This window comes from Bombina bombina, chromosome 11, assembly GCF_027579735.1.
Source record: "Bombina bombina isolate aBomBom1 chromosome 11, aBomBom1.pri, whole genome shotgun sequence".
Lineage (NCBI taxonomy): Eukaryota > Metazoa > Chordata > Amphibia > Anura > Bombinatoridae > Bombina > Bombina bombina.
Genome location: NC_069509.1, coordinates 191691138 through 191835316, shown reverse-complemented (window position 1 = coordinate 191835316; position 144179 = coordinate 191691138). Strand labels below are relative to the sequence as shown.

Here is a 144179-nt window from a genome sequence, read left to right as displayed (position 1 = left end):
AGTGTGGATACTGACGGGCAATAGGTGGGTCTCATCTCCAGCCATGGCAGCATCATCATCAGCTGTATCTGCAGCAGCATCAGCCGCAGCAGCTGCAGCACTGGTAGATGCTAAAACAAAATACATGAAAGAAAAGATTAGTCTCAACTTAATTGCACATCATAATTTCAATAACCATACAAATCTTAATGATTTTAAAACTTTTTGCGACATCAAAAACGCATGTAACAGAATATTACCTGCCAACTCGTCAGTATCATGCCCCACCAAATCCAGTCCAAGCGTCATGTTTGCTTTCAGCTTCTCCTTCAGCTGAATCTCATACTCTGAGAGTTCAGCCGTATATATGGCGCGCCACCACCGGTAGAACGTGCAGCTTGCTTCTCCCTGGCCAGCTTGGCCTTTAAGATTCTCTTGATGTCTGAGATTCTTTTCTTACAGTGCACCACCGTTTTGGGATGAGTCCCTTCGGCGGAGACACTGCCAGCTATTGCTCTCCTGATCCCTTGTTTTCTGGAGAGCGAGGTCTTTTGAGCTTTGGAACCATAAATAAAATCATAATTCTGTAAAACGAGGGTAACTAAAACTTTGTTTTGTTAAAAATTAAACTGGATATTTCTCCCAGACTTTGTCTTCCCAGATATAACAAAAGAAAATAATATAGCACACAAATGTCGCAAGAATAAATATAATGAACACAAAGACCTACAGCTCTTGTCAAAGCTTAGTAGGACTTAATAGACTCCATTTTAAATTCCCTTTTATAGATAAATACAAACAATCAGCCGTTAGCAATTATACAATCATCAGCAACTTTTACAGTATTAATACATCTTTTTTATAATTCCGTCACTGATGCAGCCTGTTTAATATAATCCTCGAACAATAACAATATATAATTGTGATCTTGATGTCGCAGTAAAACAATATTAATGAATTTGTTTAAATTTATTTATGGCGCAATATAAACTAGTTAGTGACAGTGAATTGGTCATCCTTGTCTCCAGGGTGTCATCCTTGTCTCCAGGGTGTCATCCTTGTCTACAGGGTATCATCCTTGTCTACAGGGTGTCATCCTTGTCTACAGGGTGTACCATTGCACACGTATTATGTGAGAGAGGGCTATTGTCCAACAGGAGAGGGAACACATCTTTAAATATTTGATAATACTCTGAAGACGCATGAATCCAGACAATCCTATGATCAAATTTGTTTTTATTTGTTTTTGGATAAACAGTAAATTTCATTTGATTGACCGTGAGTCATTAGTGACGCATATATTATTATTTTGTGAAAATGTTTGTATTACATAGTAATCGTCATGAACACGGGAAACATCTAATCCGTCAACCAAATATTAATATTTTTATTTACACTTGCAAGAACCAATCAAATTTGTCTATTATTGGTATATTTGTGTCGCACTAAAAAATTATTTTAGATAATTTTTTTGGAGTTAAAGATGGCGCGACCACCCATATTTACAGAGGGAGAATTGCTTATTTTGGTTTATGGGATGGATCGCTATTTCCCTAGGCGCATAGGAAGTGTCAGAGGGATCCAGCACGAGGATAGAGACCCCATCATCTACAAGATGATGCAGAGAATGATACGGGTGTCTGGGGTCCGCCGGTCTAGGCGCAGTTGCCTACAGAGGTTTTAGGACCTCCGAAGACGCGAGTCAGAGCGATATCAGGATTTGCACTCGCTCATTCGAGCATGCAAGTATATTGTGTATTGTACTTAAAAATTATGTATACTTAAATGACGCATATCTTTAAAAACAAAAAAGGTTAAATTTGAAATGACTCTAAGCTAATCATATTTATTTTATTCTATTCAGTAAATATCTTACATTTCTTTGATAATAATTAAAGTTTTCTTGAAGCAGGCCCATCATATTTTTTATTTTTTGTTTTTCTATGTATTTTACTTAATTGCATCCAAACATTTGATGTCATTCACCAACCCATAATTTCTGTAGAGGGTCAATCAAACACAATGTTATTCCTCTTTAGATTTTCATCATATTAATTTATTTTATGGAGACATATATACAGACTAAAAAAGGAGATTAAAAAAAAAAACATTGTTTGAATGAAAATTCATGCTACATCATAATTATTAACAATGCTACAAGAAAGTTTACTCATAGAGCTAGATATATAGTTAAAAATATATTATGTATGTATATATATTTATCTATATTCTTAAGCAATATATAAAGCATATATAGATAGATATATAGAATATTTCTCGATATTGATATATCTCTCTCTCAAGATATAAATGTATGTATATATTTGGTTTTCAACAGAGACAATAAAGATTACATGCATTGCTGTTGCAGATACATTACTCCCCAATAATATATATCCTGTATCTAATGTAGACATACAACTTTATATTTTCATAGATCTCAGGCGTCCCAGAGAAAGAATTCCCCGGTACGAAATGGCAACACAGAGGAGCAACCGCTCCTCACCCCCGTTGCCATTGACCCTCCTTGAGAGTCATCAGGAGGATTCAGGGACAGATGTTGAAATCCCTGATATCAAAGGTAATTTTGAATTCTCATACTATGTTGGCCGTATTTAACATTACAATTTGTTTATTTTTCAAAGTTGTTTCAGGGTGCATGTTGAAGGGACACTAAACACAAACATTTTCTTTTATGATTCAGATAGAGATTATAATATTACAAAAGCTTACAATTTTGTTAGAACATTCAATTTACTTCATTCTATATCTATCGTTTGTTGAAGTTATAACAATGTATATGGGTGAGACAATTATACAAGGCATCTATGATCATTAAAAATTCTGCAACTACGGAGAATATCTAGATATGCTTTTCATCAAAGTATAATAGAAGAATGAAGCAAATTATAAAATCCAAAAATATGTACAGTATAAAGATTGAAAACATTATAGTCTCTTTATTAAAGCTGAAAGAAAAAATGTGGTTTGCGTGTCCATTTTATGTATTTATTTTAAAATATAATTTATAGAGGAATTTTGTATTAGTTTTTAATGAACTATTTGTTGTATAATATAGGAGTTGTCATTGATCAGACTAACATTTGTTCATTATTGTGCTTCATCTCTGACAGACCACCAAGTACCGGCGGATGCTTCCGAACCCCCTTTGTCACCGGCGGTAGCTGAAGAGGAGGTGGTGGCTAGAGTGGAATGTAAGTAAAAAGAATATAATGTTTTACAAATTGTATCTTGATAAAGAATTTATCTAACAAATGTTCTTTTGGTCTTTTTCTAGATCACGATCAGGGCACCCAAACTGGGCCCTTCCTTGACGATATATTTCAGGAGCTTGCCCAGGGCCTCAATATTGTTCCCAGGGCTGTGCGAGCCCTGCAGGAGGCCATAAATCAACTTTAATTTCAAATATTATTTATATTTTGAAAAAATATATATTTAAAAAAAAAAAAGGTTTTAGAAAAAATAGTTTAAAAAAGAGTTTAAATTTTTTTTGTTAATAAATATCTATTTAATCTTAATTATTGTGTTGCTGTATTCCTTTAAATATTAATTTCAAGTGACATTAAACAAAAATATATAGAGAAATATGTATAAATAGCATAAAATGTTGTAAATGTCTATCTTTATTATACATTTGGTTTAAATACAATTTAAAGATGATAATATGCCGATAAACTATATAGCTGCTGATTGATGGATGCACATAGATACATTGAGGCACATTTATTGAGGGAGTGTGTTTCTGGCGAGTATTAGGACTCAACAGAAACACAAGTTAGGGAGCAGCGGTCTAAAGACTCCTGCTCCATAACCCTGTCCACTTGCTCTGATGAGGCGGACAGGAATCTCAAGAATTCAAAACAATCAAGTACAATTGGGTTGATTGACACCCCATGCTGGTGGCCAATTGTCGTCAAGTCTGCAGGGGGCGGCGTTGCACCAGCAGATCACAAGAGCTGCTGGTGCAATGCTGAATACGGAGAGCATATTAGTAGTAAGAGTATGGAGGTTATGTCAAACAGCTTTTTGACAGGTGACACGCCCCTTTCTCCTCCCCTAATCCCGCCCCTTTCCACTCCCACTTTCACGCCACTTTTTAATATCAATTTGATATAAAAAGGTGATTTTGATATAAATTTTATATAAAATTGATATAAAATTGATATAAAATTGATATATAAAAGGTGATTTTGATATAATTTTTATATTAAATTTATATGAAGTGTTTTTAATACAAATTTGATATCCAAGGAGGTTTTAAAAAGGGAGATAGAAGTATAATTTTGATAATGTTTTATTAACATTTGTTATAAGATTTCTGTGAATCAAATAATTTTATTCAGTATTACATATCTTCTCTGTCTTCATGCCACTATCAACAGTCTGCTTATATCTCGCAATGTTAAGTCATTGATTAAAATAAACAGGCATCTTTACACATGACGAGTCCCTGCTAAGCATAACACGTCGCATTAAACATTTACCTACATTTCTGTAGCAAGGGGTTGCTATGAAAAGGATATAAAATGTAAAATGTTTGAACAGACTGCTTATATCTCACAATGTTAAGTCATTGATTAAAATAAATAAACAGGCATCTTTACACATGACGAGTCCCTGCTAAGTATAACACGTTGCATTAAACTCATCCATACATTTGCTGTAGCAAGATAATGACATTAAAATATGTTATAAAATCTAGTTGATTAAAATGGTATTTGCAACACAGCCAAAAAACAAATTCATACTGGTTTACAAAAGGTCAATTATTGATTACAAAATAAACACAGGGTTAGGTCCTTGCTAATAACGCGTATCAAAACTGTCTAATCTGTTTTTAAAAAACTTAAACTTCTACCTACATTTATGTAACATGGTAATTTCATAAAATGTCATAAATGTACTATTACTGATATTGTTTTTAATATCAAATTAATATCAGAATCTTCATACAACTTATACATGTTACACATTAACTTTTGTGGGTGTGAAACTTAAAATGTGGCCTTCTGGCTGTGTTATATAACGGCTCATACAGTTTCAAAGTACAAGTATAATGGAGCAGTTTCATCACGATGTTGCTTATCAACAACAGTATCCAACGGTAAGCTATGTTATTTTTGTATTTATATTTATAAAAATGTTTTTAAAAAAAACAGCTCTTTTATTAAAATATGTATATTAATTATGATTTAACAGTGAAATATTTCCTAACTTAATGATAACAATATGCAGCAGAGTTTTGAAGAATCTAAACTATTTATATTTAAAAAAAAAAAAATTCTAAATATTTTCTAGCCTTAGTTTAAAAAAAAAACTACTCATTTTTTATTTTAGGCTAACAACATGCAACAGAAGCAAATTCTCAATTATCTTTTTAAATTAACTTTATACCCACAAAACAAAAATAAACATTTATACATCACAAATACAAATAAGCATAATGCAAACATCTTAATAAAATTATTAACTCACCATATTATTTTATTTTGAACTCACATATCTGTACACAGCTGCTGAAGCAATTTAAAACAAATACAGATACACACATAAAAGAGAAAACAAAGAGCGCATCCGGATTCAAGTGTGTTTATTCACACCTGTCCTCTTGAGAAAGCCTGTTCGTTAAACGGGGGAAACGCGTTGAGGTTGCTGCTACACCTTATTGGTGAACTTTGAGTGTACCTGTACTGCTTGTCTGCTGTGGGGGTCCAGGCATCACTTGGAGGGCTTGTGACAAATGGTCCGGTCAGCATTGAACTGTACACCTCTCAAACTACCTGCATTTTTTACTTGGAACCTTGTAAGTGTATTACTGTTTGTGTGTCATCTGTATTTCTGTGAATAAACACACTTGAATCCGGATGCGCTCTTTGTTTTCTCTTTTATGTCTATACCGTTGCTGGTGGAGTGTATAAGATCTCCACATCTGCAGAGCTGCATCGGACTGTGCCGCACACAGCGTGGCTGTGACGTAATCATCAGGCGTCCTAGAGGAACACACCGGGTGAGGATGCCAACATCGGAAAAGAGTTTCACGGAGCTCCCAGCCAGTATAGATCTGGCCGACTAACGTAAAACTTTTGGGACAAAAATATGAGATTATCGGACATTCATCTTCAGAGATTGGTGGCTGCGAACGGAGGTATTGGTGTGTGTGTATATATATACTGAGATAGCAGACCGCATCCACCGGCCACTGTTGAGACTGTGCTGTTATCTGTGGCCAATATACATGAGGATTGTTTCTTGGGGGGTATATATTTTTAAAAGCGCGGGGTGTTCTCTTTTGTTTTGCTTTTAAATACAGATACACAAATACAATATTTTTTAAAACATTGCATTTATTACCTCTGACCATATTTCTGTAACAACAACATAATTTAATCTATACATATTGCTGTGTTAAGTAAAATGGTGGGGGTGGGTGAGGGTGGTTGTGGGCGTGAAACTTAAAAATCGATGTCCCTTATCTTTTGGTGTAAGTATATAAGTTATGCTAATCATTCTAAACTGTCTTTTATAATAATTCATTCTAAACTTTTAAACTAAGTAATGTTATCTTAGCTTAATAAAAAAATAAATACATCTCTTATAGAAATATTTTTTCTATCTTATTTTAAAAACCTCTCTTTTTACCACCCCTGCATGGATGACAATATAAGTACCAACAAACAAAAAGTGTTACACTAAGTAATTAAAGCTTAACTTATATTAATGAAACTAATGTTACCATCAGTTTACACACAGTTTACAACAGCAATGTGCTTTCATTGTGATCACTTAATATATCTAGTGATTTTTAACCTCTCATACTAATAATATATCACTTAATGCACTTGTTGGCTATATCAGATGAGTCTATTTTCATCTTGTTTACTAAGGACAAACTGCATTTGTATATTAGGTATGGTGTATATGATCATATTTATTTTAGGTATGGTGTACACCTAACACTACACTACTTAAATAAATTATTCCTATTTAAAACTAAATACTTACCTGTAAAATAAACCCTAAGATAGCTACAATGTAATTAATAATTACATTGTAGCTATCTTAGGATTTATATTTATTTTACAGGTAACTTTGTATTTATTTTAGATAGTTAGAATAGTTATTAAATAGTTATTAACTATTTAATAACTACCTAGCTAAAAGAAATACAAAATTACCTGTAAAATAAATCCTAACCTAAGTTACAATTAAACCTAACACTACACTATCATTAAATTAATAAAATAAATTAACTACAAATAACTACAATTAAATACAATTACATAAACTAACTAAAGTACAAAAAATAAAAAAAGCTAAGTTACAAAAAATAAAAAAATAAGTTACAAACATTTTAAAAATATTACAATTTTAAGCTACTTACACCTAATCTAAGCTTCCTAATAAAATAACAAAGCCCCCCAAAATAAAAAAATGCCCTACCCTATTCTAAATTAAAAAGTTCAAAGCTTTTTTACCTTACCTCCAGGGCGGCGGATTGAAAACCAAGTACGCTGGGCCGGAAAAGTGCCGAGCATACCTGCTAGTTTTTTGATAACTAGCAAAAGTAGTCAGATTGTGCCACACTTGTGTGCGGAACATCTGTAGTGACGTAAGAATCGATCTGTGTCGGACTGAGTCCGGCGGATCGAAGCTTACGTCACAAAATTCTACTTTTGCCGGTCTCTAGCCTTTGATAATTAAGGCAAATCAGCCTCGCCACAAATACGCTGCGGAATTCCAGCGTATTTGAGGTTGACGGCTTGGTAACTACCCCCCTGAATGTTATTTGTTAATAGTACAAGATTTTAAAATAAGATAGAAAAAATATTTCTATAAGAGATGTATTTATTTTTTTATTAAGCTAAGATAACATTACTTAGTTTAAAAGTTTAGAATGAATTATTATAAAAGACAGTTTAGAATGAATAGCATAACTTATATACTCACACCAAAAAATAAGGGACATCGATTTTTAAGTTTCACGCCCACAACCACCCTCACCCACCCCCACCGTTTTACTTAACACAGCAATATGTATAGATGAAATTATGTTGTTGTTACAGAAATGTGGTCAGAGGTAATAAATGCAATGTTTTAAAAAAATATTCTATTTGTGTATCTGTATTTGTTTTAAATTGCTTCATCAGCTGTGTACAGATATGTGAGTTCAAAATAAAATATATGGTGAGTTAATCATTTTATTAAGATGTTTGCATTATGCTTATTTGTATTTGTGATGTATAAATGTTTATTTTTGTTTTGTGGGTATAAAGTTAATTTAAAAAGATAATTGAGAATTTGCTTCTGTTGCATGTTGTTAGCCTAAAATCAAAAATTAGAAGTTTTTTTTTAAACTAAGGCTAGAAAATATTTAGAAACATTTTTTTTTAAATATAAATAGTTTAGATTCTTCAAAACTCTGCTGCATATTGTTATTCTAATAAAGTTAGGAAATATTTCACTGTTAAATCATAATTAATATACATATTTCAATAAAAGAGCTGTTTTTTTTTTTTAAACATTTTTATAAATATAAATACAAAAATAACATAGCTTACCGTTGGATACTGTTGTTGATAAGCAACATCGTGATGAAACTGCTCCATTATACTTTGAGTCACTTGTACTTTGAAACTGTATGAGCCGTTATATAACACAGCCAGAAGGCCACATTTTAAGTTTCACACCCACAAAAGTTAATGTGTAACATGTATAAGTCGTATGAAGATTCTGATATTAATTTGATATTAAAAACAATATCAGTAATAGTACATTTATAACATTTTATAAAATTACCATGTTACATAAATGTAGGTAGAAGTTTAAGTTTTTTTAAACAACAGATTAGACAGTTTTGACACGCGTTATTAGCAAGGACCTAACCCTGTGTTTATTTTGTAATCAATAATTGACCTTTTGTAAACCAGTATGAATTTGTTTTTTGGCTGTGTTGCAAATACCATTTTAATCAACTAGATTTTATAACATATTTTAATGTCATTATCTTGCTACAGCAAATGTATGGATGAGTTTAATGCGACGTGTTATACTTAGCAGGGACTCGTCATGTGTAAAGATGCCTGTTTATTTATTTTAATCAATGACTTAACATTGTGAGATATAAGCAGTCTGTTCAAACATTTTACATTTTATATCCTTTTTCATAGCAACCCCTTGCTACAGAAATGTAGGTAAATGTTTAATGCGACGTGTTATGCTTAGCAGGGACTCGTCATGTGTAAAGATGCCTGTTTATTTTAATCAATGACTTAACATTGCGAGATATAAGCAGACTGTTGATAGTGGCATGAAGACAGAGAAGATATGTAATACTGAATAAAATTATTTGATTCACAGAAATCTTATAACAAATGTTAATAAAACATTATCAAAATTATACTTTTATCTCCCTTTTTAAAACCTCCTTGGATATCAAATTTGTATTAAAAAAACTTTTTTAATATCAATTTAATATAAAAATTATATCAAAATCACCTTTTTTATATCAATTTTATATCAATTTTATATAAAATTTATATCAAAATCACCTTTTTATATCAATTTTATATCAAATTGATATTAAAAAGTGGCGTGAAAGTGGGAGTGGAAAGGGGCGGGATTAGGGGAGAAAGGGGCTTGTCACCTGTCAAAAAAGTGTTTGACATAACCTGCAAACTCTTACTACTCATATTGCTCTCCGCATTCAGCGAGGTCTGTCGGACCTGATCCGCACTGTCGGGTCAGGTCAGGCAGATATTTGCTAAATTGGACTCATTATATGATTGGCTTTCACATGTGCATTGCTATTTCAATTAGAAAAGGGTACCTGAGAATTAAAGTGAAAATGAATATCAATTTGATTGTTCATGCTTCAGATAGAGTGTACAATTTAAATAAACTTTGTAAGATAGTCACATTCTCAAATTGTCATCAGTCTATTTGTACCTGTATTTTAAATCAAACATTTAAATTTATGAATTGTGACCATTTTTAATCAAAACATGAGTTGACCTTGCTGATTGAACATCACCAATGAAATAGTGCTTTCCGTGGGGGTTCAATTTAATTTATCTTGCTCCTCAGCCTAGATGCCTTCTTTTTAAAATAAAGAAACGCATGTTACCACCAGTTTACACAGTTAACAAAAGCAATGTGTTTTAATTGTGACCACTTAACCCCTTAACGACCGAGGACGTGCAGGGTACGTCCTCTAAAAAAAGTCACTTAACGACCAAGGACGTACCCTGCACATCCTCGGTCTGGAAATCAGCTGGAAGCGATCCTGATCACTTCCAGCTGATTTACGGTTATTGCAGGATGCCTCGATATCGAGGCATCCTGCAATAACAATTTTTACCCCTCCGGTGCAGAGAGAGCCACTCTGTGGCCCTCTCTGCACCGGACATCGATGGCCGCATTCGTTGGTGGGTGGGAGCTGAAGTGGGAGGCGGGTGGGTGGCCATCGATGGCGTCTAAGTCATAGAGGGGGGCGGGATCGGGGGCAGGAATGCCGGGGACGCGAATGGGCGCGCACGTGCACAGTAGGCGGCGGGCGGGCGGGTGCACAGGGAGGGAGCGGGTGGGAACCGCTACACTACAGAATTTTTTTTTTTATAAGTGGGATAAAGGGGGGATAAAATCCCTAATAAAAGTAATCCAAGGGATCTGGGAGCGGGTGGGGGAAGCTACACTACAGAGAAAAGGAAAAAACAAAAAACAAAACATTTTTATTTGCAAACTGGGTACTGGCAGACAGCTGGCAGTACCCAATATGGCCCCCAATAAGGCAGAGGGAGAGGGTTAGAGAGCTGTTTTGGGGGGAGGTGAGGTTGGGGGCTAAGGGGGGATCCTACACAGTGCATATGTAAATATGCTAAAAAAAGATTTAAAAAAAAAGAAAAAGAAAAAAAGATACCTTTTATTTTAGTACTGGCAACATTTCTGCCAGTACTTAAGATGGCAGGGACAATTGTGGGGTGGGGGAGGGAAGAGAGCTCTTTGGGAGGGATCAGGGGGGCTGATGTGTCAGGTGGGAATCTGATCTCTACACTAAAGCTAAAATTAACCCTGCAAGCTCCCTACAAGCTACCTAATTAACCCCTTCACTGTTTTGCGCTGTGGCGTTTAGCGGCCTTCTAATTACCAAAAAGCAACACCAAAGCCCTATATGTCTGCTATTTCTGAACAAAGGGGATCCCAGAGAAGCATTTACAACCATTTGTGCCATAATTGCACAAGCTGTTTGTAAATAATTTCAGTGAGAAACCTAAAGTTTGTGAAAAAAATTGTGAAAAAGTGAACATTTTTTTTTATTTGATCGCATTTGGCAGTGAAATGGTGGCATGAAATATACCAAAATGGGCCTAGATCAATACTTTGGGATGTCTACTAAAAAAAACATATATACATGTCAATGGATATTCAGAGATTCCTGAAAGATATTAGTGTTCTAACGTAACTAGCGCTAATTTTGAAAAAAAGTGGTTTGGAAATGGCAAAGTGCTACTTGTATTTATTGCCCTATAACTTGCAAAAAAAGCAAAGAACATGTAAACATTGGGTATTTCTAAACTCAGGATAAAATTTAGAAACTATTTAGAATGGGTGTTTTTTGGTGGTTGTAGATATGTAACAGATTTTGGGGGTCAAAGTCAGAAAAAGTGTGTTTTTTTCCATTTTTTCCTCATATTTCATAATGTTTTTATAGTAAATGATAAGATATGATGAAAATAATGGTATCTTTAGAAAGTCCATTTAATGGCGAGAAAACAGTATATAATATGTGTGGGTACAGTAAACGAGTAAGAGGAAAATTACAGCTAAACACAAACACAGCAGAAATGTAAAAATAGCCCTGGTCCCAAACGGACAGAAAATGGAAAGTGCTGTGGTCATTAAGGGGTTAATATATCTAGTGATTTTTAACCTCCCATATTAATAATATATCACTTAATGCACTTGTTGGCTGTATCAGATGAGTATATTTTCATCTTGTTTACTAAGGACAAACTGCATTTTTATATTAGATGCATATGAGCATATTTATATTAGGTATGCTGTATATGAGCATATTTATATTAGGTATGCTGTATATGAGCATATTTATATTAGGTATGGTGTATATGAGCATATTTATATTAGGTATGCTGTATATGAGCATATTTATATTAGGTATGGTGTATATGAGCATATTTATATTAGGTATGGTGTATATGAGCATATTTATATTAGGTATGGTGTATGTGAGCATATTTATATTAGGTATGGTGTATATGAGCATATTTATATTAGGTATGGTGTATGTGAGTATATTTATATTAGGTATGGTGTATATGAGCATATTTATATTAGGTATGGTGTATATGAGCATATTTATATTAGGTATGGCGTATATGATCATATTTATATTAGGTATGGTGTATATGAGCATATTTATATTAGGTATGGTGTATATGAGCATATTTATATTAGGTATGGTGTATATGAGCATATTTATATTAGGTATGGCGCATATGAGCATATTTATATTAGGTATGGTGTATATGAGCATATTTATATTAGGTATGGCGTATATGATCATATTTATATTAGGTATGGTGTATATGAGCATATTTATATTAGGTATGGTGTATATGAGCATATTTATATTAGGTATGGTGTATATGAGCATATTTATATTAGGTATGGTGTATATGAGCATATTTATATTAGGAATGGCGTATATGAGCATATTTATATTAGGTATGGTGTATATGAACATATTTATATTAGGTATGGTGTATATGAACATTTTTTATATTAGGTATGCTGTATATGAGCATATTTATATTAGGTATGGTGTATATGAGCATATTTATATTAGGTATGGTGTATATGAGCATATTTATATTAGGTATGGTGTATATGAGCATATTTATATTAGGTATGGTGTATATGAGCATATTTATATTAGGTATGGTGTATATGAGGATATTAATATTAGGTATGGTGTATATGAGCATATTTATTTTACTTATGGTGTATATGAGCATATTTATATTAGGTATGGTGTATATGAGCATATTTATATTAGGTATGGTGTATATGAGCATATTTATATTAGGTATGGTGTATATGAGCATATTTATATTAGGAATGGTGTATATGAGCATATTTATATTAGGTATGGTGTATATGAACATATTTATATTAGGTATGGTGTATATGAGCATATTTATATTAGGTATGCTGTATATGAGCATATTTATATTAGGTATGGTTTATGTGAGAATATTTATATTAGGTATGCTGTATATGATCATATTTATATTAGGTATGGTGCATATGAGCATATTTATATTAGGTATGGTGTATATGAGCATATTTATATTAGGTATGGTGTATATGAGCATATTTATATTAGGTATGGTGTATATGAGCATATTTATATTAGGTATGGTGTATATGAACATATTTTTATTAGGTATGGTGTATATGAGCATATTTATATTAGGTATGGTGTATATGAGCATATTTATATTAGGTATGGTGTATATGAGCATATTTATATTAGGTATAGTGTATATGAACATATTTATATTAGGTATGGTGTATATGAGCATATTTATATTAGGTATGGTGTATATGAGTATATTTATATTAGGTGTGGTGTATATGAGCATATTTATATTAGGTATGGTGTATATGAGGATATTTATATTAGATATGGTGTATATGAACATATTTATATTAGGTATTGTGTATATGAGCATATCTATATTAGGTATGGTGTATATGAGCATATTTATATTAGGTATGGTGTATATGATCATATTTATATAAGATATGGTGTATATGAGCATATTTATATTAGGTGTGGTGTATATGAGCATATTTATATTAGATATGGTGTATATGAACATATTTATATTAGGTATTGTGTATATGAGCATATTTATATTAGGTATGGTGTATATGAGCATATTTATATTAGGTATGGTGTATATGATCATATTTATATTTGGTATAATGTATATGAGCATATTTATATTAGGTATGGTGTATATGAGCATATTTATATTAGGTATGGTGTATATGAGCATATTTATATTAGGTATGGTGTATATGAGCATATTTATATTAGGTATAATGTATATGAACATATTTATATTAGGTATGGTGTATATGAGCATATTTATATTAGGTGTGGTGTATATGAGCATATTCATATTAGGTGTGGTGTATATGAGCATTTTTATATTAGGTATGGTGTATATGAGCATATTTATATTAGGTATGGTGTATATGAGGATATTTATATTAGGTATAATGTATATGAGCATATTTATATTAGGTATGGTGTATGTGAGCATTTTTATATTAGGTATGGTGTATGTGAGCATATTTATATTATGTATGGTGTATATGATCATATTTATATTAGGTATGGTGTATATGAGCATATTTATATTATGTATGGTGTATATGATCATATTTATATTATGTATGGTGTATATGAGCATATTTATATTATGTATGGTGTATATGAGCATATTTATATTAGGTATGGTGTATATGAGCATATTTATATTAGGTATGGTGTATATGATCATATTTATATTGTACGGTGTATATGAGCATATTTATATTAGGTATGGTGTATATGAGCATATTTATATTACGTATGGTGTATATGAGCATATTTATATTAGGTATGGTGTATATGAGCATTTTTATATTAGGTATGGTGTATATGATCATATTTATATTTGGTATAATGTATATGAGCATATTTATATTAGGTATGGTGTATATGAGCATATTTATATTATGTATGGTGTATATGATCATATTTATATTAAGTATTGTGTATATGAGCATATTTATATTAGGTATGGTGTATATGAGCATATTTATATTAGGTATGGTGTATATGATCATATTTATATTTGGTATAATGTATATGAGCATATTTATATTAGGTATGGTGTATTTGAGCATATTTATATTAGGTATGGTGTATATGAACATATTTATATTAGGTATGGTGTATATGAACATATTTATATTAGGTATGGTGTATATGAGCATATTTATATTAGGTATGGTGTATATGAGCATTTTTATATTAGGTATGCTGTATATGAGCATATTTACATTAGGTATGGTGTATATGAGCATATTTATATTACGTATGGTGTATATGAGCATATTTATATTAGGTATGGTGTATATGAGCATTTTTATATTAGGTACGGTGTATATGAGCATATTTATATTAGGTATGGTGTATATGATCATATTTATATTAGGTATGGTGTATATGATCATATTTATATTAGGTACGGTGTATATGAGCATATTTATATTAGGTATGGTGTATATGAGCATATTTATATTAGGTATGGTGTAAATGAGCATATTTACATTAGGTGTGGTGTATATGATCTTATTTATATTAGGTATGGTGTATATGATCATATCTATATTAGGTATGGTGTATATAATCATATTTATATTAGGTATGGTGTATATGATCATATTTATATTAGGTATGGTGTATATGAGCATATTAATATTAGGTACGGTGTATATGAGCATATTTATATTAGGTATGGTGTATATGATCATATTTATATTCGGTATGGTGTATATGAGCATATTTATATTAGGTATGGTGTATATGAGCATATTAATAGTAGGTACGGTGTATATGAGCATATTTAAATTAGGTATGATGTATATGATCATATTTATATTAGGTATGGTGTATATGAGCATATTTATATTAGGTACGGTGTATATGAGCATATTTATATTAGGTATGATGTATATGATCATATTTATATTAGGTATGGTGTATATGAGCATATTTATATTAGGTACGGTGTATATGAGCATATTTATATTAGGTACGGTGTATATGAGCATATTTATATTAGGTACGGTGTATATGAGCATATTTATATTAGGTATGGTGTATATGATCATATTTATATTAGGTATGGTGTATATGAGCATATTAATATTAGGTATGGTGTATATGAGCATATTAATATTAGGTACGGTGTATATGAGCATATTTATATTAGGTATGGTGTATATGAGCATATTTATATTAGGTATGGTGTATATGAGCATATTTATATTAGGTATGGTGTATATGAGCATATTTATATTAGGAATGGTGCATATGAGCATATTTATATTAGGTATGGTGTATATGAGCATATTTATATTAGGTATGGTGTATATGAGCATATTTATATTAGGTATGGTGTATATGAGCATATTTATATTAGGTATGGTGTATATGAGCATATTTATATTAGGTATGGTGTATATGAACATATTTTTATTAGGTATGGTGTATATGAGCATATTTATATTAGGTATGGTGTATATGAGCATATTTATATTAGGTATGGTGTATATGAGCATATTTATATTAGGTATGGTGTATATGAACATATTTATATTAGGTATGGTGTATATGAGCATATTTATATTAGGTATGGTGTATATGAGTATATTTATATTAGGTGTGGTGTATATGAGCATATTTATATTAGGTATGGTGTATATGAGGATATTTATATTAGATATGGTGTATATGAACATATTTATATTAGGTATTGTGTATATGAGCATATCTATATTAGGTATGGTGTATATGAGCATATTTATATTAGGTATGGTGTATATGATCATATTTATATAAGATATGGTGTATATGAGCATATTTATATTAGGTGTGGTGTATATGAGCATATTTATATTAGATATGGTGTATATGAACATATTTATATTAGGTATTGTGTATATGAGCATATTTATATTAGGTATGGTGTATATGAGCATATTTATATTATGTATGGTGTATATGATCATATTTATATTTGGTATAATGTATATGAGCATATTTATATTAGGTATGGTGTATATGAGCATATTTATATTAGGTATGGTGTATATGAGCATATTTATATTAGGTATAATGTATATGAACATATTTATATTAGGTATGGTGTATATGAGCATATTTATATTAGGTGTGGTGTATATGAGCATATTCATATTAGGTGTGGTGTATATGAGCATTTTTATATTAGGTATGGTGTATATGAGCATATTTATATTAGGTATGGTGTATATGAGCATATTTATATTAGGTATGGTGTATATGAGCATATTTATATTAGGTATGGTGTATATGAGCATATTTATATTAGGTATGGTGTATGTGAGCATTTTTATATTAGGTATGGTGTATGTGAGCATATTTATATTATGTATGGTGTATATGATCATATTTATATTAGGTATGGTGTATATGAGCATATTTATATTATGTATGGTGTATATGATCATATTTATATTAGGTATGGTGTATATGAGCATATTAATATTAGGTATGGTGTATATGAGCATATTTATATTATGTATGGTGTATATGAGCATATTTATATTAGGTATGGCGCATATGAGCATATTTATATTAGGTATGGTGTATATGAGCATATTTATATTAGGTATGGTGTATATGAGCATATTTATATTAGGTATGGTGTATATGAGCATATTTATATTAGGTATGGTGTATATGAGCATATTTATATTAGGTATGCTGTATATGAGCATATTTATATCAGGTATGGTGTATATGATCATATTTATATTAGGTATGGTGTATATGATCATATTTATATTGTACGGTGTATATGAGCATATTTATATTAGGTATGGTGTATATGAGCATATTTATATTACGTATGGTGTATATGAGCATATTTATATTAGGTATGGTGTATATGAGCATTTTTATATTAGGTATGGTGTATATGATCATATTTATATTTGGTATAATGTATATGAGCATATTTATATTAGGTATGGTGTATATGAGCATATTTATATTATGTATGGTGTATATGACCATATTTATATTAAGTATTGTGTATATGAGCATATTTATATTAGGTATGGTGTATATGAGCATATTTATATTAGGTATGGTGTATATGATCATATTTATATTTGGTATAATGTATATGAGCATATTTATATTAGGTATGGTGTATTTGAGCATATTTATATTAGGTATGGTGTATATGAGCATATTTATATTAGGTATGGTGTATATGAACATATTTATATTAGGTATGGTGTATATGAGCATATTTATATTAGGTATGGTGTATATGAACATATTTATATTAGGTATGGTGTATATGAACATATTTATATTAGGTATGGTGTATATGAGCATATTTATATTAGGTATGGTGTATATGAGCATTTTTATATTAGGTATGCTGTATATGAGCATATTTACATTAGGTATGGTGTATATGAGCATATTTATATTACGTATGGTGTATATGAGCATATTTATATTAGGTATGGTGTATATGAGCATTTTTATATTAGGTACGGTGTATATGAGCATATTTATATTAGGTATGGTGTATATGATCATATTTATATTAGGTATGGTGTATATGATCATATTTATATTAGGTACGGTGTATATGAGCATATTTATATTAGGTATGGTGTATATGAGCATATTTATATCAGGTATGGTGTATATGAGCATATTTATATTAGGTATGGTGTATATGAGGATATTAATATTAGGTATGGTGTATATGAGCATATTTATATTAGGTATGGTGTATATGAGCATATTTATATTAGGTATGGTGTAAATGAGCATATTTACATTAGGTGTGGTGTATATGATCTTATTTATATTAGGTATGGTGTATATGATCATATCTATATTAGGTATGGTGTATATAATCATATTTATATTAGGTATGGTGTATATGATCATATTTATATTAGGTATGGTGTATATGAGCATATTAATATTAGGTACGGTGTATATGAGCATATTTATATTAGGTATGGTGTATATGATCATATTTATATTCGGTATGGTGTATATGAGCATATTTATATTAGGTATGGTGTATATGAGCATATTAATAGTAGGTACGGTGTATATGAGCATATTTATATTAGGTATGATGTATATGATCATATTTATATTAGGTATGGTGTATATGAGCATATTTATATTAGGTACGGTGTATATGAGCATATTTATATTAGGTATGGTGTATATGATCATATTTATATTAGGTATGGTGTATATGAGCATATTAATATTAGGTACGGTGTATATGAGCATATTTATATTAGGTATGGTGTATATGAGCATATTTATATTAGGTATGGTGTATATGATCATATTTATATTAGGTATGGTGTATATGAGCATATTTACATTAGGTATGGTGTATATGTGCATATTTATATTAGGTATGGTGTATATGAGCATATTTATATTAGGTATGGTGTATATGAGCATATTTATATTAGGTATGGTGTATATGATCATATTTATATTAGGTATGGTGTATATGAGCATATTTACATTAGGTATGGTGTATATGTGCATATTTATATTAGGTATGGTGTATGTAAGCATATTAATATTAGGTACGGTGTATATGATCATATTTATATTAGGTACGGTGTATGTAAGCATATCAATATTAGGTACGGTGTATATGATCATATTAATATTAGGTACGGTGTATATGAGCATATTTACATTAGGTATGGTGTATATGAGCATATTAATATTAGGTACGGTGTATATGATCATATTTATATTAGGAATGGTGCATATGATCATATTTATATTAGGTATGGGGCATATGAGCATATTTATATTAGGTATGGTGTATATGAGCATATTTATATTAGGTATGGTGTATATGAGCATATTAATATTAGGTACGGTGTATATGAGCATATTTATATTAGGTAAGGTGTATATGAGCATATTTATATTAGTTGTGGTGTATATGAGCATATTTATATTAGGTATGGTGTATATGAACATATTTATATTAGATATGGTGTATATGAGCATATTTATATTAGGTATGGTGTATATGAGCATATTTATATTAGGTATGGTGTATATGATCATATTTATATTACTTATGGTGTATATGATCATATTTATATTAGGTATGGTGTATATGAGCATATTTATATTAGGTATGGTGTATATGAGCATATTTATATTAGGTATGGTGTATATGAGGATATTTATATTAGGTATGGTGTATATGAGCATATTTATATTACTTATGGTGTATATGATCATATTTATATTAGGTATGGTGTATATGAGCATATTTATATTAGGTATGGTGCATATGAGCATATTTATATTAGGTATGGTGTATATGATCATATTTATATTAGGTATGGTGTATATGAGCATATTTATATTAGGTATGGTGTATATGAGCATATTTATATCAGGTATGGTGTATATGAGCATATTTATATTAGGTATGGTGTATATGATCATATTTATATTAGGTATGGTGTATATGAGCATATTTATATTAGGTATGGTGTATATGAGCATATTTATATCAGGTATGGTGTATATGAGCATATTTATATCAGGTATGGTGTATATGAGCATATTTATATTAGGTATGGTGTATATGAGGATATTTATATTAGGTATAATGTATATGAGCATATTTATATTAGGTATGGTGTATATGAGCATATTTATATCAGGTATGGTGTATATGAGCATATTTATATTAGGTATGGTGTATATGAGCATATTTATATTAGGTATGGTGTATATGAGGATATTAATATTAGGTATGGTGTATATGATCATATTTATATTAGGTATTCTGTATATGAGCATATTTATATTAGGTATGGTGTATATGATCATATTTATATTAGGTATGGTGTATATGAGCTTATTTATATCAGGTATGGTGTATATGAGCATATTTATATTAGGTATGGTGTATATGATCATATTTATATTAGGTATGGTGTATATGAGCATATTTATATTAGGTATGGTGTATATGATCATATTTATATTAGGTATGGTGTATATGAGCATATATATATTAGGTATGGTGTATATGAGCATATTTATATCAGGTATGGTGTATATGAGCATATTTATATTAGGTATGGTGTATATGATCATATTTATATTAGGTATGGTGTATATGAGCATATTTATATTAGGTATGGTGTATATGAGCATATTTATATCAGGTATGGTGTATATGAGCATATTTATATTAGGTATGGTGTATATGAGGATATTAATATTAGGTATGGTGTATATGATCATATTTATATTAGGTATTCTGTATATGAGCATATTTATATTAGGTATGGTGTATATGAGCATATTTATATTAGGTATGGTGTATATGAGCATATTTATATTAGGTATGGTGTATATGAGCTTATTTATATCAGGTATGGTGTATATGAGCATATTTATATTAGGTATGGTGTATATGATCATATTTATATTAGGTATGGTGTATATGAGCATATTTATATTAGGTATGGTGTATATGATCATATTTATATTAGGTATGGTGTATATGAGAATATATATATTAGGTATGGTGTATATGAGCATATTTATATCAGGTATGGTGTATATGAGCATATTTATATTAGGTATGGTGTATATGATCATATTTATATTAGGTATGGTGTATATGAGCATATTTATATTAGGTATGGTGTATATGAGCATATTTATATCAGGTATGGTGTATATGAGCATATTTATATCAGGTATGGTGTATATGAGCATATTTATATTAGGTATGGTGTATATGAGGATATTTATATTAGGTATAATGTATATGAGCATATTTATATTAGGTATGGTGTATATGAGCATATTTATATTAGGTATGCTGTATATGAGCATATTTATATTAGGTATGGTGTATATGAGCATATTTATATTAGGTATGTTGTATATGAGCATATTTATATTAGGTATGGTGTATATGAGCATATTTATATCAGGTATGGTGTATATGAGCATATTTATATTAGGTATGGTGTATATGTGCTTATTTATATTAGGTATGGTGTATATGAGCATATTTATATTAGGTATGGTGTATATGAGCATATTTATATTAGGTATGGTGTATATGATCATATTTATATTAGGTATGGTGTATATGAGCATATTTATATTAGGTATGGTGTATATGAGCATATTTATATTAGGTATGGTGTATATGAGCATATTTATATTAGGTATGGTGTATATGAGCATATTTATATTAGCTATGGTGTATATGAGCATATTTATATTAGGTATGGTGTATATGAGCATATTTATATTAGGTATGGTGTATATGAGCATATTTATATTAGGTATGGTGTATATGAGCATATTTATATTAGGTATGGCGCATATGAGCATATTTATATTAGGTATGGTGTATTTGAGCATATTTATATTAGGTATGGTGTATATGAGCATATTTATATTAGGTATGGTGTATATGAGGATATTTATATTAGGTATAATGTATATGAGCATATTTATATTAGGTATGGTGTATATGAGCATATTTATATTAGGTATGGTGTATATGAGCATATTTAAATTAGGTATGGTGTATATGAGCATATTTATATTAGGTATGGTGTATATGAGCTTATTTATATTATGTATGGTGTATATGAGCATATTTATATTAGGTATGGTGTATATGAGCATATTTATATTAGGCATGGTGTATATGAGCATATTTATATTAGTTATGGTGTATATGAACATATTTATATTAGGTATGGTGTATATGAGCATATTTATATTAGGTATGGTGTATATGAGGATATTTATATTAGGTATGGTGTATATGAGCATATTTATATTAGGTATGGTGTATATGAGGATATTTATATTAGGTATAATGTATATGAGCATATTTATATTAGGTATGGTGTATATGAGCATATTTCTATTAGGTATGGTGTATATGAGCATATTTATATTAGGTATGGTGTATATGAGCATATTTATATTAGGTATGGTGTATATGAGCATATTTATATTAGGTATGGTGTATATGAGCTTATTTATATTATGTATGGTGTATATGAGCATATTTATATTAGGTATGGTGTATATGAGCATATTTATATTAGGTATGGTGTATATGAGGATATTAATATTAGGTATGGTGTATATGATCATATTTATATTAGGTATTCTGTATATGAGCATATTTATATTAGGTATGGTGTATATGAGCATATTTATATTAGGTATGGTGTATATGATCATATTTATATTAGGTATGGTGTATATGAGCTTATTTATATCAGGTATGGTGTATATGAGCATATTTATATTAGGTATGGTGTATATGATCATATTTATATTAGGTATGGTGTATATGAGCATATTTATATTAGGTATGGTGTATATGATCATATTTATATTAGGTATGGTGTATATGAGCATATATATATTAGGTATGGTGTATATGAGCATATTTATATCAGGTATGGTGTATATGAGCATATTTATATTAGGTATGGTGTATATGATCATATTTATATTAGGTATGGTGTATATGAGCATATTTATATTAGGTATGGTGTATATGAGCATATTTATATCAGGTATGGTGTATATGAGCATATTTATATCAGGTATGGTGTATATGAGCATATTTATATTAGGTATGGTGTATATGAGGATATTTATATTAGGTATAATGTATATGAGCATATTTATATTAGGTATGGTGTATATGAGCATATTTATATTAGGTATGCTTTATATGAGCATATTTATATTAGGTATGGTGTATATGAGCATATTTATATTAGGTATGCTGTATATGAGCATATTTATATTAGGTATGGTGTATATGAGCATATTTATATCAGGTATGGTGTATATGAGCATATTTATATTAGGTATGGTGTATATGTGCTTATTTATATTAGGTATGGTGTATATGAGCATATTTATATTAGGTATGGTGTATATGAGCATATTTATATTAGGTATGGTGTATATGATCATATTTATATTAGGTATGGTGTATATGAGCATATTTATATTAGGTATGGTGTATATGAGCATATTTATATTAGGTATGGTGTATATGAGCATATTTATATTAGGTATGGTGTATATGAGCATATTTATATTAGCTATGGTGTATAAGAGCATATTTATATTAGGTATGGTGTATATGAGCATATTTATATTAGGTATGGTGTATATGAGCATATTTATATTAGGTATGGTGTATATGAGCATATTTATATTAGGTATGGCGCATATGAGCATATTTATATTAGGTATGGTGTATTTGAGCATATTTATATTAGGTATGGTGTATATGAGCATATTTATATTAGGTATGGTGTATATGAGGATATTTATATTAGGTATAATGTATATGAGCATATTTATATTAGGTATGGTGTATATGAGCATATTTATATTAGGTATGGTGTATATGAGCATATTTATATTAGGTATGGTGTATATGAGCATATTTATATTAGGTATGGTGTATATGAGCTTATTTATATTATGTATGGTGTATATGAGCATATTTATATTAGGTATGGTGTATATGAGCATATTTATATTAGGCATGGTGTATATGAGCATATTTATATTAGGTATGGTGTATATGAACATATTTATATTAGGTATGGTGTATATGAGCATATTTATATTAGGTATGGTGTATATGAGGATATTTATATTAGGTATGGTGTATATGAGCATATTTATATTAGGTATGGTGTATATGAGGATATTTATATTAGGTATAATGTATATGAGCATATTTATATTAGGTATGGTGTATATGAGCATATTTCTATTAGGTATGGTGTATATGAGCATATTTATATTAGGTATGGTGTATATGAGCATATTTATATTAGGTATGGTGTATATGAGCTTATTTATATTATGTATGGTGTATATGAGCATATTTATATTAGGTATGGTGTATATGAGCATATTTATATTAGGTATGGTGTATATGAGCATATTTATATTAGCTATGGTGTATATGAGCATATTTATATTAGGTATGGTGTATATGAGCATATTTATATTAGGTATGGTGTATATGAGCATATTTATATTAGGTATGGTGTATATGAGCATATTTATATTAGGTATGGCGCATATGAGCATATTTATATTAGGTATGGTGTATATGAGCATATTTATATTAGGTATGGTGTATATGAGGATATTTATATTAGGTATGGTGTATATGAGCATATTTATATTAGGTATGGTGTATATGAGGATATTTATATTAGGTATAATGTATATGAGCATATTTATATTAGGTATGGTGTATATGAGCATATTTATATTAGGTATGGTGTATATGAGCATATTTATATTAGGTATGGTGTATATGAGCATATTTATATTAGGTATGGTGTATATGAGCATATTTATATTAGGTATGGTGTATATGAGCTTATTTATATTATGTATGGTGTATATGAGCATATTTATATTAGGTATGGTGTATATGAGCATATTTATATTAGGTATGGTGTATATGAGCATATTTATATTAGGTATGGTGTATATGAACATATTTATATTAGGTATGGTGTATATGAGCATATTTATATTAGGTATGGTGTATATGAGCATATTTACATTAGGTATGGTGTATATGAGGATATTAATATTAGGTATGGTGTATATGAGGATATTAATATTAGGTATGGTGTATATGAGGATATTTATATTAGGTATGGTGTATATGATCATATTTATATTAGGTATGGTGTATATGATCATATTTATATTAGGTATGGTGTAAATGAGCATATTTATATTAGGTATGGTGTATATGAACATATTTATATTTGGTATAATGTATATGAACATATTTATATTAGGTATGGTGTATATGAGCATATTTATATTAGGTATGGTGTATATGAGCATATTTATATTAGGTATGGTGTATATGATCATATTTATATTACTTATGGTGTATATGATCATATTTATATTAGGTATGGTGTATATGAGCATATTTATATTAGGTATGGTGTATATGAGCATATTTATATTAGGTATGGTGTATATGTGCTTATTTATATTAGGTATGGTGTATATGAGCATATTTATATTAGGTATGGTGTATATGAGGATATTAATATTAGGTATGGTGTATATGAGCATATTTATATTAGGTATGGTGTATATGAGCATATTTATATTAGGTATGGTGTATATGAGCATATTTATATTAGGTATGGTGTATATGAGCATATTTATATTAGGTATGGTGTATATGAGCATATTTATATTAGCTATGGTGTATATGAGCATATTTATATTAGGTATGGTGTATATGAGCATATTTATATTAGGTATGGTGTATATGAGCATATTTATATTAGGTATGGTGTATATGAGCATATTTATATTAGGTATGGCGCATATGAGCATATTTATATTAGGTATGGTGTATTTGAGCATATTTATATTAGGTATGGTGTATATGAGGATATTTATATTAGGTATGGTGTATATGAGCATATTTATATTAGGTATGGTGTATATGTGCATATTTATATTAGGTATGGTGTATATGAGCATATTTATATTAGGTATGGTGTATATGAGCATATTTATATTAGGTATGGTGTATATGAGGATATTTATATTAGGTATAATGTATATGAGCATATTTATATTAGGTATGGTGTATATGAGCATATTTATATTAGGTATGGTGTATATGAGCATATTTATATTAGGTATGGTGTATATGAGCATATTTATATTAGGTATGGTGTATATGAGCATATTTATATTAGGTATGGTGTATATGAGCTTATTTATATTAGGTATGGTGTATATGAGCATATTTATATTAGGTATGGTGTATATGAGCATATTTATATTAGGTATGGTGTATATGAGCATATTTATATTAGGTATGGTGTATATGAACATATTTATATTAGGTATGGTGTATATGAGCATATTTATATTAGGTATGGTGTATATGAGGATATTTATATTAGATATGGTGTATATGAGCATATTTATATTAGGTATGGTGTATATGAGGATATTTATATTAGGTATAATGTATATGAGCATATTTATATTAGGTATGGTGTATATGAGCATATTTCTATTAGGTATGGTGTATATGAGCATATTTATATTAGGTATGGTGTATATGAGCATATTTATATTAGGTATGGTGTATATGAGCATATTTATATTAGGTATGGTGTATATGAGCTTATTTATATTATGTATGGTGTATATGAGCATATTTATATTAGGTATGGTGTATATGAGCATATTTATATTAGGTATGGTGTATATGAGCATATTTATATTAGGTATGGTGTATATGAGCATATTTATATTAGCTATGGTGTATATGAGCATATTTATATTAGGTATGGTGTATATGAGCATATTTATATTAGGTATGGTGTATATGAGCATATTTATATTAGGTATGGTGTATATGAGCATATTTATATTAGGTATGGCGCATATGAGCATATTTATATTAGGTATGGTGTATATGAGCATATTTATATTAGGTATGGTGTATATGATGATATTTATATTAGGTATGGTGTATATGAGCATATTTATATTAGGTATGGTGTATATGAGGATATTTATATTAGGTATAATGTATATGAGCATATTTATATTAGGTATGGTGTATATGAGCATATTTCTATTAGGTATGGTGTATATGAGCATATTTATATTAGGTATGGTGTATATGAGCATATTTCTATTAGGTATGGTGTATATGAGCATATTTATATTAGGTATGGTGTATATGAGCTTATTTATATTATGTATGGTGTATATGAGCATATTTATATTAGGTATGGTGTATATGAGCATATTTATATTAGGTATGGTGTATATGAGCATATTTATATTAGGTATGGTGTATATGAGCATATTTATATTAGGTATGGTGTATATGAGCATATTTATATTAGGTATGGTGTATATGAGCATATTTATATTAGGTATGGTGTATATGAGCATATTTATATTAGGTATGGTGTATATGAACATATTTATATTAGGTATGGTGTATATGAGCATATTTATATTAGGTATGGTGTATATGAACATATTTATATTAGGTATGGTGTATATGAGCATATTTACATTAGGTATGGTGTATATGAGCATATTTACATTAGGTATGGTGTATATGAGGATATTAATATTAGGTATGGTGTATATGAGGATATTTATATTAGGTATGGTGTATATGATCATATTTATATTAGGTATGGTGTATATGATCATATTTATATTAGGTATGGTGTAAATGAGCATATTTATATTAGGTATGGTGTATATGAACATATTTATATTTGGTATAATGTATATGAACATATTTATATTAGGTATGGTGTATATGATCATATTTATATTAGGTATGGTGTATATGAGCATATTTATATTAGGTATGGTGTATATGAGCATATTTATATTAGGTATGGTGTATATGATCATATTTATATTACTTATGGTGTATATGATCATATTTATATTAGGTATGGTGTATATGAGCATATTTATATTAGGTATGGTGTATATGAGCATATTTATATTAGGTATGGTGTATATGTGCTTATTTATATTAGGTATGGTGTATATGAGCATATTTATATTAGGTATGGTGTATATGAGGATATTAATATTAGGTATGGTGTATATGAGCATATTTATATTAGGTATGGTGTATATGAGCATATTTATATTAGGTATGGTGTATATGATCATATTTATATTAGGTATGGTGTATATGAGCATATTTATATTAGGTATGGTGTATATGAGCATATTTATATTAGGTATGGTGTATATGAGCATATTTATATTAGGTATGTTGTATATGAGCATATTTATATTAGGTATGGTGCATATGAGCATATTTATATTAGGTATGGTGTATATGAGCATATTTACATTTATCCACAGGGATCTCAGTTTTCTAGCAATTCAATGCAATCTCTAGGGTTTTATTTGTATCATGTGCTATTAACATATTAGATTTTGAATCTGAAGATGCTGGTGTGACCGGTATGTGCTAGGTTTGGATCTTCACCAATTATTAGTGAATTTATTGTGCAAGGGTAGTGCAGGGCGAGATTCACTTATTTCTTTACTCTATTTTTTTTCTGTGTAATTTGCTTTTTACTTTTATGCACCCTCCCTGGAAATTGTTTTGAGACCATGGGGCCGATTTATTATAGCCCAGACTGCTGCTCCTTTACATCTCAGCCGCCTCTGAGGCTGTGGACATCAATCCGCCCCATAGCATACAATCAGGTTGACACCCCCATTTGGACGCAAATCTACAGGGGGCGGCATTGCACAAGCAGTTCACCAGCACTGCTTGTACAATGATAAATGCCGACAGTATCTACTCACACACATTCATTTGTGAAGAGGAGCGCTATCCTGGTAGCATAATATTTCCTAACAGCTCTCAGGGATTGCGAGAAGCCACATTTAAAGTAGTGAAGCTTGTGGTATAGAGAAGGCTCACCTATCAGCCCTTAAAGGGACAGTAAACTTAAAAAATAATGTTATGGGGCGGAGCCAACTTTCTAAGAGACCGGTCGCACATTGCAAGAGTTCCGGTTCTCACTTCAGAAAATAGGGGTAAAGATATGCTCTGAGAAATAATTTCACTGCTTTATTGATGATCTGTGCATGATTTCTACATAAGAAACTTGGCTAAATGTGTTTGAACAGCTAAACAGCACATTTAAGCTCCCTTTGAGCCTACAACACAGCCTTGTAGATACAGACTACAGGTGTCGTCAATGGAAAATCGGAGAGAGATATAACAAGCCTTTCGTTTAAGGACAAGGTGGATTACTGCTTACATCCAATCTACTGAACTGTATTACCAAAGTAACCCTTACAGCTACCCTAAATACAGTTTCGATATTTTTATAAAGGGAAATGGTGGCTGTAGAGGATTGGGAGGCAACAGCTTTTGGCTTTATCAAGGCCTCCTTCCGGTTCCTAGAAGCGCTTCTAAGGGTCTGCACGGAGAACACCCATAGCGGTTTGCCTACTAGCCAAGCCATACAAAGATGCGGAATGCATAAGGAGGGAGAGCACTCACTAGACATAGCCGCTGACATGTTTAACGCCGAGGCAGGGGTAACACGGCAGAGTGTAAAACCAACCCAGCAGAGCCCAGCGCAAAGATGGAGGGCAGTGGTCCGACAGAAATTATGCTTCTCTCTTGCTCCCGAAACATCCTATTTCCGTGATTTTAGTGGCGGTCCGGGAGTGGTTTCAGAACCTAATTCGCAGAGTGACATACTGTTAATTTATTCAAATAGAAGGAAGTGTTGCGCTAACTTTACACTCACAGCCTATCCTGGGAAACCCTTTCCACAAGGACAAACAATGATAGAAATTTAAGAAAGAAATAGGAAGGCGCTAAAAACAGAGTGTGTACATAAAAAATAATGAATCAATATATGAAAAAGTGATGAATGTGTTAAAAAATATATATTTATAAACTTGAGGAAATCAAAAAAATCGCCAACCAGCAGAAGATAGAACAGAGAAGTGTCTAAATCAAATCGCAGAAAAGACTGAATTATGCTACAATAAAATTAAAAAACGCTAATTAGCTATAAAAGTGCAGCTCTCTATAATCTGAGTAAATGTGAACAATATGACAAAGTGTGTAAATCACTAAAAAAGTGTCTATGTCTAAAAACAGACAGTGATGGCAAAGAAGTGAATATCGCTACAGATATTTAAGAAGTATACTGGTGGGAGTGGCTGCAACTTAAAAAACTTAAAGTGAGAGCAGAAGACAAAATATTTTATCTGATCGCTTAAAATGTATTTGATGATATAGGCACATATATGTCAAGAATAAATATTCTAGAAATAAAATCAATTAAGAATATGGCCCCTATTTATCAAAGGTCTGACAGTGCGGATCAGGTCCGCAAGACCTCGCTAAGGCCTAGATTTAGAGTTCGGCGGTAGCCGTCAAAACCAGCGTTAGAGGCTCCTAACGCTGGTTTTGGGCGCCCGCTGGTATTTGGAGTCAGTGATTAAAGGGTCTAACGCTCACTTTTCAGCCGCGACTTTTCCATACCGCAGATCCCCCTACGCCATTTGCGTAGCCTATCTTTTCAATGGGATCTTTCTAACGCCGGTATTTAGAGTCGTTTCTGCAGTGAGCGTTAGAGCTCTAACGACAAAATTCCAGCCGCCTGAAAATAGCAGGAGTTAAGAGCTTTCTGGCTAACGCCGGTTTATAAGGCTCTTAACTACTGTACCCTAAAGTACACTAACACCCATAAACTACCTATGTACCCCTAAACCGAGGTCTCCCCACACCGCCGCCACTCGATTAAAATTTTTAACCCCTAATCTGCCGACCGCCACCTACGTTATACTTATGTACCCCTAATCTGCTGCCCCTAACCCCGCCGACCCCTGTATTATATTTATTAACCCCTAACCTGCCCCCCACAACGTCGCCGCCAGCTACTTACAATAATTAACCCCTAATCTTCTGACCGCAAATCGCCGCCACCTACGTTATCCCTATGTACCCCTAATCTGCTGCCCCTAACACCGCCGACCCCTATATTATATTTATTAACCCCAAATCTGCCCCCCTCAACGTCGCCGACACCTGCCTACACTTATTAACCCCTAATCTGCCGAGCGGACCTGAGCGCTACTATAATAAAGTTATTAACTCCTAATCCGCCTCACTAACCCTATCATAAATAGTATTAACCCCTAATCTGCCCTCCCTAACATCGCCGACACCTACCTTCAATTATTAACCCCTAAACTTCCGATCGGAGCTCACCGCTATTCTAATAAATGTATTAACCCCTAAAGCTAAGTCTAACCCTAACACTAACACCCCCCTAAGTTAAATATAATTTTTATCTAACTAAATAAATTAACTCTTATTAAATAAATGATTCCTATTTAAAGCTAAATACTTACCTGTAAAATAAATCCTAATATAGCTACACTATAAATTATAATTATATTATAGCTATTTTAGGATTAATATTTATTTTACAGGCAACTTTGTAATTATTTTAACCAGGTACAATAGCTATTAAATAGTTAAGAACTATTTAATAGTTACCTAGTTAAAATAATAACAAATTTACCTGTAAAATAAATCCTAACCTAAGTTATAATTAAACCTAACACTACCCTATCAATAAAATAATTAAATAAACTACCTACAATTACCTACAATTAACCTAACACTACACTATCAATAAATTAATTAAACACAATTGCTACAAATAAATACAATTAAATAAACTAGCTAAAGTACAAAAAATAAAAAAGAACTAAGTTACAGAAAATAAAAAAATATTTACAAACATAAGAAAAATATTACAACAATTTTAAACTAATTACACCTACTCTAAGCCCCCTAATAAAATAACAAAGCCCCCCAAAATAAAAAATTCCCTACCCTATTCTAAATTAAAAAAGTTACAAGCTCTTTTACCTTACCAGCCCTGAACAGGGCCCTTTGCGGGGCATGCCCCAAGAATTTCAGCTCTTTTGCCTGTAAAAGAATAAATACAATACCCCCCCCCCAACATTACAACCCACCACCCACATACCCCTAATCTAACCCAAACCCCCCTTAAATAAACCTAACACTAAGCCCCTGAAGATCTTCCTACCTTGTCTTCACCATCCAGGTATCACCGATCCGTCCTGGCTCCAAGATCTTCATCCAACCCAAGCGGGGGTTGGCGATCCATAATCCGGTGCTCCAAAGTCTTCCTCCTATCCGGCAAGAAGAGGACATCCGGACCGGCAAACATCTTCTCCAAGCGGCATCTTCGATCTTCTTCCATCCGGTGCGGAGCGGGTCCATCTTGAAGCAGGCGACGCGGATCCATCCTCTTCTTCCGATGTCTCCCGACTAATGACGGTTCCTTTAAGGGACGTCATCCAAGATGGCGTCCCTCGAATTCCGATTGGCTGATAGGATTCTATCAGCCAATCGGAATTAAGGTAGGAATTTTCTGATTGGCTGATGGAATCAGCCAATCAGAATCAAGTTCAATCCGATTGGCTGATCCAATCAGCCAATCAGATTGAGCTCGCATTCTATTGGCTGTTCCGATCAGCCAATAGAATGCGAGCTCAATCTGATTGGCTGATGGGATCGGCCAATCGGATTGAACTTGATTCTGATTGGCTGATTCCATCAGCCAATCAGAAAATTCCTACCTTAATTCCGATTGGCTGATAGAATCCTATCAGCCAATCGGAATTCGAGGGACGCCATCTTGGATGACGTCCCTTAAAGGAACCGTCATTAGTCGGGAGACATCGGAAGAAGAGGATGGATCCGCGTCGCCTGCTTCAAGATGGACCCGCTCCGCACCGGATGGAAGAAGATCGAAGATGCCGCTTGGAGAAGATGTTTGCCGGTCCGGATGTCCTCTTCTTGCCGGATAGGAGGAAGACTTTGGAGCACCGGATTATGGATCGCCAACCCCCGCTTGGGTTGGATGAAGATCTTGGAGCCAGGACGGATCGGTGATACCTGGATGGTGAAGACAAGGTAGGAAGATCTTCAGGGGCTTAGTGTTAGGTTTATTTAAGGGGGGTTTGGGTTAGATTAGGGGTATGTGGGTGGTGGGTTGTAATGTTGGGGGGGGGGGTATTGTATTTATTCTTTTACAGGCAAAAGAGCTGAAATTCTTGGGGCATGCCCCGCAAAGGGCCCTGTTCAGGGCTGGTAAGGTAAAAGAGCTTGTAACTTTTTTAATTTAGAATAGGGTAGGGAATTTTTTATTTTGGGGGGCTTTGTTATTTTATTAGGGGGCTTAGAGTAGGTGTAATTAGTTTAAAATTGTTGTAATATTTTTCTTATGTTTGTAAATATTTTTTTATTTTCTGTAACTTAGTTCTTTTTTATTTTTTGTACTTTAGCTAGTTTATTTAATTGTATTTATTTGTAGCAATTGTGTTTAATTAATTTATTGATAGTGTAGTGTTAGGTTAATTGTAGGTAATTGTAGGTAGTTTATTTAATTATTTTATTGATAGGGTAGTGTTAGGTTTAATTATAACTTAGGTTAGGATTTATTTTACAGGTAAATTTGTTATTATTTTAACTAGGTAACTATTAAATAGTTCTTAACTATTTAATAGCTATTGTACCTGGTTAAAATAATTACAAAGTTGCCTGTAAAATAAATATTAATCCTAAAATAGCTATAATATAATTATAATTTATATTGTAGCTATATTAGGATTTATTTTACAGGTAAGTATTTAGCTTTAAATAGGAATAAGTTATTTAATAAGAGTTAATTTATTTCGTTAGATAAAAATTATATTTAACTTAGGGGGGTGTTAGTGTTAGGGTTAGACTTAGCTTTAGGGGTTAATCCATTTATTAGAATAGCGGTGAGCTCCGATCGGAAGTTTAGGGGTTAATAATTGAAGGTAGGTGTCGGCGATGTTAGGGAGGGCAGATTAGGGGTTAATACTATTTATGATAGGGTTAGTGAGGCGGATTAGGGGTTAATAACTTTATTATAGTAGAGCTCAGGTCCGCTCGGCAGATTAGGGGTTAATAAGTGTAGGTAGGTGTCGGCGACGTTGTGGGGGGCAGATTAGGGGTTAATAAATATAACATAGGGGTCGGCGATGTTAGGGCAGCAGATTAGGGGTACATAGGGATAACGTAGGTGGCGGCGTTTTACGGAGCGGCAGATTAGGGGTTAAAAGTGTAATGCAGGGGTCAGCGATAGCGTGGGCGGCAGATTAGGGGTTAATAAGTGTAAGGTTAGGGGTGTTTAGACTCGGGGTACATGTTAGAGTGTTAGGTGCAGACGTAGGAAGTGTTTCCCCATAGGAAACAATGGGGCTGCGTTAGGAGCTGAACGCTGCTTTTTTGCAGGTGTTAGGTTTTTTTTCAGCTCAAACAGCCCCATTGTTTCCTATGGGGGAATTGTGCACGAGCACGTTTTTGAGGCCGGCCGCGTCCGTAAGCAACTCTGGTATCGAGAGTTGCATTTGCGGTAAAAATGCTCTACGCTCCTTTTTTGGAGCCTAACGCAGCATTTGTTTTAACTCTCGATACCAGAGTTAAATTTATGGTGCGGCCAGAAAAAAGCCCGCGGAGCGTTAACAGCCCTTTTACCGCCGAACTCCAAATCTAGGCCTAAATGCGGAGAGCAATACGCTCTCCGTATTCAGCATTGCACCAGCAGCTCACAAGAGCTGCTGGTGCAACGTCGCCCCCTGCAGACTCACGGCCAATGGGCCACCAGTAGGGAGGTGTCAATCAACCCGATCGTACTCGATCAGGGTTGATTTCCGGCGATTCCTGTCCGCCTGCTCAAGGCAGGCGGACAGGGTTATGGAGCAGCGGTCTTTGTGACCGCTGCTTCATAACTGCTGTTTCTGGCGAGCCTGAAAACTCGCCAAAAACACGGGGCATCAAGCTCCATTCGGAGCTTGATAGATAGGCCCCAATATGAGCACAAATTGCATAAGACAGAAAATGCAATATTGAGAAAAACACAATAGTAAAACACAATAGTAAAAAACAATTAAAAAATCTTTAGAGGGACGTCTCCCAAAAGCACCAAGATAAGAACCAGCAATGGAAATATTGTATTATGGTAAGTGTGTCTGATAGAGAACGATACAATGTCTCTCAAATGATAGATTACTTCTATACCATCCAGCGGCGTGGATTCCAGTATAAGCTGTACAGTCTTTTAGACTAATTTGTGCTTAGAATCTTCTAACAGCAGAAACCTATATACTGTATATGATTCTCACGTTTAAACACAGGTTCTGTCACAGACATAAAGACTTTTTCATATGAATCTTGGATGATCTTACCTGTTCCAAACACGCATTATAAGTCCCAGACATACTAAGTGCGTTGCTATAAGCTTCTGCTGTTAGAAGATTCTAAGCACAAATTAGTCTAAAAGACTGCACAGCTTATACTGGAATCCACGCCGCTGGATGGTATAGAAGTAATCTATCATTTGAGAGACATTGTATCGTTCTCTATCAGACACACTTACCATAATACAATATTTCCATTGGTGGTTCTTATCTTGGTGCCTCTAAAGATTTTTTAATTGTTTTTTACTATTGTTTTTTACTATTATGTTTTTCTCAATATTGCATTTTCTGTCTTATGCAATTTGCGCTCATATATTCTTAATTGATTTTATTTCTAGAATATTTATTCTTGACATATATGTGCCTATATCATCAAATACATTTTAAGCGATCAGATAAAATATTTTGTGCTCTCACTTTAAGTTTTTTAAGTTGTAGCCTCTCCCACCAGTATACTTCTTAAATATCTGTAGCGATATTCACTTCTTTGCCATCACTGTCTGGTTTTAGACATAGACACTTTTTTAGTGATTTACACACTTTGTCATATTGTTCACATTTACTCAGATTATAGAGAGCTGCACTTTTATAGCTAATTAGCGTTTTTATGATTTGATTTAGACACTTCTCTGTTCTATCTTCTGCCGGTTGGCGATTTTCTGATTTCCTCAAGTTTATAAATATATATTTTTTAACACATTCATCACTTTTTCATATATTGATTCATTCTTTTTTATGTACACACTCTGGCCTAGATTTAGAGTTCGGCGGTAGCCGTCAAAACCAGCGTTAGAGGCTCCTAACGCTGGTTTTGGCCGCCCGCTGGTATTTGGAGTCAGTGATTAAAGGGTCTAACGCTCACTTTGCAGCCGCGACTTTTCCATACCGCAGATCCCCCTACGCCATTTGCGTAGCCTATCTTTTCAATGGGATCTTTCTAACGCCGGTATTTAGAGTCGTTTCTGCAGTGAGCGTTAGAGCTCTAACGACAAGATTCCAGCCGCCTGAAAATAGCAGGAGTTAAGAGCTTTCTGGCTAACGCCGGTTTATAAAGCTCTTAACTACTGTACCCTAAAGTACACTAACACCCATAAACTACCTATGTACCCCTAAACCGAGCTCCCCCCCACATCGCCGCCACTCGATTAAAAATTTTAACCCCTAATCTGCCGACCGCCACCTACGTTATACTTATGTACCCCTAATCTGCTGCCCCTAACACCGCCGACCCCTGTATTACATTTATTAACCCCTAATCTGCCGCCCCCGCTATCGCTGACCCCTGCATTACACTTTTAACCCCTAATCTTCCGCTCCGTAAACCGCCGCAACCTACGTTATCCCTATGTACCCCTAATCTGCTGCCCTAACATCGCCGACCCCTATGTTATATTTATTAACCCCTAATCTGCCCCCCACAACGTCGCCGACATCTACCTACACTTATTAACCCCTAATCTGCCGAGCGGACCTGAGCGCTACTATAATAAAGTTATTAACCCCTAATCCGCCTCACTAACCCTATCATAAATGGTATTAACCCCTAATCTGCCCTCCCTAACATCGCCGACACCTACCTTCAATTATTAACCCCTAATCTTCCGATCGGAGCTCACCGCTATTCTAATAAATGTATTAACCCCTAAAGCTAAGTCTAACCCTAACACTAACACCCCCCTAACTTAAATATAATTTACATATAACGAAATAAATTAACTCTTATTAAATAAATTAATCCTATTTAAAGCTAAATACTTACCTGTAAAATAAATCCTAATATAGCTACAATATAAATTATAATTATATTATAGCTATTTTAGGATTAATATTTATTTTACAGGCAACTTGGTATTTATTTTAACTAGGTACAATAGCTATTAAATAGTTAAGAACTATTTAATAGTTACCTAGTTAAAATAATTACAAATTTACCTGTAAAATAAATCCTAACCTAAGATATAATTAAACCTAACACTACCCTATCAATAAAATAATTAAATAAACTACCTACAATTACCTACAATTAACCTAACACTACACTATCAATAAATTCAATAAACACAATTGCTACAAATAAATACAATTAAATAAACTAGCTAAAGTACAAAAAATAAAAAAGAACTAAGTTACAGAAAATAAAAAAATATTTACAAACATAAGAAAAATATTACAACAATTTTAAACTAATTACACCTACTCTAAGCCCCCTAATAAAATAACAAAGCCCCCCAAAATAAAAAATTCCCTACCCTATTCTAAATTAAAAAAGTTACAAGCTCTTTTACCTTACCAGCCCTGAACAGGGCCCTTTGCGGGGCATGCCCCAAGGATTTCAGCTCTTTTGCCTGTAAAAAAAAACATACAATACCCCCCCCCAACATTACAACCCACCACCCACATACCCCTAATCTAACCCAAACCCCCCTTAAATAAACCTAACACTAAGCCCCTGAAGATCTTCCTACCTTGTCTTCACCATCCAGGTTCACCGATCCGTCCTGAAGAGCTCCTCCGATGTCCTGATCCAAGCCCAAGCGGGGGCTGAAGAGGTCCATGATCCGGTCAAAGTCTTCATCCAAGCGGGGCAGAAGAGGATCTTCCATCCGATTGAAGTCATCATCCAGGCGGCATCTTCTATGGTCTTCCATCCGGAGCGAAGCGGCAGGATCCTGAAGACCTCCAGCGCGGAACATCCATCCGGACCGACGACTGAACGACGAATGACTGTTCCTTTAAGGGACGTCATCCAAGATGGCGTCCCTCGAATTCCGATTGGCTGATAGGATTCTATCAGCCAATCGGAATTAAGGTAGGAATTTTCTGATTGGCTGATGGAATCAGCCAATCAGAATCAAGTTCAATCCGATTGGCTGATCCAATCAGCCAATCAGATTGAGCTCGCATTCTATTGGCTGTTCCGATCAGCCAATAGAATGCAAGCTCAATCTGATTGGCTGATTGGATCAGCCAATCGGATTGAACTTGATTCTGATTGGCTGATTCCATCAGCCAATCAGAAAATTCCTACCTTAATTCCGATTGGCTGATAGAATCCTATCAGCCAATCGGAATTCGAGGGACGCCATCTTGGATGACGTCCCTTAAAGGAACCGTCATTCGTCGGGAGACATCGGAAGAAGAGGATGGATCCGCGTCGCCTGCTTCAAGATGGACCCGCTCCGCACCGGATGGAAGAAGATCGAAGATGCCGCTTGGAGAAGATGTTTGCCGGTCCGGATGTCCTCTTCTTGCCGGATAGGAGGAAGACTTTGGACCCTCTTCTGGACTTCTTCAGTGGATGTCTAGCCCCCGCTTGGGTTGGATGAAGATATCGGAGCCAGGACCGATCGGTGATACCTGGATGGTGAAGACAAGGTAGGAAGATCTTCAGGGGCTTAGTGTTAGGTTTATTTAAGGGGGGTTTGGGTTAGATTAGGGGTATGTGGGTGGTGGGTTGTAATGTTGGGGGGGGGGTATTGTATGTTTTTTTTTTACAGGCAAAAGAGCTGAACTTCTTGGGGCATGCCCCGCAAAGGGCCCTGTTCAGGGCTGGTAAGGTAAAAGAGCTTGTAACTTTTTTAATTTAGAATAGGGTAGGGAATTTTTTATTTTGGGGGGCTTTGTTATTTTATTAGGGGGCTTAGAGTAGGTGTAATTAGTTTAAAATTGTTGTAATATTTTTCTTATGTTTGTAAATATTTTTTTATTTTCTGTAACTTAGTTCTTTTTTATTTTTTGTACTTTAGCTAGTTTATTTAATTGTATTTATTTGTAGCAATTGTGTTTATTGAATTTATTGATAGTGTAGTGTTAGGTTAATTGTAGGTAATTGTAGGTAGTTTATTTAATTATTTTATTGATAGGGTAGTGTTAGGTTTAATTATATCTTAGGTTAGGATTTATTTTACAGGTAAATTTGTAATTATTTTAACTAGGTAGCTATTAAATAGTTATTAACTATTTAATAGCTATTGTACCTGGTTAAAATAAATACCAAGTTGCCTGTAAAATAAATATTAATCCTAAAATAGCTATAATATAATTATAATTTATATTGTAGCTATATTAGGATTAATTTTACAGGTAAGTATTTAGCTTTAAATAGGATTAATTTATTTAATAAGAGTTAATTTATTTCGTTATATGTAAATTATATTTAAGTTAGGGGGGTGTTAGTGTTAGGGTTAGACTTAGCTTTAGGGGTTAATACATTTATTAGAATAGCGGTGAGCTCCGATCGGAAGATTAGGGGTTAATAATTGAAGGTAGGTGTCGGCGATGTTAGGGAGGGCAGATTAGGGGTTAATACCATTTATGATAGGGTTAGTGAGGCGGATTAGGGGTTAATAACTTTATTATAGTAGCGCTCAGGTCCGCTCGGCAGATTAGGGGTTAATAAGTGTAGGTAGGTGTCGGCGACGTTGTGGGGGGCAGATTAGGGGTTAATAAATATAACATAGGGGTCGGCGATGTTAGGGCAGCAGATTAGGGGTACATAGGGATAACGTAGGTTGCGGCGGTTTACGGAGCGGCAGATTAGGGGTTAAAAGTGTAATGCAGGGGTCAGCGATAGCGGGGGCGGCAGATTAGGGGTTAATAAGTGTAAGGTTAGGGGTGTTTAGACTCGGGGTACATGTTAGAGTGTTAGGTGCAGACGTAGGAAGTGTTTTCCCATAGGAAACAATGGGGCTGCGTTAGGAGCTGAACGCTGCTTTTTTGCAGGTGTTAGGTTTTTTTTCAGCTCAAACAGTCCCATTGTTTCCTATGGGGGAATCGTGCACGAGCACGTTTTTTATGCCGGCCGCGTCCGTAAGCAACTCTGGTATCGAGAGTTGCATTTGCGGTAAAAATGCCCTACGCTCCTTTTTTGGAGCCTAACGCAGCATTTGTTTTAACTCTCGATACCAGAGTTAAATTTATGGTGCGGCCAGAAAAAAGCCCGCGGAGCGTTAACAGCCCTTTTACCGCCGAACTCTAAATCTAGGCCTCTGTTTTTAGCGCCTTCCTATTTCTTTCTTTAATTTATTCAAATACCCTGGAGGAGACATTGGGTGAGCCCAAGCGCATCAGCAGTAACGAGAGGCCCCCTTGCCTTTTGAGCCGCTTATGGTGAATGAAGTTATTAGTAGGGGGTTGACTGCTGACCTAAATCCGGTTACTAACGGGCTTGCAAGATCTGGAATGGGTTAAATTTGATAATTCCACCGAGGTCGTCTTTTTGGCTAAGTACCTGCTCAGTTTTGATCTCTGAGGCTATCACGTCTGGACACGGACATGCTAATTTCTTGTTTGTTTATGTACTTTAAACACTACTGTATTTTATTGACACACTGAACTCTGTTCTAATACATACTAGCTAAAAATGCCCGTCTCATAACTGGACAACCTTTGTTGAGATAACAATGCATGTGATAGATAAAAATATGCTTCTCCAAGACAGGGCCATCCTAGTTTATCTACATGGTTCAGTTTTGTGTTGAAATTGTTTACAGTTTATTTACACCCATTGGGATATTAATGACATTTGAATTTAATGCTATCTATATATGCTTCCATGTTTATTTAAGTAGGGCTAGACTACCACCTCTCTAGTTATTTCTCAGTTTTAAAGAAGATTCTTATGCATTATACTTATTCCCAGAGCCTTGATATAGCTTCTAGTTAGGACACATTACTGCCAGCGGCCGGGGCAGTGTGACGCCTATGTTATACAAATATATGGCTCTGCGGAGGAGTGAAAATTAATCTCTACAAGCAATGTTTCTATTTTAAGTTAGGGCTTTAGACATGTTGTTAATACCTTATGTATGGCTGTTAAACAGGCATGGCAAGTTCATACGTTTCTCATACTAACACACTCCATGTCTGATTAGCTGGCATCTAATAAACTCCCATTCTCATATAATTTCATAAACTTAAACCCAGCTTGCCCCGTCAAGTTCTAACTACAAACTTTTATTATAATTAGCTTCCCCTATTTTATCTCATATTATAGACCATTCTAACTGGTATTAAATGTCCATACATTTCCTAAGTCTCTTTATATGCTGGGTTATATCTTTATTACTATTTACTGCCACCAGTTATTTTATTGATATCATTTATTAGTTTATTCTACCTATTACACCTAAATGCCCCCCCATCTCTATATAATGGGCCTTCATGTTTAGGAGGACTACCTATGCGGTTTATCTTGCGTCTACCGCAACTCTAATAAATATAACAAAGTTTGAAGATGTGAGATTCCTTTTAAGTGCACTCAAACGTTCCTGTAGAAGCAGGGGAATCTCCTAATGTTCTCTGTTACAAAACTAGGCATGCGTGTCTATAGAATGTTTCCCCTAAATCTTACAAGTATTAATGTAGCATTCTTTAATCTCATTTATGTTGTGACACAAGTTATGTGTGCCTATAGAAGGTTTTAAGATGCAAGGGAATCCTTTACTTTTATAAAACTACACACGCATGTCTACAGAATGTTTCAAAGCAAAACTAAATTTGAAAACGTGAGGTATTTATTAAGTATGTTTAAGTTATTCTGTGATACACTGGTGACTGGCTATGACTATGGGGCATATTTATCAAGCGCCGAATGGAGCTTGATGCCCCGTGTTTCTGGCGAGCCTGCAAGCTCGCAAGAAACAGCAGTTATGAAGCAGCGGTCACAAAGACCGCTGCTCCATAACCTGTCCGCCTGCTCTGAACAGGCGGACAGACATCGCCGGAAATCAACCCGATTGAGTACGATCGGGTTGATTGACACCCCCCTGCTGGCGGCCCATTGACCACAAGTCTGCAGGGGCGGCGTTGCATCAGCAGCTCTTGTGAGCTGCTGGTGCAATGCTGAATACGGCGAGCGTATTGCTCTCCGTATGCAGCGAGGTCTGTCGGACCTGATCCGCACTGTCGGATCAGGTCCAACAGACATTGATAATAGAGGCCTATATCTCTAAAAAGTATATCAGATATGATTTTGTTTTTTTTCTTCTGTATTAGCATACTTCCTGAAACATGGCATGTATGTTGTATCCTGTTTTCAACCTCAATAAAAATATATTAAAAAATAATAATAATAATAATGTTACATAATTCTGCTATGTAATGTTATCTTAGCTACAGCTTTAAAAATCAAAAGATTTTAGAGATTTTAGTCCCCAATGTTAAAGGGACAGTCTAGGCCAAAATAAATTTTCATGATTCAGATAGAGCATGTAATTTTAAACAATTTTCCAATTTACTTTTATCACCAATTTTGCTTTGTTCTCTTGGTATTCTTAGTTGAAAGCTTAACCTAGGAGGTTCATATGCTAATTTCTTAGACCTTGAAGCCCACCTCTTTCAGATTGCATTTTAACAGTTTTTCACCACTAGAGGGTGTTAGTTCACGTATTTCATATAGAAAACACTGTGCTCGTGCACGAGAAGTTATCTGGGAGCAGGCACTGATTGGCTAGACTGCAAGTCTGTCAAAAGAACTGAAAAAAGGGGCAGTTTGCAGAGGCTTAGATACAAGATAATCACAGAGGTTTAAAGTATATTATTATAACTGTGTTGGTTATGCAAAACTGGGAAATGGGTAATAAAGGGATTATCTATCTTTTAAAACAATAAAAATTCTGGTGTAGACTGTCCCTTTAAACTTACTTCGTATCCTCTCCAGGCTCTTCTGGTCTTCCTTTCAAAAGCAGTTTGTGGACGCACTGTCTAATTGCAGCGTGCCCGATCGCGCTATTGAACTAAATGTAGCTTGTTCCTGCTCTGGTCTGGTAGCGGGAGCGAGATACTTTTAGTTTAATAGCGTTACCAGATGCACTGTCATTAGACAGCGCACCCGTGAAACGCTAAAACATGACCAGAATAGCCTGGAGAGGAAACAAGGTAAGTTTAAAATTGGAGGCTAAAATCTTTAAGATCTTTTGATTTTTAAAGCAGTCACTAAGATAATGTTACATAATTCTGTACTATGTGCAGAATTATGTAACATTATTTTTTAAGTTTATTGTCCCTTTAAGCTCTCAAAGGCGAGAATCCATAATTTTATCTCCAGAAAACACATTTTATTAACAAAGTATAAGGTTGAGGGAAATCTTATGACTCATATAAGTAGAAATGAAATTTGCTTGTATTTTTTATTGCTCCACCTTAAATAGCAACCTGTAAAGGGTCATCCCCCAAAGTAAACCATGTAAATAAGAATTCCTGCTTAATAAATTAACAAAAGAAGTTCACTGCTAAGCATGTAATACAATTATTACACTGCACTAAAACTGACACGCTGTATTCTTTTGTGAAATAGATAAACAAGCAATAAAAACCGAAGTTATATGGGCATCTTGCCATCAAATTTACAATCAGTAACTGCCTGTATAATTGACCATTTTGACTCTCACTTCTGAAACTGCACAAGCAATTCTTGAATATTAAAAGGTACAGGACACCGAATATTCAATGTTAAGCAAGCACTAAGTAAAAATGACATGTAGTGTTACTGACCAATGTCAGAAATTATAGACATATCGCCATCAATTTTACACTCAGAGTCTTCCTGTGGTTGAACATTTTAGCTCATACAGATGAGACTACACATTCAAGTCTTAAATTTAAAGGTACAGGGCACCAAGATTTGATCAACCACATTGGTAATAAAAAATATTAAATATTGGTACATTGGGTTACTGATAATAGAAGTTGTGTATCATAACATAGATCCAAGAAAAATTCTATTATATACAGAAATTAAGCATTTTATACATATTACAGAAAAGGAGAATATAGAAGTTCTTCATTAAGGCCCCCTGGAGATAACGTATCAAGATTGAAAATCCATCTGCTCTCATGTTGTAATAATAATACTTTATCCAAATCACCATGATTTTGTCTGTTCCTCGGCCCCCTTCATTTCCTCTTTTGGCTTTGATGTATAGAGCAGTCACATCCACTCTCTACATAGGCTTTCTAAGGGCTTTAAAGGGGCTGGACTTCAAGATTGTCAAATGACACACACACTGATTGGATGTTCACTAGAATTGCCATAAAAAAAAGTTCATTCAAGTGGGCCGGCATAACATTGCAATAATAATTTAACCCTTTAACTGATGGATTAAAAACAGAAAAGGTACGCATATACTTTTTTTAATGGCAAAGATGAAATATATGGCATTTGATTAGATAAGGTTAACCATCCCTTTAAGGGCTGATAGGTGAGCCTTCTCTATACCACAAGCTTCACTACTTTAAATGTGGCTTCTCGCAATCCCTGGGAACTGTTGTTAGGAAATATTATGCTACCAGGATAGTGCTCCTCTTCACAAATGAATGTGTGTGAGTTAGACAGTTAATTAAACAGAGGGTTTCAAAACTATTTCCAGGGAAAGTGCATGAAGATAAAAAGCAAAATATACAGAAAAAATGAGAGTAAAGAAATAAGTGGATCTCGCCCTGCACTACCCTTGCACAATAAATTCACTAATAATTGGTGAAGATCCAAACCTAGCACATACCGGTCACACCAGCATCTTCAGATTCAAAATCTAATATGTTAATAGCACATGATACAAATAAAACCCCAGAGATTGCATTGAATTGCTAGAAAACTGAGATCCCTGTGGATAAATGTAAATATGCTCATATACACCATACCTAATATAAATATGATCATATACACCATACCTAATATAAATATGCTCATATACACCATACCTAATATAAATATGCTCATATACAACATACCTAATATAAATATGCTCATATACACCATACCTAATATAAATATGCTCATATACACCATGCCTAATATAAATATGCTCATATACACCATACCTAATATAAATATGCTCATATATACCATACCTAATATAAATATGATCATATACACCATACCTAATATAAATATGCTCATATACACCATACCTAATATAAATATGCTCATATACACCATACCTAATATAAATATGCTCATATATACCATACCTAATATAAATATGATCATATACACCATACCTAATATAAATATGCTCATATACACCATACCTAATATAAATATGATCATATACAACATACCTAATATAAATATGCTCATATACACCATACCTAATATAAATATGCTCATATACACCATACCTAATATAAATATGCTCATATACACCATACCTAATATAAATATGCTCATATACACCATACCTAATATAAATATGCTCATATACACCATACCTAATATAGATATGATCATATACACCATACCTAATATAAATATGATCATATACACCATACCTAATATAAATATGCTCATATACACCATACCTAATATAAATATGATCATATACACCATACCTAATATAAATATGCTCATATGCACCATACCTAATATAAATATGCTCATATGCACCATACCTAATATAAATATGCTCATATACACCATACCTAATATAAATATCCTCATATATACCATACCTAATATAAATATGCTCATATACACCATAAGTAAAATAAATATGCTCATATGCTAATATACACCATACCTAATATTAATATCCTCATATACACCATACCTAATATAAATATGCTCATATACACCATACCTAATATAAATATGCTCATATACACCATACCTAATATAAATATGCTCATATACACCATACCTTATATAAATATGCTCATATACACCATACCTAATATAAATATCCTCATATACACCATACCTAATATAAATATCCTCATATACACCATACCTAGTATAAATGTGCTCATATACACCATACCTAATATAAATATGCTCATATACACCATACCTAATATAAATATGCTCATATACACCATACCTAATATAAATATGCTCATATACACCATAAGTAAAATAAATATGCTCATATAAATTATACCTAATATAAATATCCTCATATACACCATACCTAATATAAATATGATCATATACACCATACCTAATATAAATATCCTCATATACACCATACCTAATATAAATATGCTCATATACACCATACCTAATATAAATATGCTCATATACACCATACCTAATATAAATATGCTCATATACACCATACCTAATATAAAACTGCTCATATACATTATACCTAATATAAATATCCTCATATACACCATACCTAATATAAATATGCTCATATACACCATACCTAATATAAATATGCTCATATACACCATACCTAATATAAATATGATCATATACACCATACCTAATATAAATATGCTCATATACATCATACCTAATATAAATATGCTCATATACACCATACCTAATATAAATATGCTCATATGCATTATACCTAATATAAATATCCTCATATACACCATACCTAATATAAATATGCTCATATACACCATACCTAATATAAATATGCTCATATACACCATACCTAATATAAATATGTTCATATACACCATAAGTAAAATAAATATGCTCATATACATTATACCTAATATAAATATCCTCATATACACCATAACTAATATAAATATGCTCATATACACCATTGCTAATATAAATATGCTCATGTACACTATACCTAATATAAATATGCTCATATACACCATACCTAATATAAATATGCTCATATACACCATACCTAATATAAATATGCTCATATACACTATACCTAATATAAATATGCTCATATACACCATACCTAATATAAATATGCTCATATACACCATGCCTAATATAAATATGATCATATACACCATACCTAATATAAATATGCTCATATACACCGTACCTAATATAAATATGCTCATATACACCGTACCTAATATAAATATGCTCATATACACCATACCTAATATAAATATGCTCATATACACCATACCTAATATAAATATGCTCATATACACCATACCTAATATAAATATGCTCATATACACCATACCTAATATAAATATGCTCATATACACCATGCCTAATATAAATATGATCATATACACCATACCTAATATAAATATGCTCATATACACCATACCTAATATAAATATGCTCATGTACACCATAAGTAAAATAAATATGCTCATATACACCATACCTAATATAAATATCCTCATATACACCATACCTAATATAAATATGCTCATATACACCATACCTAATATAAATATGCTCATATAAACCATAACTAATATAAATATGCTCATATACACCATACCTAATATAAATATGCTCATATACACCATACCTAATATAAATATGCTCATATACACCATACCTAATATAAATATGCTCATATACATTATACCTAATATAAATATCCACATATACACCATACCTAATATAAATATGCTCTAATACACCATACCTAATATAAATATGCTCATATACACCATACCTAATATAAATATGCTCATATACACCATACCTAATATAAATATGCTCAAATACACCATATCTAATATAAATATGCTCATATACACCATACCTAATATAAATATGCTCATATACACCATACCTAATATAAATATGCTCATATACACCACACCTAATATAAATATGCTCATGTACACCATACCTAATATAAATATGCTCATATACACCATACCTAATATAAATATCCTCATATACACCATACCTAATATAAATATCCTCATATACACCATACCTAATATAAATATGCTCATATACACCGTACCTAATATAAATATGCTCATATACACCATACCTAATATAAATATGCTCATATACACCATACCTAATATAAATATGCTCATATACACCACACCTAATATAAATATGCTCATATACACCATACCTAATATAAATATGATCATATACACCATACCTAATATAAATATCCTCATATACACCATACCTAATATAAATATGATCATATACACCATACCTAATATAAATATGCTCATATACACCATACCTAATATAAATATGATCATATACACCATACCTAATATAAATATGCTCATATGCACCATACCTAATATAAATATGCTCATATGCACCATACCTAATATAAATATGCTCATATACAACATACCTAATATAAATATGCTCATATGCACCATACCTAATATAAATATGCTCATATACAACATACCTAATATAAATATGCTCATATACACCATACCTAATATAAATATGCTCATATACACCATACCTAATATAAATATGCTCATATACACCATACCTAATATAAATATCCTCATATATACCATACCTAATATAAATATGCTCATATACACCATAAGTAAAATAAATATGCTCATATGCTAATATACACCATACCTAATATTAATATCCTCATATACACCATACCTAATATAAATATGCTCATATACACCATACCTAATATAAATATGCTCATATACACCATACCTTATATAAATATGCTCATATACACCATACCTAATATAAATATCCTCATATACACCATACCTAATATAAATATCCTCATATACACCATACCTAGTATAAATGTGCTCATATACACCATACCTAATATAAATATGCTCATATACACCATACCTAATATAAATATGCTCATATACACCATACCTAATATAAATATGCTCATATACACCATAAGTAAAATAAATATGCTCATATAAATTATACCTAATATAAATATCCTCATATACACCATACCTAATATAAATATGATCATATACACCATACCTAATATAAATATCCTCATATACACCATACCTAATATAAATATGCTCATATACACCATACCTAATATAAATATGCTCATATACACCATACCTAATATAAATATGCTCATATACACCATACCTAATATAAAAATGCTCATATACATTATACCTAATATAAATATCCTCATATACACCATACCTAATATAAATATGCTCATATACACCATACCTAATATAAATATGCTCATATACACCATACCTAATATAAATATGATCATATACACCATACCTAATATAAATATGCTCATATACATCATACCTAATATAAATATGCTCATATACACCATACCTAATATAAATATGCTCATATGCATTATACCTAATATAAATATCCTCATATACACCATACCTAATATAAATATGCTCATATACACCATACCTAATATAAATATGCTCATATACACCATACCTAATATAAATATGTTCATATACACCATAAGTAAAATAAATATGCTCATATACATTATACCTAATATAAATATCCTCATATACACCATAACTAATATAAATATGCTCATATACACCATACCTAATATAAATATGCTCATGTACACTATACCTAATATAAATATGCTCATATACACCATACCTAATATAAATATGCTCATATACACCATACCTAATATAAATATGCTCATATACACTATACCTAATATAAATATGCTCATATACACCATACCTAATATAAATATGCTCATATACACCATGCCTAATATAAATATGATCATATACACCATACCTAATATAAATATGCTCATATACACCGTACCTAATATAAATATGCTCATATACACCGTACCTAATATAAATATGCTCATATACACCATACCTAATATAAATATGCTCATATACACCATACCTAATATAAATATGCTCATATACACCATACCTAATATAAATATGCTCATATACACCATACCTAATATAAATATGCTCATATACACCATGCCTAATATAAATATGATCATATACACCATACCTAATATAAATATGCTCATATACACCATACCTAATATAAATATGCTCATGTACACCATAAGTAAAATAAATATGCTCATATACACCATACCTAATATAAATATCCTCATATACACCATACCTAATATAAATATGCTCATATACACCATACCTAATATAAATATGCTCATATAAACCATAACTAATATAAATATGCTCATATACACCATACCTAATATAAATATGCTCATATACACCATACCTAATATAAATATGCTCATATACACCATACCTAATATAAATATGCTCATATACACCATACCTAATATAAATATGCTCATATACATTATACCTAATATAAATATCCACATATACACCATACCTAATATAAATATGCTCTAATACACCATACCTAATATAAATATGCTCATATACACCATACCTAATATAAATATGCTCATATACACCATACCTAATATAAATATGCTCAAATACACCATATCTAATATAAATATGCTCATATACACCATACCTAATATAAATATGCTCATATACACCATACCTAATATAAATATGCTCATATACACCACACCTAATATAAATATGCTCATGTACACCATACCTAATATAAATATGCTCATATACACCATACCTAATATAAATATCCTCATATACACCATACCTAATATAAATATCCTCATATACACCATACCTAATATAAATATGCTCATATACACCGTACCTAATATAAATATGCTCATATACACCATACCTAATATAAATATGCTCATATACACCATACCTAATATAAATATGCTCATATACACCACACCTAATATAAATATGCTCATATACACCATACCTAATATAAATATGATCATATACACCATACCTAATATAAATATCCTCATATACACCATACCTAATATAAATATGCTCATATACACTATACCTAATATAAATATGCTCAAATACACCATACCTAATATAAATATGCTCATATACACCATACCTAATATAAATATCCTCATATACACCATACCTAATATAAATATGCTCATATACACCATACCTAATATAAATATGCTCATATAAACCATAACTAATATAAATATGCTCATATACAGCATACCTAATATAAATATGCTCATATACACCATACCTAATATAAATATGCTCATATACAGCATACCTAATATAAATATGCTCATATACACCATACCTAATATAAATATGCTCATATACACCATACCTAATATAAATATGCTCATATACACCATACCTAATATAAATATGCTCATTTACAGCATACCTAATATAAATATGCTCATATACATTATACCTAATATAAATATCCTCATATACACCATACCTAATATAAATATGCTCATTTACAGCATACCTAATATAAATATGCTCATATACAGCATACCTAATATAGATATGCTCATATACACCATACCTAAAATAAATATGCTCATATACACCATACCTAATATAAAAATGCAGTTTGTCCTTAGTAAACAAGATGAAAATAGACTCATCTGATACAGCCAACAAGTGCATTAAGTGACATATTATTAATATGGGAGGTTAAAAATCACTAGATATATTAAGTGGTCACACCTAAAACACATTGCTGTTGTTAACTGTGTAAACTGGTGGTAACATGAGTTTCATTCATATAAGTTACCCTTAATTACTTAGTTTAACAGTTTAGAACACATTCGCCTAGATTTAGAGTTCTGCGTTAGCCGTCAAAACCAGCGTTAGGGGGTCCTAACGCTGGTTTTGGCCTACCACTGGTATTTAGAGTCTTGTAGGTAAGGGTCTAACGCTCACTTTCCAGCCGCGACTTTTCCATACCGCAGATCCCCTTATGTCAATTGTGTATCCTATCTTTTCAATGGGATCTTTCTAACGCCGGTATTTAGAGTCTTGGCTGAAGTGAGCGTTAGAACTCTAACGACAAGACTCCAGCCGCAGAAAAAAGTCAGGAGTTGAGAGCTTTCTGGGCTAACGCCGGTTCATAAAGCTCTTAACTACTGTGCTCTAAAGTACACTAACACCCATAAACTACCTATGTAACCCCTAATCTGCCGACCGCACACCGCCGCAACCTACATTATCCCTATGTACCCCTAATCTGCTGCCCCTAACATCGCCTACACCTACATAATATTTATTAACCCTTAATCTGCCCCCCCCAACGTCGCCGCTACCTACCTACACTTTTTAACCCCTAATCTGCCGACCGGACCTCACCGCTACTATAATAAATGTATTAACCCCTAATCCGCCTCACTCCCGACTCAAAAACCCTATAATAAATTTTATTAACCCCTAATCTGCCCTCCCTAACATCGCCGACACCTAACTTCAAGTATTAACCCCTAATCTGCCGACCGGACCTCGCCGCTACTCTAATAAATGTATTAACCCCTAAAGCTAAGTCTAACCCTAACACTAACACCCCCTAAGTTAAATATAATTTAAATCTAACAAAATAAAATAAATCATATTAAATAAATTAATCCTATTTAAAACTAAATACTTACCTGTAAAATAAACCCTAATATAGCTACATTATAACTAATAATTATATTGTAGCTATTTTAGGATTAATATTTATTTTACAGGCATCTTTGTATTTATTTTAACCAGGTACAATAGCTATTAAATAGTTATTAACTATTTAATAGCTACCTAGTTAAAATAATTACAAAATTACCTGTAAAATAAATCCTAACCTAAGTTACAATTAAACCTAACACTACACTATCAATAAATAAATTAAATAAACTACCTACAATTATCTACAATTAAATCAACTAAACTAAATTACAAAAAAAAACAAACACTAAATTACAAAAAATAAAAAAAAGATTACATGAATTTTAAACTAATTACACCTACTCTAAGCCCCCTAAAAAAATAACAAAGCCCCCCAAAATAAAAAAATGCCCTACCATATTCTAAAATAAAAATTTAACAGCTCTTTTACCTTACCAGCCCTTAAAAGGGCCTTTTGCGGGGCATGCCCCAAAGAAAACAGCTCTTTTGCATTTAAATAAACATACAATACCCCCCCCCCCCCAACATTACAACCCACCACCCACATACCCCTAATCTAACCCAAACCCCCCTTAAAAAAATTAACACTAAGCCCCTGAAGATCTTCCTACCTTATCTTCACCACGCCGGGTATCACCGATCCGTCCAGAAGAGGGTCCAAAGTCTTCATCCTATCCGGCAAGAAGAGGTCCAGAAGAGGGTCCAAAGTCTTCATCCGGCAAGAAGAGGGCATCTGGACCGGTAGACAGCTTCATCCAGACGGCATCTTCTATCTTCTTTCATCCGGCGCGGAGCGGGACCATCTTGAAGCAGCCGACGCAGATCCATCCTCTTCTTCCGGCGACTCCCGACGAATGAAGGTTCCTTTAAGTGACGTCATCCAAGATGGTGTCCCTCGAATTCCGATTGGCTGATAGGATTCTATCAGCCAATCGGAATTAAGGTAGGAAAAATCTGATTGGCTCAGCGATAGCGGGGGCGGCAGATAGCGCGGGGGGGGCAGATTAGGGGTTAATAAGTGTAAGGTTAGGGGTGTTTAGACTCGGGGTACATGTTAGGGTGTTAGGTGCAGACTTAGGAAGTGTTTCCCCATAGGAAACAATGGGGCTGCGCTAGGAGCTGAACGCTGCTTTTTTGCAGGTGTTAGGTTTTTCTTCAGCTCAAACTGCCCCATTGTTTCCTATGGGGGAATCGTGCACGAGCACGTTTTTGAAGCTGGCCGCGTCCGTAAGCAACGCTGGTTACGAGAGTTGAAGTGGCGGTAAATATGCCTGTACGCTCCCTTTTTGGAGCCTAACGCAGCCCTTCAGAGAACTCTAAATACCAGAGTTGTTTAAAAGATGCGGGGGGGGGGGGAAACCACGTGTAGCTAACGCACCCCTTCTAAAGCAAAACTCTAAATCTAGGCGTATGTATAAAAAAGGTTGTTGGTACACATATTGTCATCCGAGCAGGGTTGGTAAAAGGAGATGTTTTTAAAATGATAAGATAGAAAAAAATCATTTCTTTGAGAGATGTATTTTTTATAAGCTAAGATAACATTAATTAACTTAGCAGTTTAGAATAAATATAATTAAATAGGTTGTCGGTACACAAAGCAAGCAGAGTTGATAAATAAATGTGATGTATTAATGTTTATTTTTTGCGTTGACATTAGAAGGGAAATTTGTGTTTTAAAAAGATAAGTGAGAGTTTGTGTTTAGATAACCCTGCGTGATGAGAATATGTTTAGTCACCATTTACACCACAGGCTACAAAAATTGTGTCGCAATATTTCTTAAATAGCCTGTGAATCCAAATGACATCTGAGTGTAATAGGATAATTTCTGCTGACAAACATATGAGAAAAAATAATAGTCTTCATTTAACAAAATGATGCATTAGATACGTCAGCATGTTTAACAATTATACCATTTTATATTACTTTTAAAGAAAAAAAATATCAAAATTAAACTTGATATCCCTTTATAAATCTCCTAATCAACAATAACATAATCATAATTAAGCGTTATTCCCTGTAATAACCCTCCTAATAGAAGAAAATATCAAAATAATTAAGATTTATACACTTTTATAACCCTTTCATTTCAAATCCTTATTTTAAAAAAAAAACTTTTTTTATATCAAATTTGTATCAAAATCACTGTTTATATCAATTTTATAAAAAAAAGAATGTAAAAGTGAGAGGGGAAATGGGCATGTCCACCTGTCAAAATGAGTTTGACATAACCTCGATAGTTATACTGCTCATGTATATTACTGACATCACTGTGTGTATTACTGACATCACTGTGCATGTGTATTACTGACATCACTGTGCGTGTGTATTACTGACATCACTGTGCGTGTGTGTTACTGACATCACTGTGCGTGTGTGTTACTGACATCACTGTGCGTGTGTGTTACTGACATCACTGTGCGTGTGTATTACTGACATCACTGTGCATGTGTATTACTGACATCACTGTGCGTGTGTATTACTGACATCACTGTGCGTGTGTATTACTGACATCACTGTGCGTGTGTATTACTGACATCACTGTGCGTGTGTGTTACTGACATCACTGTGCGTGTGTATTACTGACATCACTGTGCATGTGTATTACTGACATCACTGTGCGTGTGTATTACTGACATCACTGTGCGTGTGTATTACTGACATCACTGTGCGTGTGTGTTACTGACATCACTGTGCGTGTGTATTACTGACATCACTGTGCATGTGTATTACTGACATCACTGTGCGTGTGTATTACTGACATCACTGTGCGTGTGTGTTACTGACATCACTGTGCGTGTGTGTTACTGACATCACTGTGCGTGTGTGTTACTGACATCACTGTGCGTGTGTATTACTGACATCACTGTGCATGTGTATTACTGACATCACTGTGCGTGTGTATTACTGACATCACTGTGCGTGTGTATTACTGACATCACTTAAGGGATTAAATGCCCTACATCTCCTGAGTGTCTGCTTGTAACCTATCTTAACCATAACTTAACACTTAACATAACTTTATTATATATAAATAACAACACAACACAGTTTGTGGGTGAAAGACCTGTGGGTCGCATTTATTGATACCAGCCGTGGAACTAGCAGGTAACTTAACCATGGGTGGCGGCAATCGGGGCCTACATTCTAACTATGAATAACCCCTTCTAGAAAATGGCCAAGGGACACTGCTGCAGACCACAAGGCGGAGATACTCACGCAGCTTTAATATTTAGGGGTTTCTCTGCCCAACAATAATCAGTCCGAGCACGCCCAAGCATACCAAGCCTGTGACATCACCCTGACCGCAATGCCCGTTATTCAAACCTCCTTCCAGCCTGCAGCCGTGATCCTGACCACCCGCCAGATTAGGGTGCAAACATTAGAAACTCCAAACCAGTAGGTCCAGCCTTGACGAACAGCATGTCAGTAACTGGGGAGCTCAAGTTAACGTCCTTGGACTTAAGGAAGTAGTTCGAGTAACCCTCTTCCAGCCTCAGACACCTAGTCTCGAATAGAGACCTAAAGAAAGACTGATTGCCACCTTCTATCTACTAATCCGTATCAAAAGTGCATTACAAGTGCCAATCCGTAATGCATAACGAATTCAAATCAATAATGCATAACAAATTAAAACGACAGTGCATAACAAATTCAAAACAACAGTGCATAACAGATTCAAAACGACAGTGCATAACAGATTCAAAACGACAGTGCATAACAGATTCAAAACGACAGTGCATAACAGATTGAAAACGACAGTGCATAACAGATTCAAAACGACAGTGCATAACAGATTCAAAACAACAGTGCATAACAGATTCAAAACGACAGTGCATAACAGATTCAAAACGACAGTGCATAACAGATTCAAAACGACAGTGCATAACAGATTCAAAACGACAGTGCATAACAGATTCAAAACGACAGTGCATAACAGATTCAAAACAACAGTGCATAACAGATTCAAAACGACAGTGCATAACAGATTCAAAACAACAGTGCATAACAGATTCAAAACGACAGTGCATAACAGATTCAAAACAACAGTGCAGGGGGGCGGAGCCAACTGCCAAAGGAGACAGACGTGCCGTAGCTAGGCTCCTGGAGCCTAAAAATTAAAACTTTCATTTATTGCAGATAGAGAACCTATCCTATTGCCTAGCACTATCCCTAAGATGGAAGACACATATGTGCATCTAACTTCATTGATGATGGGCTTACTGGATAAAGCCGACAGCCAATTCAGCTGCCTTCATTCTGTTTTGGCGGACCTGCGAAGTCAAGATGGCGCTGATTGCCTACCTCAAAATGAGGCCCACATGGAGGACCTGGCAGAAGACCCGCTAATTACTCAGCCTTATGCCACTAGATCACACGCGACATGGCCCGGAGGAGACCCGCTTTGTATCTTAGGCGGCAATGTAGAGGCTGACCCGATACAACTAGAGAGAGACAGCACACTCCGCATGGCAGCAAACAGGACGGATGCTGCGGTGGCTCCCTGGAGTAAAGTGCTACGCTATCAGAAAGCCGGTGCATCTCCTCATCCAAGCTTATACTTGTCCCCAAGCTCTATCACTTTTAAAACACCGTGCGGTGCACCAGTCATCACAAGCGCTTACGGAGCATTGGGGCTATTCTCTCAGAGGATAAAGACAACAAGCACCTTTGTCTGGCGGCCCACTACCGGTAAGGGATCCAAGCTCGGATGTTCCTGGCCTCTAGCCAGCTGTGCACTCTCACTCGATCAGCGGCTCCATTATCGCTACCATCGCCACCGCGCAAACGCATGGGTCCTGCAGTGGGACCCTGGAGGACATGCTCCCCAGACGACTTGAGGCTTCTACCTTCTCATTTGTAATAGCAACACCCGGGAGGGATGAGATGAGGCCGCAGCACTCCTTATGTTCGCTATACCTATAACAGCTGAAGAACCCTAAGTCTGCAGTTATTATGTGAGACAGTAGCAACAATATAGATAGAACTCCAGATATGGATGTTAACTTTGTTTACCTTGACTGTGACTACAGAAATGAGTTACTGTTTGTTTATAATTGCTTAAGTTTTATTTTAGCTATAGAATGATTGCTCTTGTCTTTGTGACAGGGGTCTTGGTGCCTTGCAGAGAAATAAGATAGCAGGGTAACGAATCGACCCCCCTGAGTAACATTTCTACCAAAGATGGACATTTGAAGAAGGAAACATATTTCTAGATCCTTATATAATGCTTATATCGTTTTTATATGTATTAGGGACTAAAACACTCACTATCAAAAATGTCGCTTGTATATTGTTATTTACTTGAATTAATGTTATAATTTCCTAAAGATTTATGTTTACTCTCACTTGACTGCAGGATAAAGAGAGCTGATTGAGGGTATAGAAGCTATATTTTCCAATGTTGTTTTTAGATAAAGATGTAGTGGTAAGTTCTGATGTGCTAGGCAGCCATTTATTTACTATCTAACTTAGGTTAGACTATTTAAAGAACCATATATGTGTTCCTAACTTTTGGTTTGTTTAATTTACATGCTGTTACATGCTGGTTAAATCTATCTTAAAGCAGCTATATGCAGTTTCACATTATATACTATGTCATTTGCTATTTTATATCCCTTGTCTGGGTGCACTATTCTGGCAGAACTTTAAAACTACACTTCACGCACGTCCAGTCTAAAATAAAGTTAACACAATTATTAGTGTGTAAAGTTTAATAAGCCTGTTAGATTAGCTATATAAACTGTTTTACAAATATTTGCCGAACATCAACATATTTTCTCTCATTTAGAGCCCTATAGCTCATATGCAGCACTGCCACACTTTGTGGCTGGGTAGCAGGTATACTCTAGACGCAGTTTTTGGATATTCTTATGCTGCTTAAGTTAGCCTTCATTATCATAGCGTGAGAGTTGTCTCTATGTATAACTATTACGGTTTAAATCGTCCTTCCTTTATATAATAGATACTCCTAAGAAAATTTATTGTATATGTAATTTAGCAGAGATTAGACAGTTATTGGTTTTCTGGTGTTATATTGTTATGTGATATACCTGTTATAGTAGTACCCTGAGACATATTTGCCTATAGCTATATTTGGTGTTAATGTTTATGCAAAGTATGGGCTCTCAAGTTTGCCTATTTGTACATGCAGGAGTGCTCATGTCTCTCTAATCTGACCTGCCCTAATATTCATCCAAATGGTGTGTAATTATACCACAGAATTCAGAGATACTGGTAGACAAGTCTATTATTGTCTCACTTTCGGGGTACTGTGTGTTCAACTATAAGCTTAATGATAAAACTATATATACTCGGTGTATGGGTTTGATGTTTGATGTCTTATATAGTCATCCATTCAGAGATGTTTAGTCCCTAGAAATCAGTTAGGACTATTTTTCAGCTAAATATGCTTACATATGCTATTATATTTATCTCTATCTCCTAGTCAATAAGCTAGCTATATATATGCCACTATGGTTTCCCTTTAAGGTTACCCTGCACCATTTCCCTATATTGCATGAGCGGACTGTCAGCGGCCGAGACAGTTTGCTATAGTTTTGGCGGGAACTATATATGAACAACTCCCTGCAGAGCTAGTTTCTGACGCCCTCCCTACAGAGACTCTATAGTTTAGGTTCTATTGACACAGTGACTTAACTACTCAACACATACTACATCCATTTACTTGTAATACAAAGTTAGATTTAGGTAATAGCTAACTCCACAGCTCATTCAGACTGCACAGCTAATATTATTGTTATGAATAGACACCCTTGCAGTTAATATTATACACCATTATGTGTTAGTGCTTGTTAACTGTGCTCAATATACATCTCTCTACGATCAGTAGGTCTATATTTTCTAAGCTCACCTATGTAACCGAGGGGACTAGCATATAATACAGTTTCTATAGGTATTATGTTAAATACACGAAGCAATGTCTACTTGCAGAATGGTTATATTAGTTAAGTAGTGGCTCCCAAATGGCAGGTATATGCCACATGTTCACATGACTAATAATTTATAGCTGGGTAACTAGATATCTTAGCCCACTTACTTTGCTACATTACCAAGATTAATAGGCCCCTCCTATACTCCTATATTCCTATGGCTCCGCCCTCCACTTCCTCCACTTTCTCCCTAATATACATAGCGGTGCTTACCCGCTGAATATCCCCCTTCCCCCACTTATTATGCATGTATTCATGCTCCTTTTGAAGCTTATAAAAAAAACTAGCTTTCTGGACATCAGTTATCTATTATTTCCTATACTCTAGGTCCATTGGGCCTAAAACAAAGCTCCTCATAGATCAGCTACGCATGATATTCTTTGAAGTCCCTAGCGAGCTAGACTCCTGACCGTCAGATAACTATTATTTTTCATATTTTTGGCCCATAGGGCCTGAATCTTTGTTCCTAACAGGTCAGTCACATGTGATATATTATTGAAAAATCGAGGTTTCATTAGCCTTTCACCAAGCTATTGTATGATTTCCGAAATTTTTCGGGTAACTATGTTTGTATTTTGTATTTTGTTCCTTTTACAAAATGGTGTATTATGCTTTATGTATGTTCTACGCAAAAACCTCAATAAAAAATTATTAAAAAAAAAAAAACAACAGTGCATAACAGATTCAAAACGACAGTGCATAACAGATTCAAAACGACAGTGCATAACAGATTCAAAACGACAGTGCATAACAGATTAACGACAGTGCATAACAGATTCAAAACAACAGTGCATAACAGATTAAAAACGACAGTGCATAACAGATTCAAAACGACAGTGCATAACAGATTCAAAACAACAGTGCATAACAGATTCAAAACGACAGTGCATAACAGATTCAAAACAACAGTGCATAACAGATTCAAAACAACAGTGCATAACAGGGATGGGAGGGTGGGGAAAGATCTTCTGGGAGTCCACAGGAACAAAGAGGAAGTGGAATCCCTGCACATCCCCTTTATAAGGTTGGTAGACCCCTCCCAACACAATGCAACATTGTAACTAAACACACACACAGCAGCAGCACTCACTCAACCAGGCCTTAACCCTTAGCTACGCTCCGGGCTATTTGCCCTGCACTTTCTGTGCATGTGTATTACTGACATCACTGTGTGTGTGTATTACTAGGCGTACCATAATTATTAGAGGTGAAACTGGGACCACCTGGTGTAGTGCCAGTGGGGGTGTGGTCAGGGCCTGGTCGAGGGGGTGTGGCGATTGCCGACCGGAACTAATTTTCCAGAGAGTAAGTTAACCTTTGTGATCACTGCCTATCACAAAGGGCAGCTTTTGTTAAACAGTTCCCCAGAATGCGTTCTATCTGTACAAGCTCATTATTACACAGCATTGTACCATATAATATGCCTGGCGGAAAATTTCCCCATTACAGAGCAGCATCTGATGCACATATTACAGAGGTAATGCGTAACTTACAACGGGCACTTACCTAGCACACAGACTCCGCACTTGTGTGAACACTTAACCCGGAAGTGATCTGCTAAGGCAAAGGTCATATAACAAGATGGTGGTGCTCTGTCACTGTTGCTTATGGAAACGACTAAGCATACAGTGGAAAGTTTTCTAATGTTCATATAGCTTTATTGTAAACATAACACACCCATGCACTGTACACACAGGATAAATAAGTTACATATATAGCTATTTAGACAGTGTCTGCTACTGAGCGAATGTAGCTGCTGCTATAGCAATGCCTGCTCAGTGACCAGCAGTAGCCCTTGGCTTGCAGCCTGATGCTCTTTATGTGACCGCAAAGCCAGGTGTGCCAGGAGAATACCCTGCCCTAGTCACTGGCACTGCTGGGGTTAAAGTGTCACCTAGGTTGGACTGTTAGTGTCTTGCTACCATAGCAACTGCATGTCCCATAGTGCTTTGTACCTCACATTCTGCCTACCCTCACACTGGCTGCACATTTGTGATTGACGTCACTCACTTCTGCGCTATTCAGCGCTGCGCTACTTAGTTTCACAGTGCCACTAACAAAGTTTGTAAGGCATATGGACAGAATGGACCCAAAAAATGTCTGTTTTTTAAAAAAGACAGCAAACAGAAACACCGGACTGTCTGGTCAAATACTGGACACCTGGCAAACTGGGACAGAATAAACAATCGGGTGGGACACTGGGACAGCGCCTCCAAACAGGGACAATCCCAGTCAAACTGGGACTTCTGGTAAGCTTATGTATTACTGACATCACTGCGCATGTGTATTACTGACATCACTGCGCGTGTGTATTACTAACATCACTGCGCATGTGTATTACTGACATCACTGCGCATGTGTATTACTGACATCACTGTGCATGTGTATTACTGACATTACTGTGCATGTGTATTACTGACATCACTGTGTGTGTGTATTACTGACATCACTGCGTGTGTGTATTACTGACATCACTGTGCATGTGTATTACTGACATCACTGTGCATGTGTATTACTGACATTACTGCGCTTCTGTGTTACTGACATCACTGTGCGTGTGTATTACTGACATCACTGTGCGTGTTTATTACTGACATCACTGTGCTTGTGTATTACTGACATCACTGTGCATGTGTATTGCTGACATCAGTGTGTATTGCTGACATCGCTGTGCGTGTGTATTGCTGACATCACTGTGCATGTGTATTACTGACATCACTGCTCATTGCATTACTGACATCACTGTGCATGTGTATTACTGACATCACTGTGGATGTATATTGCTGACATCTCTGAGCGTGTGTATTGCTGACATCACTGTGGATGTGTATTGCTGACATCACTTTGCATGTGTATTGCAATGCTGACATCACTGCTCATTGTATTACTGACATCACTTTGCGCGTGTATTTCTGACATCACTGTGCATGTGTATTACTGACATCACTTTGCATGTGTATTTCTGACATCACTGTGCATGTGTATTGCTGACATCTCTGAGCATGTTTATTGCTGACATCACTGTGCATGTGTATTGCTGACATCTCTGAGCATGTGTATTGCTGAAATCACTGTGTATGTTTGTTGCTGACATTATTGTTACATCCCGTTAACGTGTAATTTACTGCATTTGCACAGATATATTTGAAAGGGAAATGTCACCATTTGGAATGTTGTTTTAACAAGCAGCAGTCTGGAAGCATTAAGTACAGATAACATAACCAGTAAATGCTATACATTTGCTAATTTATCTTTTTGTTGCACAAACTAACCAGCCCATCTGTGACTGCTGCACCCTATGACAATCTAACACCAGATTAACCCTGAGACTACCGAGTTACAAACAGCACACTGGCCGATATGGGGTTATGTGTTTATTGTATGGCTGGGCTTATATAACAGTGACATTACATTGTGACTATTGACTCATATGGAGTAGAAGTGACTTTTTCTGTGTACGGTAACATGAGACAAAAATTCATAATAGGAGTAAATTAGAAAGTTGTATAAAATTGCTGCTCTCTCTGAATCACGAAAGAAAAAAATGGGTTTAATGTCCCTTTAATAAATAAAAATAAATATGACACTCTATTTACGTAATGGCAATAGACTAAAACCAAAATGTAAATAAAACATAAATCTAAAAAAGTTACAAAATCACAATACAGTAGCTAATTTATTAGTATGTGCCTTATATGTGCAGAGTGCTTATTTACTATAGAATGTAAAAGAAATTATAAAGTCTAGCATTGTAAATTTATTGAAAAATAAATTAAATCCATAAAAAATTACTCTTTACCTACTGGTTATTTAAAATATGCAAACTTACAAAAATACAAAACAAAAAAACGCAAATCTACAAACCTTTATAAATAATCATATGAATTAATCTTCATCCAATATTTCTCATTTTCCAAATAAATATATTTTAAATGTTAGTAATGTCATAAAAATAAAATAAAAAAACAACACAGATGCCATAACTGAGTAATCAGATGAGAACGAGACTGACAACTTAATGTCTTTGGGACATTTAGTGACCTTTCTGTACTAAAAATAGCCACCCAGCTCTTCCTCCTTTCTATTGACTACCCCACACACCATAAATGGTTTGACCCAGCTGCTGATCTAAACAGTTCTGAGAACTGCTGTGGGCGCTTAGTCTATGACTAAGGGTCTGTTATTCAAAACCTCATGGAGAGAAATCACACAAAATCTTTGGGATTTTTTTTTTTTGCCTTGTGTTGTAATGTGGGAGTCAAAGTCCATAAAGGCAGAAGCACTCACCACTCCAAAATTCACATATTTATTGAGACACCAAGGTGCACAATGAGACAACATTTCAGACCTCTAGTCCTTAGTCATGTCCTTGAAACGTTGTCTTTTTTGTGCACCTTGGTGTCTCAATAAATCTGTGAAGTTTGGAGTGGTGAGTGCTGCTGTCTTCATGGACTTTGATTCTTGTATTTGGGACTTTGTGTGAAGTCTCTGACAGATTTGCACCTTCATATCTGTTGTGCTGCTCTATTTCTATTTGCATGTAATGTGGGAGTCTCTGTTTCACATAAAGAATATTACATAGCAACATAAACACTTCTCAAGATAAAATTTGTGTTCTAAACTTTTTAAGGTCCTTGCCGTACCGACAAGATATCTTGGCCCCTATTTAAGAAAGTCTGGCGGACCTGATCCGACATTGCGGATCAGGTCAGCCAGACCTCGCTGAATACAGTGAGCAATACGCTCGCCGCATTCAGCATTGCTCACAAGAGCTGCTGGTGCAACGCCGCCCCCTGCAGACTCGCTGCCAATCGGCCGCCAGCAGGGGGGTGTCAATCAACCTGATTGTACTTGATCGAGTTGATTTCTGGCGATGTCTGTCCGCCTGCTCATAGCAGGTGGACAGGGTTATGGAGCAGTGGTCTTTAGACCGCTGCTTCATAACTGCTGTTTCCGGCGAGCCTGCAGGCTTGCCAGAAACATTGGGCATCAAGCTCCATTCGGAGATTGATAGTTAGGCTCCCTTGTATCTCAGCAGTGAGGTTTTAATTATCAGCCTTGAGTGTCTGAATGGTAATTCTGCCTCTAAGTACAGCAAAATTACATCTAATAGTAAAATATTGTATCAACATATTTTTATGACTAGTCTAGATGTAGTTGTTTGTTTTCTTGTTACTCTTTGTTGAAAAGAATACCTAGGTAAGCTCAGGAGTCACAATGCACTTCTAGGAGTTAACTGCTGATTGGTGGCAGCACATTTATGCCTCTTGTCATTGATTCACCCTATATGCTCAGCTAGATTCCTGTAGCACAATGCTGCTCCTTCAACAAAGAATGCTAAAGGAATGAAGCAAATCCGCTAATTTAACTAAAATGGAAAGTTGTTTAGAATTGTGTTTTATCCGAATCATGAAAGGTGTTAAAGGGACAGGAAACCCAATTATTTTCTAACAGCTTCTCCATGGCTTTTTAGAAATCTTTTGTTTTTTTAATGTTTCTCACAAATAAATTCCCATTTTTAGTTCTTATCTATAAGAAAAGAAGACTCACACACTGCACTTTTAGAAAGTTGTTTATTAAAGATCAAGAACTCACAGATGCAATTAAGAGTATTTTATTTTACATCATCATTTATTAGGGGAAATTTATATTTGAAATGAATAGAGAAACCCACCAAGGGCGCCAGCTGCCACAGCTGTCATGTGACTCAGACAACCGCCTGTAGGTAGAGAAACGAAAACAAAATATTTATCAAAATTCTGTACGTGTATAATGTGCACTGGTCTGGAATAATTATACACATTTGTCTGCAAGAAAACATAAAGCTCAACTGGGAAAAAATAAAATATGAAATCCTTACTTTATAACATAGATATAACGCTTTAAAAGACTCTATACAGTTATCTTGTCTCCTTTGCTATAGCTAATTACAGATGGATATCAATAAGCTGGTCCACTATTAAGCAATCCTTGGGCAGCATGTTACAGGGCCATTGATCTTGATTATACAGGAAGCACTCCAGCCTCTCTGGGAGAGGTGGAAAAATAAAGAAAGGACACAAAAATTAACATATTGTGACTCAGAGACCAACTTGTTTAGAAGAAAATGCCTATTGTTATTGTATACATTTCTGTTAATTCACTTTTCTCAAAATGTCTCCAGTAAAACAGGTCAGTGTCTGTCTCCACTCATGACACCTTATGAGCTTTATTAATTAACTTGGGCCGACTGTTTGACAACTAATGATGCGATCATCTGGGGCTGCCGTGTTCTTTGTTCACAGAGGAATTGCCTGGTATTTCGGTGCTGGACTGACCGTAATAGGCGGGATCAGACTGATATACTACAGGAAAGTTCTACTCTGTGAAAAGCATTACTGGGCTAAAAGAAGCTGCACCCAGGTGGGAAATCGCCATAGAACAGGCTAATAAGTTATTGATCTGGTTGTTCGTTCCTGAGAGTGCATCTCTCTCTGTGTGCATGTTGTGAATGTTAACAGTAAATAAAGGGGATGCTTTTTATGTGAATTTGAGAAAGTAAAACAAATTTCCACTGTCTCACAATGTGGGAGTAGTTTCTATATAAAATATTACCAACAAAGTCTAAATGCACAAGTATATTTGACAGCCTTTGATTGGCTGTAGAAAATTATATTTCATATAGAATAAAGTGTGTGCTGCAAAAAGAAAGAGCATTGTTAAACTTTTCTGTAAAAAAAATATACCACAAACCTGTTACTGTGTTATAGAAAAGCTCTTTTTACCATACACTTAGAATGTTGTGGAATCTAAAGCAATAATATTTGATGATGTAATGAGCGAAATGCGTAAGGGCTTTGTATTAAATGCTATCAAGTTTCATTTCACCAAGGAATCTCCCTGAGCAAGAGCAACTAGTGTTACTGAGGGACACTTCTGTGACTTTGCGTGACAAAATTAAGAAAAAGAACAAAATAAAGTATATTTGTGAGCAAAAGTGTTCTAAATATATTCAGCATTTGGTAGATATTTATGTTACAAATTCACATACATAAAATATAAATAGCAAATCAGTTTATTTCTAAAAAATAACCCTTTGGCATTCAGAAAGGGCTGCAGCACATTGTGTAGCATGAGGGCAAGTTGATATGTGCTCATTTTACTTACTGGGCATTTTCTTTTCGCGACGTTTATATCTCCAGAGAATAGGACTTTCTTTTTTAGCTTTTGATACTTTATCTGGAAATAAACGTAAGCCAGTTACCATCACAAGGCCACAAATATTGGCGCATGGGCAAGGCCCAGACTAGTCATGGTGATTACACACAGAGCGTATAGAGTAAAACAGGGAGCGGATTTAGTCAAGGGAAGGGATGAGAGAGGAACAGACAGAGGGTGAGGAGCAGAGGGTTAGAAAAAGGTAACAGACACAGAAAAAAGGAAAAATAGCTAATTCAATAAAGGCGAGGTAGGAATAAAATTTAACTATGTGATACAAAGCCTGTTGCTACTTCTACAGCCACTCAGGGGTTAAAAAGAAAGTTCAGAGGGGCATATTTATCAAGCTGCATATGGAGCTTGAGGCCCCTTGTTTCCGGCAAACCTTCAGGCTCGCTGGAAACAGAAGTTATGAAGCAGTGATCTAAAGGCCGCTGCTCATAACCTGTCCGCCTGCTCTGAGGCTGCAGACAGAAATGGACAGAAATCAACCCAATCAAATACGATCGGGTTGATTGACACCCCCTGCTAGTGGCCGATTGCGTATGCTGTCGGCATTTAGCGATGTGCAGAGGACATGATACGTTATTTTGTATCCTATCCGCTCGCACGTTGATAAATATACCCCATAGCCTTTATTTATTCTCATTCTGCTCTATTAAACTCTGTTCCCTATCCCCACACAAAAGCACCCCTTTTCTAGCAACCTGAATGTGTTTTATCGTACCATGATACCCCTCCTTATCCTGGCTAAACTACCCTGTGAGCACCCGGTAAACACAAAAAGGCTTTTCGTTCCCTCACCATGTAACTGAAATAGACTAAACTTTCACACAATGTGTGCCTGGACTTTGAAATGATACCAGACACTTGGGGGTGCTCCCACTAGATGCAGGGGGTTCACCATTAAAGTTACTGGACATAAAATGGGTTGGGCTAATTATAATGCCTGGGAAACTTTAACTCCCGGTGGGATCTGGACACAAGGGGCAGAGAAGAGGACAGTGTGTAATTGGCTTTTGCATATTTATATTTTACACCTTGTACTGGATAAGACCCCTCTGTCTTGACCATTATAATGAGTTACACTCTACTGCACTAAGCCTTGTCTGGTGTTTGTATAAGCAGAGCTTAATCACTGCAAATAGGGCTACTAGCTAAGTATCACTCCCAAAAGCAAGAACACTTGTCCTTGGAGGTCTCTGGTGGCACTGTGGGACTGTTCTGGACCTCACCTCAGGGTACAAGCTCCCAGGTCCCATCACAAACTAATAAATGTGACTAAACTCAAATTAGCAGAGGGGGGACACTTTGCAATTAATTTTATCACCCCATCATATACTCCTGTCTCTGCCACATGTCAGTGCCTAATAAAACACCAGGCACTACATGTGGGTATATTGCTGTTTGCTGCTTACAACCTGCAGTACCAACCAGCAGAGAAATACAATGATGGTTCTATGGATAATACTAAATAGCTGATTGCCTGCCACCTCTTCTACTTTACCTCTTTCCTCTCGAGCTTCACATGAATATGGCCCTGCAAGTAGCTTCACACGTACGAATGCCCACTGAGAACACATGCTCTGTACACCAGTACTTACCAGTAGATCCGAAACAGCCACTGGGATCTTGCCAGCTGATAATGGTGTCCATCCAGTCTGACTTGAAAAAGTCTGAATACCCAGATAAACCGCACAGCATAACTGAAATCAACAGTGAAATTAACAGTTTAGTGTTAGATAAATTATCGTATTTCAACATACAAAAATATTTATTAGTTTTGAAATCTCTGCCCTGAAACACAGCAAGAATATAAATTATCAGGGGGTTTATTTCCAACAGGGTAAATAACAGGTAACTAAGCAAGAATTTCTATTAAAGTAACATACAATATATAGTCTTGTGCATATTACATGAAATTATTACTACTACATTAGGGGACTAGTAGATATATCATGAAATTATTACTACTACATTAGGGGACTAGTAGATATGTCATGAAATTATTACTACTACATTAGGGGACTAGTAGATATATCATGAAATTATTACTACTACATTAGGGGACTAGTAGATATGTCATGAAATTATTACTACTACATTAGGGGACTAGTAGATATGTCATGAAATTATTACTACTACATTAGGGGACTAGTAGATATGTCATGAAATTATTACTACTACATTAGGGGACTAGTAGATATGTCATGAAATTATTACTACTACATTAGGGGACTAGTAGATATGTCATGAAATTATTACTACTACATTAGGGGACTAGTAGATATGTCATGAAATTATTACTATTACATTAGGGGACTAGTAGATATGTCATGAAATTATTACTATTACATTAGGGGACTAGTAGATATGTCATGAAATTATTACTATTACATTAGGGGACTAGTAGATATGTCATGAAATTATTACTACTACATTAGGGGACTAGTAGATATGTCATGAAATTATTACTATTACATTAGGGGACTAGTAGATAGGTCATGAAATTATTACTATTACATTAGGGGACTAGTAGATAGGTCATGAAATTATTACTATTACATTAGGGGACTAGTAGATATGTCATGAAATTATTACTACTACATTAGGGGACTAGTAGATATGTCATGAAATGATTACTACTACATTAGGGGACTAGTAGATATGTCATGAAATTATTACTATTACATTAGGGGACTAGTAGATATGTCATGAAATGATTACTACTACATTAGGGGACTAGTAGATATGTCATGAAATTATTACTATTACATTAGGGGACTAGTAGATATGTCATGAAATTATTTCACATATGTTTATAAAGAATCTCCCTTTATTGTTATGTAAATGTCTGATTCACTTCTGAATACTTTTTGAACCTTCTCTGTATAAAGAGAAAGCCTAGAGGTGTCCTGTATTCTTTAGCAATTTCATGCTGCTGTGTGCAATATCCTTCTCAATGATCATATCCCACTCATGGAATATGATGGATGGAGCATCTCACAGCTACAGTCTGGTAATAAGCGCATCATTATGATTTTTCTTTGTTCTTTTGCTATCTTTATTTGAAAAAGAAGGAATGTAAGCTAAGGAGATGGCTCATTTTTGGTTCAGCACCCTGGCTAGCGCTTGTAATTTGTGGCTACATTTAGCTACCCAATAAGCAAGAGGAACCCAGGTTCTGAAAAAAAGGGGCGAGGTCTTAAGCTTTACATTTTTTTCTTTTCGAATAAAGATACCAAGAGAATGAAGAAAAATTTGTAGTAGGAGTAAATTAGAAAGTTGCTTAAAATTGATTGCTCTATTTGAATCATAAGAGTTTAATTTTGACTTTACTGTCCCTTTAACCCCTTAATGACAGCTGACGTACCAGTTGTTTAAGAGAGTGCTGGAAGCGATCGCAATCGCTTCCAGCAGCTCTCAGGGTATTGCAGTGATGCCTCGATATTGAAGCATCCTGCAATACCCTTTAACAAGCATCCGATGCAGAGAGAGCCACTCTGTGGCCCTCTCTGCACCGGTAGCGATGGGGCCGTTCGTTGGTGGGTGGGAACTTAGAAGGGAGGAGGGTGGGCGGCCCATCGCTACCCGGCATCCGGTTCCTACAAGTGCATTGTGCACGCCGGATGCCGGGAGCATGCAGAGGGGGGGCCTGCGTGTGCGTGCGCGCGTGTGTGTGCGCGCGCGCGCAGCAAACACTGCCTCCACTGATTTCTATTAAGAGGGAGGGGGGGGGCAGCAAACTTTTGTTTTTTAAAAAAAATAATAGGATCTGGTAGGGTTAGGGGGGTGGGGGTACTGGGGGGGGGGGGGCAGCTACACTACAGAAAAAAACGGAAAAAAAGGCCAAAAATAAAAAAAACACACTTTATTTTTTGGGGAAAACTGGGTACTGGCAGACAGCTGCCAGTACCCAAGATGGTGGCAAATAGGTAGGTGGGGAGGGTTAGAGAGCTGTTTGGGGGGGGATCAGGGATGTTGGGGGTTAAGGCAGGGGTCCATCACAGCTGAATAATTTAAAAAAACAAAAAACAAAAAAAACCCACCTTTTATTTTAGTACTGGCAGACTTTCTGCCAGTACTTAAGATGGCGGGGACAATTGTGGGGTGGGGGAGGGAAGAGAGCTGTTTGGGAGGGATCAGGGGGTGGGATGTGTCAGGTGGGAGGCTAATCTCTACACTAAAGCTAAAATTAACCCTGCAAGCTCTCTACAAGCTACCTAATTAACCCCTTCACTGCTGGGCATAATACAAGTGTGGTGCGCAGCAGCATTTAGCGGCCTCCTAATTGCCAAAAAGCAACGCCAAAGCCATATATGTCTGCTATTTCTGAACAAAAGAGATCCCAGAGAAGCATTTACAACCATTTGTGCCATAATTGCACAAGCTGTTTGTAAATAATTTCAGTGAGAAACCTAAAATTGTGAAAAATGTCATTTTTTTTTTATTTGATCGCATTTGGCGGTGAAATGGTGGCATGAAATATACCAAAATGGGCCTATATCAATACGTTGGGTTGTCTACTACACTACACTAAAGCTAAAATTAACCCTTCAAGGTCCCTACAAGATCCCTAATTAACCCCTTCACTGCTGGGCATAATGCATGTGTGGTGCACAGCGGCATTTAGTGGCCTTCTAATTACCAAAAAACAATGCCAAAGCCATATATGTCTACTATTTCTGAACAAAGGGGATCCCAGAGAAGCATTTACAACCATGTGTGCCATAATTGCACAAACTGTTTGTAAATAATTTCAGCGAGAAACCTAAAGTTTGTGACAAAATTTGTGAAAAAGTGAACGATTTTTTTTATTTGCTCGCATTTGGCAGTGAAATGGTGGCATGAAATATACCAAAATGGGCATAAATCAATACTTTGGGTTGTCTTCTAAAAAAAAAAATATACATGTCAAGGGAAATTCAGAGATTCCGGACAGATATCAGTGTTCCAATGTAACTAGCGCTAATTTTGAAAAAAAGTGGTTTGGAAATAGCAAAGTGCTACTTGTACTTATTGCCCTATAACTTGCAAAAAAAGCAAACAACATGTAACCATTGGGTATTTCTAAACTCAGGACAAAATTTAGAAATTATTTAGCATGGGTGTTTTTTGGTGGTCGTAGATGTGTAACAGATTTTGGAGGTCAAAGTTAGAAAAAGTGTGTTTTTTTCCATTTTTTCCTCATATTTTATATTTTTTTAAAATTAAATTATAAGATATGATGAAAAAAATGGTATCTTTAGAAAGTCCATTTAATGGCGAGAAAAACGGTATATAATATGTGTGGGTACAGTAAATGAGTAAGAGTAAAATTACAGCTAAACACTAACACTGCAGAAATGTAAAAATAGCCATTGTCATTAAGGGTAAGAAAACTGAAAAATGGTCCGGTCATTAAGGGGTTAACAAATCCGCCGCTATGTATTGTGCTTTGCCATTGAATCTTGCCCTTCCATAGATGACTGTAAAAAGCTTTCCGAAAACATATTCAAAACTCTTACGATATGATAGTTTCTTCGTTTTTTCATTAGTTTTTAGTGTCTTTAACAAGAACGAACCACTACTGATGTCATATCTGTAATAATGTGATTAGAAGTCGCTAACACATCATCAGTGCACAATGCTCTCTTTTGTTTCAGTTACAAATTATATCTAGTTGCCATGATTGTTAGAGAGAGAGAATGTTTGGTTTAACTGGATTATGGGATGTACTTATGTAACTCAATACACTTTTTAGAGAGACTTTATATGTGGATTGTTCTAATCTACTAGTAAGGTGTTAGTCCCTAGGGATAAGCTGAGTACAAACATACAGTTCCTTTTAGTTTTAATTTAAATATCTTTAACACAACTTGTTCATGAAAATTAGTTTTGGAATACTTAAAGGGCCATAATACCCAAATGTTGAAACACTTGAAAGTGATGCAGCATAGCTGAAAAAAGCGGACTAGAAAATATCACCTGAACATCTCTATGTAAAAAAGAAATATATTTTACCTCAAAAGTTTCTCAGTAGCCACATCCCATTGTAAAGGACTTCTAAGCAGCAAATCAGAATGTCTGTCCCGGGACAGCTAAGGGAGTGAGCTTTTGTGCACACTCATCTTATTTCCCTATTCAGCTTAAGGAAGTTTACAATGAAATCTCATGAGAGTTAAGTGAAATCTCATGAGATCACAGTAAAAGAGTTCATGACCCCAGCATTGCTGATGCTGATTGGCTGCTGTTCATTTCTTCATTTTTTTTTATTTTTTTTACCTGCAGCTGAGCAGCAGCTGAGTATAGCTTTTTACACAGGACTTACTCTGCTGAGCTGAGGAGATTGTGAGGTAAAATATCTTTCTTTTTTAAATAGAGATGCTCAGGTGATATTTTCCTGTCAGCTTTTTACAGTTATACTGCATCAGTTTCAAGTGATTTAGCATATGAGCATTATGTCCCTTTAAGAGTTGCTGTTATAAATAAATGATAACAATAGTGTTTGCATTAAGGAATGTACAGCTGTTCAGATGTGCAGGTGACTCATTAGTGCCCATCAATAACCAAAATATACTCACTATTTTCCATGAAAAGATCTTTCTCTTTAGGCGGAAACCCATCACTTTCAATTTCCAAATTCCTCCTCATCATATTAGCACAGAACACATCAGTATAATGAGCATATTGCTGGAGAAACAGACCCTGTGAGCAGCCTTTCTATTGGAAAGAATGAAATCTGGTTAAAAAGAAAAACTAGTTCATATCCCAAGTCAAATGATAAATTATTCATGTAAGGAACAGGACTGCAGGTACATTAGTGTTGCAGAATGACTTAGGACTATGGCTTTGGTCATGGTTTACATTACGGCTATGGTTTACATTATGATTAGGGTCATGGTTTACATTATGATTAGGGTCATGGTTTACATTAGGGCTATGGTAATGGTTTATATTAGGGCTATGGTAATGGTTTACATTAGAGCTAAGGTTATGGTTTATGTTAGAGCTATTGTTATGGTTTACATTAGGGCTAGGGTTATGATTTACATTAGGCCTAGGGTTATTGTTTACATTAGGGCTATGGTTATGGTTAGCATTAGGACTAGGGTTATGGTTTGTATTAGGGCTAGGGTTAAGGTTTGCATTAGGCCTAGGGTTATGGTTTACATTAGAGCTAAGGTTATGGTTTATATTAGAGCTAGTGTTATGGTTTACATGAGGGCTAGGGTTATGGTTTACATTAGGGTTAGGGTTATGGTTTACATTAGGGCTAGGGCTATGGTTTACATTAGGATTAGGGTCATGGTTTACATTAGGGCTAGGGTTATGGTTTGCATTATGGCTAAGGTTATGGTTTACATTAGGGCTAGGGCTATGGTTTAAATTAGGGCTAGGGTTATGGTTTACATTAGGGCTAGGGTTATGGTTTACATTAGGGCCAGGGTTTACATTAGGGCTAGTGTTATGGTTTATGTAAAGGCTAGGGTTATGGTTAACATTAGGGCTAGGGTTATGGTTTACATTAGGGCTAGTGTTATGGTGTACATTAGGGCTAGGGTTATGGTGTACATTAGGGCTAGGGTTATGGTTTACATTAGGGCTAGGGTTATGGTTTATATTAGGGCTAGAGGTATGGTTTACATTAGGGCTAGATTTATGGCTTACATTAGGGCTATGGCTATGGTTTACATTAGGACTAGGGTTATGGTTTACATTAGGGCTAGGGTTATGGTTTACATTAGGGCTAGGTCTATGGTTGACATTAGGGCTTGGGCTATGGTTTAAATTAGGGCTAGGGTTATGGTTTAAATTAGGGCTAGTGCTATGGTTTACATTAGGGCTAGTGCTATGGTTTACTATAAGGCTAGGGTTATGGTTTACAATAGGGCTAGGGTTATGGTGTATATTAGGGCTAGGGCTATGGTTTACATTAGGGCTAGGTTATGGTTTAAATTATGGCTATGGTTATAGTTTACATTAGGGCTAGGGTTATGGTCTAAATTATGACTAGGGTTATGGTTTAAATTAGGGCTATGGATAAGGATTAGATTTGGGCTAATGCTATGGTTTACATTAGGGCTATGGTAATGGTTTACATTAGGGCTAGGTTTATGGTTTACATTAGGGCTATGGTTATGGTTTAAATTAGGGCTAGGTTTATGGTTTAAATTAGGGCTATGGTTATGGTTTATATTGGGGCTAGGGCTATGGTTTACAAAAGGGCTAGGGTTATGGTTTAAATTAGGGCTAGGGCTATGGTTCATATTAGGATTAGGGCTATGGTTTACATTAGGACTAGGTTTATGGTTTACATTAGGGCTAGGGTTATGGTATACATTAAGGCTAGGGCTATGGTTTACATTAGGGCTAGGGTTATGGTTTACATTAGGGCAAGGATTTTGGTTTACATTAGGGCTAGGGTTATGGTTTACATTAGGGCTAGGTTATGGTTTACATTAGGGCTAGGGTTATGGATTTAATTAGGGCTAGGGTTATGGTTTACATTAGGTCTAGGGTTATGGTTTAAATTAGGGCTATGGTTTAAATTAGGGCTAGTGCTATGGTTTACATTAGGGCTAGGGTTAGGGCTATGGTTTAGATTAGGGCTAGGGTTATGGTTTACATTAGGGCTAGGGTTATGGTTAACATTAGGGCTAGGGTTATTGTTTAAATTAGGGCTATATTTAGATGACTACTAGGGCTATGGTTTGAATTAGATCTAGGGCTATCTTTTTGGTTAGGGCTAAGGTTATGTTGTTATTAGGGCTATGACTATGGTTTAGCTTAGGGCTAGGTATATGGTTTGCATTAGGGTTAGGGCTATGGTTTGGCTTAGGGCAAGGTTAACATTTTGGCTTAGGGCCAGAGCTATGGTTTGGCCTAGTGCTATGCTATGGTTTACATTAGGGCTAGGTTTATGGTTTACATTAGGGCTGGGGTTATGGTTTACATTAGGTCTAGTGCTATGGTTCATATTAGGATTAGGGCTATGGTTTACATTAGGAATAGGGTTATGGTTTACATTAGGGCTAGGGTTATGGTTTACATTAGGGCTAGGGTTATGGTTTACAATAGGGCTAGGGTTATGGTGTATATTAGGGCTAGGGCTTTGGTTTACATTAGGGCTAGGGTTATGGCTTACATTAGGTATATGGTTATGGTTTAAATTAGGGCTATGGCTTAAATTAGGGCTAGTGCTATGGTTTACATTAGGGCTAGGGCTATGGTTTACATTAAGGCTAGGGTTATGGTTTACAATAGGGCTAGGGTTATAGTTTACATTAGGGCTAGTGTTGTGGTTTATATTAGGGTTAGGGTTATGGTTTGCATTAGGGCTAGATTTATGGCTTACATTAGGGCTAGTTTTATGATTAAGGTTAGTGCTATGGTTTACATTAGGGCTAGGGTTATGGTTTACAATAAGGCTAGGGTTATGGTGTATATTAGGGCTTGGGCTATGGTTTACATTAGGGCTAGGTTATGGTTTAAATTAGGGATATGCTATAGCTATGGTTTACATTAGGGCTAGGCTATGGTTTAATTATGTTTAGGCTATGATTTAAATTTGGGCTATGGTTATAGTTTACATTAGGGCTAGGGTTATGGTTTAAATTATGACTAGGGTTATGGTTTAAATTAGGGCTATGGTTAAGGTTTAGATTTGGGCTAAGGCTATGGTTTACATTAGGGCTATGGTAATGGTTTACATTAGGGCTAGGTTTATGGTTTACATTAGGGCTATGGTTATGGTTTAAATTAGGGCTAGGTTTATGGTTTAAATTAGGGCTATGGTTATGGTTTATATTGGGGCTAGGGCTATGGTTTACATAAAGGCTAGGTTTATGGTTTAAATTAGGGGTAGGGTTATGGTTTAAATTAGGGCTATGGTTATGGTTTATATTGGGGCTAGGGCTATGGTTTACATAAGGGCTAGGTTTATGGTTTAAATTAGGGGTAGGGTTAAGGTTTAGATTTGGGCTAAGGCTATAGTTTAGATTAGGGCTAGGTTTATAAATTACAATAGGGCTAAGGCTATATTTTGGATTAGCGCTAAGGCTATATTTTGATTACTACTAGAGCTATGGTTTATATTAGGGTTATGGTTTAGATTAGGGCTCAGTCTATGGTTTACATTAAAGCTAAGGTTATGGTTTAGATTAGGGCTAAGGCTACGGTTTAGATTAGGGCTAGGGTTATAGTTTACAATAGGGCTATATTTAGATGACTACTAGGGCTATGGTTTGAATTAGATCTAGGGCTATCTTTTTGGTTAGGGCTAAGGTTATGTTGTTATTAGGGCTATGACTATGGTTTAGCTTAGGGCTAGGTATATGGTTTGCATTAGGGTTAGGGCTATGGTTTGGCTTAGGGCAAGGTTAACATTTTGGCTTAGGGCCAGAGCTATGGTTTGGCCTAGTGCTATGGTTTGCATTAGGGCTAAGGCTATGGTTTGGCTTAGGGCCTGGTTTATGGTTAGCATTAGGCCTAAGAATATGGTTTGTATTAGGGATAGGGCTATGGTTTTATCTTTAGTGCTATGTAGAAAAGGACAAGAGTCCAGCACTTCTATCACATAACACTGTGCCTGCTGCAGGGATAGAGACAAATGCCAAAAAGATCCAAAAAAGTGCAAAAACGCAGCAGTACCAGTATAAAAGTATTTATTTATTTAGGACAAGGGAATAAAAAAACATGACGTTTTGGGGCTCACCCCTAAATCATGTGTGGTTTGGCCTGGGGTTAGGGCTTTGACTTTGCTTAGAGCTAGGACTAAGGCTTTCCTTAAGACTATGCCTGTGGTTTGGCATAGGACAAGGGCTATGGTTTTGCTTAGAGTTATGGTTTGGCTTAGAGCTTAGACTATGGTGTTGGGCTATGATTTGTCTTAGGGCTAGGGTTTAGGGTAAGTCTACAGTTTGGGTTAGGAATAGGGTTTCTGTTTAGGGTACAGATTGGTTTTGGAATAAGATTACAGTTGGATTTAGGACGAGGGTGTCTGTTAAGGATACAGAACTTGTCTTAGAACTAGGGTTACAGTTTGTGTTAGGACTCGGTGAAGGCTGAACATTATCTTAGGTTTTATGTTAGGGTTAGAGCTAGGTTTAACTGACTATTAAGAAATGTATATCAGCCTTGTCTCCTATTCCAATCCAACTAAATGACTCTAAATGACTGTGTAAAGTGCCCCACATGGTTTCTTGCAGCTTTTCAAATTAGAATCCATTAGAAAATCCACAAATAACAAATTTTCTAAAACGTTTTCAAATAAATGTGTGGCATAGCCTAAATAGAAAAACACTGCATGTTCTTTGGATTATAAGAGGGGTAGGTAAGTATCAAAACCCCACATTTGTGTATATACCCTTCTCCCCTAGTGGTGGGCTCTAGTCTTCAGGAAAGTGGCTGCATATCTCCCCCAAATCCTATCAGAGGCAATTACCCTCTTTGTCAGGGGCCACCTCCTGCTTATCTCATCTTCTTCACTGATTATGTTCACTTGTCTAACCTCAAACGGGGACAATCTGGGAAAGATATTCCAAAAAATTAAATATCGTAATCTATCAAATAATAATTTACTAGTTTTTAGATGGATTTGTGGCTTTGTTGAAAACCCCTCCTTAACAGTTTTAGATGACACATTTCGGCTGTTCACACGGCTTATCATAAACGTTAAACATGCTAACTCAGCAGCCTCCCAGGCTAAAAGATTTCCACCTAGATTACGAGTTTTGCATTAGAGGCTGTGCGGTGCATACGAGCAGTTTTGTCTCACCGCTCACTTACCTACAGTGCTGGTATTACGAGTTTTCAGAAACCCGTTGTTAAAAGTCAAGAAGTGAGCTCATTACCACACTCCAATACCAACGCTGCATAAGTCAGCGGTGAGCTGGTCGTACGTGCTCGTGCACGATTTCCCCATAGGAGTCAACGGGGAGAGCCAGATGAAAAAAAGTCTAACACCTGCAAAAAAAGCAGCGTAAAACTCAGTAACGCAGCCCCATTGATTCCTATGGGGAAACAAAAGTTATGTCTACACCTAACACCCTAACATAAACCCCGAGTCTAAACACCCCTAATTTTACACTTATTAACCCCTAATCTGCCGCCCCCGACATTACCGACACCTACATTATTTTTATTAACCCCTTACCTGCCGCCCCTAATGTCGCCGCCACCTACCTACACTTATTAACCCCAAATCTGCCGCCCCCAACGTCGCCGCCACTATATTAAAGTTATTAATCCCTAAATCTAACCCTAACCCTAACACCCCTAACTTAAATATAATTTAAATAAGTCTAAATAAAATTACTATCATTAACTAAATTATTCCTATTTAAAACTAAATACTTACCTGTAAAATAAACCCTAAGATAGCTACAATATAACTAATAGTTACATTGTAGCTATCTTAGGCTTTATTTTTATTTTACAGGCAAGTTTGTATTTATCTTAATTAGGTACAATATTTATTAAATAGTTATTAACTATTTAATAACTACCTAGCTAAAATAAATACAAAAGTACCTGTAAAATAAAACCTAACCTAAGTTATACTAACACCTAACACTACACTATAATTAAATAAATTAACTAAATTAACAACAATTAAATTAAATTAGCTAAAGTACAAAAACCCCCACTAAATTACAGAAAATAATAAACAAATTACAGATCGTTAAACTAATTACACCTAATCTAAGAGCCCTATCAAAATAAAAAAAAACCACTAAATTACAGAAAATAATAAACAAATTACAAGATATTTAAACTAATTACACCTAATCTAATAGCCGTATCAAAATAAAAAAGCCCCCCCCAAGATAAAAAAAACCCTAGCCTAAACTAAACTACCAATAGCCCTTAAAAGGGCCTTTTGCGGGGCATTGCCCCAAAGTAATCAGCTCTTTTACCTGAAAAAAAAAATACAAACCAGCCCCAACAGTAAAACCCACCACCCACACAACCAACCCCCCAAATAAAATACTAACTAAAAAAACCTAAGCTCCCCATTGCCCTGAAAAGGCAGTTAGCTCTTTTGCAAGCCTAAAGTCCATAACCTAAAAATAATACCCACCCAATACACCCTTAAAAAAACCTAACACTAACCCCCTGAAGATCGACTTACTGGGAGAAGTCTTCATCCAAGCCGGGCCGAAGTCCTCAACGAAGTCGGGAGAAGTCTTCATTCAAGCCGGGCGAAGTGATCCTCCAGATGGGCAGAAGTCTTCATCCAGGTGGCATCTTCTATCTTCATCCATCCGGCGCGGAGCGGGTCTATCTTCAAGACATCCGGCGTGGAGCATCCTCTTCAATCGACGTCTTCTTACTAAATGACGGTTCCTTTAAGTGACGTCATCCAAGATGGCGTCTCATAGATTCTGATTGGCTGATAGAATTCTATCAGCCAATCGGAATTAAGGTAGAAAAAATCTTATTGGCTGATGCAATCAGTCAATACGATTGAAGTTCAATCCTATTAGCTGATCCAATCAGCCAATAGGATTGAGATTGCATTCTATTGGCTTATTGGAACAGCCAATAGAATGCGAGCTCAATCCTATTGGCTGATTGCATCAGCCAATAGGATTTTTTCTACCTTAATTCCGATTTTCTGAAATCAGCCTATCGGAATCTAAGGGACGCCATCTTGGATGACGTCACTTAAAGGAACTGTCATTTAGTAAGAAGACGTCGATTGAAGAGGATGCTCCGTGCCGGACGTCTTGAAGATGGAACCTCTCCGCGTCGGATGGATGAAAATAGAAGATACTGTTTGGATGAAGACTTCTGCCCGTCTGGAGGACCACTTCACCCGGCTTGGATAAAGACTTTGGCGCAGCTTGGATGAAGACTTCTCCCGGTAAGTCGATCTTCAGGGGGTTAGTGTTAGGTTTTTTTAAGGGTGTATTGGGTGGGTTTTATTTTTAGGTTAGGGACTTTGGGCTTGCAAAAGAGCTAACTGCCCTTTTAAGGGCAATGCCCATCCAAATGCCCTTTTCAGGGCAATGGGGAGCTTAGGTTTTTTTAGTTAGTATTTTATTTGGGGGGTTGGTTGTGTGGGTGGTGGATTTTACTGTTGGGGGGGTTGTTTGTATTTTTTTTCCAGGTAAAAGAGCTGATTACTTTGGGGCAATGCCTTTTAAGGGCTATTGGATGTTTAGTTTAGGCTAGGGTTTTTTTTTTATTTTGGGGGGCTTTTTTTATTTTGATACGGCTATTAGATTAGGTGTAATTAGTTTAAATATCTTGTAATTTGTTTATTATTTTCTGTAATTTAGTGGTTTTTTTGTACTATAGCTAATTGTATTTAATTGATTTCATTGTTGTTAATTTAGATAATTTATTTAATTATAGTGTAGTGTTAGGTGTTATTGTAACTTAGGATAGGTTTTATTTTACAGGTACTTTTGTATTTATTTTAGCTAGGTAGTTATTAAATAGTTAATAACTATTTAATAACTATTGTACCTAGTTAAAAGAAATACAAACTTGCCTGTAAAATAAAAATAAACCCTAAGCTAGATACAATGTAACTATTAGTTATATTGTAGCTATCTTAGGGTTTTATTTTACAGGTAAGTATTTAGTTTTAAATAGGAATAATTTAGTTAATGATATTAATTTTTATTTAGACTTATTTAAATTATATTTAAGTTAGGGGGTGTTAGGGTTAGACTTAGATTTAGGGGTTAATACATTTAGTATAGTGGCGGCGATGTTGGGGGCGGCAGATTAGGGGTTAATAAATGTAGGTAGGTAGCGTCGATGTTAGGGACGGCAGATTAGGGGTTAATAATATTTAACTAATGTTTGCGAGGCGGGAGTGCGGCTTGTTTAGGGGTTAATATGTTTATCATAGTGGCAGCAACGTTGGGGGCGGCAGATTAGGGGTTAATAAATGTAGGTAGGTGGCGGCGACATTGGGGGTGGCAGATTAGGGGTTAATAAATATAATGTAGGTGGCGGCGATGTTGGGGGCAGCAGATTAGGGGTTCATAAATATAATGTAGGTGGCGGCGGTGTCTGGAGCGGCAGATTAGGGGTTAAAAAGTGTAGGTAGGTTATGGCAACATTGGGGATGGCAGATTAGGGGTTAATAAATATAATGTAGGTGTCAGCGATGTTGGGGGCAGCAGATTAGGGGTTTATAAATATAATGTAGGTGGTGGCGGTCTCCTGAGTGGCAGATTATGGGTTAAAAATTTTATTATAGTGTTTGCGATGCGGGAGGGCCTCGGTTTAGGAATAATAGGTACTTTATGGGTGTTAGTGTACTTTTTAGCACTTTAGTTATGAGTTTTATGCTACGGCGTTGTACCATAAAACTCTTAACTACTGACTTTTAAATGCGTTGGGACTCTTGATGGGGTAGGGTGTACTGCTCACTTTTTGGCCTCCCAGGACAGACTCTTAATACTGGCGCTATGGAAGTTCCATAGAAAAAAGACTTTGCAAAGTTTACGTTAGTCGTTTTGCGGTAAGGCCAAAGAAGTGTGCGGTGACCCTAAACCTTCAAGACTCGGAATAGCAGCGGTAGTGAAAAAGCAGCGTTAGGACCTCTTAACTCTGCTTTTTCAGCCTAGTGCACAACTCATAATCTAGCCGTTCTGATTTTAATAAAACATTAAAATCAATGCACAAATGTCACTTTAAAACTATAAAACTTGAAAACAATACACAAATTAAATGTGATAATTTAGTTTATGATTACAGATAAACGTTTGAACTTTTGAAAATGTTAATTATAAAGTTTACTCAAAATTATAGGAAATTATTCAGACTACGTGTTGTGAATTAATAAGTTGCCGCCAAGTTTTTCTTTCACTTTGGCTGCAAACTTCTCATTCGAGCTCAAGGAATTCTACAGTCCAGCCCGAGGAACATTCCTGTCTAGCTCAAGGAACCCTACAGTCCAGCCCGAGGAACATTCCTGTCTAGCCCAAGGAACCCTACAGTCCAGCCCGAGGAACATTCCTGTCTAGCCCAAGGAACATTCCTGTCTAGCCCAAAAGAACTCTACAGTCCAGTCTGAGGAACATTCCTGTCTAGCCCAAAGAACTCTACAGTCCAGTCTGAGGAACATTCCTGTCTAGCCCAAGGAACTCTACAGTACAACCCAAAAAACACTCCTGCCCAGCCTAAGGAACTATCTGGTCATTCCCAATGAACTCCCTTTCTTAGATCACAGAATTTTCCAGCCTTGCTAAAGGAATACTCCTGTTTCGCCAAAGGAATTATCCAGTCCAGCCCAAGAAACTCTCCTGTGCAGCCTAAGGATCTAACAAACCCAGCCAAAGAAACTTTCCTGTCCAGCCTTAGGAACTCCCTAGTCCAGCCCAAGAAACTCCAGTGCTCAATACACAGACAAAGCAATATAAAATATTTCAGCTAATTGATTAAGGGGCATGCATAAGCCTTGAACACTGTATGTACAACATTATTACAAATATTGTTAAAAACACAGATGCCATATAGTGCACAGGACACACTCCTGATCCTATCTCAGTATGCTCTGATGGAAAGGAAGTACATTTAAAAAGAAAGGAGACAGAAACATGTAAATATGATCATTTTAAACAAACTAGGGAGTACAGAGGTACTAGAAAGCCTTTTTTAATGTACAAAACCTCTTCCTTGTAGTGCTGTTGATCTATCACAACTGTCATCTGACACAATGGGGCATATGTTTAAAGCGCCGAATAGAGCTTGATGCCCTGTGTTTCTGGTGAGCCTGCAGACTCGCCAGAAACAGCAGTTATGAAGCAGCGGTCACAAAGATCGCTGCTCCATAACCCTGTCCGCCTGCTCTGAGGAGGCGGAAAGACATCGCCGGAAATCAACCCGATCGAGTACGATCGGGTTGATTGACACCCCCTGCTGGAGTCTGCAGGTGGCGACGTTGCACCAGCAGCTCTTGTGAGCTTCTGGTGCAATGCTGAATACGGAGAGCGTATTGCTCTCCGCATTCAGCGAGGTCTGTTGGACCTGATCCGCACTGTCGGATCAGGTCCGACAGACCTTAATAACTAGAGGCCAATGGCTTGTTGCACTACACAAGTGGTCACTAATGTCCATACCTCTTTAGTCACCTGCCATCCTGCGTCTAGTATTGGATGCCACAATATCCGATTCACAGTTTTCACTGATAAAAGGCTAGATTATGAGTAACGCGATAACTGTTGAGCACGAACAAAAAGGAATTTATCGCTGCTCTGTGCACGTTGGAAGTAGCGAGAATTTTACTGGTTGAAAGTAAACACTTTTGCTTGAGCACAATTGAATTAAACATGTGTTGAAATAGCACAACTTCAGAGCTCTGGTTAGTCAGAGCGCTTGACTAAAAAGTTGCACAAAAAATATAAAAAATACATTTAAAAATATAGTTACAATCATAATAGCACTATCTAATAAAAACTATTAAAACAACTGCATAAAAAGTATAAGGCCCCAAAGGGCTTTAACATAGAGATATATACATATACAGGTCTAAAGATGAATATATGTGTGTATACATATATGTGTATAAATATGTATTTACAGACCTATATAAACACACAAATACATATGAATACATATACAGACAAATATAAGTTCATTGAAGCCCTTTGCAGTCAAGTAGCTGAAAAAATGTAAAATCATTTGTTATATATATATATATTCATATTTAATAAACTGTGTATTTACTGTAAATATTTCACATTCCAATGTTCTTCACATAGGAGAATATATTTTAAGTATTTATAGATATTCCTATATATATCTGTATGTATCTATAACTATATATAATTTTTTATATATATATATATATATATATATATATATATATATATATATATATATATAAATGCACAGAGTTCTATAGGAAACGGCACACACCAATCAAAGCAATCACCTGGTGCTCTGCCACACAATGATACAGCCAAGAGAGTGATGAGTCCCACGGACGGTCTCCGTGATATCCAGAAACTCCATACAGCAGGCACAGCATGTTTTTAACAATCCGTTTTAATAGTGATAATAAACAGAAACAAAACGTTTCGGCTCTCACAGGAGCCTTTGTCAATGGTAGCCAAACCGGACATAACAAACAGAGCGAGAACCTTTACTTAAATACCCACCTACCCAAGTGAATTCACCAATCAGATGGCCAGAGTGTCACACACCCACAAGCTGCGCATGGTTCCGGACCTCAGACACTGCCTGTCGGATCAGACACAAGGTGACATCATCACGCCTCCTATGTCCATGCCGACAACAGAGAAACCGGTCGTCATGGAAACCGGTAAAACAAAACAAAGTTTACCTCTATCGGGCGAAGTCTGTGGGTGGGGCCACCAGCGACCAACTGACAGGTGATGAGAATAAAGTGTGGCCCCAAGAGGACCAAGTGTACACCTCAATGTATAAAAAGTAAACAGTAACTAATGGTTAGCAAATTACATCCTGTAACCCATAATGGTTAACCTAAGGTAATTGTAAGAACTAATTATCCCAACCCTCTATACCCATGGTATCAAGATGATGATAATGCCCAGGGCGTAAGCCCCAAATGTCGACCGGGTTCTCTGTTGTCGGCATGGACGTAGGAGGTGTGATGACGTCACCTGGCGTCTGATCCGACAGGCAGTGTCTGAGGTCCTGAACCATGCGCAGTTTGTGGGTGTGTGACACTCTGGCCATCTGATTGGTGTATTCACTTGGGTAGGTGGGTATTTAAGTAAGGGTTCTCGCTCTGTTTGTTATGTCCGGTTTGGCTACCATTGACAAAGGCTCCTGTGAGAGCTGAAACGTTTGGTTTCTGTTTATTATCACTATTAAAACGGATTGTTAAAAACCTGCTGTGCCTGCTGTGTGGAGTTTCTGGATATTATGGAGACCGTCCATGGGACTCATCACTCTCTTGGCTATATATATATATATATATATTTTACCAAAAAAACATCATATATATATATATATGTATGTATTTAAGAATTCATAGAACATATTCTGCTATGTGAAGAACATTGGAATGTGAAATATTAATATTTCATGTTGGGTTAGTGCACTTGAGTAAACGCGATTGGGTTTGCGCAACTTTTCACAGACTAAAATGGGACAAATAGACCCATTGTTGTACCATTTCATACAGAGCTAATTTCACTGGACAACAGAGACTGACCCAACTGGTTAGAGACCTGTAGCTCCCACTTACCATTTTTGCAGTCATGAAGTACAACAGCTGGTGAGACAGTGTGTAGTTAACACAGCCTGGTCTGGTCATGTGCGCCAAGCAAGGCTCACTTACAATACAGGGTTCCCCAGCGTTATTCCTAGAAATCACCATACGCATAAATCAAATACATTAGTGTTTCTTCACAGAAAATATTACTTGAGGCAGTTACATTTAATATTTCAAATACATCAAGGTCTGTGTATCTAAATGTGATGATAGATGCATGATCTACTGGCCGTGCACATTATTTTAGATTATGCCAAACATAATGATCTGTGCCTACAATGCACACTGTGTATCCTAACCACCCCCCCCCCCCCCAAGAGGCTGGCACAGATCACTTTTATTTGAAAAGAAACAGAGAGAAGACAGATGGTTCACAGACGGAATTTGTTCCATGCTAATTATGACTCATGATTCATAATAATCTATAAAATAAGATTTACTTGTCACAAAGCAGCTCAATAAAAGGTAATAAAGGAGAATATACTCTTAGTCACAGGGAGACGACGATTCTCCATAAATAAAGTGGCAGCTGCCTAAGGGCACCTACTTTGCTGTGGCATCTTCCAGCTGCTCAAATGATAAAATACATCATACATTCTATATCCTACAAATCTGAAATCCCAGTACATGTAGCAGATTTTCAGAATAAAAACAAAATGGAATAAAAAGATCTAATTTAAAAATGAACAGTAGATTTTTTTCTGACAAATTTCAGTTTCCTTTCATTTCCTTGTCTCCTGTATCATGTGACAGCCATCAGCCAATCACAGGCTCAGATACATATGTACCATGAACTCTTGCACATGCTCAGTAGCAGCTGGTACACACAAAAACACTGTCCACTTAATAATGGATTCATTTTTATAAATTATATTTTTTTTATTTTTATATTCTACATCACTGGTTTTCAAACCTGTCATCCATCCTCCCCAACAGGCCAGGTTTTCAGAATTACCTTGGATGAGAGCAGGTAAAATAACCATCGGCTAGATTACGAGTTTTTGTCGGTAAGGCTTGCGGGGCTAACGCTCAATTTCAGCTAACCGCTCACCTACAAACAACGCTGGTTATACAGGTTTTTTTCAACCCAGCGTTAGCCTCTAAAAAGTGAGCGAAGAGCAAAATTTAGCTCCACATCTCACCTCAATACCAGCGCTGCTTACGGTAGCGGTGAGCTGGCTAAACGTGCTCGTGCACGATTTCCCCATAGGAAACAATGGGACAGAATCAGCTGAAAAAAAACCTAACACCTGCAAAAAAGCAGCATTGAACTTCTACCGCAGCCCCATTGATTCCTATGGGGAAAGAAAATTTATGTCTACACCTAACACCCTAACATGAACCCCGAGTCTAAACACCCCTAATCTTACACTTATTAACCCCTAATCTGCAGTCCCCGACATCGCGAACACCTGCATAATATTATTAACCCCTAATCTGCCACTCCGGACACCGCCGCCACTACATTATACTTATGAACCCCTAATCTGCTGCCCCCAACATCGCCGCCACCTACATTATAGTTATTAACCCCTAATCTGCCCCCCCAACATCGCCACAACTATATTAAATGTATTAACCCCTAATCTGCCACCGCCAACGTCGCTGCCACTATAATAAAGTTATTAACCCCTAAACCTAAGCCTAACCCTAACTCCCCCCTAACTTAAATATAATTTAAATGAATCTAAATAAAATAACTACAATTAAATAAATTATTCCTATTTAAAACTAAATACTTACCTATAAAATAAACCCTAAGCTAGCTACAATATAACTAATAGTTACATTGTAGTTAGCTTAGGGTTTATTTTTATTTTACAGACAAGTTTGCATTTATTTTAACTAGGTAGAATAGTTATTAAATAGTTATTAACTATTTAATAACTTATTAGTTAAAATAAAAACAAATTTACCTGTAAAATAAACCCTTACAATTACACCTAACACTACACTATAATTAAAATAATTACCTAACCTAACTACAATTAATTACAATTAAATTAAATAAACTAAAGTACGGAAAAAACCCCCACTAAATTACAGAAAATAATAAAATAATTACAATAATTTAAAACTAATTACACCTAATCTAATCCCCCTAATAAAATAAAAAAGCCCCCAAAATAATAAAAATCCCTACCCTATACTAAATTACAAATAGCCCTTAAAAGGGCTTTTTGCGGGGCATTGCCCCAAAGGATTCTATCAGCCAATCTGAATTAAGGTAGGAAAAATCCTATTGGCTGATCCAATCAGCCAATAGAATTGAAGTTCAATCCTATTCGCTGATCCAATCAGCCAATAGGATTGAGATTGCATTCTTTTGGCTGTTCCAATTAGCTAATAGAATGCAAGCTGAATTCTATTGGCTGATTGGATCAGCCAATAGGATTTTTCCTACCTTAATTCCGATTGGCTGATAGAATCCTATCAGCCAATCGGAATTCAAGGGACGCCATCTTGGATGACGTCATTTAAAGGAACCATCATTCGGATCGGATGAAGCCCGGCTGGGTGAAGACGTCTCAAGGTAGGGTGATCTTCAAGGGGTTAGTGTTAGGTTTTATTAAGTGGGGATTGGGTGGGTTTTAGAGTAGGGTTGGGTGTGTGGGTGGTGGGTTTTAATGTTGGGGGGGTATTGTATTTTTTTTTTACAGGTAAAAGAGCTGATTACTTTGGGACAATGCCCTGCAAAAAGCCCTTTTAAGGGCTATTTGTAATTTAGTATAGGGTAGGGATTTTTATTATTTTGGGGTCTTTTTATTTTATTAGGGGGATTAGATTAGGTGTAATTAGTTTAAAATTCTCGTAATTATTTTATTTTCTGTAATTTAGTGTTTATTTTTATCTTACTTTAGTTTATTTAATTTAATTGTGATTAATTGTAGTTAGTTTAGGTAATTATTTTAATTATAGTGTAGTGTTAGGTGTAATTGTAATTAAGGTTAGGTTTTATTTTACAGGTAAATTTGTTTTTATTTTAACTAAGAAGTTATTAAATAGTTAATAACTATTTAATAACTATTGTACCTAGTTAAAATAAATACAAAGTTGCCTGTAAACTAAAAATAAACCCTAAGCTAGCTAAAATGTAACTATTAGTTATATTGTAGCTAGCTTAGGGTTTATTTTACAGGTAAGTATTTAGTTTTAAATAGGAATAATTTATTTAATTGTAGTAATTTTATTTCGTTTTATTTAAACTATATTTAAGTTAGGGTGGTGTTAGGGTTAGAGTTAGACTTAGGTTTAGGGGGTATTACATTTAATATAGTTGCGACGACGTTGTGGGCGGCAGATTAGGGGTTAATAAATGTAGGTAGGTGTCGACAATGTTAGGGACGGCAGATTAGGAGTTAATAAAATGTAACTAGTGTTTGCAAGGCGGGAGTGAGGCGGTTTAGGGGTTAATATATTTTTTGAAGTGGCGGCGATGTCCGGTCGGCAGATTAGGAGTTAAAAACTTGAGTTAACTGTTTGCGATGTGGGGGGGGGGGGCTTGTTTAGGGGTTAATAGGTAGTTTATGGGTGTTAGTGTACTTTTTAGCACTTTAGTTTAGAGTTTTATGTTACAGCGTTAGCCCATAAAACTCTTAACTACTGACTTTTAAATGCGGTAGGAGTCTTGACAGGAGAGGGTGTAGCGCTCACTTTCTCCAAGACACGTAATACCGTCGTTAGGAAAATCCCATTAAAAAGATAGGATAAGCAATTGACGTAAGGGGATTTGCGATATGCTCGAGTTGCGGAAAAAAAGTGAGCGGGACACCTGTACCTGCTTGTGTGTGTGTCACTGCATGTGTGTATCTCTGTGTCTATGTGTTTTTGTGTATATGTATGTATGTGTGTCACTGCACGTGTGTATCTCTGTGTGCATGCGTGTGTCTATGTGTGTTTGTGTGTGTTGTGTGTATCTCTGTGTACATGTTTGTGTCACTATATGAATATTTGTTTTTGTGTGTAACCGTGTGTATGTATGTATTTTGTGTGTAACCGTGTGTATGTATGTATTTTGTGTGTAACAGTGTGTATGTATGTATTTTGTGTGTAACCGTGTGTATGTATGTATTTTGTGTGTAACAGTGTGTATGTATGTATTTTGTGTGTAACCGTGTGTATGTATGTATTTTGTGTGTAACAGTGTGTATGTATGTATTTTGTGTGTAACAGTGTGTATGTATGTATTTTGTGTGTAACAGTGTGTATGTATGTATTTTGTGTGTAACCATGTGTATGTATGTATTTTGTGTGTAACAGTGTGTATGTATGTATTTTGTGTGTAACCGTGTGTATGTATGTATTTTGTGTGTAACAGTGTGTATATGTATTTTGTGTGTAACCGTGTGTATGTATGTATTTTGTGTGTAACAGTGTGTATGTATGTATTGTGTGTAACAGTGTGTATGTATGTATTTTGTGTGTAACCGTGTGTATGTATGTATTTTGTGTGTAACCGTGTGTATGTATGTATTTTGTGTGTAACAGTGTGTATGTATGTATTTTGTGTGTAACAGTGTGTATGTATGTATTTTGTGTATAACCGTGTGTATGTATGTATTTTGTGTGTAACAGTGTGTATGTATGTATTTTGTGTGTAACCGTGTGTATGTATGTATTTTGTGTGTAACAGTGTGTATGTATGTATTTTGTGTGTAACCGTGTGTATGTATGTATTTTGTGTGTAACCGTGTGTATGTATGTATTTTGTGTGTAACAGTGTGTATGTATGTATTTTGTGTGTAACCGTGTGTATGTATGTATTTTGTGTGTAACCGTGTGTATGTATGTATTTTGTGTGTCAATGCGTGTATTAATTTCTTTTGTTTTGAGCTTGACGTGGTACCTGGGCTTGTCCCATTTGGCCAAATGCGTTAACTGACTCCTCCAGTTTTGCTTTTAATTTTAGCTGAGAGCTTGTGAGTGAGTGCTGGACTATTTCTGTGTGTTGTATTGTCTGTTTAGTCATTTTCCCTATGGACCTGCACTTTGGCAGTTAACCCGCCTGTGACTCTGGAATTAGTGTAGCTTTAAGTAAGTGTGATAGTAACCAAAGCTGAGCCTGTTTAGGAGTCATGGGGTACTGTAAAATATACATATATATATATTCAAATATTGTTTTAGAATTTATAAGAACATCTATAATTATTTACATTATAAATATTTTTCTAAATTGTATAATTTAATAAATACATAACACACCGTAATATAGCGCACATGAAGTTATTTTAAGGTGTGTTATGTATTTATTAAATATAAAATATTGAAAAATATTAATAATTAATGTAAATAATTATTAAAGATGTTCTTTAAAAAAATCTAAAAAATAATTTGAATATATATATATATTTTACAGTAACTATAATAATTACTAATGATTATTATTTTTAAATAATTATTATTATTATTTATATTAACTAAACAAGAGGGGTGTACCGGTACACGGTCAAAGATTCCAGGTCATGCAGTGGGATAAAAGTTTGCAACTGCTGTTTCCTAAACATACCCGGGGGGCCATAGCAGGCGGCGGATCAGGCCAAGAGCTAAGAAATTGCAGGCACTACTCAGTTAGCAAACTTAAAATTATAGACTTTATTGGTTTCAATTAAAAAATAATAAAGGGTTTCCAGGCAGAGGACAACACAAAAGAATTGTCTTACGCGTTTCGCGCCCCCTACTGGCACTTAATCATAGACTGCAAGTGCAAAAGAGGGGCTGCCAATTTATGCAAGAAGCGACAATTGATTAACTCCTAGCAGACCACAAAAATGTTTAACATACTCAATACAGAGTCAAAAAATAAATAAATAAAAAAGCAACATTGCTTAAACAATATAATAACAGAGATGTGGTAAAGAGCAAAAAGAGTGTACATAAATATGCAAGCAAATTAAATTATCTGCAATTGATATACATAATAAATTTATATTTTACACAATACCCAGAAAAAATGGCAAGTACAGGAAAGGACCATAATAAAATTAGTGGTCACAGGATACTGATCTATGTGTCATAGGTCCAAGTGCTGGAGGGAAAAGACTAATACTAATGAAAAAAATAGTATTTATCTGTGGGTAACAATGTAGACATTAGTCATCAATAAAATAACTGATGTCAAATTCTCTATCCATGTCTAAACGTGTTTTGGTTTGAAGTTTTAAAATCCAAAACAATTCTCTTTTGTCAAGGATTTTATATTTGTTGCCCCCTCTAATGGGTACCCGTGCTAAATCTATTACTTGAACAGATATATCTGCTTTGTTTATAAAATGAATACCATTAAAATGGCTAGCAACTGAGGATTCCTTAGCATAGTTTTTTTACATCCCTGACATGTTCTCCTGCTCTTTTTCTTAATTCCCTAGATGTTTGTCCTGTATATTGGTTTTTACATTTATTACACATTAGTAAGTATACAGCCCATTGGGTACTGCAGTTGGCATAAAAATCAATATCAAATTTTTGGTTAGTGACACTGGAGGTAAATGAGTTGCCCTTTAAGATCAAGGCACAAGTGTGGCAGTTTTTTCTGCCATACTTAAAATTGCCTTTATGAGTCTGACTCCAGTGTCTTCCTTTTAACCGTACTTGGACAGAGTGACTGACCTAAGGTTCTTGTTTTTTTGGGGACAAATTTGCAATTGTAAACACAGGATTTTAGTATGTCATCTCCTAATAGAAGATGCATGCGTTTTTTTAAGTATTTTAACAATGGAGTCAAATTGTGTAGTGTGTTCCGTGGTAAACACCACAGAATCTGAGAAATCATTGTTGCTTTGTTCTTTCTTTGATTTCTCATTATGATTAATTTTTAAAGTTTTGACCTGTTGGCTTGTTGGTCATAAATCCTATCTGATTTGGTGTTACGTCTAAGTCTGATGAATTGCCTTTTGGAATGGCTGTCACAAGATGTTTTGGGTGTTGTGATGTAGCATGCAGTATGGTGTTCCCTGCAGTGGGTTTTCTAAAAGTTTTTGTGCATATTTGTCCATCTTCAATGTATAAGGTTACGTATAAAAAGGTTACCTCTGTACTGCTGTATGTTCCAGTGAATTTTAACCCTATGTTGTTTTTGTTCAAATAGTGTATGAATTCATGGAATGCGGAGTTGTCAAGAGGTCTTTTGACAATGAACAATAAATCATCAATGTATCTTACAAACATGATGATATCCTCATGCCATTGATTCTGTGAAGCGTAAATATGACTAAGTTCCCACCAGTTCCCATAAAAATTGGCAAACGATGGGGCAAATTTTGCCCCCATCGCCGTGCCACAAATTTGTTGGTAAAACTCTTGGTCAAATAGTAAAAAGTTATGGGATAACAAGTACCTGAGGATATCACCAATGAAGTATTTGGTAGCGTTGTCCATATTTAATTATTTGGTTAAGAAGGACTCAATGATTTGTACTCCCAAAAGATGAGGAATGCACGTGTATAGTGAAGATATATCAACTACTATCCAAGTGAAATCAGGCTGCCATTGAATATGTTCCAAACTTTCAAGGAGATGGGAGCTGTCCTCCAGGTAGCTCAACTGCCTTCTGGCAATGGGTTGTAAAATGGCATCCAGCCATGCTCCCATAGGTTCAAAAAGGGAGCCAATGCCAGAGACCTAGAGGGCGCTCATATTCCTTGTGCACCTTTGGCAAATGGTAACAAATTGGAATTATTGGATTTGCTGGAACTAAAGTGTTAAAATCCTTTGTGCCAAAGATGCCCAAGGAAATACCATCTTCAACTAATTGTGACAATTCCTTTTTGAATGTCACGGTCGGATTAGATGGTAATTTATAACAAGGGCCTTTATCAGACAGTTGTCTGTTGGCTTCTGAGAAATAGTAATCCTTATTCATGATGACAATGCTCCCGCCCTTATCCGAGTTTTTGATGACAATATTTTATAAAGATTTTATTGCCATATGTTCTTTATGAGTCAGATTATAGGTGGGAGCATTGTCACCAATGCTTTTTTCTAACTTCAGGATGTCATCCTGTACAGCTTTTTGATGGGCGTTCAGCATGGCGCCTCTTTGTTGAATAGGATAGAAGTCAGATCTAGTTTTTGTGCGTTTTTGCAGTGGTGTTCAGCTGTAAGTGGATGCATCAATACAATATAATTCATTCAAGGTTGCTAGGGAACAAGCATCTGAAAAAAGTAGATGGGGATGGATGCAAGAGATGTGTTGGACTTCACTGCTTTCTGCATGATCAGAAATATCACCAATATCATGTGAAAGAGAAAAAACCTCTTTAGTGCTAATTTTCTGATAAATTTATTTACATCCAGAAGAGCAGTGAAGCCAGTAAATCTATTTGTAGGGGCAAATCCTAGCCCTTTTGCTAATACAGATGAGATTATGTTGGGACAAATAATACTAACATTTTCAGATGAGGAATAAATATCATTTAATGTCCCTTTTTCTTCTTCTTTGAGAAAAAGAGCAGGAGAACATGTCAGGGATGTAAAAAAACTATCGTCGAGATTACGAGTTTTGCGGTAAGCTGAAAACGCAGTGTTAACAGGTCCTAACGCTACTTTTTCACTACCGCTGCTATTACGAGTCTTGCAGGTTTAGGGGCACCGCACACTCTTTTGGCCTTAATGCAAATCGACTTAGGTAAAGTTCGTAAACCCTTTTTTCTATGGGACTTCCATAGCGCTGGTATTACAAGTTTGTCCTGGATTCCTAACGCATTTTAAAGTCAGTAGTTATGAGTTTTAAGTTACAAAGCTGTAGCATAAAACTCATAACTAAAGTGCTAAAAAGTACACTAACACCCATAAACCTATTAACCCCTAAACCGAGGCCCTCCCGCATCGCAAACAATATAATACATTTTTTAACCCCTAATCTGCCACCCCCAACATCGCCACCACCTACATTATACTTACTAACCTCTAAAATTAAGATTATCTCCAAATAGGTTGTTTCAGGGGAAGGTATCTGATTCCAATTAGTGTGCCCAGTGAAAAAAATTTGCAAAAACCCATTGGTATTAGGACAATTCTCTTAGAGTGTCCATCCCTGATAAACAGAATGCTTGTGTGGATATATAACGATATGCAGTGAAAAATAGTCCCAAAAAAGATAGTTAAAAAAGAAGAAAAATAAAGAAATTAACAAATGATGAATCCAAAATAAACCCCAATGGAGTTATTCTATATGGTGATGTATAAAACCCTGTAAAAAGAAAATAACAATAGTGCAAATAACGTAGTAACCCCACTGTGTAATGAGGTTTACCAAATATCAGTATATCCTGGAAACTCGAGCAGTAATTACTCAATATTAAAATACAATAATCTTTTTTACGGAAGACTTATTTGATTTAGTTCTGAACACTAATTAGACATGAAGAGAACATGACATACCATGTACCCAAAACAAGCCGATAACAGTAATCGCTGAACTCCTCATTGAACTCCTCGTTGTAGCACTCAGAATCCACCAAGTGTGAGTACACGAGCTGTGCGTTTGTTTGGTTCCAAGAAGAAGGAACAACCCAAAAAAAGTCACTTATTATATCCTTAAAGGCTGCAAATGAGAAATAAACAGTTTTACAATCAAACTCACATTTATTGTGTTTTACCCCAGGGATGCAGCTAGCTCCCAAAGGGTAATGAGCACCTTTACACTGTTTTACAGAAAAGAAAAGAAGACTGTAGTGATGTATCTCTATAACAGAAGGGCACTAGGGCTTTACATCATAGGCCGTAAACAGGGAGCATCAAGTAAGAGAAATACATCAACTGAAAGTTCTAGCACTTAGCTCTAGCACACATCTCTGGCACACAGTTCTAGCACTTAGTTCTAGCACACAGCTTTAGCAGTGCTAGCACACAGCTCTGGCACGTAGCTCTTGCACACAGCTCTGACACATAGCCCTAGAACACAGCTCAGGCACACAGCTCTGGCACACAATTCTAGCACTTAGATCTAGCACACAGCTCTGGCACATAGCTCTTGCACACAGCTCTGACACATAGCCCTAGAACACAGCTCTGGCACACAATTCTAGCACTTAGATCTAGCACACAGCTCTGACACATAGCCCTAGCACACAGCTCAGGCACACAGCTCTGGCACACAATTCTAGCACTTAGATCTAGCACACAGCTCTGACACATAGCCCTAGCACACATCTCTGGCACACAATTCTAGCACATAGCCCTAGCACACAGCTCAGGCACACAGCTCTGGCACACAATTCTAGCACTTATATCTAGCACACAGTTCTGACACATAGCCCTAGCACACAGCTCAGGCACACTGCTCTAGCACACAGCTCTGGTACACAGTTCTGGCACTTAGATCTAGCACACACCTCTGACACATAGCCCTAGCACACAGCTCAGACACACAGCTCTAGCACACAGCTCAGGGACACAGCTCTGGCACACATTTCTAGCATTTAGCTCTAGCACACAGTTCTGGCACACAGCTCTAACGCACAGCTCTGGCACACAGTTCTAGCACTTAGCTCTGGCATACAGCTCTGGCACAAAGCTCTAGCACACAGCTCTGGCACACAACTCTGGCACACAGCTCTAGTACTTAGCTCTGGCACACAGCTCAGGCACCCAGCTCTGGCACTTAGATCTAGCACACAGCTCTGGAACACAGCTCTAGCACCTAACTCTAGCACACAGCTCTAGCACTTAGATTTAGCACACAGCTGTGGCGCACAGCTCTGACACACAGCTCTGGCACAAAGCTATAGCACACAGCTCTGGCACACATCTCTGGCACACAGCTCTAGTACTTAGCTCTGGCACACAGCTCAGGCACCCAGCTCTGGCACTTAGATCTAGCACACAGCTCTGGAACACAGCTCTAGCACCTAACTCTAGCACACAGCTCTAGCACTTAGATTTAGCACACAGCTGTGGCGCACAGCTCTGACACACAGCTCTGGCACAAAGCTATAGCACACAGCTCTGGCACACATCTCTGGAACATAGCTCTAGCACTTAACTCTAGCACACAGCTCTAGCACACAGATTTAGCACACATCTCTAGCACACAGCTTTAGCACTTAGATTTAGCACACAGCTCTGGCGCACAGCTCTGGCGTACAGCTCTGGCACACAGCACTGGCACACAGCTCTAGCATTTAAATCTAGCACACAGCTCTGGTACACAGCTCTAGCACTTAGATCTAGCACTCAGCTCTAGCACTTAGATTTAGCACACAGCTCTGGCACACAGCTCTAGCACACAGCTCTGGTACACAGCTCTAGCACTTAGATCTAGCACTCAGATTTAGCACACAGCTCTGGCACACAGCTCTGGCGCACAGCTCTGGCGCACAGCTCTGGCGCACAGCTCTGGCACACAGCTATGCTCTAGCACACAACTCTAGCAATTAGATTTAGCACACAGCTCTGGCGCACAGCTCTGGCACACAGCTCTGGCACACAGCTCTGGCACACAGCTCTGGCACACAGCTCTGGCACACAGCTCTAGCACTTAGATCTAGCACACAGCTCTAGTACTTAGATTTATTACATAGCTCTAGAACACAGCTCTAGTAAACAGCTCTAGCATTTAGATCTAGCACACAGCTCTAGCACATAGATTTATTACATAGCTCTAGCACACAGTTTTGGCACAGAGCTCTGGCACACAGCTCTAGCACTTAGATCTAGCACACAGCTCTATTACACAGTTCTAGCACTTAGTTCTAGCAAACAGCTCCAGCACACAGCTCTAGCACTTAGATCTAGCACCCAGCTCTGGCACTTAGCTCTAGAACACAGCTCTGGCACACAGCTCTAGCACTTAGATCTAGCACCCAGCTCTAGCACTTAGATCTAGCGCACAGCTCTGGCACATAGCTCTGGCACACAGCTCTAGCAATTAGATTTAGCACACAGCTGTGGTGCACAGCTCTGGAACACAGCTCTAGCACACAGCGCTAACACACAGCTCTAGCACTTAGATCTAGCACACAGCTCTAGTACTGAGATTTATTACATAGCTCTAGAACACAGCTCTAGCATACAGTTCTGGTGCACCGCTCTGGCACACAGCTCTAGTAAACAGCTCTAGCATTTAGATCTAGCACACAGCTCTAGCACATAGATTTATTACATAGCTCTAGAACACAGCTCTAGCACACAGTTTTGGCGCACAGCTCTGGCACACAGCTCTAGCATTTAGATCTAGCACACAGCTCTAGTACACAGTTCTAGCACTTAGTTCTAGCAAACAGCTCCAGCACACAGCTCTAGCACTTAGATCTAGCACACAGCTCTAGCACTTAGATCTAGCACCCAGCTCTAGCACTTAGATCTAGCACCCAGCTCTAGCACTTAGATCTAGCACCCAGCTCTAGCACTTAGATCTAGCACCCAGCTCTAGCACTTAGATCTAGCACCCAGCTCTAGCACTTAGATCTAGCGCACAGCTCTGGCACACAGCTCTAGCACTTAGATCTAGCACATAGCTCTAGCACTTAGATTTAGCACACAGCTCTGGCACAAAGCTATAGCACACAGCTCTGGCACACAGCTCTGGAACATAGCTCTAGCACTTAACTCTAGCACACAGATTTAGCACACATCTCTAGCACACAGCCCTAGCACACAGCTTTAGCACTTAGATTTAGCACACAGCTCTGGCGCACAGCTCTGGCGTACAGCTCTGGCACACAGCACTGGCACACAGCTCTAGCATTTAAATCTAGCACACAGCTCTGGTACACAGCTCTAGCACTTAGATCTAGCACTCAGCTCTAGCACTTAGATTTAGCACACAGCTCTGGCACACAGCTCTAGCACACAGCTCTGGTACACAGCTCTAGCACTTAGATCTAGCACTCAGATTTAGCACACAGCTCTGGCACACAGCTCTGGCGCACAGCTCTGGCACACAGCTCTGGCACACAGCTATGCTCTAGCACACAACTCTAGCAATTAGATTTAGCACACAGCTCTGGCGCACAGCTCTGGCACACAGCTCTGGCACACAGCTCTGGCACACAGCTCTGGCACACAGCTCTGGCACACAGCTCTAGCACACAGCTCTAGCACTTAGATCTAGCACACAGCTCTAGTACTTAGATTTATTACATAGCTCTAGAACACAGCTCTAGTAAACAGCTCTAGCATTTAGATCTAGCACACAGCTCTAGCACATAGATTTATTACATAGCTCTAGCACACAGTTTTGGCACAGAGCTCTGGCACACAGCTCTAGCACTTAGATCTAGCACACAGCTCTATTACACAGTTCTAGCACTTAGTTCTAGCAAACAGCTCCAGCACACAGCTCTAGCACTTAGATCTAGCACCCAGCTCTGGCACTTAGCTCTAGAACACAGCTCTGGCACACAGCTCTAGCACTTAGATCTAGCACACAGCTCTAGCACTTAGATCTAGCGCACAGCTCTGGCACATAGCTCTGGCACACAGCTCTAGCAATTAGATTTAGCACACAGCTGTGGTGCACAGCTCTGGAACACAGCTCTAGCACACAGCGCTAACACACAGCTCTAGCACTTAGATCTAGCACACAGCTCTAGTACTGAGATTTATTACATAGCTCTAGAACACAGCTCTAGCATACAGTTCTGGTGCACCGCTCTGGCACACAGCTCTAGTAAACAGCTCTAGCATTTAGATCTAGCACACAGCTCTAGCACATAGATTTATTACATAGCTCTAGAACACAGCTCTAGCACACAGTTTTGGCGCACAGCTCTGGCACACAGCTCTAGCATTTAGATCTAGCACACAGCTCTAGTACACAGTTCTAGCACTTAGTTCTAGCAAACAGCTCCAGCACACAGCTCTAGCACTTAGATCTAGCACACAGCTCTGGCACTTAGCTCTAGAACACAGCTCTAGCACTTAGATCTAGCACCCAGCTCTAGCACTTAGATCTAGCACCCAGCTCTAGCACTTAGATCTAGCACCCAGCTCTAGCACTTAGATCTAGCACCCAGCTCTAGCACTTAGATCTAGCGCACAGCTCTGGCACACAGCTCTAGCACTTAGATCTAGCACATAGCTCTAGCACTTAGATTTAGCACACAGCTCTGGCACAAAGCTATAGCACACAGCTCTGGCACACAGCTCTGGAACATAGCTCTAGCACTTAACTCTAGCACACAGATTTAGCACACATCTCTAGCACACAGCCCTAGCACACAGCTTTAGCACTTAGATTTAGCACACAGCTCTGGCGCACAGCTCTGGCGTACAGCTCTGGCGCACAGCTCTGGCGGAAAGCTCTAGCACACAGCACTGGCACACAGCTCTAGCATTTAAATCTAGCACACAGCTCTGGTACACAGCTCTAGCACTTAGATCTAGCACTCAGCTCTAGCACTTAGATTTAGCACACAGCTCTGGCACACAGCTCTGGCGCACAGCTCTGGCACACAGCTCTGGCACACAGCTCTGGCACACAGCTCTGGCACAAAGCTATGCTCTAGCACACAACTCTAGCAATTAGATTTAGCACACAGCTCTGGCGCACAGCTCTGGCACACAGCAAAGCACACAGCTCTGGCACACAGCGCTAACACACAGCGCTAACACACAGCTCTAGCACTTAGATCTAGCACACAGCTCTAGTACTTAGATTTATTACATAGCTCTAGAACACAGCTCTAGTAAACAGCTCTAGCATTTAGATCTAGCACACAGCTCTAGCACATAGATTTATTACATAGCTCTAGCACACAGTTTTGGCACAGAGCTCTGGCACACAGCTCTAGCACTTAGATCTAGCACACAGCTCTATTACACAGTTCTAGCACTTAGTTCTAGCAAACAGCTCCAGCACACAGCTCTAGCACTTAGATCTAGCACCCAGCTCTGGCACTTAGCTCTAGCACTTAGATCTAGCGCACAGCTCTGGCACACAGCTCTGGCACACAGCTCTAGCAATTAGATTTAGCACACAGCTGTGGTGCACAGCTCTGGAACACAGCTCTGGCACACAGCTCCAGCACACAGCGCTAACACACAGCTCTAGCACTTAGATCTAGCACACAGCTCTAGTACTGAGATTTATTACATAGCTCTAGAACACAGCTCTAGCATACAGTTCTGGTGTACCGCTCTGGCACACAGCTCTAGTAAACAGCTCTAGCATTTAGATCTAGCACACAGCTCTGGCACACAGCTCTAGCACTTAGAACTGTGTACTAGAGCTGTGTGCTAGATCTAGCACTTAGTTCTAGCAAACAGCTCCAGCACACAGCTCTAGCACTTAGATCTAGCACCCAGCTCTAGCACTTAGATCTAGCGCACAGCTCTGGCACACAGCTCTAGCACAAAGCTATAGCACACAGCTCTGGCACACATCTCTGGAACACAGCTCTAGCACTTAACTCTAGCACACAGCTCTAGTACTTAGATCTAGCACACCGCTTTGGCACACAGCTCTATCACTTAGATCTAGCACACAGTTTAGCACTTAGATTTAGCACACAGTCCTAGCACACAGCTCTAGCACTTAGATTTAGCACACAGCTCTAGCACTTAGATCTAGCACCCAGCTCTAGCACTTAGATCTAGAACCCAGCTCTAGCACTTAGATCTAGCGCACAGCTCTAGCACTTAAATCTAGCGCACAGCTCTAGCACTTAAATCTAGCACACATCTCTAGCACACATCTCTGGCACACAGTTTTAGTACTTAGATTTAGCACACAGCCCTAGCCCACAGCTCTAACACACAGCTCTGACACACAGCTCTAGCAATTAGATTTAGCACACAGCTCTGGTGCACACCTCTGGCGCACAGCTCTAGCACTTAGATCTAGCACATAGCTCTAGCATTCAGCTCTAGCACTTAGATTTAGTGCACAGCTCTGGCACACAGCTCTGGCACACAGCTCTAACACTAAGATTTAGAACACAGCTCTGGCACACAGTTCTGGTTCACAGCTCTGGCGCACAGCTCTGGCACTTAACCCTAGCACACTTCTCTGGCACTTAGATCTAGCACAAATCTATAGCACAAAGCTATAGCACACAGCTCTGGCACACATCTCTGGAACACAGCTCTAGCACTTAACTCTAGCACACTGCTCTAGCACTTAGATCTAGCACAAAGCTATAGCACAAAGCTATAGCACACATCTCTGGAACACAGCTCTAGCACTTAACTCTAGCACACAGCTCTAGCACTTAGATCTAGCACACAGCTCAGGCACACAGCTCTAGCACTTAGATCTAGCACACAGTCCTAGGACATAGCCCTAGCACTTAGATTTAGCACACAGCCCTAGCACACAGCTCTAGCACTTAGATCTAGCACAAAGCTATAGCACACAGCTCTGGCACACATCTCTGGAACACAGCTCTAGCACTTAACTCTAGCACACAGCTCTAGCACTTAGATCTAGCACACAGCTCAGGCACACAGCTCTGGAACACAGCTCTAGCACTTAACCCTAGCACACAGCTCTAGCACTTAACCCTAGCACACAGCTCTAGCACTTAGATCTAGCACAAAGCTATAGCACACAGCTCTGGCACACATCTCTGGAACACAGCTCTAGCACTTAACTCTAGCACACAGCTCTAGCACTTAGATCTAGTACACAGCTCAGGCACACAGCTCTAGCACTTAGATCTAGCACACAGCTCTAACACACAGTCCTAGCACACCGCTCTAGCACTTAGATCTAGCACACAGTCCTAGAAGATAGCCCTAGCACTTAGATTTAGCACATAGCTCTGACACACAGCCCTAGCACACAGCTCTAGCAATTAGATCTGGCACACAGCTCTGGCACACAGCTCTGGCACACAGCTCTGGCGCACAGCTCTGGCGCACAGCTCTGGCGCACAGCTCTGGCGCACAGCTCCAGCACACAGCTCTAACACACAGCTCTAGCACTTAGATCTAGCACACAGCTCTAGCACTTAGATTTATTACACAGCTCTAGAACACAGCTCTAGCATACAGCTCTGGCACACAGATTTAGCACTTAGATTTAGCACACAGCTCTGGCACACAACACTAGCACACAGCTCTAACACACAGCTCTAGCACTTAGATTTAGCACACAACTATGGTGCACAGCTATGGCATAAAGCTCTGGCACACAGCTCTGGCACAAAGCTTTGGCACTTAGATCTAGCACACAGCTCTGGCACACAGTTTTAGCACTTAGATTTAGCACATAGCTCTAGCACACAGCCCTAGCACACCTCCCTAGCACTTAGATTTAGCACACAGCCCTAGCACACAGCTCTGGCACACAGCCCTAGCACACAGCTCTAGCACACAGCACTAGCACACAGCTCTAGCAATAAGATGTAGCACACAGCTCTAGCACACAGCTTTGGTGTGCAGCTTTGGCACACAGCTCTAGTGCACAGCTCATAAATTTGGGCACCCCAACAGAAATATTGCATCAATATTTAGTAGATCCTCCTTTAGCAGAAATAACAGCCTCTAGATGCTTCCTATAGCCTGTAATGAGTGTCTGGATTCTGGATGAAGGTATTTTGGACCCTTCCTCCTTCCAAAACATCTCCAGTTCAGTTAGGTTTGATGGTTGCCGAGTATGGACAGCCCGCTTCAAATCACCCCACAGATTTTCAATGATATTCAGATCTGGGGACTGAGATGGCCATTGCAGAACATTGTACTTGTTCCTCTGCATAAATGCCAGAGTAGATTTTGAGCAGTGTTTTGGGTCGTTGTCTTGTTGAAATATCCAGCCCCGGTGTAACTTCAACTTTGTGACTGATTCCTCAACATTATTCTCAAATATCTGCTGATATTGAGTGGAATCCATGTGACCCTCAACTTTAACAAGATTCCCAGTACCGGCACTGGCCACACAGCCCTACAGCATGATGGAACATCCACCAAATTGTACTCTTGGTAGCAAGTGTTTGTCTTGGAACACTGTGTTCTTTTGCCGCCATACATAATGCCCCTTGTTATGACCAAATAACTCAATCTTTGTTTCATCAGTCCACAGCACCTTCTTCCAAAATAATGCTGGCTTGTCCAAATGTGAGTTTGCATACCTCAAGCGACTCTGTTTGTGGCGTGGCATCACTCTCCCATACAGCTTCTCCTTGTGCAAAGTACGCTGAATTGTTGAGCGATGCAAAGTGACACCATCTGCAGCAAGATGATGTTGTAGGTCTTTGGAGGTGGTCTGTGGGCTGTTTTTGACCGTTCTCACCATCCTTTGCCTTTCTGATATTTTACTTGACCTGCCACTTCTGGCCTTAACAAGAACTGTGCCTGTGGTCTTCCATTTCCTCAATATGTTCCTCACAGTGGACACTGACAGCTTAAATCTCTGCGATAGCTTTTTGTAGCCTTCCCCTAAACCATAATGTTGAACAATCTTTGTTTTCAGGTCATTTGAGAGTTGTTTTGGGGCCCCCATGTTGCCACTCTTCAGAGGAGAGTCAAAGAGAATAACAACTTGCAATTGGCCACCTTAAATACCTTTTCTCATGATTGGATGCACCTGTCTATGAAGTTCAAGGCTTAATGGGCTCACCAAACCAATTGTGTGTTCAAATTAATCAGTGATAGGTAGTTACAGATATTCAAATCAACAAAATGACAAGGATGCCCAAATTTATGCACATGCCTAATTTCGTTTGGATGCATATTGCACATTTTCTCATTTCACTACTGAAATATTACTGTTTCCTATCAACCCGAATACGATCGGGTTGATTGACACCCCCTGCTAGCAGCCGGTTGGCCGCAAATCTGCAGGGGGCGGTATCGCACCAGCAATTCACAAGAACTGCTGGTGCCATGATAAATGCAGACAGTGTATGCTGTCGGCATTTATTGATGTGCGGCGGACATGATATGCTATAGTGGATCATGTCTGTCCGCACCTACATAAATAGACCCCATAGACTTAACATTGGAGATGTGGTGGTAATAGTACACATATAATTTTCCTAGCGGTTACGCATGTGTCCCTTTAAGATGCAATGGGTTGGGGTAATAGTACATATACAGACTATACATCAGTTGTTGGGGGCCGGACTTCATGACTACTTTAGTCCGAACACCTTGGCTCCCAAACTATCTTTGAGAAAGTTGGGTCAGATGATGTATTAGCTGCATCTTTGCTTCAATGTGAGTCTGCCTTCAACTACATTGTATTAATGCATATCTAATAAATATTAAAATTTTATTTAAGGCTTGTGAATAGTGTCTGCTACATTGTATGGACTTATTGTATCATTGCCTTACTGGTTTAGAGAACTCTTTTTCTGTATTTGTGTTTATATGTGTATATACAGATATTAACAGATAAATATATATATTTATATACATTTATATATATAGTAAAAACACAGTCCCCCATTGACCTCAGTGTAAAGACACTTTACAGTGCCGTTTTTTTTTTCTAACACCGCACATCTCCTCAATTTAATCCCTTATAACTGCTTTGTGCAGTCTTAAAAATAAAATAAATAAAGATGCTCATATGTTTATTTAATGATACGCTACTGTCCTCTTTATATTGGGCACAATTGGGCAACTTTTTTTCATTAACTAGAGATTGCGGTAGCATTAATCATCCACTTGTAATGGCTGCTTATTTAACGTGCACCCGTAAACAGGAACATTTTTTCATTTACCAGCGCACGTTAAGATAGCGCTACACTAGTAATCTGTCCTGTTCCATTTTACAAGCATTTTGTCATACTGTTATTTTAACTCTTACACTTTACTTCAGTCCTCAAGTTGCACTCATGTTCAATGGCCCTAACTTTTATTTTCAACTTGTAATATGAGCTTAACCCAACATGCGTAAAAAAAAGACTCCCTCTAGAAAAGTTAACGAGCAGTGTGAGCTGGAACTCTAAATAGCGCTTCTCTAATAATCTAACCCTTAGGGGCCTATTTATTAATATGCGAGTGGACATGATCCGATATTGTGGATCATGTCCACCACACATCGATAAATGCAGAGAGCATACACTCTCTGCATTTATCATTGCACCAGCAATTCTTGTGAACTGCTGGTGCAACGTCGGCCGCCAGCAGAGGGTGTCAATCAACCCGATCGTATTGAATCAGGTTGTCTGTCTGCCGCTTCAGAGCAGGAGGACAGGTTATGGAGAAGCTGCCTGAAGGCTCGGCAGAAACACGGGGCTTTAAGCTTCATACGGAGCTTGATAAATATGCCCCCATGTGTCTAATTTCTTACTCAGGTGCTGAAGTTTTTAACTTATCCAGCACTAGTGAGCCAGTGAATTCAGTACAATAACGATATCATTCTCTTACCATTAAAGTACTGGGGGTCCTGTTGCTTGACATAGGGCAATGACTTCTTAATCGTGAATTCAATTTTTTTTGCCATTTCTTGGAGATTTAACCTAAGAAACTTTAGGTTAATTTTTGAAGCCCATTTTTCTGATGTTGCTTTGATTTGTTCTGGCAGTTGAGAAAAGTAAAATAAATTAGAAAATCTGGGTGCTATCATTCTGATAGAACATCGCCCCTTACAGATCCCCCACCCTTTCCCTGGACCCCTCATAGATCCTCACCCCTTACAGATCACCTGCCCTCTCCTGCACCCCTAATAGATCCTCATCCCTTACAGATCATCCACCCTCTCCCTGCACCCCTAATAGATCCTCACCCCTTACAGATCACCTGCCCTCTCCTGCACCCCTAATAGATCCTCACCCCTTACAGATCATCCACCCTCTCCCTGCACCCCTAATAGATCCTCACCCCTTACAGATCACTCATCCTCTCCCTGCACCCCTAATAGATCCTCACCCCTTACTGATCATACACCCTCTCCTGCACCCCTAATAGATCCTCACCCCTTACAGATCATCCACCCTCTCCCTGCACCCCTAATAGATCCTCACCCCTTAAAGATCATCCACCTTCTCCCTGCACCCCTAATAGATCCTCACCCCTTACAGATCACTCATCCTCTCCCTGCACCCCTAATAGATCATCACCCCTTACAGATCACCTGCCCTCTCCTGCACCCCTCATAGATCCTCACCCCTTACAGATCACCTGCCCTCTCCTGCACCCCTCATAGATCCTCACCCCTTACAGATCACTCACCGTCTCCCTGTACCTCTAATAGATCCTCACCCCTTACAGATCACTCACCCTCTCCTGCACCTCTAATAGATCCTCACCCCTTACAGATCACCTGCCCTCTCCTGCACCCCTAATAGATCCTCACCCCTTACAGATCTCCCACCCTCTCCTGCACCCCTAATAGATCCTCACCCCTTACAGATCTCCCACCCTCTCCTGCACCTCTCATACAGCTAGATTACAAGTTTTGTGTTGCGGCTTGTAACACTGAAAATATAGCATTTTCAGTGTTAAAACAGTACCGCAGCTATTACAGGGCTTGTCGGTATAGCAGTACCACACACCTTTTAGCCTGTACCGCAACGTCAGTACCGCACATGTAAAATTAAGTTTTTTCATGGCACCTCCATAGCACCGGTATTACGAGTTTTGCGGTGAGGCTAAAAAGTGAGTGTTACACCCTATAAGGACACGATTCATACCGCCATCTAAAGTCAGTAGTTATGAGCTTTATGCTACAAAGCGGTAGCATAAAACTCATAACTAAAGTGTTAAAAAGTACACTAACACCCATAACTACCTATTAACACCTAAACCGATGCCCTCCCGCATCGCAAATACTATATTAAATTTATTAACCTCTAATCTGCCGCTCCCGGCATCACCGCCAATAATAACATTTATTAACCCCTATTCCACCGCTCCCCGACATCGTCACCACTATACTAAAGTTATTAAGCCCTAAACCGCCACCCTCCCGCATCAAAACCACTATTTGAATATTATTAACTCCTAATCTGCCGTCCGCCCACATCGCCGCTATAATAAACTATATTGGCTAATTCGAATTAGCCAATAGAATGAGAGCTGCTTAAATCCTATTGGCTGATTTGAACATCCAATAGGATTTTAGCAGTCCTAATTCCTATTGGCTGATTCAAAATTTTCAGCCAATAGGAATGCAAGGGATGCCATCTTGAATCGCGTCTCTTGCATTGAAGATTCAGTGTACAGTGGAGACCGTATGAAGAGGATGCTCCGCGCCGGATGTCTTCAGGATGGACCCACTCCGCGCCTCCGGGATCAAGATAGAAGATGCCGCCTGGATGAAGATTGAAGAGGCCATCTAATGAAGACTTCTCACTGCTTGGATCAGGGCATCGCCGTCTGGATGAAGATTGAAGAAGCCTCCTGGATGAAGACATCAAGCGGGACTTCAAAAACTGTAAGTGGATCATCAGGGGGTTAATGTTTGGCTTTTTTAAGGGTTTATCGGGTGGGTTTTATTTTTTAGGTTAGGGTCTGGGCAGTAAAAGAGCTAAATACCCTTTTAAGGGCAATGCCCATACAAATGACCTTTTCAGGGCAATGGGTAGTTTAGGTTTTTTAGATAGTTTTTATTTTTTTATTTTGTGGGTTTGGGGGTGGGGTTTTGTAATGTTAGTGCGTCTTTGTAATTTTATTTAAAAAAACAAGAGCTGATATCTTTAGGTCAATGCCCTACAAAAGGCCCTTTTAAGGGCCATTGGTATTTTATTCTAGATTAGGTTTTTTATTTTGGGGTGTTTTTTTATGGGTATTAGAGTGGTTTATCTCAGGACAATGCCCTACAAAAGGCCATTTTAAGGGGCTCCCAAAAGGCCCTTTTAAGGACACCTGGTAGTTTGGGGGGGTGGGGGCTTGTATAGTGTTTGGGGATGTTTGTATTTTTTTTGGAGTAAAAGAGCTGTTTATCTTAGGGCAATGCCCTACAAAAGGCCCTTTTAAGGCCCCCCAAAAGTCCCTTTTAACGGCCCCTGGTAGTTTGGGGGGTGGGGTTTGTATAGTGTTAGGGGGTTTTGTATTTTTTTTTGTAAAAGAGCTGTTTATCTCAGTGCAATGCCCTACAAAAGGCCCTTTTAAGGGCCCCTGGTAGTTTGGGGGGGGGGGTTTGTATAGTGTTACGGGGTGTTTGTATTTTTTTGGAGTAAAAAAGCTGTTTATCTCAGGGCAACGCCCTACAAAAGGCCCTTTTAGGGTAGGGTTTTTTATTTTGGGGTGGGTTTATTTTTTTAAGGGTATTAGAATAGGATTAATCTTTTTTAATTTTTTGTAATGTTAGGTTTTAGTGTAAAATAGGTTAGGTTTTATTTGACAGTTAAGTTTGTATTTATTTTAACTAGGTAGTTAGTAAATTGTTAATAACTATTTTACTAACTAGTCTACCTAGTTTAAATAAATACAAACTTACCTGTGAAATAAAACTAAAACCTAAGCTAGCAACAAAATAACTATTATATTGTAGCTAGCTTAGATTTTATTTCACAGGTATCACCGAGATTACAAGTTTTGCGGTAACAGTGGTGTGTTGCTAGCAAGCGTTGTCACTTAAGACAACGCTGGTATTACATGGTTTTTTTAAACCCGGCGTTAGCCGCAAAATTTGCTTACGGTAGCGGTGAGCTGGAAAAACGTGCTCGTGCACGATTTCCCCATAGGAATCAATGGGGCAGAATCGGCTGAAAAAAAACCTAACACCTGCAAAAAAGCAGCGTTCAGCTTCTAACGCAGCCCCATTGATTCCTATGGGAAACAAAAGTTATGTCTACACCTAACACCCTAACATGAACCCCGAGTCTTAACACCCCTAATATTACACTTATTAATCCCTAATCTGCCGCCCCGACATCGCCGACACCTGCATAATATTATTAACCCCCAATCTGCCGCTCTGGACACTGCCACCACCTACATTATCCCTATGGACCCCTAATCTTATGCCCCCAACATCGCTGACACCTACTTTTTATTTATTATCCCCTACTCTGCCGCCGCCACCTAACTACACTTATTAACCCCTAATCTGCAGCCGCCGCCAACGTCACCGCCACTATAATAAAGTTATTAACCCCTAAATCTAAGTCTAACCCTAACCCTCACCCCACCTAATTTAAATATAATTTAAAATAATCGAAATAAAATTACTATTATTAGCTAAATAATTCCTATTTAAAACTAAATACTTGCCTATAAAATAAACCCTAAGCTAGCTACAATATAACTAATAGTTACATTGTAGCCATCTTAGGGTTTATTTTTATTTTACAGTCAACTTTGCATTTATTTTAACTATTTAGAATAGTTATTAAATAGTTAACTATTTAATAACTACCTAGTTAAAATAAGTACAAAAGTACCTGTAAAATTAACCCTAACCTAAGTTACAATTACACCTAACACTACACTATCATTAAATAAATTAACTAAATTACCTACAATTAATTACAATTATATTAAATAAACTAAAGTACAGAAACCCCCCCCCACTAAATTACAGAAAAAAATAAAATAATTACAAGAATTTTAAACTAATTAACCTAATCTAAACCCCATAATAAAATAAAAAAGCCCCCCAAAATAATAAAAATCCCTACCCTATACTAAATTACAAATAGCCCTTAAAAGGACTTTTTGTGGGGCATTACCCCAAAGTAATCAGCTCTTTTACCTGTAAAAAAAAATACAATACCCCCCCAACATTAAAACCCACCACCCACATTCCCAACCCTACTCTAAACCCACCCAATCCCCCCTTAATAAAACCTAACACTACCCCCTTGAAGATCACCCTACCGTGAGACGTCTTCACCCAGCCGGGCACAAGTGGTCCTCCAGAGGGGCAGAAGTCTTCATCCGATCCGGGCAGAAGAGGACCTCCAGAGGGGCAGAAATCTTCATCCAGGCGGCATCTTCTATCTTCATCCATCCGGAGCGGAGCGGGTCCATCTTGAAGCCAGCTGACAAGCATCCATCCAGACTGACGACTACACAATGAATGATGGTTCCTTTAAATGACGTCATCCAAGATGGTGTCCCTTGAATTCCGATTGGCTGATAAAATCCTATCAGCCAATCGGAATTAAGGTAGGAAAAATCCTATTGGCTGATCCAATCAGCCAATAGGATTGAGCTTGCATTCTATTGGCTTATTGGAACAGCCAATAGAATGTGAGCTCAACCCTATTGGCTGATTGGATCAGCCAATAGGATTGAACTTCAATCCTATTGGATGATTGCATCAGCCAATAGGATTTTTCCTACCTTAATTCCGATTGGCTGATAGGATTCTATCAGCCAATCGGAATTCAAGGGACACCATCTTGGATGACGTCATTTAAAGGAATATTCATTCGTCGTGTAGTGGTCTGGATGGATGCTCCGCGTTGGCTGGCTTCAAGATGGACCTGCTCCACTCCGGATGGATGAAGATAGAAGATGCCGCCTGGATGAAGACTTCTGCCCCTCTGGAGTTCCTCTTCTGCCCAGATCTGATGAAGACTTCTGCCCCTCTGGAGGACCACTTGTGCCCGGCTGGGTGATCTTCAAGGGGGTAGTGTTAGGTTTTATTAAGGGGGGATTGGGTGGGTTTTAGAGTAGGGTTGGGAGTGTGGGTTGTGGATTTTAATGTTGGGGGGGTATTGTATTTTTTTTTTTACAGGTAAAAGAGCGGATTACTTTGGGACAATGCCCCGCAAAAAGCCCTTTTAAGGGCTATTTGTAATTTAGTATAGGGTAGGGATTTTTATTATTTTGGGGGGCTTTTTTATTTTATTAGGGGGTTTAGATTAGGTGTAATTAGTTTAAAATTCTTGTAATTATTTTATTTTTTTCTGTAATTTAGTGGGGTTTTCTTTCGTACTTTAGTTTATTTAATCTAATTGTAATTAATTATAGATAATTTAGTTCATTTATTTAATGATAGTGTAGTGTTAGGTGTAATTGTAACTTAAGTTAGGGTTTATTTTACAGGTACTTTTGTACTTATTTTAACTAGGTAGCTATTAAATAGTTAATAACTATTTAATAACTATTTAATAACTATTTTACCTAGTTAGCTAGTTTAGGGTTTATTTTATAGGTAAGTATTTAGTTTTAAATAGGAATAATTTAGTTAATGATAGAAATTTTATTTTGTTTTATTTAAATTATATTTAAGTTAGGGGGGTTAAACTTAGGGGTTAATAACTAATATAGTAGCGGCGACGTCAGGGGCGGCAGATTAGGGGTTAATAAATGTAGGTAGGTGTCGGCGATGTTAGGGATGGCAGATTAGGGGTTAATAAAATTTAACTAGTGTTTGCGTGGTGGGAGTGCAGCGGTTTAGGGGTTAATATATTTATTAAAGTGGCGGCGATGTCCGGTCGGCAGATTAGGGGTTAAAAACTTTATTTTAGTGTTTGCGATGTGGGGGAGGGCCTCGGTTTAGGGGTTAATAGGTTGTTTATGGGTGTAAGTGTACTTTTTAGCACTTTAGTTAAGAGTTTTATGTTAAGGCGTTAGCCCATAAAACTCTTAACTACTGACTTTTAAATGCGGTAGGAGTCTTGACAGGAGAGGATGTAGCGCTCACTTTATCCAAGACTCGTAATACCAGCGTTAGGCAAATCCCATTAAAAAGATAGGATACGCAATTTACGTAAGGGGATTTGCGGTAAGCTTGAGACGCAGAAAAAAAGTGAGCGGTACACCTGTACCTGCCAGACTCGTAATACCAGCGGGCGTTAAAAAGCAGCGTTGGGACCTCTCAACGTTGCTTTTTAAGGCTAACACAAGACTCGTAATCTAGCTGTATGTATTTAGTTTTAAATAGGTATTATTTAGTTAATAATTATAAATTTAATTTAGATCTAATTTAATTATGTTAAAGTTAGGGGGGTTAGGTTTATGGTTAGGTTTAGGGGTTAATAGTTTTATTTAGCTTGTTGCGATGTGGGGGGCTGATGGTTTAGGGGTTAATAGGTATTATTTAGTTAATAATTATAAATTTAATTTAGCTATATTTTTTATGTTAAAGTTAGGGGGTGTTAGGGTTAGGGTTAGGTTTAGATTTATGGGTTAATATAGTTTAATTTAGCTTGTTGCTATGTGGGGGGCTGGCGGTTTAGGGGTTAATAAATGTAGTATAGTGACGGCGATATCGGGAGCTGCAGATTACTGGGTTAATAATTTTATTTAGGTATCAGCGATGTTGGGGGCAGCAGATTAGGGGTGTTTAGACATAGGGTTTATGTTAGGGTGTTAGGTTTAAACAGTATTTTTATTTCCCCATAGACATCAATATGGCTGCGTTACGGAACTTTTGTTTCCACGATCGCAGGTGATAGTTGTTTTTTTTTTGCCAGCTCTCCCCATTGATGTCCATGGGGAAATCGTGCACAAGCACGTCTCAGCAGCACTCTGATTGTGTGCGGTATGGAGCTCAACGCAACCATATCGCACGCAAAACGTATGTTTGAAAACTTGTAATAGCAGCGCTATAGGAAATTAAATAACGTAACTTTTGTTGTGTTTGTTAATTTCTCTATAGCACTCATCACCCCTTACACAAACATCACTCACCTGCTCCCTGCATGCCTCATAGATCATCACCCCCTACACACCCTGTACCTGCACCCCTCATAAATCATCATCCTCTTCCTGAACCTATATAAATAATCACCCCTTACAGATCACCCACCTGCTCCCTGCACCCCTCATAGATCATCAACCCTTACAGATCACCCACCCTTTCTCCCTGCACCCCTCATAGATTTTCACCCCTTACACATCACCCACCCTCTCCCCCTGCACTCCTCATAGATCATCAACCCTTACAGATCACCCACCCTTTCTCCCTGCACCCCTCATAGATTTTCACCCCTTACACATCACTCACCCTCTCCCCCTGCACTCCTCATAGATCATCAACCCTTACAGATCACCCACCCTCTCCCTGCACCCCTCATAGACCATCACCCCTTACAGATCACCTGCCTTCTCCCTGCACCCCTCATAAATCATCACCCCTTACACATCACCCACCCTCTCTCCCTGCACCCCTCATAGATCATCAACCCTTACAGATCACCCACCCTCTCCCTGCACCCCTCATAGATCCTCACCCCTTACAGATCACCCAACTTCTCCCTGCACCCCTCATAGATCATCACCCCTTACAGATCACTCACCCTCTCTCCCTGCACCCCTCATAAATCACGACCCCTTACACATCACCCACCCTCTATCTGCACCCCTCATAGATCATCACACCTTACAGATCACCCACCCTCTACCTGCACCCCTCATAGATCATCACCCCTTAAGACATCACCCACCCTCTCCTACACCCCTCATAGATCATCAACCCTTACAGATCACCCACCCTTTCTCCCTGCACCCCTCATAGATTTTCACCCCTTACACATCACTCACCCTCTCCCCCTGCACTCCTCATAGATCATCAACCCTTACAGATCACCCACCCTCTCCCTGCACCCCTCATAGACCATCACCCCTTACAGATCACCTGCCTTCTCCCTGCACCCCTCATAAATCATCACCCCTTACACATCACCCACCCTCTCTCCCTGCACCCCTCATAGATCATCAACCCTTACAGATCACCCACCCTCTCCCTGCACCCCTCATAGATCCTCACCCCTTACAGATCACCCAACTTCTCCCTGCACCCCTCATAGATCATCACCCCTTACAGATCACTCACCCTCTCTCCCTGCACCCTTCATAAATCACAACCCCTTACACATCACCCACCCTCTATCTGCACCCCTCATAGATCATCACACCTTACAGATCACCCACCCTCTACCTGCACCCCTCATAGATCATCACCCCTTAAGACATCACCCACCCTCTATCTGCACCCCTCATAGATCATCACCCCTTACAGATCACACACCCTCTTTCTGCACCCCTCATAGATCAAGAAACCTCTCTCTGCATCCCTCATAGTTCATCACTACTTACACATCACCCACCCTCTCCTACACCCCTCATAGATAATCACTGTCATGGATACCGGACCACCAAGGCTACCCCCTACCCCCCTACTACCTGGCTAACTCCTTTTTACTTCAGATTTGGTCCTTTCATGGCTTATATAATCTCCCAGACTTTTGCTATCTGTTGTTTTGCTATGTGTAATTTCTCAGGAAAGAGCTGAACTCTGACTGGGCCAACCATTCTCGGCTGGCCAGGCTCCTGGAACTGCCGGTTGGCTGCCTCACTCCGGACACCCGCCTAACCCCTCTCCGGTTGGCCGAGCTCCTGGAACTGCCAGTCGGCTGCATCACCCACTAACTTTAACACCAGGTCACTCCAGCGGCCCTTTGCCCCAGAGCTCCTCTCTGTTGGGGATTGGCAGCCCCTAGGGAGGACCAGAGGTGGGGTGATTACCTGAAGGGACCTCCCTTGGGAAATGGGGGTTTTGGATACTCCCACCGCCATATCTTTACCAGGCTGTAACTCTGGTCCCCAATAGCAGGTCCTGCAGTATCTGGGGACCGAGGGCTTTCACATAACACCCTGGAAGTGCTTCTGTGCCCCTGGGATCACTCTAAAACAGTGACCTTAGTACTTTGGGGACTCTATGGGAATGTGGCTCCTATGTAGATGCCAGACTGTCTGGAGGGGCGGGAATGGCATAGGATCTTGGGATCAGATAAGGCTCTGAATGTGTATATAAGCAGTGTGTGTTTCACAATAAAATTAGTTCTTGTTTCACCTGAATACTACTCTGTCTAGTTATTTGGGTGGGTTCCTGAATAGTGGTTCTGTCTGGTATTTGGGTGGGCTACTGGCTATAATCACTTGGCAGCTACACAGCTGCAGTCTCCAGGGAGGAAGCAGAACCATTTTGGCGGAGCTACCCAGTCGGGTAGGTGGGGTCCATCACATTGGCTGGCAGCGGTGGCATCTGCTTCTTCCACACGATTCCTGTGGACAGAGGAGAAGCGCCACAGTAGCCTGCAACTATAGAATTCTAATTCCTGGTTCTGAATAGGATGAGCTGAGATGGAGGAACATTATCCGCCAGCAACTATGGAGGGAGGCTCTTCAACAAGAACAGGAGTGTTATGGAAAGGTCCTCCCAACTGCTGATGAAAGGCACCGGTTAAAGCGAGATTTACGAGTGCCTCTCCTAGCCAGCTACAGGGCACTCCAATGGCTCGTAATGCAAGCGCGACCATGGCTGAAGGATGGCACCCCCACAGAGGGCTTTGGCGGCCCTGGATTACTATTTGAAAAGATGACAGAGAACGCAGACTTTGGGAGCTCGGTGAAACTGAGAGCGGAGGAAATTAACATTTCCTGAGAGAAATTACTGAATCTCTTGGGGGTACCCTGGCTGATAGCCGATCTGGTAACTATTGTTCTCAAGGAATGGGAGATGGAAAAGGCATACAAGGGGTTGCTAGATCTCGTTCAGCAGCATGCCACATATTCTGCAGTGAGCTATGGTGCAGCACTCAGGGAGTTATGGGAATTTCCCTCAGAGGAGTGGCCACCAGGAATGAGCTACCAAGAGCTGCTAAACCTCGATCAGCAGCATGGCCCTGAGCTTATGGTCTTGGACAAGGAAGCCACCCCAGCCGAAGAGCTGGCAAAACAGGGCTGAGAGCCACTGACTTCTGCCCTACACCTGTGACATCTCTGGAGTCCAGGAAGAGGAGGTAGTCGTCCTCTCTCCCCAGACCCAGGACCAAGAGATTGTGGATTTAATTGACTTTTCCTCTGAGGAGGGACAGACTGGGGAGCTTCCAGCCAAAGAGATGAAAACAGGGCAGAGCACGGCTGACCTATGCCCAGCACCTGCAGCAGCTCTGGGAAACAAGGCAGAACCCCCTCTATACACAGCTACAGAAGAAGAGCTCCTATGGCATAGGCAGCAAATACTGAAACATCGTGACAAACCTGTTTCTGCACAGGTCGAGATGGTATGGAGGGATGCATCTATCCAGAAGCTGGTCAAGGATTCAAGGGAAGGAGAAATTGTCTCATCCCCCAAGTGGCAGAGCCATCCCTAGGGAGCGGAGGTAGCTTCCCTCCCCAGCAACAGAACTCTTGGCTAACTCCTTTTTACTTCAGATTTGGCCCTTTCATGGCTTACGGGATCTCTCAGACTCTTGCTATCTGTTGTTTTGCTATGTGTACTTTGTCAGGAAAGAGCTGAACTCTGACCGCATCACCCCGGACACCCGATGAATTTTACACCAGGCGCTCCAGTGGCCCTTTGCCCAGAGCTCCGTTCTTTTGGAGATTGGTAGCCCCTAGGGAGGACCAGAGGTGGGGTGATTAACGGAAGGGAGCTCCCATGGGAAACGGGGATTTTGGACATACCCACCTCCATATCTTTACCAGGCTGCAACTCTGGTCCTCAGTAGCGGATCCTGACGTTTTTTGGACTGTGGCATCTGGGGACCAAGGGCTTTCCAGTGACATACTGGAAGTGTGCCCCGACTGTCTGGAGGGGCGGCAATGGTAGTAGATCTTGGAATCAAATAAGGCTCTGAATATGTATATAAGCAGTGTGTGTTTCTGTCAAGGTGCCAGGAATCAGACTGAGAGGAGAAGTGCAAAAATAATCACACCTTTATTAATAGCAAAAAATAATAAAAAGTCCACAAGTCAAATAACAAGCCAGGAATCAAAACCAGAGCTGGTAGTCAGACGAGCCGAGTCAGGAGCCAAACCGAATTGTCAGATGAGCCGGAATCAGGAACAAGGAAAACAGCAGAGTCAGGAACAAGCCAGGGATCAGGAACCAGGAAGGACGTCAGGCAGCCAGGTAATACACAGGAACTCTCACAAACAAGTCTGAGACAACGCAAAGGCAAAGTATACTGAACAGAGGCCCTTTAAATAATAAGTGATGACATCACAATTCTGAGACTGCATCCTGTCTCACATGGATGATGAACACCAGTCTGGCCATTAAAGGAAGTGCAGGAATTGAGCAGCATCCCCCAAAATGAACCATAGTCAGGAAGAGAGGTGAGTAAAATGGCTGCCAGCAGCACATGGCAAACACAACAGGGAAAAAACCCTGACAGTACCCTCCCCTCAACTACCCCTCCCCCATGGGAGGACAAAAGGCTTATTGGGGAAATGGGCATGGAAGGCACGGAGGAGGGCGGGAGCATGAACATCAGAGGAGGGAACCCAAGAACGCTCCTCCGGACCGTAGCCTCTCCAGTGAACCAAATACTGCACACGACCCCTGGATATATGAGAGTCAATATGCTGCTGACCTCATACTCCTCATGGTTGTCAACAAAGATAGGATGGGGACGAGGCAACACAGTGGTAAACCAATTACAAACCAATGGTTTCAAGAGGGTGACATGAAAAACATTGGAGATGCGCATAGCAGGAGGAAGGTCAAGAGCGAAGGCCACAGGATTAACCCGTTGGAGTATTCGAAAAGGACCAACATAACGGGGAACCAATTTATTGGAAGGCACACAAAGGTTCAAGTTGCGGGAGGACAGCCAAACTCTCTCACTAACCAGGTAGGAAGGTGCAGGCAGACGCCTACGATCAGCCTGGAACTTTTGGCGCTGCATAGAACAATGAAGGCAATCCTGAATCTGCACCCACGTGGAACGGAGTTGGCAGAGATGCTCCTCCAAAGCCGGAATACCATGAGACATGAATGAATCGGGCAACAAGGATGGTTGAAACCTATAATTCGCCATGAACAGGGATATCTCGGAGGAAGCATTAATAGCACTATTACGAGCAAACTCTGCCCAAGGTAACAGTTCAGACCAATTATTGTGGTGATATGAGACATAGCAACGGAGGAACTGTTCCAGAGCTTGATTAGACCATTCCACAGCCCCATTGGATTGAGGGTGATATGCCAAGGAGAAGGAAAGCTTGATCCCCAATTGAGCACAAAAGGAACGCCAAAATCTGGAGACAAACTGGCTACCCCAGTCCAACACTATCTCCTTGGGTAACCCATGTAAATGGAAGTCCTCCCGGGCAAAAATTGAAGCAAGCTCCTGAGCCGTAGGCAGCTTCATCAAGGGAATGCAATGTGACATTTTAGAAAAAAGGTCAACCACCATAAGGATAACAGTATTGCCATTGGAATCAGGGAGCTCGACAATGAAGTCCATGGAAAGATGTGTCCAAGGGCGCTCACCATTAGCAATAGGTTGAAGAAAACCCACAGGAAGACTTCTAGGAGTCTTATTCTGTGCACAAACTGAGCAGGAGGCAACATACGCAGCAACAGCAGAACGAAGACCTAGCCACCAGAATTGTCGAATGACAGACCAAATAATTTGGTTCTTGCTTGGGTGACCTGCAGGTTTAGGATATTGGTAAGTGTGCAAAAGTTTAGTTCGAAGATTCTCAGGAATAAAACACTTACCACTAGGTTTCTCAGGAGGTGGATTGGTTTGTGCAGCCAGGATCTCCTCCCCCAAGGGAGAAGTCAAATTAGTACGTATGGTAGCCAAAATATGGTCAGGAGGTATAACAGGAGTAGGTACAGACTCCTCCTTGGACAGAGGCGAAAATTGTCGAGAGAGGGCATCAGCCCTAAAATTCTTACTACCAGGCAGGTAGGAGACCACATAATTAAACCGAGACAAAAATAGCACCCATCTGGCCTGTCGGGGTGACAAACGTTTTGCTTCAGATAGATAAGTTAAATTCTTGCGGTCAGTAAGAATGAGCACTGGCACGCTAGTACCCTCGAGAAGATGCCTCCATTCCTTAAGTGCCAAAATTATGGCCAGTAATTCCCTGTCGCCAATTTCATAATTGCACTCCGCTGTAGACAATTTCTTAGAGAAGAAACCACATGGATGCAAGGAACAGTCAGGTATAGGACGTTGAGACAAGAAGGCACCTACTCCAGTCTCAGATGCATCGACCTCAAGAACGAAAGGCAGGACCGGGTTAGGATAAGCCAGAACTGGAGCAGCAGCAAAGGCAGTCTTAAGACTATCAAAGGCCTTATTGGCAGTAGGTGACCAATGGAGTGGATCATTCTCTTTACGGGTCATGTCTGTGATAGGTTTGACCAAGGAAGAAAAGTTTTTAATAAACTTTCTATAGTAATTGGCGAACCCCAAAAAACGTTTAATAGACCGAAGACCAACTGGGCGAGGCCACTGCAGAACTGCCGATAACTTGTCAGGATCCATGGAGAACCCTGCAACGGAGATAACATAACCTAGGAAGGTTACTTGAGTCTGATGGAACTCACATTTCTAGAGTTTACAAAACAGGCCGTTCTCACGTAGTCTCTGAAGAACCCGTGTAACATCAGAACGATGAGCCTCAAGTGTGGGTGAGTGTATGAGGATGTCGTCTAAGTACACCACAACACACTGTTGCAACATATCTCGTAGGACATCATTAATAAATTCCTGAAAAACAGCAGGAGCATTACATAGGCCAAAGGGCATTACAAGATACTCATAATGCCCGCTCCTGATGTTAAATGGTGTTTTCCATTCGTGGCCCTCCTTAATCCTAACAAGATTGTACGCTCCTCTCAAATTAAGTTTAGTAAAGACCGTAGCTCCCTTGAGGCGGTCAAAGAGTTCCGTAATAAGCGGAATAGGGTAAGCATTCTTAATGGTCAGACGATTAAGACCCCTATAATCGATACATGATCTTAACTCGCCACCCTTTTTCTTCACAAAGAAGCCAGCCCCTGCAGGAGAGCAGGATTTGCGGATGATCCCCCGCGACAGAGCATCAGCAACATACTCCTCCATAGCACAATTCTCTGCAACAGACAGAGGGTACACCTGGCCCCGAGGAGGAATGGCTCCGGGTTGCAGGTCTATGGCACAATCGTAAGACCGGTGAGGAGGCAACGTACCGGCACGCACCTTGTCAAAAAGTCTAGGAAATCTCGTTACTCCACTGGCAATTGAGAAACCGAAGAAGTGCACAAGACTTTAACTGGTTTCCGAAGACAAGTGGAAATACATTGTGGGGACCACAACAAAATTTTGGACCTGCGCCAGTCAAGACTGGGATTTTGCTTTTGGAGCTAGGGATAACCCAGAACAACCGGAAAATGCGGATAGTTTATCACCTGGAACTGGAGGGTTTCAAAATGTAGAGCCCCAACAGCTATGGACAATGGAGCAGTTTCGTGAGTAACGAGTGCGGGCTGAAGGGGCCTGCCATCAATGGCCTCAATAGCAAGCGGAACGGACTGAGGCAAAACAGGAATGGAGTGCTTTGATACAAAAGCACTGTCAATGAAATAGCCTGCAGCACCGGAGTCAACAAGAGCCTGGGTGACTATGGAGGAGTCCACCCAGGAAAGGACAACCGTGACCAAAGGTTTCTCCTTAAGCGGTTCCGGGGACGAGGATAAACCACCCAAGGTCTGCCCCCGACAGGACCTTAGGTGTGAGCGTTTCCCAGCCTTGTAGGACAAGACTTCAAAAGGTGGCCCTGTAACCCACAATAGAGGCAGAGCCCCTCCCTCCTCCTAAAGGCCCTCTCCTCCACGGAGAGACGCCTGAATCCCAGCTGCATCGGCTCAGCAGTACCTGGTGACTCGGGACCAGGAGGCATGGGCAGAGAGGGAGGCATGGGTGGGAACGAACACGTAGGAGACAACGGAACAGGAGGCTTCCGCAAGCGCTCCTTGAAAGAGGGCCTCTCTCTGAGTCTGATGTCAATTAGGATCAAATAAGACACCAATGCCTCGAGATCCTCTGGTAAATCTCTGGCAGCAACTTCGTCTTTAATCGCATCAGAGAGCCCATGAAAGAAGGCGGCAACAAGGGCTTAATTGTTCCAACCTACCTCTGCGGCAAGCATACAGAACTCTATAGCATACTGAGCAACAGATCTTGTACCTTGCTGAATGGACATGAGTCGTTTAGCAGCAGAGGAGGAGAGAGCCGGAACATCAAATACCCTTTGAAAGGAGGCCACAAATTCAGGGTAATTTGAAATCACAGGTTTATTAGTCTTCCACAAGGGATTAGCCCAGGCAAGAGCGGTGTCAGAGTAACGAGATGAGAAATCCCACCTTAGCTCTGTCAGAGGGAAACGCCTGAGGTAACATCTCAAAGTAAATGCCCACCTGGTTCAAAAACCCTCTGCACTGAATAGGATCGCCTCCATATCGCTGAGGTAGAGGTGCAGAACCGGACATGCTCCTGGTAGGCATAGGTGCAGCAGTGGAAACAGGAGCAGCCATTACTTGCGGGACACTTTGGTCCAAATGTGCAGTGCGAGTCAGCAGGGTTTGCAGGGCTAATGCAAATTGATCCAAGCGGTGATCCTGTGCATCCATCCTGGAAATGATGGCAGGTAAAGGAGGATTATTAGCACCATCAGGATTCATGGCCTTTGCGTAATGTCAGGGTACCAGGAATCAGACTGAGAGGAGAAGTGCAAAAATAATCACACCTTTATTAATAGCAAAAAATATTAAAAAGTCCACAAGTCAAAAAACAAGCCAGGAATCAAAACCAGAGCTGGTAGTCAGACGAGCCGAGTCAGGAGCCAAAGCGAATTGTCAGATGAGCCGGAATCAGGAACAAGGAAAACAGCAGAGTCAGGAACAAGCCAGGGATCAGGAACCAGGAAGGACGTCAGGCAGCCAGGTAATACACAGGAACTCTTACAAACAAGTCTGAGACAACGCAAAGGCAAAGTATACTGAACAGAGGCCCTTTAAATAATAAGTGATGACATCACAATTCTGAGACTGCATCCTGTCTCACATGGATGATGAACACCAATCTGGCCACAAAAGGAAGTGCAGGAATTGAGCAGCATCCCCCAAAATGAACCATAGTCAGGAAGAGAGGTGAGTAAAATGGCTGCCAGCAGCACATGGCAAACACAACAGGGAAAAAACCCTGACAGTTTCACAATAAAATCAGTTCTTGTTTCGCATGAATACTACTCTGTCTAGTTATTTGGGTGGGTTCCTGAATACAGGTTCTGTCTGGTATTTGGGTGGGCTACTGGCTATAATCACTCCAAGGAGGGACCTATTTTTAACCTAGTTGGGGTAGCCGGGGTCCGTCACAATCACCCCTTACAGATCACTCAACCTCTCCTGCCCCCTTATAGATCATCATCCTTTACAGATCACCCACCCACTCCTGTACCTCTTATATATAATTACCCCTTACACATCATCCACCCTCTCCCTGCACCCCTCATAAATTTTCACCCCTTACACATCACCCACCCTCTCCTGCACTCCTCATAGAGCCTCACCCATTACAGATCACCCACCCTCTCCTGCACCTCTAAGAGATCATCACCCTTACAGATCACCCACCCTCTCTTGCACCCCTTATAGACCATCACCCCTTACAGACCCCACACTCTCTCCTGCACGCCTCATAGATCATCACGCCATACACATCACATAGCCTCTCCTGCACCCCTCAAAGATAATCACCCCTTACCCACCCTCTACTGCACCCCTCATAGATCATCACCCCTTACAGATCACTCACCCTCTACTTCACCCCTCATAGATCCTCACCCCTTACAGATCACCTGCCCTCTACTGCACCCTTCATAGATCATCACCCCTTACAGATAACCCACCCTCTCCTGCACCCTTCATAGATCATCACCCTTTACAGATAACCCACCCTCTCCTGCACCCCTCATAGATCATCACCCCTTACAGAGCATTCACCCTCTCCTGCACCCCTCAGATTACTACCCCTTACAGATTACTCATCCTCTCCTGCACCCCTAGGAGATCATCACCCTTAATGATCATCCACCCTCTCTTGCACCTCTCATAGACCATCACCCCTTACAGACCCCACACTCTCTCCTGCACGCCTCATAGATCATCACCCATTGCACATCACACAGCCTCTCCTGCACCCCTCATAGATCATCACCCCTTACCCACCCTCTCCTGGACCCCTCATAGATCATCCCCCCTTACACATCACCCACCCTCTCCTGCACCCCTCAAAGATCATCAACCCTTACACATCACTCACCCTCTCCCTGCACCCCTCATAGATAATCACCCCTTACAGATAACCTGCCCTCTCTCTGCACCCCTCATAGATCATCACTACTTACACATCTGCACCCCTCATAAATGTCCACCCACTTCCTGCACCCCTTATAAATCATCACCTTAAATCATCAACCCCTTACAGAGCACTCACCCTCTCCTGCACCCCTCAGATTACTACCCCTTACAGATTACTCACCCCTAAGAGATCATCACCCTTAATGATCATCCACCCTCTCTTGCACCTCTCATAAACCATCACCCCTTACAGACCCCACACTCTCTCCTACACGCCTCATAGATCATCACCCATTACACAGCCTCTCCTGCACCCCTCATAGATCATCACCCCTTACCCACCCTCTCCTGCATCCCTCATAGAACATCACCCCTTACCCACCCTCTCCTGCACCCCTCATAGATCATCACCCCTTTCAGTTCACTCACCCTCTTCTTCACCACTCATAGATAATCACCCCTTACATATCACCCACCCTCTCCTGCACCCCTCATAGATCATCACCCCTTACACATCACTCACCCTCTCCCTGCACCCTTCATAGATAATCACCCCTTAGAGATCACCTGCCCTCTCTCTGCACCCCTCATAGATCATCACTACTTACACATCTGCACCCCTCATAAATGACCACCCACTTCCTGCACCCCTTATAAATCATCACCTTTTACAGATCCCCCACCTGCTCCCTGCACTCCTCAAAGATAATCACCCCTTACACATCACACACCATCTACCTGCACCCCTCATAAATAATCACCCTCTGCCTGGACCCTTATAAATCATCACCCCTTACAGATCACCCACCTGCTCCCTGCATCCCTCATATATCATCAACCCTTACAGATCACCCACCCTCTCCTGCACCCTTCATAGATCATCACCCCTTACAGATCATCCACCCTCTCCCTGCACCCCTCATAGATCCTTACCCCTTACAGAGCACTCACCCTCTCCTGCACCCCTCAGATTACTACCCCTTACAGATTACTCACCCTCTCCTGCACCCCTAAGAGATCATCACCCTTAATGATCATCCACCCTCTCTTGCACCTCTCATAAACCATCACCCCTTACAGACCCCACACTCTCTCCTACACGCCTCATAGATCATCACCCATTACACAGCCTCTCCTGCACCCCTCATAGATCATCACTCCTTACCCGCCCTCTCCTGCACCCCTCATAGATCATCACCCCTTTCAGTTCACTCACCCTCTTCTTCACCACTCATAGATAATCACCCCTTACAGATCATCCACCCTCTCCCTGCACCCCTCATAGATCCTCACCCCTTACAGATGTACCACCCTCTCCTGCACCCCTCATAGATCATCACCCCTTACAGATCACTCACCCTCTCCCTGCACCCCTCATAGATCCTCACCCCTTACAGATCACCCACCCTCTCCAGCAAGCTTTTATAGATCATCTCCCCTTACAGATCATCCACCCTCTCCCTGCACACCTCATAGATCCTCACCCCTTACAGAGCACTCACCCTCTCCTGCACCCCTCAGATTACTACCCCTTACAGATTACTCATCATCTCCTGCACCCCTAAGAGATCATCACCCTTAATGATCATCCACCCTCTCTTGCACCTCTCATAGACCATCACCCCTTACAGACCCCACACTCTCTCCTGCACGCCTCATAGATCATCACTCATTGCACATCACAAAGCCTCTCCTGCACCCCTAATAGATCATCACCCCTTACCCACCCTCTCCTGCACCCCTCAAAGATCATCACCCCTTTCAGTTCACTCACCCTCTCCTTCACCCCTCATAGATAATCACCCCTTACAGATCACCCACCCTCTCCTGCACCCCTCAAAGATCATCACCCCTTACACATCACTCACCCTCTCCCTGCACCCCTCATAGATAATCACCCCTTACAGATCACCTGCCCTCTCTCTGCACCCCTCATAGATAATCACTACTTACACATCTGCACGCCTCATAAATGACCACCCACTTCCTGCCACCCTTATAAATCATCACCTTTTACAGATCACCCACCTACTGCCTGCACCCCTCATACATCATCAACCCTTACAGATCACCCACCTGCTCCCTGCACTCCTTAATGATAATCACCCCTTACACATCACACACCCTCTACCTGTACTCCTCATAAATCATCACCCTCGGCCTGGACCCTTATAAATCATCACCCCATACAGATCACCCACCTGCTCCCTGCATTCCTCATAGATCATCAACCCTTACAGATCACCCACCCTCTCCTACACCCCTCATAGCTCATAACCCTTTACAGATCACTAACCCTCTCGATGCACCCCTCATAGATCACCCTTACAGATCACCCACCCTCTCATTGCACCCCACATAGAGCATCACTTCTTACAGATCACTCACCCTCTCCTGCACTCCTAATAGATCATCACCCCTTACAGATCACCCACCCTTTCCTCCACCCCTCATAGATCATCACCCGTTACAGATCACCCACCCTCTCCTGCACTCCAAAGAGATCATCAACCCTTACAGATCCCTCACCCTCTCCCTGCACTCCTCATAGATCATAACCCTTTACAGATCACTAACCCTCTCGATGCACCCCTCATAGATCACCCTTACAAATCAACCACCCTCTCGTTGCACCTCTCATAGATCATCACTTCTTACAGGTCACTCACCCTCTCCTGCACCCCTAATAGATCATCACCCCTTACACATCACCCACTTTCTTCCTGCACCCATCATACACCATAACCCCTTACAGATCACTCACTCCTCAAAGATAATCACCCCTTACACATCACACACCCTCTACCTGCACCCCTCATAAATCATCACCCTCTGCTGGACCCTTATAAATAATCACCCCTTACAGATCACCCACCTGCTCCCCACATCCCTCATAGATCATCAACCCTTACAGATCACCCACCCTTTCTCCCTGCATCCCTCATAGATCATCACCCCTTACAGATCACCCACCCTCTCATGCACTCCTAATAGATCATCAGCCCTTACAGATCCCTCACCCTCTCCCTGCACCCCTCATAGATCATCACCCCTTCCAGATCACTAACCCTCTCTATGCACCCCATCATAGATCACCATTACAGATCACCCACACTCTCATTGCACCCCTCATAGATCATCACCCCTTACTGATAACCCACCCTCTCTCCTAATAGATCATTACCCCTTACAGATCACACACCCTTTCCTCCACTCCTCATAGATCATAACCCCTTACAGATCACTCACCCTCTCCTGCACCCCTAATAGATCATCACCCCTAACACATCACCCACCCACTCCTGTATCACTTAAAGATAATTACCCCTTACACATCACCCACTTTCTTCCTACACCACTCATACACCAAAACCCCTTACAGATCACTCACCATATCCTGCCCCCCTCATAGATCATCACACCTTACAGATCACCCACCCTCTCTTGCACCTCTCATAGATCATCACCCCTTACACATCACCCACCCTCTCCTGCCCTCCTCATAGATCATGACCCCTTACAGATCACTCACCCTCTCTCTGCACCCCTTACAGATCACCCACACTCTCCTTGCACCCCTCATAGATCATCACCACTTACTGATAACCCAACCTCTCCTGCACTCCTAATCGATCATCACCCTTTACAGATCACCCACCCTTTCCTCCACCCCTCATAGATCATCACCCCTCATAGATCACCCCTTACAGATCCCTCACCCTCTCCTGCACCCCTAATATATGATCACCCCTTACAGATCACTAACCCTCTCCTGCACCTCTCATAGATCATCACCCCTTACAGATCACCCACCCTCTCCTGCACCTCTCATAGATCATCACCCCTTACAGATCACCCACCCTCTCCTGCACCCTCATAGATCACCCCTTACACATCACCCACCCACTCTTGTACCCCTTATAGATAATTACCTTTTACACATCACCCACTCTCTTCCTGCACCCCTCATACACCAAAACCCCTTACAGATCACCCACCCTCTCCTGCACCCCTCATACACCATCACCCCTTACAGATCACTCACCCTCTCCTGCCCCCTCATAGATCATTACCCCATACACATCACCCACTCTCGTCCTACACCCCTCATAGATCATCACCCCTTACACATCACCCACCCTCTCCTGCCCCCTCATAGATCATCACCCCTTACACATCACCCACCCTCTCCTGCACCCCTAATAGATCATCGCCCCTTACACATCACCCACCCTCTCCTGCACTCCTCATAGATCATCACCCCTTACAGATCCCTCACCCTCTCTCTGCACCCCTCATAGATCATCACCCCTTACAGATCACCCACACTCTCATTGCACCCCTCATAGATCATCACCCCTTACAGATCACTCATCCTCTCCCTGCACCCCTCATAGATCATCACAGATTACTGATAACCCACCCTTTCCTCCACCCCTCATAGATCATCACCCCTTACAGATCACTCACCCTTTCCTCCACCCCTTACAGATCACCCACCCTTTCCTCCACCCCTCATAGATCATCACCCCTTACAGATCACCCACCCTCTCCTGCACCCCTCATAGATCATCACCCCTTACAGATCACTCACCCTCTCCTGCACCCCTCATACACCATAACCCCTTACAGATCACCCACCCTCTCCTCCACCCCTCATAGATCATCACCCCTTACAGATCACCCACCCTCTCCTGCACCCCTCATAGATCACCCACCCTCTCCTGCACCCCTCATAGATCATCACCCCTTACAGATCACCCACCCTCTCCTCCACCCCTCATAGATCACCCCTTACAGATCACTCACCCTTTCCTCCACCCCTTACAGATCACCCACCCTTTCCTCCACCCCTCATAGATCATCACCCCTTACAGATCACTCACCCTTTCCTCCAACCCTTAAAGATAACCCACCCTCTCCTGCACCCCTCATAGATCATCACCCCTTACAGATCACCCACCCTCTCGTTGCACCCCTCATAGATCATCACCCCTTACTGATAACCCACCCTCTCCCTGCACCCCTCAAAGATCATCACCCCTTACAGATCACCCACTCTTTCCTACACCCCTCATAGATCATCACCCCTTACAGATCCCTCACCCTCTCCTGCACCCCTAATATATCATCACCCCTTACAGATCCATCACCCTCTCCCTGCACCCCTCATAGATCATCACCCCTTAAAGATCAAACACCCTTTCATTGCACCCCTCATAGATCATCACCCCTTACTGATAACCCACCCTCTCCCTGCACCCCTCAAAGATCATCACCCCTTACTAATCACCCACCCTCTCCTGCACCTCTGATAGATCATCACCCCTTACAGATCCCTCACCCTCTCCCTGCACCCCTCATAGATCATCACCCCTTATACATCACACACCATCTCCCTGCACCCCTCATAGATCATCACCCCTTATACACCAAACACCCTCTCTGCACCCCTCATAGATCATCACCCCTTATACATCACACACCCTCTCTGCACCCCTCATAGATCATCACCCCTTACAGATCCCTCACCCTCTCCCTGCACCCCTCATAGATCATCACCCCTTACAGATCCCTCACCCTCTCCCTGCACCCCTCATAGATCATCACACCTTAAAGATCACTCACCCTCTCCTGCACCCCTCATAGATCCTCACCCCTTACAGATCACCCACCCTCTCCTGCACCTCTAATAGATCATCACCCCTTACAGATCCCTCACCATCTCCTTGCACCCTTCATAGATCATCACCCCTTACAGACCCCTCTCCCTGCTCTCTATGAGGGGCTTTAAAAAGCTGGACATTTAAGTGTCCAGTATTTTTGTTAAGATTTTACTGAACAGCCTGCTAAAATACTGGACTGTCTGGTTGAATACTGAACACCTGGCAAGTGGCACGCCTACTTGTACATTATCCCAGGTTACCAACAGATTATTTTCAGTTTAACTTATGACAACTAGTATAAGTTCCTTATGCAAATGAATATTGAGAAGTACTATTGTTCTGACTGATTGAGATCACCTACAGTTATTTGTTAATTAATTAATACATAAATAAATAATAATACCTACAGTATGAAAATAAGAAATACACATTGAATATATACCTAATAGCATTCGAAAGCCATAGATCCCATCCAGGTTAAATTCTTCATACTCTTTTGAGAAGAATATTGTTATCTTCCTAACAGCTGATATCAGACTGTCTAGTGCAGGTTCATTGCGAGTAGACGCTGAGTTACTGAGGGCAGCAAGTAGCAGTAGTGTGATCAGCTGCATGTTTATCAGAGGACCGGTTTATTACTGCTCACCTCCAGCTCTGGGTACTAAGTCAGGTGGCTCATTCATCTTAACGTTATTTAGTTTCTAGGAGGGGCTAGTTTGAAGTATTTAACCCTTATGGCACTTTAGTACCTGCAGTCTACATTTCACATGGCTTACAGAATTTTACAAATGCATTTAATGTGGAAACAGAACCTGAGCAAAAACAGATGAAAAATGCAATGCGCAGAGAAAATCTCATTGGGTAATATATTTGTAAAATTAATTTCCTATTATTTTGCAGTAATGATAGGTAATGTCCCGTTTCCTAAAAGACTTCATTACAGATGATGTGTACTTAACAATACATATTTTTTAAACATACAATAGAAATTATCCCCATGTACAAGGTAGCAGACCTGCCCTTTATGAAGAAAGAATAAAGATTTTATATATGCACAGTATATATCAGTAAATAAGTGCTGTATTACATAAGGTCTGCGCACACAATAAATGTTTATATATGCACAGTATATATCAGTAAATAAGTGCGCCATTACAAAAGGTCTGCGCACACAATAAATGTTTATATATGCACAGTATATATCAGTAATTAATGCTGTATTACAAAAGGTCTGCACACACAATAAATGTTTATATATGCACAGTATATATCAGTAATTAATGCTGTATTACAAAAGGTCTGCACACACAATAAATGTTTATATATGCACAGTATATATCAGTAATTATATGTCACATTACACAAGGTCTGCACACACAATAAATGTTTATATATGCACAGTATATATCAGTAATTAGGTGCTACATTACAAAAGGTCTGCGCACACAATAAATGTTTATATATGCACAGTATATATCAGTAATTAAGTGCTGCATTACATAAGGTCTGCACACACAATAAATGTTTATATATGCACAGTATATATCAGTAATTAAGTGCTGTATTACATAAGGTCTGCACACACAATAAATGTTTATATATGCACAGTATATATCAGTAATTATATGTCACATTACATAAGGTCTGCACACACAATAAATGTTTATATATGCACAGTATATATCAGTAATTATATGTCACATTACATAAGGTCTGCACACACAATAAATGTTTATATATGCACAGTATATATCAGTAATTATGTCACATTACAAAAGGTCTGCACACACAATAAATGTTTATATATGCACAGTATATATCAGTAATTAAGTGCTACATTACATAAGGTCTGCACACACAATAAATGTTTATATATGCACAGTATATATCAGTAATTAAGTGCTGCATTACATAAGGTCTGCACATACAATAAATGTTTATATATGCACAGTATATATATCAGTAATTAAGAGTCACATTACAAAAGGTCTGCACACATAATAAATGTTTTATATATGCACAGTATAAATCAGTAATTAAGTGACGCATTAAAAAGGTCTGTGTACACAATACAGTATATTTGTAAATAAGCATAAACATATATATTTAGATGTGTACACAAAATAAATGTTTATATATGCACAGTATATATCAGTAATTAAGTGCTACATTACAAAAGGTCTGCGCACACAATAAATGTTTATATATGCACAGTATATATCAGTAATTAAGTTTGCATTTCATACGGTCTGCACACACAATAACTGTTTATATATGCACAGTATATATCAGTAATTAAATGCTGCATTACAAAAAGGTCTGCGCACACAATAAATGTTTATATATGCACAGTATATATCAGTAATTAACTGCCTCATTAGATAAGGACTGCACATCCAATAAATGTTTTATATATGCACAGTATAAATCAGTAATTAAGTGACGCATTAAAAAGATCTGTGTACACAATACAGCATATTTGTAAATAAGCATAAACATATACAAGGTAGCCCTCAGTTTACGCCGGGGTTAGGTTCCAGAAGGAATGGTTGTAAATCGAAACCGTTGTAAATTGAAACCCAGTTTATAATGTAAGTCAATGGGAAGTGAGGGAGATAGGTTCCAGGCCCCGCTCAAAATTGTCATAAGTAACACCTAATACATTATTTTTAAAGCTTTGATATGACTTTAAATGCTAAACAGCATTATAAACCTAATAAAATAATCACACAAGACAGAATATATAATTAAACTAAGTTAAATGAACAAAAACATTTGCTAAACAGCATTATAAACCTAATAAAATAATCACACAACACAGACTTCACTTGCATTTTTCTGCAAACAGTTCTTTCTATGCATTCCAATCTGGACTGATTTATAGACAGGAAGATCTTGTTCCTTTGAAATCTGCTCGATAGCTCAGGTCTGGTTAAACTGATTAATTTCAGCTTGCTTGGCTTTGCTGCAACACAAGCGGACAGCTCCACCTACTGGCTATTTTAATAAATGCACTGTTTCTCAATGCTTTTCAATAGCAGTCACATGACTGGAAAAAAAGGTTGTTATTCTGAAACGGTGTAAATTGAACCGTTGTAAAACGAGGGCCACCTGTATATTTACATGTGTACACAAAATAAATGTTTATATATGCACAGTATAGATCAGTAATTTAGTCACATTACAAAATGTCTGCACACACAATAACTATTTATATATGCACAGTATATATTAGTAATTAAGTGCCACATTACAAAAGGTCTGCACACACAATAACTATTTATATATGCACAGCATAAATCAGTAATTAAGTGTCACATTACAAAAGGTCTGTGCACACAATACAGTATATTTGTAAATAAGTATATATATACATATATATATATATATATATATTTACATCTTTACACACAATAAATGTTTATATATGCACAGTATATATCAGTAATTAAGTGCCACATTACAAAAGGTATGCGTACACAATAAATGTTTATATATGCACAGTATATATCAGTAAATAAGTGCTGCATTACAAACAGTCTGCACACACTTTGGACTAGATTACAAGTGGAACGCTAAAGTGCCTTTTCATTGTAAACTGTGTGTTCCCATAGACTGCAATGTAAATAAATATGTATATGATTTTATATATTTATGTGTTAATATGTGTTAATCAAAAAGGTGTAAGACTGTAAATATGTATCTACAAACATACACCCACAATCTGTGGATCGGGGCGCTCAAAAGCTAAATTAGTGTAGTAGCAGTAAAAATAAATCAGTCAATATAAATATAAAATTATATAATAAATGAATAGGCTCAAAAAAGCGCAAGTAGGGGGGATGCTTCCGGGCGGCGGCCATGATGGCAGCATATTTCAGGGGCTGAAGAGCTGGATTGATATTTCCATTGCATATCATCTGACTACGGCATCACCTACGGTCGAAAGTGTTATATATCTAAATCATAGATCCTACTGATCAGTTTGACCTAAAAAGTGGAGCTAACTTCTTCCCTATTATACTGGAACGGTGAGGTACGCAGAGGCGGCCCAGACCCAGGCCCGACCGTCACCTAACCCCCCCGGCGATCCGGGTACAACAGCTTACTAAGCTGTCCTTCTCTAAACACTGCGCTATGGCACTCAATATTTGCCTAACAGAAGCTGCATTTATCTCCTTACTGGAAGAACATTTTCAGAAACTGTCCTCCTTAATATCCAGTGGGCTCAGCACTCGACCTCAGTCCGCTCCACAAGAAGATGAGGACCGACTTTCTTTGGCACCTCCGGAGGTCTTGCTAAGAGCTGAGATATCCCTTCCGCCCTCTCACACCGTAACTAATTTACCTGCCCCTCCGGTTAAAGTTACGATCAGAACATTGCCACTGAGGTTGTGGCCTAAAGGGGGCCGTATACCTCGGAGGACCGGGCGTGGGAGAAGATGGCGGCAAAAATCAAACCAGGTCTCCTTAACACTCCTCTCACCACACAGCCGATATAAAGGGCCTGATCCGCTAGGTGGAGATATGTCTAGGCCGGCTTTCCTTGCTTCCAGAGACCCGTATACTGTGAGTAGGATCAGCTTAGCTGCAGTAGAGGGTCTGAGCGCTGGAAGTGCTTCATTAAGCTCCATTGGGCTACGAAACCCCACTGTCTATCAGGCCATATGGAATCCAACCCCACCGGCGGGTTGTGTGCAATTTCTGGGACATACTGGTATAGGCTGACTCTGTGGAGCAATTTCCCATCACCGTTAATGTTTACATCTGAAAATGAGCGGTGCTGGGGATGTACTGTCATTTCGGATCATGCTGCTGAATTGGATGACTAGACTGCCGGAGGTGTTTGACTGTGTCCCCCTCCGCCATATTATCCGGCTATGTAACTTAATTAGATATAAAGGGATTATACACCTACCACAGGTATCAGGATAATGAACATTTAACAGGAGTTCCAGTCTGGAGTCTTTTGTAATGATGAAGTCCCTTCTGATTATCTAAGAGACCCTTAGGAATAATGACCCCTGTTTATTTGTTAACGTAACTCTCCAACGCTGTTTTACCTAGCTTCGAACATAAGTGATGTTGCCCTCCTTAAAGCTTTAATGTTTGGTTTAATCTGACTCCTTAGATAGAATGGGTATAATCAAAGTCCAAATCAGAGACTAGTTTTTACACTGAACAGTATTGTTGCATGTTTGGATCTCTCACATGAATATCGATGTACATTCTAACATACCATAAAGCTAAGCTGTTTCCATCTAGTCTAATATATTCTCATACGGAGTATTGAGTAGGGGTAACACTGAATATAATTTTCATGTCATTATCAGCTATTTATTTTATATGACTGCCAAAAAATTTCCTGCCAGCATAATTCAATCTACTATGTGGGTTTGGTTGGTGATATGCCTCTTTTTATATCCTTAGACATAATCACATGAGGTATAAAGCTGTACAGTGTTTATTTTTACTATCTTATGTTTAATCTACTATTGACTCATTAGCCTAGCATATTTAGCTGCTTTATTTTTATTGCATACATCTGTTTGCAGATGATAGATTTATAGAGGTATGCCTTACTTATTTTACCTATGTAAAATGGGCTAGCATAATCATAATATATATAGTTATTTTTAACATAGTTTCTTACTTATAAGACAGTGCTGTGGTGAATATAGGACATGTGATAAGGTGGATCTTTAATGAAGAGCCATATGTGTTAGTAATCTAGTATATCTCCTACCTAAGGTACTAGAAAGGCCATCAGAGTCCACCTATTCTCCCAATGTAACACACATTAGTAAAGTGGGATATTATGATGAAATTCCATCTATTAATTCCAATTTGGTTCTGCAGCTATTAATGTAACTTAGTTGTGCCTAGACTCTCATATTGCTTATACATCAGGGTTCAAGAGTGGCCCGACACAATTCATTTTATAGATAAGTATGTGTCATAGCAATAAGGCCCAAAAGTGGCCTTTTGAGTATCACTAGTTTCCCCCTCCTAAGGTAAAAGAGATTACAAAGGTCCAAGAGTGGCCTTCTTTTGTTTGGGGAATTTCTAATTAATAAAAATGAGGTTGATTATGTCACAGGCAAAAAAAAAAAAAAATCCCATCTTAAAAATAATTCTACCTTAAATTAAACAATTGTAACCATTATAGAAATAGAACAGAAAGTATCTTGATCTGAAGTGATGATGAAAATGCTGGATACTAATCAAACAAATACACAATATAAACTTGTTATCTTTACTTGGTAAAGATACATACATATATAGATTGTATTAGAACTTGCAACATTTCATAGTATATATGTAGAAAACCCACTACGCTGTTTCTGTACCCGGTACAATCAAAACAAAGTATCATTCTTTTAATATAATTCATTGCAAATGTTTTCATTTAGATTATATGTACAAGTTATTATAAATGTATCTATATAAGTATTTCAAAGTGTTTTCAGGTTTTTCCTAACTATGTATAAGTGCAGATATTATATCAAGTAAAAAAAAAAAAGCAATAACAAGTCTGTTTACCCAAACAATCTATTTATACATGAGGACTGCACAGATTGGGACTTTGCACTTTTTAAAGATGGAGGATGCAACTCCGGATCAGTGAAGTGACAACCAATCACAAAAGAATGACATCAGCATTTAGGACCAATGGGAGGACTTTTCACCCTATTTCAACTCCAGCGAATCAGACGCACACCATCCAACTTTCCTTTGAAAAAGCCATACGCTTACTGTGAAACGTACGTCAGGAATATTATAATATCTCCACCCTACCAAAGGATAAGTTATCTCTCCCACTTAAAGCTTTGCTAGTGGTCCGATACCCGAGTGACTGTATACTTTGACTTGTATATTTGTGGCTTTTAATGATTTTATGTATTTTAAATAAATAATCCTTTTACCTGAAAAAAAAAAAAAAAGCGCAAGAACCTATGTTGGACAAATGTATAAGTGTTTTAAAAAAATGTATGGGTGTTAAACTTTGGAGATATAATGGTGCAATACTAATTTAATGATATTAATGATATTAATTTAATAATCAATATATAATTACTAGTATGGAATCAAACAGAGTTATCATAAAAATTTTATCACATCAAAACAATTAAAACAGTAAATACACAAAAATATATCTACAAAACAGAGAATTGCCAAGTTAAGGAATTCGGCATAAAAGTCCAGCAAGAATGATTTCCTCTTTAGCAAAGTCTTTTTAAGATCAAATGGTATGTGCAACAGGGCCCTTTCTAGGGGCGGGCAGACCGGGCAGTGGCCCGGGGCGCATTAGGGAGCAGGGGGAGCACTTTAAAAAAAAGAAAAAAAGAAATTGTGTTAAAGTCGCAGTGCTTGCTTGATAAACTACTGGTATAGCAAAGGTTAAAATACACAGATCACAAGCATATACATTTTTGAAAAAAAGCTGTTATGTTAATTGGCTACATTGGATGTCAATCATACTAATAGAGCAACAAGATCACAAAGGGGGTGTGTTAACACCGGATAACGACTTAGAGCTAAAACTGAAAGTAGAAAGGAGAGAAATCACCCTGAGGCAAGCAGTCTCCTATCTCACTGATCTGTGTCACTAAAGAGGTGATGTTTTAGGCATATGACAAATTATTAATGGTCTTTAGATAATGATATGTACATATTTTTTCATTTTACTGAGGTGCTTTATAAAACTTGGGTTTCCACATACTAAGGAACAGGTTTTCTGTTAAGGACTGTTGAATTAAAAAAAATCTTTTTGACATTGGGGCCTCTAATTATCAACGTGTCTACTTACCTGCCATCGCCGGCCCCAATACGCCTGCCTAAGTTCACCTACCATCGCCGCCGCGGACCTGAATACGCTCACCAAAGTTATCAATAAAGCTGTCAAAAAGCCGCGCACCAAGTACGGGGCGATGAGCAGCGGACTGTGATAGTTATAACTCATCCGATCTCGCTGCTCTTTGGCTTTTTCACAGCTTTATTGATAAGCTGTCACTAAGCACCCACACTAAACTACACTGTTCTACCCCCTATACCGGCGCCCCCAGAGCCCCCCGCAACGAAATAAATTAAACCTTAAACCGCTGCTCCTAGACCCCGCCGCAACTATAATAAATGTATTAACCCCTAAACCGCTGCTCCCGGAGCCCACCGCCACCTACATTATACCTAGTAACCCCTATCCTGCCCCCCCTATACCGCCGCCACCTATAATAAATGTATTAACCTCTATCCTGCCGATCCTGGACCCCGCCACAACTAAATAAATTGTTTAACCCCTAAACCGCCGCTCCCGGCCCCCGCCGCCACCTATATTAAATTTATTAACCCCTAATCTGCCCCCCCTACACCGTCGCCACCTATAATAAATTTATTAACCTCTATCCTGCCCCCCCTACGCCGTCGCCACCTATAATAAAATTATTTACCCCTAAACCTAAGTCTAACCCTAACCCTAACACCACCCTAACTTAAATATTAATTAAATACATCTAAATATTATAAAGCTTATTAACTAAATTAATCCTATTTAAAACTAAATACTTACCTGTAAAATAAACCCTAATATAGCTACAATGTAATTAATAATTATATTGTAGCTATCTTAGGATTTATTTTTATTTTACAGGCAAATTTCAATTTATTTTAACTAGGTACAATAGCTATTAAATAGTTATTAACTATTTAATAGCTACCTAGTTAAAATAAAGACACATTTACCTGTAAACTAAAAACTAACCTAAGTTACAATTACACCTAACACTACACTATCATTAAATAAATTATTCCTATTTAAAACTAAATACTTACCTGTAAAATAAACCCTAAGATAGCTACAATGTAATTAATAATTACATTGTAGCTATTTTAGGATTTATATTTATTTTACAGGTAACTTTGTATTTATTTTAGCTAGTTAGAATAACTACCTAGCTAAAAGAAATACAAAATTACCTGTAAAATAAATCCTAACCTAAGTTACAATTAAACCTAACACTACACTATCATTAAATTAATTAAATAAATTAGCTAAAATAACTACAATTAAAGGGACATAATACTCATATGCTAAATCACTTGAAACTGATGCAGTATAACTGTAAAAAGTTGACAGGAAAATATCACCTGAGCATCTCTATGTAAAAAAGGAAGATATTTTACCTCACAATCTCCTCAGCTCAGCAGAGTTAGTTCTGTGTAAAAAGTTATACTCGGCTGCTCCCAGCTGCAGGTAAAAAAAATAAAAAAAATGAAGAAATGAACAGCAGCCAATCAGCATCAGCAGTGCTGAGGTCATGAACTCTTACTGTGATCTCATGAGATTTGACTTAACTCTCATGAGATTTCATAGTAAGCTTCCTTTACCTGATTGGTGAAATAATATGAGAGTGCACGAAGCTCATCCTTTCAGATGTCACTGGACAGACATACTAATATGCTGCTTAGAAATCCTTTACAATGGGAGGTGGCTACTGAGGAACTTTTGAGGTAAAATATCTTTCTTTTTTACATAGAGATGTTCAGGTGATGTTTTCTAATCAGCTTTTTACAGCTGTGCTGCATCACTTTCAAGTGTTTAAACATTTGGGTATTATGGCCCTTTAAATAACTAACTAAAGTACAAAAAATAAAAAAAAACTAAGTTACAAAAAAAAAAGTTACAAACATTTAAAAAATATTACAACAATTTTAAGCTATTTACACCTAATCTAAGCCCCCTAATAAAATAACAAAGCCCCCCAAAATAAAAAAATGCCCTACCCTATTCTAAATTACGAAAGTTAACAGCTCTATTACCTTACCAGCCCTTAAAATGGCCTTTTGCGGGGCATGCCCCAAAGTATTCAGCTCTTTTGCCTGTAAAAAAAATACAACCCCCCCAACATTAAAACCCACCACCCACATACCCCTACTCTAAACCAAACCCCCCTTACATAAACCTAACACTACCCCCCTGAAGATGATCCTACCTTTAGCCGTCTTCAGCCAGCCGACCACCGATGGAACAGAAGAGGACATCCGCAGCGGCCGAAGTCATCATCCAAGGGGCGCTGAAGAAGTCTTCCATCCGATTGAAGTCATCATCCAAGGGGCGCTGAAGAAGTCTTCCATCCGATTGAAGTCATCATCCAAGGGGCGCTGAATAGGTCTTCCATCCGATTGAAGTCTTCATCCAGGCGGCGTCTTCAATCTTCATCCATCCGGAGCGGAGCCATCTTCAGACGAGCCGACACAGAGACATCTTCTTCCACTGACGACTTCCCGACGAATGACGGTTCCTTTAAGTGATGTCATCCAAGATGGCATCCCTCGAATTCCGATTGGCTGATAGGATTCTATCAGCCAATCGGAATTAAGGTAGGAAAAATCTGATTGGCTGATTGGAACAGCCAATAGAATGCGAGCTCAATCTGATTGGCTGATTGGATCAGCCAATCGGATTGAACTTGAATCTGATTGGCTGATTGGATAGAATCCTATCAGCCAATCGGAATTCAAGGGACGCCATCTTGGATGACGTCACTTAAAGGAATATTCATTCGGCAAGTAGGCGTAGGTGGATGAAGATGGCTCCGCGTCGGCTGCTTTGAAGATGGCTCCGCTCCGGATGGATGAAGATTGAAGATGCCGCCTGGATGAAGACTTCTATCGGATGGAAGACCTCTTCAGCGCCCCTTGGATGAAGATTTTGGCCGCTGCGGATGTCCTCTTCTGTTCCATCGGTGGTCGGCTGGCTGAAGACGGCTCAAGGTAGGATGATCTTCAGGGGGGTAGTGTTAGGTTTTTTAAGGGGGGGTTGGGTGGGTTAGAGTAGGGGTATGTGGCTGGTGGGTTTTAATGTTGGGGGGGTTGTATTTTATTTTTATATGCAAAAGAACTGTTTACTTTGGGGCATGCCCCGCAAAAGGCCCTTTTAAGGGCTGGTAAGGTAATAGAGCTGTTAACTTTTTAAATTTAGAATAGGGTAGGGCATATTTTTATTTTGGGGGGTTTTGTTATTTTATTAGGGGGCTTAGATTAGGTGTAATTAGCTTAAAAATCTTGTAATATTTTTTTATTTTTTGTAACTTAGTTTTTTTTATTTTTTGTACTTTAGTTAGTTTATTTAATTGTATTTAATTGTAGCTACTTGTAGTTAATTAATTTAATTAATTTAATGATAGTGTAGTGTTAGGTTTAATTGTAACTTAGGTTAAGATTTATTTTACAGGTAATTTTGTATTTCTTTTAGCTAGGTAGTTATTAAATAGTTATTAACTATTTAATAACTATTGTACGTAGTTAAAATAAATACAAAGTTGCCTGTAAAATAAAAATAAATCCTAAAATAGCTACAATGTAATTTATTTTACAGGTAAGTATTTATTTTTAAATAGGAATAATTTATTTAATGATAGTGTAGTGTTAGGTGTAATTGAAACTTAGGTTAGTTTTTATTTTACAGGTAAATTTGTCTTTATTTTATCTAGGTAGCTATTAAATAGTTAATAACTATTTAATAGCTATTGTACCTAGTTACAATAAATTTAAATTTGCCTGTAAAATAAAAATAAATCCTAAAATAGCTACAATATAATTATTAGTAATATTGTAGCTATATTAGGGTTTATTTTATAGGTAAGTATTTAGTTTTTAATAGGAATAATTAATTTAATAAGAGTTATATTTATTTAGATGTATTTAATTAATATTTAAGATAGGGGGTGTTAGGGTTAGTGTTAGACTTAGGTGTTAATAATTTTATTATAGGTTGCGGTGGTGTAGGAGGGGCAGGATAGAGGTTAATACATTTATTATAGGTGGCGGCGGTATAGGGGTGCAGGATAGGGGTTAATAGGTATTATGTAGGTGGCGGCGGGGTCCAGGAGCGGCGGTTTAGGGGTTAATCAGTTTATTAGAGTGGCGGTGGGCTCAGGGAGCGGCGGTTTAGGGGTTAATACATTTATTATAGTTGCGGCGGGGTCTAGCAGCGGCGGTTTAGGGGGTAATAACTTTATTTAGTTGTGGGGGGCTCCGGGGGTGCCGGTATATGGGGTAGAACAGTGTAGTTTAGTGTGGGTGCTTAGTGACAGCTTATCAATAAAGCTGTGAAAAAGCCGAAGAGCAGCAAGATCGGATGAGTTATAACTATCACAGTCCGCTGCTCATCGGCCCGTACTTGGTGCGCGGCTTTTTGACAGATTTTTTGATAACTTTGGCGAGCGTATTCAGGTCCGCGGCGGCGATGTGAGGCGAGCTTAGGCAGGCGTATTGGGGCAGGTGATGGCAGGTAAGTAGACACGTTGATAACTAGAGGCCACTGTGTGTACATAATACTAAATACACTGTGTGTACATAATACTAAATACACTGTGTGTACATAATACTCATTACACCGAGCGAACATAATACTCATTCCACTGTGTGTACATAATATTCATTCCACTGTGTGTACATAATACTCATTCCACTGTGTGTACATAACACTAAATACACTGTGTGTACATAATACTAAATACACTGTGTGTACATAACACTAAATACACTGTGTGTACATAATACTAAATACACTGTGTGTACATAATACTAAATACACTGTGTGTACATAATACTCATTAAACCGAGCGAACATAATACTCATTCCACTGTGTGTACATAATACTCATTACACTGTGTGTACATAATACTCATTACACTGTGTGTACATAATACTCATTACACTATGTGGATGTGTGTACATAGTTATTACACTACGAGTACATAACCTCATACACTGTGTGTACATAATACCCTTACACTGAGAGTACATGTTATTCATACACTTGTTAATAAAATGTACTCCACAAATATCAGCTGAGCTGCTATACCATGCATTTGTCATGCCCACATGACTTGAACTCTGGTCTCTCTGGTGGGTACAGAAAGGGAACTTATAACACTTAATACACAGTTAACATAAAAGAATGTAGAATACAGCCATTATACTGAGTGTACACAGTATTCAATATCGGCAGTATGCAGATCCTCCCTCACAATCTCTATGAAAGAGTTCCCTCTATCCTAACAGCTAAAATGTACCCGCCCACAATGGCGGAACAACTGTGTACCTCAAAAACAGGACTCTCAAGCAAGTCCGGCTAGGTACAGCCTAGAATACGAAATCGCAAACAGCTAGGTGGAGGAAAGAAAACTACAGGTTCCAATAACACAAGCCTACGGCATATAACTAATAAAAAGGCAGGGTGCGCCATAAACGGTCCGGTCCCTCAGTAGTTATTAAAACGAGGGAAAATAAAACCAATACATACAGGGCTCCTACCACAATATAAGCCATAATTGTGTGCAAACAGACCGTGCAGGGAAATAAAGTGGAACATATTACTGTGTGCACATAATACTGTTTGCTTTTAGAGCCAGTCCTCCATTGTGTTCAAATAGTCACAGAAGCGTCAAATCCCTGATTACGTAAATGCTCAGCCGCAATCTTAGAGATCAGTATAAAAATCTCTATTTTATGTCACATAAAGTGTCAAAGATCTGTCCTGTCCACAGCTCCAAAATGAATCCTTAACTAGGATGAATCACTAAGTCTCAGCATAGATCCACATGAGGATTAACCTGTTAAGTGCTGCTGTCCTTCCATACCTAGAAGGCAAAGGCACCTACCTTAACTGCAGGACAGATGCTGCTCCTTAGGTGTGGCAGGTACTTTACTCCCTGTCATGGACCTGTAGGAAAATAAAGAACAGAGTAACCAACTCTGGCTTTTTTCAAAGGGGAAGCAAAGTGTTAAAATAAAAGCAAGGACCAACCTCGCCGCCTTTTAACTGCTTAAAAGCCACCACTACTCTTACTCAAAAGATTGACGTGGATACAGTTAAACCACAATCCTTGCTTGCAGGGAAAAGTACCCATAAAAGGATTAAAATCTTCAGACAACAACTTTGCACAACCTCCATTGACAGAGGCAAAGAGAATGACTGGGGTTTTTTTATAGTTAAAGCAATTATATTTAACAGCTTTGCTGGGGTGCTCTTTGCCTCCTCCTGCTAGCCAGGAGTTGAATATCCCACTATTAAATGGAACAACATTGTGGACTCTCCATGTCATAGGAAAGAAATATATCTCTATATATAAATATGTATTTATGAATAAATAGAACATATTCTTGTATGTGAAGAACATTGGAATGTGAAATAAACAAAATGTATGCTTACCTGATAAACATATTTCTTT

At 38.0% G+C, this 144179-nt stretch overlaps 1 protein-coding gene across 1 annotated transcript; it reads right to left on the bottom strand.

The window, feature by feature from the left end:
• Positions 1–65549: 65549 nt before the first annotated feature.
• On the bottom strand, positions 65550–113832 carry C11H16orf89 (chromosome 11 C16orf89 homolog). The gene is made up of 7 exons (XM_053694274.1): positions 113820–113832; positions 95781–95943; positions 86376–86493; positions 73756–73894; positions 68797–68898; positions 67142–67213; positions 65550–65714 (listed from the first exon to the last, which is right to left on the bottom strand). Exons 1-7 carry the CDS (start codon positions 113830–113832, stop codon positions 65641–65643), a joined length of 681 nt encoding a protein of 226 aa, XP_053550249.1. The 3' UTR covers positions 65550–65640.
• Between the last annotated feature and the right edge of the window lie 30347 nt (positions 113833–144179).

Excerpts from the sequence above, each read along its gene's own strand:
- C11H16orf89 (XM_053694274.1), bottom strand. Across the intron at positions 86,494-95,780 it reads CGGCTTGTTTTGGGTACATG|GAATAACGCTGGGGAACCCT; the intron begins GTATGTCATGTT and ends GGTGATTTCTAG. Across the intron at positions 68,899-73,755 it reads AGATCTTTTCATGGAAAATA|TTATGCTGTGCGGTTTATCT; the intron begins GTGAGTATATTT and ends TGTTGATTTCAG.